The sequence below is a fragment of the Grus americana genome, chromosome 2 (assembly GCF_028858705.1).
Source record: "Grus americana isolate bGruAme1 chromosome 2, bGruAme1.mat, whole genome shotgun sequence".
Classification (NCBI taxonomy): Eukaryota; Metazoa; Chordata; class Aves; order Gruiformes; family Gruidae; genus Grus; species Grus americana.
Genome location: NC_072853.1, coordinates 152852434 through 152970228, shown reverse-complemented (window position 1 = coordinate 152970228; position 117795 = coordinate 152852434). Strand labels below are relative to the sequence as shown.

At 40.4% G+C, this 117795-nt stretch overlaps 1 protein-coding gene across 19 annotated transcripts; it reads left to right on the top strand.

Annotated features, from left to right (window-relative positions):
• Positions 1-27873: 27873 nt before the first annotated feature.
• ARHGAP12 (Rho GTPase activating protein 12) lies at positions 27874-112865 on the top strand. 19 transcript variants are annotated; one of them, XM_054814647.1, is made up of 20 exons: positions 27874-28007; positions 28127-28232; positions 37251-38005; positions 66695-66958; positions 72888-73028; positions 74401-74481; positions 83716-83841; positions 87721-87792; positions 90538-90599; positions 92218-92299; positions 94378-94500; positions 99241-99345; positions 99692-99790; positions 102173-102281; positions 103282-103401; positions 106284-106382; positions 108475-108552; positions 109416-109550; positions 109847-109949; positions 110377-112865. In XM_054814647.1, the coding sequence occupies exons 3-20, from the start codon at positions 37337-37339 to the stop codon at positions 110549-110551; spliced, it is 2643 nt and encodes an 880-aa protein (XP_054670622.1). In that variant the 5' UTR covers positions 27874-28007; positions 28127-28232; positions 37251-37336; the 3' UTR covers positions 110552-112865. The 19 variants fall into 19 exon arrangements, with proteins under 19 accessions (XP_054670622.1, XP_054670627.1, XP_054670630.1 ...); XM_054814646.1 differs by lacking the exons at positions 27874-28007; positions 28127-28232 and adding an exon at positions 31641-31757; XM_054814645.1 differs by lacking the exons at positions 27874-28007; positions 28127-28232 and adding an exon at positions 31641-31761.
• The last annotated feature ends 4930 nt before the right edge of the window (positions 112866-117795 follow it).

Genomic DNA, 117795 nt, shown 5'->3' with positions numbered 1-117795 from the left:
CTTTCAATTTTTATATTATAAATAGACAAAATATTTATATTAGGGTGGAGTGTAGTCAGATTTTAGACCTTGAACCACTTTTTTCTATATCTACAGTAGTCTGAATTTTTAATAGTTTGATTTTTAACAGTTGAGTGTATTGGTTGGAAATCTCACTATTTTGGAGTTTTCAGCTTTTAAAACTCTCTTGTTCATTAAGGCTGCCAAACACTCCAAACTTGCCGTTGTTTTAGAGTATGACTAAAGACAGCACACTGAGGAAAGAAAAATAAAAGAACAGCAAACTGTTCTGAATGAACTTCCTCATAATAGAAACAGCACTGTCCATTATCTTTCTCAATGTTAACTACAGGTGTTCACACCTTCATTTGTTAATATGCAATCATAAAACAAAAAAACCCCACTTTCGTTAAAGTACATTCAAATGAAGCAGGATTTTTTTCTCATGCCTGTGAATTGGGGGTTTAATTCCTGTAGGTAATTATCATGGGTTTTGGTGCTGAAAATTGCTGTGCTTAAAAAATAAAAAAATTAAAAAAATTAAATGGTAACTAGCCTGTAGCTCAGTGTACATCACCTTTTTATATTTAAACTTTTTTATTTTAAACCTTTTATGAAGTTTACCAAGAACTGCCTCTTAAAATGTAAAAAAGAAAAAAAAAACCAACTTTTTTTGTTTTCTGGGTTTGGCTGTCATAGGTCAGCCAGACAGGACAATACTGGTTTTTTGTAGATTAAAATACTCAGTCTATACAGGGAATGTTCAATACTGCTGTTTCAACTGGCAGTCTTTGAATGGTTCTTATTTTTATGTTCCTCTAGATCATATTTTTTAAAAGATGGTTTAGGATAGGAACTTGGTGAAATAATATTTATTTCTGGTGAACAACTAAATTATTTACATAACTTAAATGCTGACTCACTGCTGTGTGTAACTCTAAATTTGACATGAGAGGACAAGTCTACCTGTGGAATATGATTTAACTTCAGTACACTTAAGATGCATTAAAAGAATTGGTTTGGGGAAGACGCCATATAGTTTTAACTTACCTGCATGCTGTAAATGTATTTGTGTTTAAATAAAGAGAAGAAAAATCTTTAAACTTTGTGCATTTATTCAGTACCTACACCTGTTTGTTCAATTGTCTCTGTGTAATATTTTTCACTTGACAGGTTTCATGACCAGTTATCTATCTGTAAATTGTGATCATGTGATGTCTCTAACCTCGTATTCCAGTGTTTAATACAAGTAAGCTTTCCCACACACAGATATGAATATTTAAGTCTTAGTCTTCAAAAGCCTGTTTGTGATAGAAAAAAACACAGAAAAAAACCCCAAACCAAACAAAGCCCCAATAGTTGATGACTCTGGAAATGTTTATAAATTGATGACAGCCACGGTCTATCAGAATTTGAACCCCTTCACTCCGGGATTACTTTGACTTCTCCCAAAGGTGTATGCTCTATGTAGTTCATAACTGTGCCCACTTAATACCCATTTTTAATGGCATCTTGTGGTTGTGTATGGGGTTTTTTTAATCAAGTTCCACCCTATCTCTCTTGGATACAATAAGTGACACACTTGAAACAATTCTCCCTTGGCATAGGGTGTAGGCACAGGTGCAACCTCTCCTTTCTCTCAAAGGAGAGATTTCTTCTTGCTGAAAGCAGCTGGTTTGTTTCCAGTGCACTGGTCTCTGTCTTAGTATTCAGCTGCTTTTTAAAAATGGATCTGAAAAATAAACCCCAGCTGTAATTGGGACTTAGATAGGTAAGGTTATTGCTACATCCCATTCATCAAGGGATATTTTTTAATTATTGGTTTTTAATGGTTGCATTCTAGAGTAAGTTGAAGCCAGGTTAGAGACAGCTATACTTTTTTCTTCCCAGAAGCAGAAGGACGTTTAAGAACTACAGGAGATTGCCCTATTTCAGGCCTACTGGCACTCAAGGAACCATAGATGCACTTACATTCCACACTTGTTCTTTAAAATGAAACTGAAATGAAACAGCATAGAAGCCTATCAAGGGTTTGGGTACATAATGTGCATTTGATTTAGTTCCTGAGCAACTTAAAGTCCAATTTTAAAGACTTTTTGAGATGTCAATGCATTTTATCTGTGTTGGGAAGTGCGAAGCAGTGGGTACCTGCTTGCAGCAGTTCTGCCTGCAGAGCACAAATTCTGCAAGCTGCTGATTCATCCATAGCACCTGATGCCTGCTGTGTTTTTGGCTTCAGCCATAGCTGCTTGTGCTTTATGTGCTCCTGGTCAGCCAGGGAAGGAGGGAAGTGAAACAGAGATCTGCTGGTCTGACAGAACAAATGGGCGGTTAGGTTCAGACCAAGAGCTCATCTAGGTAAATCTGTCTCTAGAGGTGCCAGATCTGTGGCTTGTCCAGGAAATCAGTGAAACATGATGATTCTTGTTCATAGTCTTCTCTAGATGAGTTGCCTCAGGGGCTTTCCTGAGCATGGTGGGAATTGTCTGTATGGTGATGCTCAAAGTTCTCCTTTTATCCACATGCTTGGACAGTCTTCTTTGGAATCCATGTAAACCTGTCTTGGTTTTGGTTGGAAAGGAATTCCCATAAGTTACCACTTCCTTCATGAACCTCTCTCGTTTTTTCAACTTGGCTTCTGCTGATTGGTGACCCCTCATTCTTGTTTCTGATCAATCCCGTTCCAACATTTCTGTGCCACCTGAACTTTTGTAGACCTCTTCCTTCTCTCTTTCTCAAGACTCATTTTCCTTTCCCAGTAATCTGTACAGTTGATTCTACTTTTTCTGAATGCTATCAAATTGATGTTTTTTATGGAGCAATCTAGTTACGTGAGGCTGCAATCATCTTCTGGATAATTTTCTCAGAAAAGGATTTGGCTAAATTTATAGAGCTTTGAAATATAAATATATATATATGTGTGTGTAAAAGCATAAAGGAGGTCTAGATTTAAGTCTGCCAGTATGGTTATGTAAAAGAAAAGATCTCTGGAGGAAGAAATTGTATCTGTAAAACTGCTCAATAATGAGCTAATCTGATACAATAAAATATTTCATAGCGTATCCTATTAACAGAAGATGGCTTGGTCACCCTGGTGAAGTGCTCACATTTGTGTCTACTAGAGGATGACCAACTCAAACCCTTTTAATTACACACAAGGACTAAGGGATGCTCAAAAAAGGAAAGTAAATCTCCTTTCACTCTGAAGTTACTTATGAGCAATGGCATGACCTGAAATTACTACTGAAATTAAGGGGAAAAAAATGTTATTGCATCTCTGCCAAGGAAAATCTGCAGTTACCTGCACTGATAACCCACAAACTGCTCAGGAATTGATTGACAGAACAAGTGTGTTCTGTTGCCTGGCTTCAGGTGGCTTCCCTCATGAATGGACCAAGTTGTAACACCAATTTAGGAAGTGTCAAAATGCATCACTACCTTTAACACAAAACTGTCTCGAGTCACTTAAGTATGTAATAACATCACTAAACAACACAGAAAACACATCTGGAAGATCGTTACTGAAGACTGATGGGTACATCAGAATTTTGAGCTGATGAATCTTTCTGAACTCCATACAGGACTGTTGATGATTTTATCTTTAACCAATCCTTGCTGGGAGGAATGACAAGTGAAGTGGGACTGGGCAGGGAGGGTAATTTGAGCTGCTAATGCCTTTTGGTGTTCCGTTATGAAAGCTGAAGGTGCGGAGGGTCTCGCCACCTGGGCTATCCAATGTAATGGGGAGAGGAAGCGTTACTGAAGAAGAAAAATATAATGCAAATGAGACTATTGTAATAGAGCATATTTAGCCTATTTACCTTTGAAAAGAAAAATAAGAGGCTAATGACTATGAAGGGGAAAGAAAGGGGTGTTGCATAGCATGGTGTGGTGTATCTGCCCCCTGACACCTTGCAGGTGTACGTTTCAGCCCCATACTCCCTGTAGGGTCTGTTGTGCTCTTCACCTCAGGTACCAAGGGAAGTGTTGATACTACCTCTGGCAACTAAGGAGAGTGGCTTAACCCACATTCTCTGCATTCTTAAATCCACAAAACTGGGTGTGGAAGTGACTCAGAGGTGCCCCTAGGTGTGTGTTTCAGTAAGCTATTTCCACAGCATCTGTTGTAACAAATACCTGAGAGCCCCAGTCCTGTTCTGAAAGTCAACTCAGATTGTCTCCTGCAGCTGGAGACAAATGATGGATATCACAGCTGATAACACCATTTTGGAGATACCTGCAAAGCCACTTGCTGTTCCAGTGAATGCTTGATTTGGCTTTTGTCAGCAGCACCATTAAAAAGTGCATTAAAAAGTAAATTAACTCAGCAAGGTGTAAACATCAGTGTTATCCTGGCTGCTTATCACTTCCATCAACAGGTCCAGTTCCTTATCGCCTTCATCAACAGGTCTGATCAGCCCGGGGGTGTTGTGCTGCCAGGATAGGTGATTCACATGATCATTCAGCATCCGATTAACAAGCAGGTATTTGCAGAGTATCTTGCGCTGGTCTTTTCCTGAGAGGGTATCAATTCTTTAAACGTTTTTACTGTAAGAAATACCCTTCAGCAGAAACCATGACAGATCTTATTCTGCTGCCCAGGAAAGCTCGTTTCGACCACAGCTTACTGTGAGGCCTTTCTGGTTTTAGTGTCGGCTGCCTTCAGCAGCCTGGTGACCGTCTGTGGTCTGTAGGGCCTGGCTGCAGTGGGGACTGATGCAGGGTGACCCCCTTCCCGCTCCTGATGGAAGAGGGAAGGTCCTTTGGGAGAGGGTATCCTCTCATATGGGCTCTCAGAGCTGCGTCTTGTCTGGTTTCTGCGTACTGGTGGGTTATTTTGCAGAGGCAGCGCAGCTCCCTTTGCTTGTGAGTGGTCAGACAGGAGTCCTGGTCCCACCGCCGCCAGCCTCAGCCACCCACTGCCTTTGCCCTTGAGACTGGAGGGCTTCCCCCTGCCCGCAATGGGACCCTGGCATGGGTGGCTTGTCTCTGTGCTGGGGGAAGGAAAGAGCTGCCTGCTTGTCCTGGAAGAAGTTTGTATTCCTGCTCCTACAGGTCGCCGTTTCCTTCTCTGGGAGGCCATGTGTTACAGGGCATGTAGCAGGAGAGGGGCTGAACCCCAGTTGCTCCAGTGGAAGAAACACAGGCCAGGTTGTGGAGTAAGAAGTTTCAAGTTTGGTGCGTGACACTTCCTAGGTCTGAAATTCAGCTTATGATAACGACCAAAGTGTTTCCTCTGTCATTGCTAATGTATTTTTAGCTGCTCAGGAAAGGACTATTTTTGTCAGTGAGCCTACAAGGTGATTGAAAAGTGTGAGCTGTACTTGGCATGTCACTGCTTGGGGTAGTAAAAACAGAATTGCCCGGCTAAGGTTAAATTTTCAGCTATGCATAACTAGATACTAACCACCAGAAACTAACCTACCCCTTGCAAACCCCTTCTGTGGATGCTTTATTAACTCCAGACCTCACAGATGTGAGAGAGAAAGGAGAGGGCTGCCACAGAGGAGAGGGATCTTGTGCACTGAGAACCGCTGGTCCAGGGACCCGGTTGTTGAAGCCGATGGATAATCAAATCCCTGCTCTCTCCCTTGTCTTGGGGCTCTTTTCTGCCTTTAATCTGAAATCCTAATTCTGCAGGCGGGCTCTAAACGTCTTGGGATCTGAACGCGGCGCTGGCCGCAGCGTCCCGGGCCCGGCCCTCTTCAGCCCCCCCGACCGGCCGCCGCGGGAGGCGCCGCTAGGGGGCGCCATGGGCTGGCCCGGGCGGGCGGGGATGGCACCCGTCGTTTATAGAGGGCCGTTTGTTGTGGCTTCGGGCCTTAATCGCCGCGATGGCTGCTCGGGTACTTCGCGTTAGACAGCCCGAGGCTCTTGTGAGTTACTGCTTACCCGCCTGTAGTTCTGTGTCTCTCTCCCCCCCGAAAAAAGCTGCGTTTTCTCACAGAGTTTTGCCCGCAGGCAGGCAGCGGCCGGGCCGCGGCGCGGCTGAGCTGTGCGAGTTTTCCTCAGCCTGCCGGCGGCTGGCTTCCTTTAACCGTGGTTGTACTTCGTACGTGTCCTCCCCATCCCACAAGCCTCCTCCCCATCTCTGATTCCAGAGGGGACACTTCACCAGGTAACAGAAAAAGCTGTCTGCGTCCCCCTCAGCGCTGAGTACACAGGAACGCCAGCTCCTCCTGGCTGCCGGCCCCCGGGGTAGCCCAGCAGGCCGGTGCCTTCCCCGCGTGTTGCTGGCTCAGACGGAGCCTCGTGTCCCCTGAACCCCCACACTCTGACTCCCAGCCTGCCCCGATGCATCCACCTACCCGTGAGGAGAAACCCGATGGGGTTTCTTCAGGCGCAGTGTCACTGCGGACTCCCCTGGTGTGGGACTTTTGTAAAGTTACTGACATAAAACCTACAGGATTTGTACTTAGGCTAAATACCCAACTAACGTTACTGCTGTCTTGGAGAACAAGGGCTGTGTGTCTCAGGAAATGCTCCGGGAGCAGATCCTGTGTGTCTTTCTATATCATGGTATGTAAAGCGGTGACTGCAAAACTCTTCTACCCCACAGAGCTGCATAAAATTGAATCTCGACATTACAATACTGTGAAAAGCTGCTTATTATGTTTCTGAATAAGTACCAGAATATTCTTCTAGGCATTTTCCACTCTTTATTTAAGCAATTTTTTTTGCAGGAAGATACTTCGAAATGTCACAAAATTTGGTATCTTTATTTGAACTGTAAAATAGCGATATAAGATGCAGAAAGTCAGACCTGTGCAGCGTGTGAATCATTATCAAATCCACTCATAGGTGAAGCTTTGAGACATTTTTGTATTTTTCTCTCATTTCCAGCTGACTTGTCTCCATTGATCCACAGACATAGGAGCAGCACAAGAGAGGCGGGAAGAGTCACTCCTGACGAGAAATGGATTTTTTCCCCCAACACTCATTATTGCAGAGGACTGTCAGGTTCCCTTGGCAGCCCATACAATGGGCTTGCTCTCTAATAAATGCAGATAGCATTAAATTAATGTTTCATTCCCATGGTGACAAACAGTGGCATCCAGTTCCAGTGCAGGATAATTCAATGACAATATGGCACCAAACAAGTACCTTGCCTGTTATGGGCTAATGAGAGAGGCAGAGTGTTCAAATTGGACTCAAAGCATCCACGTAGCTTGGAGTGAGTTTATTAACCTGGAGACGCACTGGTGAAAATGAGCTGGGAACTGGGAAATAAGAGAATGTGCTTTAGAAAAGAGCCAAAGCACATAAAAATAAGCATTAAAGCATGGTCAATTTTACTAAACTTTTTCCTTCTACTTTTTATCCAGCTCTAACCAGAACCTGTGCAGGAGCTGTCAGGGGAGAAGAACTGTATCCACACCCGAGTGCAGGAGTGTAAGTATGTGTGGAGATGAAGAAGAGGATCCTTGGTTCCTATGCTTGGTAGAGATCTGGCTGCCAGCCTGGCAGATGGTGGAGTTTGGCTTTGTCGTGTTCTTTGGTCAGAGATTGGCAACCTAGGATAAGGCAAGGCTGTGGAGAACCAGACCCAGAAGTATTTGGAAACTGTTGCATGAAGGAACTCCAACAGACAAGAGCAGAGAGACTGTAAGGGCCATTGAAGCCTGAAGGGTGACCGGAGCCCTTCAGCACCCTGCCAGGCTGGGAAGGGAGCTACTGGCCCTCAAGCAAGACCTGTCTCTGAGGCTCCTCTCTCTCCTTCTCCTCCACTGCTTTTGTCCCCTCCCGCTGCATACATGGCTGGTGAGCCTTCAGTAGGCCCAACAGTGAATGCATCTTTCTTTTGAATTTATCATGCATGTGGGTAGATACTCTAGAGGGAACAAGATACAGAGCTCTTGAGACAAATGGCAAAGAAGGAGAGATTTTGCAAGGACAGGGAATTCAGCCTTCATTATTACAACTTGCCTCAGGGGTTTTTTCTGCACATCAGCAGGTCTGCAGGAGGGGAAGGATGGGCTGCAGCCTTTTAGAACAGAGGGTTCCCCTTTCACTTGTGCTCAGCTGTACGTGCTGCATGTTTCTGAAAGGCTATTTTGCTGCATGTGTTATCAGTGAGAGCAATGCTTCAGTTGGTGCTTGGGATAAAATCTTAGGGGTGCTAGTTGCTTTTTTCTTTTCAACAGATTAGTTATTTAAAAGCATCTCAATCATGTACCCTAGAATTATTCTAAAGATTCTCATCACACTTGTTTTTTTTTATTAATGAAAGCTCTTGGAGCCACATCTGGCATGTTTTATTGATCATAATCTCGTGGCTGGAAGCTCATCTTGGTAGCTATAGCAACAGAACTTTTTTTTTTCCCAAATGTCAACATAACTCCACAAAAAGTGGAGTAAGGAGGAGCAGATCATTTAAATTACTGAGGAGCTAATAACTCTTTTTTTCTATAACCAATTCTGAGTTTTCTAATTTGATACAGTACATAATGGATAGGAACAAAATCTTTTGACAGCTACATCTGCTGTGGAAGCTCATGAAAGAGAATAGCATGGATGCACATGGTGTCTCGAGAGTCCTTTTTGCTGGTTGTGCGTTGCTCCTATCCTCCTCTGGGCTGCAGGCATCACGGGCAGGCTGAGGGCATGGGCCCTGGAGGAACGGCACCATGGAGCACATATTCACAGCCCACCCTCCGCTACCCAGCCAGGCAGGGGTCTCAAACACTGCCCACAGCAGCAGGGTTGCTCCAGCTCGCGGGGGCAAGAGGCACTCCTGAAATGTGCCTAAGTGTTAGGGTGAAATGCTACGGACTGAAATGGTAACTTTCTCTAAGTGCAGTCTGATGCCTAAAGACCTCTGTGAGGTAGGCACCACCAAGTTGTTCTTAATGGAGATTTTCTCAGGTATGTCTGCTCAGGCACAAGTCACCTCTGAACCAGAGGACCTGCAGGTAACCTGGCCTGCATTGCGGCATGGCTCTTCCCTCTGCTTCCAGCTCCCTTGTTTGGCTCTGAGAGCATTGGGAGCAGTGTCTCTTCATCCTGCCTAAAAGCATCATCCTGAAAATGGTGATGCTGGGACAGTCAAATGAAGCAGTGGGTGGTGGATGCTGTTGCCTCCCTTGCTTTCCCTTAGGGCTTTCCAGCAAGGCAAGTGGAGAACCGCCCTCAGTCTCCAGCCAGGGCAGAAAGTCAGATCCAGCTGCAGCTGCCTGCCTTTTTCAGGTCTGCAAGAAATTACATATGGGTATAAACAGTATTTCTAAAAAAATTCTAGAGATTCACCCCTTAACATCATCTTTTCAACAGCAGAAAAAAATAGCCCTTTGGAAGTGCTGGAGAGCACAGCCCTGAAAAAATCATGGAGGGCGAAGAGCAAGCTTCTTCCCTGGGGCCCCCCACTGCTCCCCAGGTAGGGGCTGGAAACTGTTCCCATCAGCTCCCCGGTTGGTGATCAGTGATCGCCTTGACATGTTCCCCCAATTGGCACCTGTGTTCCCCAAGTCCCACTCCCGGTGTGGGAGCTCTCCCTGGGGTGCGCAGCCTTGAGCAGGGCTGAGGTTCTTGGCAGCATCCCACAAAGGGCCTATATTCCTATATTTCCTGGATTATGTTAAATCTCCGTCCATCTCAGTGGATGGCTGTGGCTGGGCATAAGTGGCCAGGGCAAACAGCCCCAGCATTTTTTCCCTGTGCAGATGATGCAGCTGCTCATGCGTGCTAATCCCAGCACCAGGTCACTGAGCGGGAACAAGGCAAGGATTGTTCCTCCAGAGCCTGGGGGAAAGCGGGAACGCAAGGCACAGGGAGGGGAGAGGAAAGATGCACTGCCCCATCCCAAACAGCAGCAGAGGGTGAATTGTTTCTCCATTTCGCTCTGGGTAATACCAAGGGCTGGTTGCTGGTAGAGATACTGGAAGAGATGCTAAGACCTCATTGCTGCTGAATAAAAGGGTGAGCTGGCACAGATTGGTGCTGACTTGGTGAAACACGTTTCCCCTCTGCTGCACCCACAGAGCATCCCGGGGAAAGGAGATAACCATCGAGAAAATATGTAGCTACGGTGCTGCCAGGGATTTGACGCAGCAACATACTTCTGCCGTTATCGGTTTCGGCTGGTTGAAGCTCACCTCCCTGCCAGGGCAGGTCCCTTGCTGCTTTAATGCTTAGAAATTCGGGGGGGTGTGGTGGTGGTACATCAGCAGAAAGGACCAGTCTGCTCTGTGGTTAAGTGTGGGCTCCATGATGCTTTGCTTCGAGTTCAGCCAGTCAAGTGCATCGCTGTGACAAGTTTGCAGTTTTATAAGGTGACAGCAGAAATGGAAAGGTAAGGTACATCCATAGGAGTAGACAAACCCAATGTGCCTGGAGAGAATTTAAAAGACAAAACAACTTTTGTGGGGGAAAGTTGAGGGGACTTCAGAAGTTGTCACTTTCCTTAATTTCATGTCTTCCCCTGCCCCTACATTTACTGGATGCTATCTCAGGAAAAACCTTTCACCTTAAGCAAATATTTTATTATATTAGCATAGTTTAGGTCCTCTAACAGAGCAAAGCTGGAAGAGTTTGCCTGGTGCTGCTACTAGTGATGGGCAGCATCGTTGACAGGTTCATTGACAATTTCATCAACAGCAAATTCAGTGTCCTCTGGGAAGTTTTGGACTCATACAGACCTCAGATACTTCAGAAAAGATTAATGCGATCACCTTTTATTTTAATTCCTGTTGTATCTTTATAGCAGTGCAGATTACACACCACTGCACACATCTGAGAGGAGCCTCGGACAACATCATAACCCAACATTTAGGGGTACTCACAGCAACCTGCCCTGGCCCTGTAAGGATCTGGTTCTGTTACCTCCTGCTTTTCTGCACCTGCAGTCATCAATGTCCCTACATGTCTGTCACCTCCCAGGCTACTGCAGCCAGGGAGAGGGGAGGTGCTGACCCCTCTTACACCCAGATTAGGAAGTCTCGGTGACAGGGAACCTGCTGCAGGGAATGTTTCAGTATTTGGTATTCAATAATTACAGGAACAAAAAAGGGCTTTTCTACCTCTGCTGATGAGTGGTGGCCTCTAGGCCAGAGACTCACACTGACTTGACCCAATAAATATTTATGGACTTCGTTCAGAAAAGGGAGAGCTTCTGCAGGTGGAGCTGGGAGGGCAGCGAGAGCCTGCAGCTGCCCTTGGGTGGAGGAAGGGGCTGGACCAGGGTTTCCCACATCTTGGCTGACTATTTTAACCACTAAACCAGTGGGTGAAAGTAGCAGCAATGAAAACCAAACCCAGCACCTAAATGAACCAAACCAGAAAGTGATGATTCATGTATGGGTCTACAGAGAGGATTCCCTACTCCCACTTCCTGTATACCTTCGAAGAGCTGAAAAACCTCCCTTTTCTTTTTTCTAAATATGGGATTAGAGAGAGTATTTGCAAAGAGGTGTTTAAGCCCTCGTGGGGAGCGGGGCTGGGCTCTACTCTTCCTGGCAGCTGTTCCAGCGGCTGCCTGGGGCATGCTGCGCTCCCTGCACTGGCTTTTCATCTCGTGGGTGGGTACCTACCTCTTCTGTGTCCCCTGTGTAACTGGGATGTTATGAATGCTAGACAAAAAGTTAAATATCACAGGGCGCTATTGCAGCCTAAATCATCCCTGTGACTCTAGTCTGTGTTTCTAGCTAGTTGTGTATGATTGTAGCAGGATTGTTTTCTAGACTTGGAGCCTGAAACTGCCAGATAGAGGAGAGCAGGGCAGTGCATTTAGCTGAGGACTTAGGTTTAGCTTCTGTATATATTACTGATACGATCATTTGTATTTGACTCAGTCAGTGTTCATTTAATACACATGCATTAACAAATACTCATTAAAGTCAGATAGAAGCTGACTGCTGTCTAATACACCAAATACCTCAGGCTACTCACAGCACTACACAACAGATGCAGTATCTATTCAGGTATATATACAAATACATATGTATGTGCACATACATGTGTGTGAATGTACGTATGTATACGTATGTTTGGATTTCTTATTCCTTGAGACAGTATTGTTCTGCTGATCCTTTGCTACAGAGATAGCCTTGTGGATGCTCTCCAGTTGAAATGACCTAATTCGGTTTGCGCCATCAGTGTGGGGTTAGGCAGGGCTGTTCTCCGCTACAGTCAGCTGCAGCCCCAGCAGTGCCCGGGGAGGCTGCAGCCGGAGATCACCCGCTCCAGGGAGAAGAGCAGCCGTGGCTGAACATCCCTCTGTCGGGCAGGAAGGGAGCAGCTACACTGCCCCAGCAGGGCATTAGCTGCATAAACCAACTCTGCGCAGGTTGGGCCTGGTGCCAAGTGTCAGAAAAGCTGGCGTTTTATTTCATGCGGCCACTTCCAAGGCAGAGCCAGAGTTGGCAACAGTCCTGTGCTGTGGGCTCCCTGCTGTGAACTTGCTGCCCACTCCACAGAAGCAGTGAGCAGTCGCTAAGGAGCATGCAGCACCCTGGAAATGCAGCGTGCCATCCTAACGCTGCGGCCAGCCGTACCGCTGTTGCTGGCAGCAGCAATGCACCGGTCGCTGTGCCAGGGCAGGCCGAGGGGGCAGCCGGCAATTCAGGCACCTTGCTGTCAGGTGGCATCAGTGGCTGCTGCCACTTCTGCACCAGGGAACGGGATGGTGGTAGGAAGCTGCTTGCTGCCACCTCTCTGCACAAGCATCCCCAGAGCATCAGTAAAGTAGAAGAGCTTGTCCTGTACTCTGATTTACTTGGAAAAAGATATGTCACTAAATATTGACTCACTCTGCAGTGAGACTAATACTTTCCAAACAGCTGCAGGTCTCTCCTACCCTATCACATATTCTTGTGGGGGAGTGACGTGGAATATGTTCCCCTCTAAAATGTTCATTTGATGTGTGTGCTAATGCATGTGCAATACTGTCACTGAGATTACCTCAGAGTGTCACGTGTTGGAGACTATGTACAGTTTGTCTCTATAATGGCAATTCTTACTGCTATTCATTTCAAACTGTTTTTAAAAAATGAAAAGCAGACAAACAAATATTGGGAAAGGCTTGCTTGAGACAAGGAAAACAGTTCCTGGGGGAAAACCACTTTTATTGCTCTTAGTTTATGAAACACTTCACAGAGGTCAGCCTTCTTTTCTGTGTAAAGGTCACACATGGGATACAGAATGATCTGAAAGTCTCATAGTATGTTAGTAGCAGAGGTAGAATATCTGTTATTAATTAGGCATTAAATAATTAATGTTAATAACTAAGATGCTGGCAGAGGGCATGGGGTGGTTGGGCTGCGTTGCAACTAAAGCACCTGGCTCTCAGTCTGTCTCTTAAACCACTCTGAAACAAGTTTACACAAAATCTTGCCTCAGCCCTTACGATTCAGCCGTGCTAGCTGAGCTGTGTCCCGGCCCTCCCTATCTCCCCTTGCAAAGGAGGGAGGCCTTTGCCCACAGGAAAGGGAATATTAAATGAAAAAAACCCACCCTCAAGCCCCAGGAAAGGGCAGTATGCTTTGAAAGCAGCCAGCCTGCTAACTCGCTCCCCGGTGACTCACGTCCTTCATGGCTGTGAGCAGCAGCCACAGCAGGAACCTGAATCAGGATGTTGACGGATGCCACGGGCAGCCATGGGCATGTCGAGACTGAACGGGAGGTTCGGGTGTCGGGCAGCAGGGCTCTGGCACATGCTGCCATTCCTGTCACAAAACAGGCACGTACCAGACTCGACACAGGCGTTTAGGGACGCTGCATTTGTGTTGCAGGCACTTTTCGAGCACTCCTGGCTGCGTGTGACAGTGTCTAGGGTGTCACCTTTGCGAGAGCCATAACCTTAACTGCTGGATGGTTCAGTAGCTCCAGGGGAGCAGGAGGAGGTGCGCTGGAGGAGGTGCTGAGCAGGGAGGAGCGCACAGCACAGGGGTGCTACAAGGAGCGGTGACTCAGTGGAGCGTGCTGCCAGCCCTGAGGCGCCCGGCCGCCACCGAGCTGCCCTGTGACAGGCGTGGGTGCACACCGACCGCCACGCTCCTTCCTGGAAGGAGTCTCTGCCGCCGTCCCTCTTTAAAAATGATGAAACTAGGTTGTTCGGAGGAGTATTATTCATAGTCATATTTCACTAGATAAACCTCCAAGTTGGATGTGATGCCAGGAAAGGCACCAGGTTAACAAGTCAAGGCATCAAAATCCACTCTTCCTACTTGATGAATGCATGTATGAATTTCACTCTCACACCATGACATGTTTTTGTACCTCCAGCTGGCCCTCGGCTTCTTGCTGGCACTACTTGCCTAATAGTCATTGTAATTTTATACTTCTTGAATGACCAGCTTGGATAGATCAAATCTTTGATGTATTCCCACCAACCCTGTGTGTGCGAAGAGGAGGAAGTATAGAAGCACTCATCAGGACAACAGTAATTAGCTGCAGCTTCTGAATTAAAATGCACAATTAATGCTGTGTCACATGCTGAGTATCAGTCATGCAATGAGAGAGTTTTGATGGCAATTAGGAATTCCAGAGTTTTAGGGCAATTGCTCTGCCAAAAATCCCTCTCGGCTTGTACAAATTGTCCTAGGCGGTATTAATCCATTGTGCAGCATCAGCAGAGGGGCTGCTTGCATCTCACAGTAACTCTTCCAACCTGATCTCCAAAGAGGTGGCAATTCCTGGAGCACATCTCTGGGTGATAAAGTAACCCTGAGCCCAGATGAGAGCCAGCTCGCTTCCTGCAAAAAACAGTCAGTGAATACTGAAGGTCCTCCTGCTCAGCTTTCCTTGCTTGAAGTCTTCTCCTATGCAATGTCCAAGAGCCCCCTCCCTCTCTCACAGGCTTCTCCTCTTCCATTGAGAGCAGGAAGTGGACATGCAACAGGAGGCCCAGGGCTCCAACCTACCAACCCATTGAAGAACAGGGGGACAGTGACGGCAGCGCCTGAGCAGCACTTCCCTCCACCACAGTCACCACCAGGCTGTGTGAGGATTGTGAGTGTCTCTCCCTGACTGCACCTGGGAAGAGACCTCTTCACCTGTCCTACAAACATGGAGCATGGCGAGCCCCACGGGTGCTGTGCTCTGCCATGCCAGAGGGGCTCAAAGCCTGAGAACTTCATAAAATCATGTTTTCTTGCTCTTGGAGTCAAACATGCCAGGTTTACAAATGCCAGCAGCCCTTACCTGCCAGCTACCATTTTGGGGAACAGATCTCAGACTTGCCCGTGCCATCGGAGATGTTTGAAGACAACTGACCTCTGCCTGCCTCAGTGCCTGCGGCTCAGCAGTGCTGTCCACCAAAACCTCTGGGTTACGCAGTTTGTCCATGGCTATCCCACCTTCGTTATTGCACATCGAAAATACTTGTCCTGGATCTGAGGCACCTTTGCAATGACTAAGCTCATGAGTCGCCTACCAATAATATTTGCCATTGCAAATGACGTCCTGAAGGACAGCACTGCCTGGCTGATGCCACTGCATTTGTCCTCTGGTCCTGTCAAAGGTTTCTGGCATCACAGGGGCACTGCCAGCTGTATTTGGTTGGGGAACCCAACCTGGGATTTCCTGGTGGTTGGGTTTTCTCAGTGGTGGTGAATATTGGGGCATTTTCATGATCACCTCCAAATGCAGGGGAAGGCCAGACTAGCTGCCTACTGAACAAGGCATACAAGTGGTGTTCCCACTGAAGCTGAAGTTTAAAATCCTGCCTCTTTTAATATGCTAAGGCACTTAATAAAAGAGGGAGCTCGGTGCTGGTGCAGACAGCGCAGTGTCAGCAGGAGCAGAGGGAGGGGGACGGCGAGCTCCTCAGTTTCCCCATTAGCACCACTCTTGTTTATTTTCAAGAAAGCAAACTTGGTTTTTCACCAGACGCCTCCTGCCTCTACACCCCAAACTCCTTAAGGCCTGTTACTGTTTTTCCTAAGCATTTTGAACTAAATGCTGCTGTCAAACCTGTCCCCAAGCCCTGCTGGTACTGCTGGATCAGGTTATTTAACCTTCCGCCCCTTAATGGTCCTCTTACAATATTAACTGCTCCCACTTTGAATAATGGGAGATTAATTTAATTCTGCATCTTTTTCACATAGTAATTGTTATTAAATCTCTGAATCCCAACGCAGTATTGTCAAGCAGCTTCTACCAGCTGCTGCAGCGGTTGGGCCTGATCCACAAGCCACTGATTTCTTTCGTTTCATGGAAATCGTACAGGACTCAGAAGAACCAAATATTATTTTCACTGCAGACTTTCCACAGGTCACTAAACAGACCCCTGCAAGTGCCATTATGATTCTGAACAGGGAGGCAGCCCCATCCCAGCATTATGAACTGGCTTGAGAAAATTACTGATTTCTTTTTTCAGTTCAGCAGCTGAATCAAAATGTTAATAAAAGAAACAAAGAAACAAAGACCAGAGTGAGTGGTCTGTAAAATTTGCAGATGTTTCTTTTAGGTTAAAAAAGCTTTGTCCACATCTGACCCAAAGCAAAACATTTTCTTTCCTTGCCTTTATAAAAACAAAAATAAGGAGAGGCTCCATACACAGATCTGTTCCTAGACACCCAAATTTGTCCCCTAGCAATATTACCTCACACAGCAGGTGGAAAAAATGGGGAGAGAAGGAAGATTGAAACCCATATCTGCCATTTAAGGTCAGTAGAGAATTCCCTGGAGTGGGCTGGCCCAGAGGGGTTGGGGACAGCCATATATTTGGGGGCCAAATGCCTTGGGAGAGATAGTTGTTCCTCCGGCTCTTCTCCTCCCCCCCTGCAGGTTTCCAGACATTGTGTGACTAAAAGCCTTTGTAAGGAGAAAAGAGAGAGGGTCACGGAGACAAGCTGGAGAGAATGATGTCAGCCAGCATGGTGCTGACAAGTCCTCCCTCAGAAAGCAGCTGTGCCTCCATTGTGCTGGGTGAATGACAAGGCTCTGCCGGGATGTCATGATGACCAAAAACGGTGCCACTGTGTCAAATTGACCAATAAATCATGTCTTGTTCGGGGATGCTCTCCTGAATAGCTCGGTAATCTCTGCTCCTAGCTAAATGTTCCCTAATGGGTGAGGTTTCCTTTGGAGTAGATGTGAGTCTCCGATGCCTAGGGGTGAGTTTTTCAGTGGTGCAAACTGGAAGAGCCTCTGAGTGACTGAGGCCAAGAGCATCCTGCAGCATCCCCCAGCCATAGTGGGGGGAATTGTCACCAACAATTAATCATGTTTTCATTTGCTTGTTTGTTTTTCCCTAGAAATTTGGGTCAAATATATGAACAGTTTTGGGATGACTGAATTACTTTTGGAGGAGAATTTGCAATTTTCTTCTAATAAACTGCTGAGATCTACCTGTTAATTGCTATTAGCAGCTCTAAGGATCCTTTGGACAGGTGGAGACTGTGTAGAAGAGACAGAAGCAAGACAAAACATTTTCCAAGCAAAGATATAATTAGGGATTAGAGAGACTGATCCTGCTGCATAGTGTAATTAGGAGATTATGGCGTGGCATTGGCCTGGATTAGACTTGACAGAAAAATCTCTACCCTGCTATATAAAACCTCCCAGGTTTTGAAATGGAAACCTGTAAACAAAAGGTCTTCACTGTCTTAAACCTGTGTCCCAGAGCAGCCTCACGCTGCTGAGGCTTGCGTATTGAGGAGTGAATGGAAACTTGTGGATTCCATTCACCACAAACTTGTGGTTTTCATTCTCTACCTCTAACCTGGGTTAGTGGCAGAGAAACCCCTGATGGGAGGTGACCACCAGCTCCATCTGCTGCTTCCCCATCCCTGCAGGGAAACTGGTCCCAGCTGAGCCTCCTCTGGTGTCCGCAGCCCTCCCTGGCCAGGCCTTTCTCTGAGTCCTCCCGGGTGTCCGCAGCACAGGGCAGTGGGCTTGAGGACCCTGTGCTCTGGCTTCTGGGCAGGATCCTGCTGGGATCTCCCCTAGGGTTCGAGAAGAGGCTTGAAGGACACCCACCACCCCTCCAGCCCTGGGCATTGTGTGGAGGACAGAACCACTCCCTTAGTGCTACATGGGGCCAAGGAGCACCGGGTGGGCAGGGAGAGAGGGGGAAACCCATCTGTGCACAGCCCTGGTTTTGCAGAGCTCTGTATCAGCCAAGCAGCCCCTAAATTAAATGAACACAAATAAAATTGTGAGAATCAGCCACACAGATTACATTGCCTTACCTCCTACCCTAAAGCATTTCTAAAGTCAGTAACTAAAAAAAAAATTAAATCATACCTCTAAATGGACCACCAGCAGGATAGGCTTGGTGTGCTCTTGGTACATTAGTCGATTAATTCTTGCTAAAAGTCAGTAAAACACCCCAGTGAAGCATCCCCCAAATCAAGCAGTAAGACCAATGCTGCCATCCAACCACAGTGTTTTTGTGGTGCCCAGACCCACAGGTTCCCCGAGAAGAGGGCAGTGGGGAAGCGTGGTGCCTCCCGCAGCTCCCAGCACTTTGCCAGGGCTTTGTTTGTCACACACTAGAGTGGCAGCAGCAAGGATGCCCCGTTCCCACAGCATCTTCCTCATACCACTTTTTTCTTTTATCCAGTATTAATTCTTCAGAACAGAAGCCACATTTTTACTGTGTTTTATCTATTTCTTGTTCATAGCAGTATATATATAGATTATCAATGCAGACAACTCTGAGTACTTCACTTCCCTCATTATATACTCTCCAGCACACAGGTGGATAATAAAATAATGATCTGCATCTTATGGTCAATTAACAAGAATAAATCAGTAGGTAAATAGCATGTGACAAAAGCCTGGTGTGAGAAGGCCCTGCAGCCTCTGCATCCATTGCCTGTTTCTCTTTCCGATGCTCAAAAATCAATGTATAGTAAAGTTTCAACAGCCTTCACGTGTAAGTGCTAGATAATAAGAGAAGATCTTGACCAAGTCAAAGGCTTCTTTTACTTTGGGGAGCATTGATTTTAACAAGGTCATTTGTCTTTCTCTTGCTGTGCAATCACAGAATGAAAAATTGCAGAATTTACAGAAAATAGAGTCATCAGCACATCATCTTGTCAGACTATGATTTGTCTGGAGACGAATGACTGCCAGATTTCCTCAGCCTGGGAAGATAATCTGAACACTGTCTGTGGTCTAGTAGTTTTGCTAAACTTCCCAGCACTTACACCAAGCCAAATATTCAGGATACTAAAATGAAGATATTTCAACATGTGATTTTAATTAAAAATTATTTCAGAGCAAGTGCTTGGATTCTCAGATCCATCCTCTTTTAAGGTATTATTTTGAATTGCTTTGCAATTTTATCTATAGTATGAACTAAATCTTTGTGATACACCATAGGCTTGTCTAGTAAATGTAATTGTCTCCCCTTTATATTGTATTTTCCTTGGTCAAGATTATTACCCTCTTGAGTACCTTACTTAGCCTTTTGCTACCTGACAAGCCAATTAAAAAGTTATTTGAAGTTGTAAGTAAAGAAGTGAAAGAAGATTTAGAACTATAAAAAGTAATCTGTATACTTCTATAAAAGCACCTGTCTGAGGGATATTAAATGACTGCAATGTATAGTCAGGAATAAAAGGTAACACTGCAAATTGGAGCTGTCATTTCATCTCCTATTAAGAGATTAATTAATTTTCCTTGACAGTGATAGCAGTTGAGCTTCAACATAACGACACATGATATGAAAGCATAAAAGCTTCTTTTAAAAGTATGTATTGATATTTGGCCCAGCAGGAGCATTAGGTGGTTTCTCAGAGGCTGCAGAAAGGCTCAGGAGCTTCTGAAACCAGAGTGCATCCTGATTTCCAGAGTGGTTTTTTGGTTTTGTAAGATGTTGAAGATCTTACTGCTCATAAAATACCTGCTTGCTTTGGGGAATTTTAAATGTGAGTCTTCTCACTTGTGTTTGGGCTTAATTAACCCTTGGGAGGAAAAAAGTCTTCTTGTATATCTAACAAAATGACCTGAAAATATCTGTATTTAAAAGCAAGCATACCAACTGCGTGACAGCCTATTTCTGCGGAATAACCCTGTCACTGCTGCATGGCGTTTGCTTTGGGGTTCACCCAGAGCCACGGGGGCAACTTGTTCCCCCAAAGATGCCATGTGCTGCAGCGAGCCCCAGCTCACAGCTCAGCCACCCAATTTGAGGGGCCTGACTTTACTTCCAGGAACTGGGATGATTTTCTCTGGCAGTCCAGCCTGGTTTTCCAGCAGATGGCAATAACCCATACTGGGGGAGCTGGGGGAGCGAGGGGCCTGTGCAGCGGTGGGGCAGGAACCTCCCCAGCAGCCCTGCCAAATCCCGGCGGCAGGGAGAGAGGGGAAGAGGAGGGAAGAGAGAGCAAGCCAATGAATAATAGATCACTACAATCCAGCCAGCTAGAGAGTGCATACACGGGAGAGGGGAAGAGTGCATAATTCATCTGTAACTGCTTGGGGGCGGGGGGGGATTTTAAATAAAGAGGGACGGGTTGCACATTCCCTTTGTTTCTTTTTTTAAGTTTTCCAGCACTGGAAATGTGTTTTTGTTCACCCATCTTGGCCTTAGGGCTCAAAGGTGACCCAGCTACCATCCTGCCATCTCTCAGGTGACGCTGCCGGTCACACATGGGATGCCAAGGCGTGACTGAAGCATGACCTAAAAATGGCTGTTACCTGTAATACTGCAGGCAAAAAGTGGTGAACGTAGAGGATGCACCTTTAAAAAGACAGGGACAAAATGCTGGTACTGTCTTGTTGACGGCTATTTCATAGCTCCTGAAAATACTCTGGAGGAATTTCTGTCTTGAGATTCACCATTAATCATCCTGCTCACTTTGCAAACCATCGAATTTATGTGAGGTTAGCTTTTGTCACAGCAAACGGAAACCTGTTTAACTTTGTTGTTTCTCCAGAATAAACAAGGGAACAGGAGAAAACAGCACGGGTTGGCTAACCTGGAGTCTACAAAGGATGCTTCCTTGGGAATCAACCATGTTTGTGTCTAGAAGAGATGATTTTCAGTGATAAACCTTGCATTTGTCAAGATAAAACGCCTCAAAATTCTTACTGGCATTACAGAAAGCAACATAAATACAGGCCCACGCTCTCAGCTCAGAGGTCTGTTTGTGCCCACACCCCGTCTCTGAAAGCTGAACAAACCAAGCTCTTCTGGAGGAATGGCAAATGAGACAACATGCCCTGGTGTCCCGCTGGCGGGGGCAGGTACAAAAGGCTGCTCTAGGCTCAGGACCTGAGCGTTTACAACTGCCGCTGTTCCACGGCTACCGGTGTAAAGCTCCTGTTGTTTTCTCATCTTGCTACACTCTCCGCTTCAGTGAAAGGCTTTGGCAACAAGTTCCATGGTCTAGTTTGTGTGAAAACCTTTCGCAGCTTCGACTTTGTAACATTTCAATATCACTGAATGTTCCCTTCTTTTTTTCTTTTCTTTTTATGAAAGAGCACCCTTAGAAACATCTGATCTGCTTTCTCCTTTCCATTATGTTATTTTTTTCTTATAGTGTTTCCTTTTACTGGTCTGTTCCAAAGATAATTGTTTTCAATCTCTTAAAAAAAAGGCATAATACAGTGGGAAAAATGGGTAATGCCCACTCATAAAACATGTAGAAAAATACAGAGCTACTCTTATAAGCAACTGCAGTTCTTCCATTTTTATGTCTCCCTTACCCTCTTCCAAGAAGCAAATTAAAAAGGCTGAGGAAGATAATTGTTTTGGATGGGTATGTGATTGAGATCCTAATAATACCATAATTGCAAGAGCAATAGTTGCAGACCTGTATCTGTTAAAAATTCATGACTGTTTATTATTTGCCCGCCACTGTATCGGCAGACCTGTTTTAACTTCTGCTGGCATGGCAGCCTCTCAGCCTCCACGGCAACAACCTGTTCCATGCTTATTTTTGAATTGTGTGTTCAGCACCTAATGAGACACTCAGTTTGTGGCATGCATGGAGTACGTGGTCCAGATTACCGGCTCTGCATTTATTTTACTGTTCCGTTATGACGACGCTGATGCAGGGAGGTAAGCGCCAGTACGTCATTCAGTGCCAGACGGACTGGCACTGAAAGCTGCAGTTTGAGAGACCTGCTCAGAAGTAACTGTCTCATGCTTTATTTTCTGACCAAGAGACAAGATGCCTATAGCTACCGTGTTTCTTTTAGTGATAACTTGTGGTTATTAATGCACTGAACAAGAGTAGGAATGGGTGATATTTTTCCCATGGAATAGTAAAATCACAACAAATACGGTCTCATTCATTCAAAAAGCTCACAGATTTGATCTGAATTCATCTAAATGATGCTGCCTAGGCAGAGCGAAGGAAAAGCAATGTCACCGTATTCCCATCACGGAGCTGGGGGAGGGGGCCGCCTCTCTTTGAACATTCGCTCTCAGCGTGAAAGACGCAGGTTCAGTGTCTGCTTGAGGGGATTTAAGCCCCTTCCACCACCTCTTTCTTAGTCCTTCATCACTAACTGCCACACCATTAAATATTCTGGGGTGCTTTCGATCCTGTTGCTGCTGTTCCACTTAGCATTAATAATTGAATCTTCACAGGCAGAGGGACTGAGCTTCAGATATCTTCCATCCTTGAGGAGTGCTCCAGGCTGAGAAGCATTCACATCCTTTGTTGAAATGACTGCTCGTATATTTTCCCGCACCAAAACCGTGCCAGCCAGAGGGACTGAAGGTGGCCCACTTTTGAGTGACTGTCTCATGGTTAGGATGCTAATCTGGAAAAGATGGTAAACACGATTTTAAATCCAGTTTCTGCTTCATTTGAACTAAACTACAAGGTCTTTGTTTTGCTATAAAAACTCTCACATTTAAATTTGTTTTGACCCAAGTCAGGGCCTGTTTTTAATTTTGTTCCCCCCTCGCCCTTGCTTTTTCTGTCTCGGCAGGAAGCCTGAGAACTCTCCCGCCCTTTTCATTAATTCCAAGCATAATGATAACAAAACTCTGAGCCAGTAAACACCTCTCGCTTGGCTTTGGAGTTTATTCATCCCTAAGGTATAGCTACTATTTTGTAATTGGAAGCACCTTCTAGGTATTCTTTTATCAGTAGTATAATAGATACTTACATCTCTGCTGTTACTTCCTTGTGAACCTGCCTTGGTGTCAACAGCCTTTATCTTGGCTCAGCTGTTTGCAACAGCTCTGGGGCTCCTCCCTTCTAGGACATAGTTTCATTCTGACCGAAACCAGCATCCTACACAGCGTCACTCTGTCGTTAGGGCAGACAGGTGCTGCTCCATATTTCTTCCCACTCTGCAGGAAGAGATCATCACCTCAGTTATGTAAAACAGCGGATGGAGAATACATATTATGTACTGCTAAAGTCATGACCTAGTGTGCACAAGGCTTCCAGACTTTCTAATTAGGGACTAAGCTAATCAGAACTGGCTAAAATGTCCATATATTGGACATGCTTCTATTTCATAGGCTTCAAGAGAGATAAGCCTCTCCCCCTTCCAAAAATGTTTGTATTTGCCATCAACATTTTCACTAAAATGTTTAAAATTAAATTGAAACTTGACTTTTCAAATGACATCTGTGATTACATGAATCAATGGTTTTGATGAAAATAAGAGAGTTTGGGGATTGGCTTAATGTCAGTGATACGGTAAGAAGTTTTCACGAACGCTTTAGGGAGTGCCAGGACTGTGAATGGCTGAGCATGGGGGAAGAGGCGTTAGACACAGCCATGGGGAAGAGGTGCAATGCAGTGTCACAGCTAACATGGTCTTTCTTTTCCCCCTTTCTTTATCACAGAGCAATTGTAAAGTCAAGCTATGATCTACCCGAAACATTCCAGGGGATCCTTTGCATCAGCTTGAGATGTAAACCTATGCTGGTCCAGCCAAAATACTACAAATTTCCATTCTTTCTAATGACAAAGCAATTTTACTATTTAAAAACCACATACAAATAACCAAGACCCAGCCAATCCCTTTTTATGAGTTTCTCCCATGGTTTGCTCTCTAGTGAAAAACTTGAATGACTCATTTCTGGCTAGAAGCAGTTGAGACAACAGAACTAATGGCAGCATTGACTGCATCACCTACAGCGTTATTGCTATGCCAGCCTTAGAGCAATGAAATATTTGTAAGGGTTTGTTTTCCTTTTCCAATGGAAAACAATTGGGCAAACAGAAGGAGCAAGGAAAACCAGCAGAGAAGCTTGTAGGAAAGCAAACATAAGACAAAATGTGGACTTGGATTCCTGAAGATATCTCTGTCTGAAGAAGGAGTGACAGGATTGGAAAGGGTTTGGTCCCTGAAGTCCAGTGACTCCTTGGGAATGGCTATGATGTGCTGAAATTACTAACAACTCTGAGCCAGCACATAGTTTCCTTCATACCAGCCCACTCAGGGACTTGAAATAACTTTTTTGTTAGAAGCAAAACACAGAAGTGAAAGAAAGAAACACAGCATGTCATGGAAATGTCATAACCTTCTACCTGGCTCTTTCTGCAGTAGCTGTTGGCACAGAAGGTTTGTTTTCTCTTTTAGGAAGCAGAATTAAATAGAGGAGAGTTGGTGCAGGGCCTGTAATGGAACAGAGGAACTGGAGAAGGAAGAATAAAAGGTGGCATCTGTACTAGTAAATTAAACAAGGTCACAGGCACTGGAACTTGATCATCGATACTGTGAAATGGTTAGAACAGCCCTTCCCGTGGTTTCGGTCAGAGGCTCACTTGCTGTCTCCCACACGTGTCCTGTGATGAGACCTTTCCCAATAGGTAGTTTAGAAGCGAACACCAGATTTTGCAGAGCAAGAGCTCTATGGCTGTGGGCCCTTCTGGGCCGGCTGGCCTCACTGTCTGAGAGATGCTCAGGCCTGTTTAACTCACTGGTACAGGCACAGCCATGGAGAATTCAGGGACCTTCACATCCTTCTTCCTTCGACACAAGCAACCAAGTCACATCTTTTCTCTAAATGTATCTAACAGCATCTTGAAATGAGTTAAGATTTTTCCTGATTCTAGTGCTCTCTCTGAAGCCATTCAAAGTCTCCACCCTCCTGATGGCAAGGAGCTTTAAAAAAAAAAAAAAGAAAAAAAGGCCAATTTGCATCCATTTTGCTTAGAGAAAAGCTGGTGTTTCCCCTGAAAAAGCTGGTGTTTCCCCTGACATATTTACAGAGAGGAATAAAAATTCCTCTTCACTTTTGTTGTGTTCGAATGAATATGAGAGTATGGAAATGGTTAGGGACCTTGCAGAAGATGGAGTACACTGTTCACATATTTCAAATAGTTTCTCCCATGCTGAATTACAACAACAACAACAAAAAGTATTTTTTTACCCTTGCTTCTACTGGCTATTCTAGTTCTTATTTCTATTATGGGTAGAAAGCACCTCCTAATTTCCAACTCACATCTATTCACAGCTCACATAGGAGAGCCACCCTACACATACGGTATTTCATGCAGCAGCTTGCCCGGTCACATAGACAGCCCTGGACGCTAAAGCTGTGCCTGTACAACTAAACAAATCAGGCTAAGGCTGTCCTCTGGCCCTGGTGAACTGGCAGCATCCGTCAACTCTTTCACCCTCAAAACTAGAGTGGATACATCCAAAGTGCCTCATGGGAACAGTCTCTGGTCCGTGCTAATTCTCAAACTGCTCGAACATGGAGAGATTCAGTTTGGCCAAAACCATGTGCCGAAACCATGCCAGGGAGCGCGCTAACAATTTACCATGGTGGCACAGCCATTTGTTTGCCATTTGTTTGCCGGCACAGCCACAGCCTTAGACTGTGATTTGCAAGAATGTTTACTGAGTTGAATATCACAGTTACCAGATGAAATATTTTTCTGAATCACTGGGATCCATAGAGTGAAACCTCTTCTGCCAGGATTGCTCTCTAGCTCTGTTCTCTTCAAGACTAACCCCATGGTGGCCAAGCAACATCTTTAAGAGACAATATCATGCTTAAAGAACAAAAGATTTCAGAGAAAAATGGAAATATCACACATGCATGTCTAGTTTTCTGAGGATAGGTAGGATTAAATTTACTTCAGGCAGCTCAAAATTAAAATGCTAAGTCACTCAATTTTTTCTCATGAATTCGTCTAATTCTTTTTGAACATGAAAACTTTTGGCATTCATCAATTCCCGCAACAATGATTTCTACTGTTTAACTACATCAATAGACTCTAGAGTGCAGATGTTCTGATCACATGCGGGCACCTACTTTAAGATGAGATTAATTATCCTCCAGACTCCTTTCAATGTAACAAATACAACCCCACTGATTCTCAAGGGAGCTTAGATATCTGCCTTTGATGTAGGTACATACGAACAGACACCCAATAAACTTGGGCAGGATGAACCTCTCATGACGTCTAGCCATGCCTGTTAAGCTGAGATGAATCCCATCCAGTCTATCAATTTCTGCTGTTTCTCAGCAATAGCATTCAGTATAAACTGGACAACCTCATATAACTTCACTTTGACTGTCCACTGGGAACTTTATTGGACCGTGAGAAGCCTTTGCAGTTGCAAGGGTTTAGCAACACACAGTCTGAGCTTGAACTTCCAGTTTCAGAGTGCCTGGAAGCGAGCACGCTGCTCGCTGAGCCATGCCAGGCCCTCGCACTGGACCGAATTCTGAACTTGTGCCATTCGGGGAACCAGAAAGTCCCTTGTGTATCTTCACTAAGCCTGAATTTTGTGCAGAATAATCAAATGAACTTGAATACGAGTAAAACATTTAACACACAAGGTTTTATTTCATTCTTTTTGCACAGCTGTGCAATATCTTTGTATTTATTTCTATTCTGCTTATCAGTGGTTCATAAACACAATTCCTTCCTTTTCATTAGACAAAAAATAAGCTGCTTAGAAATTAAAGACACTTCTCCAAGGTATAAATGGACATTTACATTGTGCTTTTTGAATATCAATACCTTTCATTATAGGTTTATCCCAGGAAAGAGATATTATTATTGAAATTATTAATTGTGCCTTTTGTATGTTTTTGCTGTTAGCTGAAACCACGGCTAGATCAAGACACGACTAGTTGTGCAGAGCTGACTAAGATTTAGCTTAGACAAAGGTCTTAAGCCAAGGTAGCACAAAGAAATGTCCTCCTTTACCCACTGTCTGCTTTAGCAGTTCCGTCAGAAAATTAATTCAATATCTTTCTCCACTTTTAATTCTGTGCTGCGACTCAGCGGTCTATTTTCATGCTCAACATAGAAGTGATACGGTTTGGAATACTATGCTGAAGACGAGAAAAGCAATAAACAGTTAAACTTCACAGGTACGTAGTGAGCCTGGTCTTGCTGAGAGCAGAATTAAAGGATCAGTTTGACCAAAACAAATCTCACTTTGTTCTTTAGTAATGCTGACAATCTGATAGTTGTAGAAAATTGTTCCTTTACTTGCAAACTGAGACTGCTAGTACAAACAATAGGCACATTGGAATTTTTGTCACAGCTTCCATTGGGTGATCTCAGAGACAGATCCAAATACCGAGCACTGCAATGACCACGTGGCGAATGAACAGAGCAAAGTAAAAAAACATGCGTTGACCGCAGTCCATTCTGGCTAATACGATTTACAAAAATAATCAGCTGGCAAGATTGAAAAATCTTACAAATTCCTCCCTGATTTTTCACAGTAAAACAAATTATCTTCTCTGAACTGTGGATAAAAGTTCCTCCTTAAGGCAGAGAACATTCCTTTGTAGTGTCATGGTGAAACAAGTTCTTCACTGAACTTCTGAGAAATCTGGGTTCCTTTTTCTGTATTCTTTACCTCTTTGTTCCCTTTTCAATTGATTTTCCTTATACTGCGCAGTTATATAAATAAAAATGGCTCATCTGTTAGTTGAGTCAGGAGATGGGGAGTAAATTGACAAGTTCGTGCAAAAAGCCCACAGGATCTGCACTTTGTTAAAAAGTGCTTTTGTAGTACTGAGAAAGAACAGAAAGGAGGAATTGATTGTAGGTCTATGTGGAGGTGGTAAAAGTATTTTTAGATAGAGGTGAGAGGCTAGAAGCTGTCAAAAAAATGAGAGTAGGAGCAGAGCAGACAGGAGATGCCCCAGGTAATGTGCTTTATATCAGGTAAGTTGAACCATTTTATAAAATACACTTGCAAGTAGTATTTGAAGTAAAATAAAAATATTTTCTATTTATATCAGAACTGTTTGCTTAATTAAGTGCATTTCTTTGTCTAAATTCAGAATGGTTTCTCCAGTGCGTATCGCTACTGAGGTTCTAAGACCAAACCCAGAGTAAAAGTCTCTGAAAAAAGGAGTGAAAACCCAAGGAAACAGCACAAAGAGCAAGGTGGGTATTTGCAGTATTTGCCTGTTAGATGTGAGAAAGCTTTTTGTATTTGCCTTCTCAGCCATTTCCTAAAGAAAGAATCACCACAGTTCATAATGAGATTAGTCTGTTTGGTAAGGAGGGGGGTGGCAAACAACGAATAAACAACCCGGATTTAATACCAATCACGTTTTAAGCAGCTCATTTCTGTTGGTTACCTAACATCAGCCTGGCATTATGAGTAACAGGACAGCAACGTCCAATCTCAGATACGCATTTCAAGTTAATTAAAACGTAACACGCAACTCAAATTACTGCGACTGAGGCATTAAATACTGGACAGCTGAACTTGTAGAGATTTGAAATAGAGAACTCAGAAGAAAAAAAAACAGCAGCAAAGTAAAATGAGAATTTACCCTTCAAATTTAATAGGCTCCAATTTTTTACACACATGACCCTGCTATTCCAGAACTTTGGATCTAAGGACAGGAAGGATCTTTTCTATGGCTAATTCAAATACCAAAAAAGGATTTTTCCAAGACTGGATTTTCAGAACTATGAAACTTGTTTTCTATGGGTTTGTGTTTTATGATAGATTGTAAGTATTGGGTCAACTTTTTCTCCACAATTGCAACATTCATAAAGTCACTTTCTTACATGGCTTCTCCTGCACCTCTATACAGCTGCCTGCTTTCACGAAACTTGTGGGAGCTTAATTACCTTTGAGACAACTCCCTTTTGGCAAACACAGGTAAATTTGGACAAAGGTTTTGAAGTTTGGCGTAACAGGACAGATAGACACAGTTCAAACACTGACTTTTCACGAGGAATCAGTTTACAAAGAAAGAGATTGATGTCTTTGTGTATGAGTTATAACACATTCAGAATGCTACAGATACATGAATTAAGTCCTGCAGTTTCTACCATAGCTCACGCAGACCACAAAAAGCAATTGTAGTTGGCAATTCTTTCAACCTGAGATTCGTGAGGTCACTACGTGTGCTGGATCTTTCCACCTACCATTTCCATATAGTCCCACCTGAGGTGTCAGTATGACAGTCATCTCCAGGAAAAACAAGGCACGGTGAGTAAAGGTTGTGAGCTCTAGCTCCTTCTACTCCAGTGAAATGATAGAGAAATCCTTCCCAGGCAGAATATGTAATAGATGCTAAAATTGGAACTTGGGCTGGACAGTTTATTTGTAATGTGGAATCCTTCATGACTGCACTTGGGCAGGGACTCAAAATTACATATCTTCTGGCACCTTTGGCTCTATTATGCACGTTGATATTACGCGGGACCATTGGTTCAGCACTGACTCAGAGGGAAGAGTGCCTCAGACTGAATCACTAATGCCATATCCTGCAGCACTCCAGCGAAGCCTTGGCAGTAAGGACGGATAATAACAATGTGGTTACTATGACAGATTTTTGAGATGCTTTTATGTATACCTCAGGCGTGTCAGTAGGTAAAATACCGTCAGCTTGCTCAGAAATACCCAAGTGTGCTAAGTATATTATTCTCTACCACAAAACTGGCAATACAGATAGAATCCTGTTAGACAAAACCATCCAACTGAACACCATACCCTGAATTACTCTGTATCTCTTCCACATAGATATAATTTACAATAGAATAAGTATGAATATGAAACTACTGACCTCTTACATATTTTTTTTGCCTTTTAATGATAAATAATGGACATCTATATAGAAGGTGGTGTTTCCGTTACAGTAGAAATACTAGTCTCCAGTTGGTTTTTCAAGACTCTGTGAATAACTGCTGAACGAGTAGGTGTGACAGTGGTATCAGCCTTACATCAACAGAATTTTAATAATGATGTTTTTTGGACAGACAGCCCAAAGTCAAATGATCCTTGGTGCCAAGGGGACATTTTCACAAGTATTCAGGCTAAGATACAAGAAGCAAAGCTTTAAGGTATTTGCTGTGTTTACTACTTGTCTTGCATGTTGTCACATACCACCTGATAAAAGGCATCACGGAAATATTGATATTGGAAATATCATCCAATATGAAAGTGTGTCCACATGTTCAGTTATACCTATTGATGCTATTTTTATCTTTTCCTCAAATAGTCTCTGTTTCTCTCTTTCTCTTGCTTGCACTCCTCAGGTCTCTTCCCATTGCCTTTCTTTCCCTTCAGCAAATCTGTTCTTCCCCCCTTTTGAGGATCTTACTGTCGCCTTCCTTCTTCCATGTGTTAAAATAATCAAAGAAAACGTTAGGGCCAACATTAGTCTCGATTAGAATAATAGAGCGCGGACAGTTTACAGCTCTCAGTGCCATTGTTTCAGGATGTTTGTGGATTCATTCAGATACCGCTGCATCAGTTACACTCAGTTCATGCTTTCAAGGTTATCTTTGCAACCACGAGGACTAGATACCATTTTTTTTTAAAGAGAAAGATAAGATTACTTACAGTTTGAAAATGCTGTGAAGGCCATATAAACGTTCCCAAACTGGATGTTTGACAACTTTTACTAATAGCATAAGAGATACTAAGCAAGTTAACTTGGACTAACTGAATAGGACTATGTCTTATTATTTCTTTTTGGTCAGACTATTTAAAAATTGCTGTTGCTTCAGTTATCAACTACAGAACACTCAGACCCCTGGTTGCAGTGAGGAAGGGGCGTAGTTTTTGTTTTCCATCTGTTCTTTTTGTCACGGACAGAAAGGCCCAGACATTTCGCATCACCGCGTGAATCAGATGACCTTACCACTCCGGCAGCGGCACTGCGTGACTTCAGCAGAGCACAATGCAAGTGGATGGCAGAATGGACGGACGCTCACCAATTTCACATTACGGGCAACATGCCTTTCGGGGGGCAGGACCCACGCCATCCGTCAGGCTGGAGCCCCTCCGGTTCTCCTTTTGGGGACAGGGCTGAACCCCTCTCTGCAGTCCCCGCGGCCGAGCGCTGCCGCCCACCCCGCCCGCAGCCCGGCCCGGCAGCAGGCGAGGTGTCGGGCTCAGCGACTCGCCCCGGGCACGCTGTTCAGGGCGGCTCTGCGGGCCTCCCCCCCCCACCGCGGCAAACCCGCCGGCCCGGACGCCGTGAGCCCGCTCCCATCCCCGCTCTCCCCACAGACCCCGCCGGCGGAAAGCGCGGTGTCCCCGAGCAGGCAGGGCTCTGGGCACCCCCCAGCAGAACCAGGCTCAAGACCGGGTGCGTCGCCCACCGAGAGCGCGGCCCACACCGCACGCCTACGGCGGCGCTCCTCAGGCAAGCCCCGAGCGTCCCGGCTGTACCGGCAGGGCCGGAACGAACCGGACCGAACCGAACCGGATCGGGGGGCGGGAAGCTGGTGCGCTGCGCCCGCCCCCGCCACACCCCCCGCCTGGCCCCGCCCCCGGCACGTGACACGGGACGGGTGACGCCGCCGTGCCCCGGAGCTGACACTCGGCGCGGGGTGGGCGGGCGCAGGGGCCGCGGCTGGCGGGAGGGGGAGCGGGGAACGAGAGCAGCAGCAGCAGCAGCAGCCGCTGCCGCGACCGGAGTGGGGCCTGGCCGCACCGCCGAGGCAGGTGAGGGGCCGCGCCTCTCGGCTCGGCGGGGGAGAAGGAGGGGGAGGAGCGCGGCGGCACTGCCGCCGGGATAATCGGGCAGGGCAGGGCGGCCCTGCGGCGGTCGGAGGGCACGTCCGGGCCGGGGCCAGCTTATGGTGGTGGCGGCCTCAGCCCCCCCCGGCGCCGCCTTCCGTCCCTCCCTCCCGTGGGGCACCGCCGGGGAGCGCCTCCCGTGCCAGGCGGCCGGCGGGGGGGGTCTGGGCGGCGCCGCCCCGCGGTGCCCCTGTTGGCGGCGGCTTCGTTCCCCAGGCGCCGCCGGGAGCGCTGAGTTGGCGGCGGCGGCGGCGGCGCCGGGAGGCAGCTCCGCACCTGGGCGCTGCCGGTGGGCCCGCGGTGCCGGGGGCGGCGCGGAGGCCGGGCAGGGCCGCCCGACCTGCCTTGTGCAACCGCCGCTCACCTGCTGGGGCCGCGGCCGGCGGGAAACAAAGGGAGGCGGCGGGCAGCGGCGCCTCGGCGGCCTTTCCCGGGCGCCCCCTCTGATCCGGGAGGGTCGGGTTTGATGCCCTTGTATTAACTTGAGCGCGGTAACTTCGGGTGGTTCGGCTGGGGTGAGTCGGTGCGGGTGTGCTGCGGTATTTATAGCCGGTCTTTGGAGTCAACAACTTAACAAAAGCCCGCAACGAGGAGCAAGTGGGCTGGTGATGCGCTGGAAGCTCGTTAAGGTGTGGGGTGCTGCAGCGAGGCTTGAAAAGTTGTCCTGACAGTTGTTTAAAATGCATCGCTTATTCAGTACTCTGAGTCATAGGCAATTATTAAGTGGTTACTTATTATGCCTTTGATTTTAAGGACGTGTGAGCTCTGGGAAGCTGGTTTACTTGGAAGCAGTGCTCGATTTACAACCCATGTTAGTAATCTCGGAGGAAACAGCAAAGGATTAAGCTTGTTTTCATAAAGCTTGTAAGTTGTCCGTGTTTCATCTATATCTGTTGTTCTCATTTGCATCTTTGCATCTATTTTTACAGAACTTTTGCATGCTCTAGATGCACAGTTTGCAGACGGTGGTTTTTACAGGCACTGATGTCTGCCTGGAAGTATCAGGTGACGAGTTAGTTGTGTTGGATAAAGAGTGGCGTCCCTTGGGAAGGAAGGTATGAGTAGGGTTGAGTTCTCACAAGGTTACTGAGGGACTGGTCTCCAAGCAGTGGCTGCTGTATAGCTTGAAGCCCCAAGGAAACTGCCCAGGGAGAAGCAGAATCATGAAATCTAGTGAGCTGTAGCCAGGGTATCTCAGCTGGCCTGAACTGATAAGAATTTATCCTAATTTAGCTTCAGTAATTGAGTTTATTTCTGTATCAGCACTGCAGAAGGGTTCGTTTCAGTAGTGGGTGAAGTTTGATGCTGAAAATGGAAAAAGATTACACAAGTCAACTGCTGCTGCTTTGTAGGACACCATGAACAAGGTCACACGAAGAAGTTTAAGGCAATCGGTTAATATTCTGGGTGGTATACTTATTATCTGTTTGTATTATAAAGTAAGTAACAATTCCAGAGCAATGGTGAGTAAGTTTTTTTCCAAGAGGAAAATAAAAGAAATAGCAAAAAGTCTTTTTAGTGTATCTCAAGTCTCAATTACCTGGTTCTGGAAGATCAGAAGAAAATGCTCTGTGTCTGATAATCTCAAGAGAAGTATGAAATACCTATTGTGTACCTTTTTTTTTGTGTTATGAGTTCTAGGATAATGCTGAAGTTAGGGACGATCATATCTAATATATGATCATATTATATATATATATATCATATATGATCATACTTACGATTTTATGTCTATGTGTGTTAGGACCGTGTTTCTTTCAAGACCATTTGCATGTGCTTCAAGATCAATTTAGCGAGCATCGTTCTGCAATTAAGCCTGAGTGCTGTAGGGTTTAAGTTGCCCTAGGAAAGGCTTGCCTCCGAGCAAACCTAAAGCTCTCCCAGCCCAACCCGTCTGAAGCTGTCACATTGGGGTTTGATTAGACAAGGTCTCGTTTTGTGGGGACGTACGTAAAGTCTAGCTAGAGGCAAACGTTTGCATGCAAAACCCCTGATGGTACGTGTGCATCCCCCCCGTGGGGAGAGGCCGTGCCGCCCTGGGAGGAGCGGGGAGAGGCTGGGCCCCGGGGCAGGGCCGCTGCGGCGCCCGCGGGCGGTGGGAAGGGAGGAGCTGACCTCTGCAAACACCGAGGGCTGCCAGCCTTACTCAGCCTTAGCTGAGTAAGAGGTGGGAACGGTTCCAGTCGGAAATCGGGAGTCCGAAAAGATCCACGCGTGGGTACGGAGTGAAGGATCTCGGCAGGGTGCGTGTATGTAACCACGGGTGGCCTCTCATCGGACAGCGTGAATGCCCGTGAAACGGCGCAGTGCATTTCCACCTGGGGATGTGGCCCGCCTCACGTTAGTTAGCCTGTAGCAACCAGGGTTTTCTTCGCCAGAAGTGTGGCCTGACTCTGGTTCTTTGTATTCCTGAATAAGTTTTCTTATGTCTTCCTTGTCAGTGGGGCCGTTCATTGTTACTAATGTTTTAATCAGGTGCTGAGACTTGATTTAAGGCATTAAAGCATGCAGATGTTCTCTGTGGAAATAGATAACTTTCCATGCTTGTCTAATTTGGGTTCTTCAACCTTCTTTACCAACGTGGGTGCCATCCAGCATTACAGGCAATGGTAAAGGAAAAAAAATAGTCGGGTTACAAGGTCTGACCTCTGTATCGCTTCAGTTATTGACTAACAGCACGATGAAGTCAGTACTCCAAATGTCAATATTGTGCATTCACATCTGAATTATTCTAAGCCCCTTACAGCAGAGGTTTGGCTGAGGCTTCCAGGGCTCTTTAACCCAAGTTCTACAAGACAGATACATGGACCTTGAGAGGACATTACTTACTGTTAACTATACCCTGGGCTGTGCGTAGGGTACAGGCAGCCTGTGGCATAACAGCTGCATTAAAAAAATTCAAACAGAAAGTTAATGCATTTGAATCAGTGAAATCAAGGGCATAGTAGTTGTTTGCAGATGTACAGGGTTGATGTTGATCTTAAACTTACTGAGAAGGATTTCCCACCTATAATGTAGGTATCTCTTGCTTCTGTCTGTTGAGTCAGAGAATTAGAGCCTTGCTTGATTCTGATGATGTGATCTGTTTATAAAACTGTTGTAGCATTCTGGCCAAACACAGAACACAGCCTGTCTCTTTTTATCTTATGTTCAACATTACCAAATGTTTGCTATTGACTTGATAATTTTGCAGCTTGGATGAAAGAACAAAAAATTGTGCTGATTTTTGTTGGGTTTTGTTTTTGGTTGGGTTTTTTTTTTTTGAAAGGGATGAGGCTGCAAAACTGATTTCAAAAGTGGATAGAGCTATTTTTGTAGCTACTGTATTTTATTTAACTTGTAGTTCTCAAAATTCTAATTTTTTTAAGCATAAAATGCAACTTATTGAACCCAGCTGTCTTGAAAAAAAATGTTAAGCATGCATTCTCAATAAATAGTTACAGGGAATTTGCAAAAGAGAAATGAAAAATCCAAGTTTTTAAACGTTTGGTAGCCCTGTGGGAAACCATAGGCTTATGTTCTCTTTTTGGTTTCTGTATGGGAGAAGGAAAAACTCTGAATTTGCCCTCGTCCTACGTTTCAACTTCCAAGGTAGCAGGCCTTACAGGTGGACTGTAACTCGGAAATACTTGCATTTTTCTGGTCTGTGACCTTGAAGCAGTGAAAGGGGTTGGTAGCAGCTTTGAAGAAGTGTTGGGAGGAGTCAGGGTTAGTAACGAGGAAAAAATAACATTTGTATGGCTTAGCTTCCAAAACTAGGAAGAGAGTGGGAATGGCTGCAATTTCTTCATGGTTACCTTCTGCTACAGTTGCTAAACAACTGCAGAGCTGAACTTAAAAATACCTGTTTTGTGTAGAACAGTAGGTAAGCAAGTTGTTTTGTACCGAGGCTGTAAATAGACTATAATGCTTTGAATTTCAGTGTAGCATTTTATGGTAGAGAGAGTAAACACGAGAATCCTAGCATTCTTTTCTACTGCTTTGTGTTCCTGCTGTCAGCTTTGTTGAATGTGGTACCATGACTCCAAGTCCTCCATAAAGTTGTAAGTCTGACCTTGTGATTCCATTTGGAGTCTTGTAAACAATGGTTACCTGTAGGAAGTGCTTCCCGGAAGTAAAATACAATGAACTGTGGGAGAGAGAAAGTTTAAAGATGGGCACTTCTGTCTTGGCATCATAGTTGAGCTTTTTAGCTTCTCTTTCTACCGAGTTATGTGGGAAATGCGTTTGTGGTTTTTTGTTTTGTTGTTTTTTTTTTTTTTTTTTTTTAAGGCTCAGAGCAAATGGCAGAAATGGTGAAAGAAAAATTGAAGAACTGTTAAAGGTTTCTGTTTCAGCTGTCGCCACAAGTCCTTTTTTGCTGGTGTTTCAGTCCTTAGCCCTGTTTAGGGTAGCTGAGTTGAGTTCACCCTGCGTGTGTGTGCCTGCATGGAATTGCATTAGTTCCACTCTGTGGCAGGGTAAACACTACAGATCTCATCACAAAGTCTTAACTTGCAGAGCTGCAAGTTTATACATAATTTTTCTCATTCATGAAACATGCATTTAAAAAAAAAAGATTTATTTGTTAATCTTTATGAGATTAAATGTGGCAGCATTTTACTTGAGTTCTCCTACATTCTATTTGAATACTGCAGATCTTCCCCTTTACTTACATGCTTTGATTTTCAAGGTTATCTTTCATGTTAATGTACTATGTTGTGTTCAGCGTAAGTTGGCAAGACTGATGCTTATCCACTCATGAACTGATGTAGCATTGATGCTATATGATTAGAGACAACTTGGAGTTCATGGGTGTGGATACAGTGGTGGTTGTCTGCATTATAAGATGCTGAAAGTACTTTTCAACATTTTCATGTATTATCAAGTTTTGGTTTTGATTCGTAGTCCTGTTTCATTATTGTTGGGATTTTTGATTGTGTTTTCCGTTTTAGCCCTTAAACTTTTGGTTAGATCAGGTTTTCTGTAATGTAAATACCACAAAAAGCTCTCTTAGGAGCAAAGTAAATATGCAGAATTTAAACCACTGAAACCAAAGTATCTCGGAAACTTTGAATACTTTTATCTAACAGTACCATGGATTGACTCAGACTAGTGTGTCCCGTCCCCCCAAGTCGTGTCCCCCCCCCCCCCCCGCGATGATTAATCAACATTATTTAGTAATAGAAACAACAGGATTAATGAGCCACTTGATAGCAGGAGGCTTGTGTGAATAGGAGGGTTAAATCGGTGACTAAGTTGGTTTGCTGACTTTGTTTTATCACTGAGAAAAGTATCTGAAAATCTTCCATTTTGCCTCAATTATTTAGTCTGAGGTTGACATAAATGGAATAGGCAGGGTTATTTTTGAAATTATTTTCCTCTGAAGTGCTCTTAAACAATTATTACATATACATTTTTTTCCTTTCTTACAGCTCTGATTATTAATAGGAAAATAACACTTCTGAAACAGAATGTTGCCTACCTTTTGCCTGAAAAGGTGAAATATTTTCAAATAGAAATGGCTGATAAAGGTGGGAAGATCCTCCCAGGACAATTGTACATTGAAGTGGAGTACGACTATGAGTATGAGGCCAAGGACAAGAAAATTGTGATTAAACAAGGGGAGAAATACATCTTAGTGAAAAAGACTAATGACGATTGGTGGCAAGTCAAAAGAGATGAAAATTCCAAACCCTTTTATGTGCCAGCACAGTATGTGAAGGAAATACCACGAAAAGCACTGATGCCACCTGTTAAGCAGGCAAGCATGCTGCCAAATAATGCTCTGAAGTTGACACATGGATTACAAAGATCAACAGAAAATGTGAATAAGTCACCAGAGCTTTCTAGTTTTGGAAAATCTTCTCCAGTTCAAGTGTCTTGCTTAGTTCGAGATGCCAATCAAAATCTGGGACTGAACACTAGCCCCGGTCAAACTCTTGGTTTAAGTCTGGACCTTACCTCGAACAATGGAAAACTTAACAATGAGTTGCAATCTCCCAAGGTTTCCAATCAGTATAGAACCGTCTCCATGGGTCATTTCCCATGTCCAGAGTTCTTGGAAATAGAGAAGACCAGCTTTTTGCATGAACAATCTTGTGATTCAGCAGGAGAAGGCTCAGAAAAAATTCACCAAGATTCGGAGTCTGGAGATGAACTCAGTAGTAGCTCCACAGAACAAGTGCAGGTAAGCTAAAAAAAAAAAAAAAAAAGTCCCTGTACGGTTGTGTGTGTGTGTTTTTCTTTTGTTTCCTTATTGCCATAATTGCTTGCTGCTGTTTTGAGATTTATTTCTAATAAATTCAGATTAAGTAAAAATGTCTTATCTCAGCATGAACTGGTTATTGCAGTCTAAACAGTTGATGTGTATAGCTCTATTCCTTGCAGAAATACTTTGCTTTGTTGATGAATTCCACTTATGTTATGCTGTGATTGAATGTTACAGAAACACTTTTTTCTTTCTTTATTAGGATTGTTTTGAGATGATGCTGAATTTGGGTTCTATTTTCTTCCAGAGGAAGGGAGCCTACTGCAGTAACTCTTCACTTCTTGGCTTACTGAAATAATATAATAGTGCTAGTTACTGTCAGCTTTTCCCAAGTATGTGTATAGATAGCGTGAGAGCTTTAAATTGATGTATTAGTGGGTTTAATAGTTTAAAAATGGTACACTTAAGATTTATATGGAGTTTAATTTCTGGCTTGATCATTTTATTTGTAGACTCTTGTTGTAATGAGTCAGCCTTGCCAATTTTGCTTCTCACAACTTTGCTCTGGATTAAAACTCAAAACATGTGAGTTTGTTAATTAGTATGGAAGAATCTCAGGAATGGTGTACTCCCACTTCAGGCTAAAACTGAGTATTGATGGCCTTTCTCCTTAGTAAAAGCATTTCTCTCACTTCTTAATTTCTTTTTTAACAGGCCTCCCCCACCCCCAACAAAAGATTAGCACTCTGACTTGGATAATCAGGTCACTTCTGGTACCAGTAACCAAGTTAATTAGTCTATTGAAATCCAAGTTTGTTCTTTAACCAGTGATGTATGTGTACATACAAAATTATGTATGTGTGTATATACATAATCCCCCCCCATCTTTCTGTAGGGAGATGTTGAATTATTTTGAAATTCAAAGGTTAAAAGCTCCCTAGTCTTGAACTTTCTTACTCCGTAATGTGAAACTGTTGTTGCTTGGGTACAAACTGATCATTCTAGTAAATGCCACTTGCCAGCGTATATTCAGAGTGCCAAAGGAACTCACGCAAGTGTGGTATTCAAATAAAAGTTAATCTAACTTTAGAAATAAAAATCTTATCATGGAGAGCTGGGAATCAGTACTTTGCTAATAAGACACAAATAAGACAAAGCTGCTTAGTTAATGAGTGAGTGTGGGAAGATCTTAAAGATACAAGATTGATTGGGTGATTTATGTAGTCTTGAACTGTATGAGCTCATATATTTATTGAAATACTCATCAGTAGTTTTTCAATATCCTACTCTACTTTCGGCCTCATTCTTGAAATTCAGAGTTTCTCTAGTTATGGGACTTAAAACCTCTAATACTTGTATCTTTTATGACCATTTTATTTTAAACACCCCCAATAATGATTAAATAGGATTACTGAATTTAATTTCTATTTTTTTTTTTAGTAATTTCTCGCTTATGCAATGTGAAGATCGATCAGTTTTCTTGCATTTTCTTTACAGCAGTGTCCTAGCTTGCTGTAGTTGATATGAGCCACTTTGAACTTGGAAGAATAAAATTATTAGATGCTTATTTTGGAAGCATGTGTAGTAGCCCATCTACTGCCATAGTAATTCATTGCCAAATTATGAAAATACTAAGGAATGTTTAGAAAGTATATCCTACTTTAAATAGTTTACCACACTAAAGTTTATATTAGATGTTAAGACAGTTCCTTGTACTGTGTTGACTATAGTTTGATGGATCTTCTCAGATGTAGATGAAATTAACGTTACGTGGGTGTCTTCTGTCAAACAATAAGAAATGTATGGCCTGCTACTCAGTTTCCACTGGACTTTGTGACCATTGATGCAGTGACACTAAGTCTTTTCACCTTGCTCCCCCATCCCGCTCCCCTGTCCCACTCCCCCAAATATATTTGACTCAATGCTCCAACCTATTTATAAGTTTGGATTCAAATTGGGCAGCTATGACCATATTTGTAGACTTCACTGGGTTATGGAAAGTCTGAAGATGGACATTTTCACAGTGTTTAAAAATTACAAATCCTAAAAATGCTACATATCAGCTGTGGAAAAAGCACGGCAGTTTCTGACGGATGTTATTGAAGAACTTGCCGTTATCACTGTCTTGGGTGGCAAGAATGCGGATGCTCACTGTGCCTTGCAGTTGTCTTATTTTAAAAATGTGAGGTAACTTAATCTCATCATGCGCAATCACAAGCTCTTTAAATACAATGAAAATGTTTGACATTTAGTAGCCATAGAGATTAAAGCAGCGGTAGCACTGATGTCACCGTTAGCTCAGTCTAGATATTCAGAGCGCCAGCCTTCTCACTGGAACAGCCTCGCGTTTTTTTTAGAATTCTTTCAATAATGAGCATTGTTTAGTAGAAATCAGCTGTGCAGAAATTAATGGCTCAGAAAGCTGTTTTTATTGCTCTTAGTCTGTAGCGAGAACATCAAGTTCCCAACTTTCACGCACAAACAGGATTTCACTTCACAAGATTGACTGTGGTTCTCCCTGCCCTGCCTGCTGTGGAGTTCAGTTTTATGCAGTCTGCATTATAATAAACTCTAAGCTACAGGTGTTTTCTCTTGAATTTGTAAGATGAGAAGCTAGAATGACCTTATTAATAATTCCTTTGTGTAGGTGATTTTTTTGGGGGAGTTGACGTGATAATGTTCAGCCCTAGCCCAACCGTCAGTGTGTTTTCAGTATCCTGAATACAAATGTATGAGATTCTTCTAAGAGGTGGTTACGTTATTCTCTGAAGATTATCCTCCTTCTCTTTTCCTGTAATGAAGTGCAAGTTCTGCAGTTGTACAGTCTTGAGCTCGTAGGCTTGCTGGCTGTGGAAATACTCGAAGATCCAGATTCTCCAACGTACTGCATAAAGGAAGGATTTTTTTAGCAGCTGAAATATTATATGAAATGAAGGACAGAGAGGTGACAGTGTGAGCAGAAGAGTTTTCTAATGAAGATGTTAGCAAATGATCTGGTTAAGAAAAAGATCAGGACTGGGTAATAAATATTCCTGACATTTTATGCAAAGAAATTCTGACTCTGGTGCATAAGGCATTGTAAGAATCAAATGTTAGGGACTGGAACTGTAGGAAGGCTGGAGGTAATTAGAGGACGTAGGGCTTGAGAGGAAACAAGCTTCAATTTAACCAGATGTAAATCTCTGGTGGAGATGGTAACTGCAGGTAGAATTGGAGTTGAATGAAATGGTTCAGGAGTGCATAGCTGGCCTTAAAAATCACTGACCTGGTGGTGGTGGTTCAAGCTGTGAGAATCAATGAAATTCAATAAAATTTTAGGAAACTGGTGTCAGGTGTGATGCCCTGATCCCACAGGAAGGGCAGAAAATACTCCTCAGAGAGGCCAGGGATGGGGGAAAAAGGAAAATTTTGAAAGAGAGTTCTGTAGCAGAAAACAGACAATACTTGAAAGAAGGAGGTCCCAACAGTATGCACTAGACCCCTGAGTAATTCTTCTGAAGAAAAAAATATTACATGCTTTGGCATGCCTAAACAGGAAAGAAAGGTTGAAGCAAAAGTGGAAGGCATTAAAAGTGGTCTTGGAAAGGAGCTTTGGGCAGTGTTCACAGGTAAAATCTACTAACAAGTTTTGAGAGAGAGAAGGTGTGCAGATGGGGAAAGAGTTGTGTAAATTCAGACATCGTGTCAAGAATGGTTAGGTGTTATCTTTCAGGATGATACTTTGGAATAAAATCATTATGACAGAAATTAAAACCTGCTTTCAGCAATGCTAATGCATAACCTATGTGAAATAACTTTGTTTCTCCTGAGCGTCACCTCCTTGCCTGTCATAGGAGACATAGAATATATTTAAGAGTAAAATACGTGCACTGTCTTAATGTTGCTTTTTATGCTCATTAAAAGTTACTTTTAGTAGCAGACAGGTTTTAATCGTTATAAATATAGACAGTGACCTATTTGCAAAGATTGTTCTGTCTTTCATCCTCTTTAGTAATTGACTATTGCATAAACTGTGAAGCACTAAAGGGGATTATCACCAGGATGGCTGTTTTGCTTTGATTAATTCTTAGTAAAGATCTTGCAAAGAGATCTTTCTGTCTTACCACTGCGATTTCTGTGGGATTACTGTAACTTTTTTAGTTGAGAAAACAAAATTTTTTGTGTTTCCATAGAAGTTGTGGGAGTACATCTTCGGGAGATCTTCACGTTCTTGACTTTGTCACTTAGTTGGAAGACTAGTGCCAAATCATTAGTGTTAGACTGCCTTGCTGGTCAAACGTTAAAGCTCTAAAATAAATGGCTATCACTGGTTTTGTGGGGCCTGGAATTAATTTGTTTCTATTTTAAAAAAAATTCATGCTATTTTTTTATTTCATTAATTTGCCGAAGGAAGAAATAATTTGACAGTATGAAGGAAGCACGCTTTATAAAAGAGGGTTTTTTCTTAATGAAACTGAGCATGTTTGCAGATTTGTGGTAGCATATATAATGTAATATTTTGAATTATATTTTAAGTACCATCTTTTCAATCTCTTACCTCCTTAAAATCAGCATTTGTTACTCTAAGATGTTAAATGCTAAAATACGCCCATTATAATGACGTGAAGAATAACTTTCAATGACAAGGAATGAAAAATTTTATAATTTAAGGAATTTTGTAAAACATTAAGACAATTTTTTTTTTTTTTGTAATTTCAGTTACTGCTGCTAGAACTTTGTAAACAGCTTGAAATGTTTTCTAAGTTCCATCAGTAACTCTGAATGTTTTCTGTCCAGAACCTTTAAGGAATACTTTTCCTGGAGCTTTTTTTTCCCCTCCCAGTGACAACAGGTCTGGATAGTTGCACTTTACAGTGGTGCTGTTTGTGATCAGCTCTGTCTCGGTATTTTTAATGTGCAAGTCAGCTAACAGATAGTTATCCCTCTCAGTCTGAATGAGTAATTCTAGATTTAGGTGCCTGAGAATGAGAAGGCGCCGTGTCCCACTAACACTGCCTGCAGCCTGTACGCTCCTCTGAACTTACCTGCTGCAACTCAGATTGACCTTCTTTTAAAACAAACAAACAAACAAAAAAACCAAACCACCACAAAACTCCCCAAAACAACCCGAAAACCAATGCAAGTATTATCTATGTGAGGCAATTGTCGAAAAATCATAACCTGGGAGACAAGTTGGCTTGTTCTAATGCTGGTCTCTGAATGCTCAGCTGAGCAAGCTACAGATCTGCCTGGTACATGCAGTTTCGTGTTGTGCTTTCAGAATAGAAACAAATATCTAGAGCACTGTTAAAATTCTGCAAGTGCCAGCACAGTCTTCTGACTTTTCACCCTTGTTTACCTTAATTTAATGCAGACAAGGATAAAGTGGAACTTCCAAGGCATCAACTTACATTAATAAACCTGTGCCTTTCATCCTGGTAGAGCTATTTACTAGCTCAAATGAAGCTCAAGCTGCAGTGCTTACGGAGTAACAGTCATAATATGGAATTGATTTTTCTTCTTTTCATCTAGAAAAGTGTAATTTCTAGTGTGCAATATGAGCTTTAGTGCCTGCGGTCCCACCTGCCTTTTCTTTTGAAGTAGTGCAAAATACCACCCTCAGCAGGGGTGACAGCAGAATCTTTACGGATGGTGGGGTGAATGTTTAAACAGAAAAGCAGCCCTAGGAAAAGGAACGGGTGTTCTGTCTGACTGCTGCCTAAACTGAAAGCAGCTGGAGATGCTGGGGACTTGCTTGTTCTCCGTTGGCGGAGCTTCTGTCGATTTTAAGTCAGGAACCTCCAGACATAGAACAAACTTAAACTGCTTTGTAATAAACAAAAACCCATTTGAGAATATTTGATCGTGTCTTGTTCTTGCACATAACTGAATATAAACAATTGCATTCGGTATGTCTTTACCGAGTTACTGTCTAGGCAGTTGTTTAATATTGCAGTGCTTGCCTATGGAATAAATGTGCTGTTATTTCGTAGAATTCTAAAGAAAGTATCATTTGTTTCACAGCAGTGAGACAAAACGGTAGGGAACATATGACTTGGTAGAATAAAATACAGAACACTTTTTTTTTTTTAGGCAGCTCTCTCTGGAATAGTAGACATTTGTGCTTAAAAAAAAAAGGAAAGTAAAATCTATGCGTATCTAGCACCCAAACAGCTGATATTTCTCTGACCGTGCCTTGCTAGGTATGTTTGATTTAAAAACGACACAGAGAAACAGCTTTTGCCCTTATGGGGGGTTTGTTCTAATGCTAAAGGACAATACTTTCGGACAAAACAATCTTTCAGGATAGTAGGAATTGAAGATTTTAAAAAGACTTGTGATGGTGAGTAATTGGGCTACACAGATTACACTTACCAATTTTGAATTTAGTCTAGTAACTTTTTAGTAGGTTATTTTTGAAAGTGCTAGGCTAATGCAGAGAAGCAATCAAGCATAGAGAATGTCAGTAGTAGGAAATGGAGCAAAACAAAAAATGCAGAACTCTTAATTCCATGGTATTTCTGTATTTTAAATAGTGTGCAGTCACTGGCCTCTCTCATCGTGAAAAGGAGATAAATAGTCCTGAAAATAGCATAGAAGAGGTGGAAAGAATGAGCAGAGACATGGAATAGTTCCTGTGTGAAGGCTTTGCGAAAACCTGACATGCTAGTGGGTGCACATACAGGGGACTCCTGATTTTTAAGTTGGTACTGTAATTATTGATGCTGAAATGGCTGAGAGACTGTTGAGATGTAAAGCAACATTAGTTTTGGTATTTTTTTCCTCTCTTTCAACAGTTTTTATCTGCCTGTCCTGTCTTGTCTCTTATAAACTCTTGTGTACAATGATGCTCTGAAGACTGGCATAGGTGTTGGAGTCTATATTTCCATTAATTCTACTTCTTGGACTGATAAAACAGTTTTGTAAATGAAATGTAAAAGTTGAGGAGCCGTCTGAATGAATTCAGCGTATTGCTTATGTTGGGTTTTGACGTTACATTATCTGGCTTCAACTTCTGTTAGTAATCAAATTCATGATTAGAACTTACTGGCTCCTATCTTAAATCTGAAATTACGTATTATGTTTTGAATTTAATTAACATAGTTTTAATTGTTCCCTTTTTAATTGTTTGCCTGGGGCTTCTGGATGATCTTCAGATTAAGTAAGTTAAGTAGCTTCTCTGTGTTCTGTTTAAACGCGGTGCTGAAGAGCAGAGTTTTGCATATGTTTTCTGGTGGTGTCGGGTGTACGTCGCTGCCATCTCTCTCTCGCCTTTCTGGATTATCGTTCGGTTGAATCACTTTGCTGCTCTGGTCACCACCTGGCTCTACAAATATTTATTGCCAGTACAGCACTGAGGTGGGGTGGCGCTGGTTTAAGCAGTCTTCTGATCAAGTACGTCAATAGCCCATACATACTCCTTTATTGCAACTTGAATAGTCATAAATAGTCCAGCGTGAAGTCTGCAAATCTGATGGATTGGAGGACATGCTTGTATCTTTAGTGTTGATGTGATGGGACTTCTGCAACAAATGTACTAACATAAAGAAATATTCTAACAAAATAGTATGTCTGATTAAAACAAAAAAATACTATTAACAAACTTTCTGGACTGTCAACTGGTTGTTCAATATATCCAATAGTTGTATACACATTTATTTTCTAGACAGGTTGATAGATTGCCAGGATATTGTTTAGAAATGATTCATGCTGCAGCAGAAACTTTATACCGTGTTGCACATAACCATTGTTTGTTCTTTAAGTATTTAGAAGAAGCTTTATCCTGTGGTAAAGTGTTGTAACACTAAATGTGAGGTTCTTCTGTGACTTTGATTTGATTGCATTCCTGTTGAAATTTAATAAAGGTGCTTCCCCCACCCCCCGATGATCTGTCAACATGCTTGGCCCTATCCATGTCAATTCCTGGTTATCTGCATCCAAGTCAAAGAGCTAATAGATGGCTGTTGTGCATAACTGTGTTCTGCTTTAGACACAGGGGACTATGTGTATGTGTATACATAAATTCTATATATATAATTATATATACAAAGACATAAAAAATCAGGGCCCACTGTTCTGTTTCTTGATAGCACTTGGTTTGCACCTCATATAGTGCAACTACCAACTTTAAACTCCTTCACAAAAACTTCATGAGATGTACTCATTGGTGGTGGTGTTGGGGTTTTTTTGGGGTTTTTTTTGTTTGGTTTTTTTTTTTTTCTTCCTCCAGATAAGTCCATTTGTCCTGGCTGTGACTTTTCCTCATCCTCCCTCCCAGGTGCTGCACTCTAACTTTTAACGGCATCTGCACGCTACCCTACGGCCCTGTGCTTTTCATACCATAACGTGTGTCACTCCTTAGCACTCTCACCCACAAGCTATGCCAGAGGACTTCATCGCTTCCTCCCAGGCGTGCTTTTCCCAGCCGGGCTCTGTGGCTGCCTTGCTTTAGGTGGGCAGCTGGATCCGAGCTCTGGGAGAAGAGGCAGGGTGGCCGTGCCAGTGGCCCAGCTGTGATGCAGCGTTGTCCTTCCGACCCTTTGCTTATTGCTCATGCCATCGCTGAGCTCAGCCACTTGCCCTTGTCCCCGTGGCAGATCCTCATCGGTTGTCCACCGCAGCCTTTGCAGTAACAAGCTTCAGCCTTCAGCTTTACTTGTTTTCCTTCCTCTTGCCTTTGCCAGTCTGAAGGTTATGTTCTTCATGTGACTGCCTGAGAAGAGAGGTGAAGGAAGTAAAACTCTAGAGATATTTTTTTATCTTGTTCTTCTATGCTCTTATCATAAGGAGAGACCTGTCTCACTTCCTTCTCTTTCCAAGTTTGAGAGCACTTGTTCCAATAGCAGGTTGTGGGTTGTGATGCACCAAGGTGTAAACTTTCCTTTAAGTTTGTTTACTTCTCAGTTAACTGTATGTGTAAAAACTGTATTGCATCCCTTTTTGCTTTTTCCTAGTTCACAAGTTGCTGTTGTAACCATAAGTTGAGTAAAACTTGAGCATGTGCTCATGTTCGTTTTTTTTTTCTTTATGGAAAACCAGAAGAACCCAAATCCCAAGTGCTTTGCTAAAATCTAGCTCTAAACTCTTTTATTCTTCTTTTCTTGCTTTGTAAAGCCCTAAACCCTCAGCAGTCCAAGCTTACAGTGTGATGATCCCCCATGCAGCATTTATGTATGATGGCTGTCAGACTGCTTTCTAGCTGCTGCATGTCTTTGGCATGCTGTTTATTAAGACAAATAAAGAGAACGTTGTGGGGTAAGAAGATGTTACACTGACAATTTCTTTCTTTGCCATTGATTTCTGAGGGAAATCTTTGACTGTAGCTTAAAGGGCTGTATTTAAGTGCTGTGTCCATAGGTGGTCTCAGGAATTCCATATGCTTATCCCCCTCTAGCATCATCTTCTCCCAGTGCCTCCTTACCGTCTGTCCAGAAACTGCTACTGTGCTTCACCATGTATTACGTTAGAAACTGTGATTTGAGCGCTGAGGACCAGGCTTCTGTGTTGCCCTTGGTCTGGTTGGATCTGGGCTTAGATGCAGCCTCAGAATTGTTGTAAAGTAAATAAAATTCCACAAATACTACATCTTTTTATGTCATCTTAACCGTTATCTAAAACAAAAAAAAGCTGGTTTAATATCTAACGTTGCTTCAATAAAGTAGTATTTGCAGACTTAAATTAACATCTATTTTCATGTTGAAACACAAAATTTAGTGACAAAAGTATACTTATTTACTGTGATACTGAATTGCAGAAATAGCTGTTCTTAAAAATGAAAGAAATTCTTGCTGGTGTAAGGAAAATAAAGGGGAAGAAAGAGTGCAGAAATGCATGGCTGAGTTTCATGCTTTCTGCGCTGAAACTGGGTGCCAACAAACTGTCTGCAAGTAGAGAGAAACAGACACAGAAATACAGTCAGAGGACAAATACGTATATTTTTTTTTTTTAGTTGTTGTAGGGGGGAAAAAGATGCAACCTGGTTGAGATTCCTATGAGAATTTTATTGCTTAGCTTAGTTTTGCTGTAAGCAGTATCTATAGCCTGTTGCTGAGTATTTCTGGGATTTTGCCATAGTCTTTAACAGTACAATTGTGTACCTGCCTTTAGCATTTTAAAGAACCTCAAAAAACAAAACCTCAAAAGTGATCTTAAACAAAACCAAAAACCTCTAACTTCTTGGACTGGATGCATTTCTAAAAATATTCATCCTACTATTTGGTACACTTTTGCAAAATGGGATCACGATGTTAAAATAGAGTGAATGTAGCCTATTCTAGCTAAGTTAAAAGTTGAGAATTAAAAAACATCTTAGAAGCACCATGGCATAATTACTTACAGGCTTTTTTGTGTGGTCTTGAACAGCTACTAAAGGAAACATTCCTACTTTGCTCAGATATTTAAATAACTCTTATATAAATGTGCCAACTACTAACACTTACTTGGTTCATCCTATTATGTCTTTTAAGGCAGAATTTTAAACGGAAGGCTTGACTTACTGTTGTGTGTGTATGTCTTGTCTGGCATGAGAATTAGCCTCTACTTTATCCTTCATAACATCATGCATAATATTTTCTTTTGGTAATAGTAGATGTTCTTTGTCTTAAGTCACTAAAATCCATGAGCTTGAACGTGAGTTCAATCAGCCCTAACAAAACTTAAAAGTTTTGATTGTGTGCTGGAGCACGTATATTGTTGAGGCAGCGTCCGCTGAATTTAGAAGGACTTGTGACATTTTGTCTTAATTCTTCATATCTCCCCCCTGCCCTTAATATAAATGATGAATGCTAATATATGTGGGATTTTTATGGTTTATTTGGAAACTAAACAGCTGAGTAGGTATGTGTACTGGAGGTGACAATACATAAACAGCCAGCTTCTGGTTCCATTAAGAGCCCAGCTTGTAACGGGAATTCAATTTTAAAACGCTCTTCCAGTGGAGCTGTGACGTTCATTTCCATATGTGCCAAAATAAGAAGTATTTTTCCTGGTCAGAGAGGTTTTAAGCACAAAACACATCTAAAGTATTGGAAAAACAAGAAATATATTCATTTTAATGCCGTACATTTTTTTTCCCTTCTTTTGCTTTTTGCCGTAAGGTTTGTTTGCTTCAGGCAGGCTGGTGAAATGTCCCTTTCCAAGGTACTGGGAGACAGGATGTCAAAGAAATGCAGTATCCTAAAATGCCAGACTCCTTTGGAAATTAAACTGCTGTCTCTGTTCTAAGTTGTTGTACAGTGACTTTGTCTTTCACCTTCTACAAAAATCTTGCTGTCTGTCATGGAACTCACTAATTATATTCAGTGTTACACACTAAATGTGGGAGAATACTGGATCTGAATGCAGATTTAGTAAAGGATGATCCAGTATAGAGACTGGTGGTTTTTAAAGACAGGAAAGTTTAATCCGTTCACTGTTGGTTGAAACCTGCCAGGTGAAAATGAGTTTTGATTTTAAAACAATGAAATTTTAGATAATTATTTAATAATGAGCTAAATGAATAAGTGGGAGCTTAACATCTAATTTTAATTTAACCATTTAAAAGGTTACCTCTTACTTGAAATTGTGTTTACATATGTGAAAAATGATGAATAGTGTGTCAAAATGGCTTTTGTATCATCTGTATGCTTCAGTGATGCTTCCGGGAAGGTTAATGTGGAGAAAGAAGCCTATGGAAACAGGCTATCAAAACCATATCAAACAGCCGCTTGTTCCGAATCCTTTTCAAGTTGGAGGATCTTTTCATATAATTTATTATGCTTAGCATCTCAGTAAAGGCATCCTTTATGACAAGAGTGACTTTTTTTTGTAATTGATTTTTTTTTTTGGTAACTTCTTGCTGCTACTACATCCATTTTGTTATGGTATGCCAGTACGGCCAAAAGCTTTGTACTGCCTTGGCGAAAGGTGGCATAAAACTTCAGCTTCTGCTCGATCTAGATGATTCTGTATGCTGAAATGTAAAGTATGTGCATGTATTCTTAGAGTTTAGAGTTTAGCAACTTCCTGTAACTCTTGTCCTGCATTTCTGTGATTTGAATGATGGCTGCAAGCATCATCGGACCTTCAGGCTTCGCTGCCGGTTTTGTTACGATTGCTGTGCTCTCGCCATGCCAGATTGTTTGCCCATCCTCTAATCCCCCATTTCAATGGCAATCTAAAAAGCACAGCTGCTAATACTTCCAGTAAGTGTCGTTTAGAAGATATAGCTAATCACCCTATATGCTCAATTGCTGCTCTTGCAAAGACAAAAGCATTTGGAGTAATGTTAGCCTAAACCCTATTCAGGTATTTAAAATTTCCCAGTAAGTTTATGTTTTTGATACAGCTGTGGTACTAGATGGGGTGAACAGCAAAGTCTTACCAGTTCTCAAGCAGAATAAGCTCTATTTATTGACAACAGCGGGCAGAAAGCTGTCTGGGCGGCTGGCTGATGAGCTTGCAGCACTGTTGCTTTGCAGACCCCTGTGGGACCTGGAGCCTGGAGCTCCTACAATGCCTGCACTTGCCTGTAATTCACATTTTTAGAGAAGCTCAGTGGGAATGTCTCTAGAACACAACATAGAAATCAATGGCAAAGTATTCTTGTGAAAACTTGTATGTAGTAATTTTAAATACATTGAAAACCTTGTTTTTCTGTCTGCTTTATTCACGGAAAATTACTGTTTTTCCAGAAATAGTAAGGCTTTAAATGTCTCCTGTTTGTGATATTCTGGTTTAGCTAAATCATTAAACAAATGCAACAGACATCTAAAGGTGCATCACTCACTGATGACCATTAGTAGAAAAATAACACACCCTTTACCCTAGTGTATATTTTTCTTGGAGACTCCCAGAAAGCTCAGCTTCCATTCAACCTGTGTTTTCTGCAGCTGAACAGCTGCTTTCTGTCAGCTTTCAAGAACAGCTTTACGTGCTGAGCTTTGCTATATACTTTAGCGTAGAGATTTTCAATGCATACATGTCCTTAGAAGTTGTTGGTTTGGGTTTTTTTACCCCCGATAGCTTGGCAGATAGTACTGCAATACTTTATTATACTTGTGGTTTCAATGGGAATGTTCTCTAAAGGCTGGTGGCTCCAGCTGATCCGCTGAATGCTGAGCACGGAATTATAATTCAGCAGCGTGGCGGAGGGCCACATTTGCCGTACCGAGCGGCCGGGCACTGCTTACTGCGTGTTGCTTAATCAGCATGAAACTATTAGCAAATTCTTGCCATCTCAGCTATAATGTACTGCTAATAGGTTTGCTTTATTGCATAGGATAGTCAAAAAAGCCTGGAATGTTTCAGTAATTTTAAGTAGCATAACATTCCTCTTAATGAAGTTTGACAGCATTTTCTAAACTCCCTCACACTGTATATATAACAAGAGTACCATAAATGCATTCCTGTGTACTAAGTGCTGATAACTTATTTTGTGTCTTCTCCTAATGAAAGCTTTCTTACATGAAAAAGCTTTTGGCATAATTTTAAATTCTAATGTATTATATAAAATAGATTCCTGGAAACAAAAGGATCTGTATAATTACTCCATTTTAATGTACTCCCTTAATTTTGCCAAAGTTTTATATTTGTCAGAAGACTGTAAATCTTAATTTGGTCAAAAAAAAACCCCCAACACCCAACTTTTGTTATTTTTTTTTATTTGTTGTTGGGTTTTTGTTTTGTTTTTATTACCCACCCCCAGGATTTTGGGACGTGCTTTGTAATCTGAGGTACGCAGTGCATGGGGAGTTAGCGGGGCCTCTGTTGCTCAGACCATCAGCAGTCCGTTTGAGAGGGCTAGTGCCAGATACCCGAATCTGACTTTTTCTTCTCTGCCTCTTGCTTTAGAGGCAGTATTCATTTTTTTAATGGCAGTTTAACTTCTTTATTTTACTGATAAATCGAAGTGGCGCTCTAATATCTAGGGATTGGGACAATTTTCATTTTTAGTTGTCAGCAGTGAAAAATGGTGTTGCCTGGCAGAAAGCAGATTCAATTATGTCAGTTTATTTACTACTTCTAGTAATTGGTGAATCTGTCTTATAATCGTGGGAGAAGTGGGAAGGGTCTCTGTTTCCCTGCTTCCCCCCTCGGCACCGGACAGACCGTGTGGGCACTCGGCGGGTGGGCAGGGGCATGATGAAGAACGCAGCTTCCTATTTTTATTGCGGGATCTGGTTTGCTTGGAGCTGTGTTCACTCGTTTCTCTCTTACATCTGGGAGTCTTATCTCAGTCCTGGAGCCAGACTTCAAGAGAGGTTCTTACAGTCTTAATCCAGCAGTGCTGCTCATAGTCAGAGAGGCCCTAGTTTGAATGTATTGCGTACCATACGTGGGAAGACCAGATGCCATCTTTATGATCAGTGCATCTTTAGCAGGCCCTGACTGGATCGATCTGTGACAAGCAGGCCTTTGGAGATGGAGCCTGGACTGGAAATATCAAAATACTTTATTCCCTCCACCCCCTTATTTCTGGCAGGCGGTACCTCTTTGTTTCAGCTCTTCATAAGAGGGCTTTCATCCTAGGAAAACTTTGTTTGAGAAGGACCTGCAAACAGGCAGGGGGATTTCTGTTAAACATTTAATTATGATTAGTTGTTGATACTTGTCTAAAGGAATGAAATCAGCACAAAAAGCTGGAATAAGATTTGATATTCTTTTTTTTTTTGTGTGTGTGTCCTGTGACATACACGTTTGGCTTCTATACCAAACAGCATTTTATGTTGAACAGATAGTTCCAAACCTTTAATTGAGAAATTTCAGTGTAGGATGTCCAGTGTTAGGTAGCAAGCTAATTTTTTTTTTTGAGTTATCAAAGAACTCAAAAATATGACAGGGATAATTGTAGTGACTTGATAGTCTGATTCATACTGAAAGCTGTAGAAAAAGTTACAGTGAAACAGAGGAAATATTTCTGTTGACCATGTTAGTTATCAGTCCAATCTATAATTACTAGTCCAATCTATATATGTTTTCACGTCAATATACCCCCCTAAAATGGGTGCTTAAAAAAAACATACCCTGAACTATGCTATGGGGAACTTAGCTGGCAGGACGTGCAGTTTAACCTTCCTTTCTTTCAGTGTTCATACCAATATACAGTTGGAAGTACTAAAGTGGAGCTGTTTCCTATTAAGTAGATCTGAGGAGTCATAAATATTTTAATTTGATTACTGAAAGCTTGATGAGATGTTAATTCTTGAAGAACCTAATTTCTTAATTAAAATCAGGTAGCTTTTTCTGTGGAGTGGGCCTGTAACCTCTTCATTCTCACGGTGCTTGACCACTAATCCATACCACTGTGTATTCAACAGTAGTTGTACTAGCCTGGCAGTGGAGGTGCTCTCACTGTTTTGGTTTGCGGTTTTTCTTTTTGCCTTTGTCATAATTTTTAGTTGAATGTTAAGGTTTGATTTATTTTTATTTCTTTTAACTTGAATTGCTCAGTAGGTCATGTAAGACATAAGGGACCACTAGAATGTGTTCTGACACCTCTTCTGCAATGCGTACCAGCAAACATCATACTAAAACCTTCTATGTGAAACCTGTAACTGCTACGTTTAAGGAAGATTGTTGGAAGAGAGAAGATACTCAGATTTAGTTTTGGCTTTTGAAAGTGGATGGCTGTGGTGAGCTTCTGGGGATAGGCTTAGCTGGTTGTTGAGGAACCCATTTGTTATTATTCTTTGAATATTCTGGCATACACTTTTTTAAAAAAAAGTTTCTAGACTGTATGACACTGCCTTAGTCCCTTCACCAATTCTTTTACTAAAGATATGATAGCATCAGTACATATAGCCTATACTATGTCTATTTTGTGGTTCTTTCTCAATTACTGTAGCATACAATCCATAGATTTTTTTTATCCCAATGCCCACATTGAAATGGTATTAGAATTTCAAAACTTAAAACTACCTGCTTCTGAACAGATAAATACTGAAGTTTAGATCGCACTGCAGTTACTCAGAAACTTAAAAAAGCCAAACAAAAGCTCCAAAGCCCAGTTCACTTAGTTTGCAAGACCTCTGTTTCATATTACAAAATATAACTTGTTTCATCATTTGCTTATTTGCAACTTCTCAGGGAGGACTAGTGACTTGAAGTTTCCTGTCAGTGCTGCAGCTGTGAACCAGTGGAAGTGGCTGCAGGTCTCAGTAAAACTGCTCTTTATGAAACATCTGGGGTTTGCCATCTAACTTGTAAAATTTTGGGTGTTTTTTTGTTTTGTTTTGGTTTTTTTTTTTTTTTTTTTGCGAATTGTACCTGGGAATTGACTTAGCAGCTCTGTTTGAGGGCTGTGAAGTGATAATTCATAGTCAAGGAAGAGTAATTGAAGCACAAGCATTTCCAATTGTCTGGCATGTTTCAGGATATTGTTTCTGTGCTGGAAAGCTTTTTGGTACAGAGGTGATTTCCCTGCTTTTGTGATTGTGGGTTTGTCCATTGTTGAACTTACCTGCTCTGAAAAAATGTATGTGTTAATCCCACGAAGTCTAGCATTGTGTGTATTTTCCTGTCTGGTTTCTTTTGCATCTTACTGATTTTTTGGGTTGACCACCTCAGTGAACAGGACAGGAGCCACTGCGGGGTTGATGTGACCAAGTGAATCGAATGGAGGCATGTCCTTATTTCTCTGAAATCTGAGAACCTTGATTTTCCAAAACTCATCTCTCAGATCTGTGGGAATGTCTCAAATTGGAAGCATGACTAGATCTGGTGGAAACTTCTTGCTTTATCCATGTCAGCTTTGTTACAGGTTGAAGAAAATTGTCCTCAGCTTTTTTTTTGTTGTTGTTGTAAGCAGGTGGAAATTTCCCCTTTCCTTACTGATTTGTTTCTGAATGTTTTATAACTCTTCTGGGTTGTAACTTATTTTAAGTATTGATATGCCCTGGAGGTTTGCAGAGGAGAGGAAAATACAGCATCTTCTCTTGCTTAATTTAAGATATTCCCACCATACCTGAGCCAGGTTTTCTACTAAAAAATTAATATTAGTAATATGGCTTTTTTTTATTTTGCAAGAAATGACTATAAGCACTCTGAAAAATGTACTGTTCCTATTTTTCTTAAAAGTAAAATAAAAATTGACAGACATATATAGTCTTAGTTATGCTGGACTGCTATTAGTCCTTTGCCTCACTACACTTTCCATCTCATTTGATGACAACTGAGGCAAAAGTATCCCTTTTCTTTCTAATTCTGTAAGGTAATATATTAGATGCAGAGTGATAGGTGTTTTTTTGTGCTTGTCCACGCAGACTGGTGGAAGACCTTCAGCATTGCCAGAATTGGTGAATGCCTCACTGGTAAGCAGGCAACTCGCACCCTAGTCTGTGCAACAGCCGAGTTCCTGAGATGGGCTTATTTTGCAGTTACCTTGGTTTACCTCCTGCCTGAGATAAGCTTTACTCATTATGACTATTACCAAGTTTTATCTCGTCGGTGCATCAGCCATCAGTATGATACCCTTTTTCGTGTGGTTGGAAGGGTTGGGTGTATGTGAGGAAAATATTTTATATTACATATATGAAGTATTGCATGTGTTACAGTTTATGTTAAAATAGTTTTTCTCAAAATGCTAATACAACCACTTTCTTCAGAGATCAGTTTTTTCAATCCAAGTGGAGCGCTTAAGCTAGTGAGCAAAATTATATTGCTCTCTTCACTCTTACCATTCATACTACTGTGTTCTGTACTCTGAGGTGACAGGAAGAGCTGTCCTTATTCAGCTTAAAAATCTTTGTTATTCTCTGTCTGAGCTACTTGGGGTACTTCTTTCTTCCTTTGATAGCATGAGGCCTCTTCTACTTCAGGTATGTTCTTTAATACTCTGATCACTATGGTGCTGTATTGCTTTTTCTTATGAAAAAACAAGGACTTACACCCAACATCTCAGTTTTGCATACTTGTACAATAAACCAGCTTCTTACTGTACATTTTTACTAGCTTGCTCTATTTGTTTCTAACTTCAGGTGTGAATGTGCTGCCTTTCAGGATGAGGGTTAAAAATGTGTGAAGCTATACAAAACCTTGTGAGAGTAATAAAAATAAAGAACCCTAATGTGGCTCATTCTTACTGCGTAGGGACAGAAGCAAGAATACCAAAAGTGCTACTGAAAGTTGTTGACTAACCAGCAACTTAAACCTTCAAGGCATGTTCCCAATTTTCTTGATCGGGCTGTTGCAAGGTTTCATTCTTTGTACTTTGCTTCTCTCCGTACAAAAGTAATATTTTTTACTTTAGCCAGGTTATTTTTCACCTGTCACTGGCAGAAATAGATAACTCTTTACTTATTATTGTCTCTATAACGGATTCCGTTTTAATGTTTGAAGAGAATTCCTTCTCTCAGCCACCTTTGGGATTTAATAATGCAGCTAAACCTCAAGAGCCACCAGGTTCTGAAAGAGAACGTCCTGCTCTCCTATCTCCTAGGTCAGTAAGACACTTCAAAGACATCTCTGACTGACCTTGCAGAGACCTGCAAACACGTGAATGGTTCAAATATGGTTTTTTTTTGTTTGTAAAGTCTCAATGGGGTTAATTTACTGCCAGTCTAGTTTCTTCCATCAGCTTGCTGCAGGGTCACGTCGGCATCACGGGGACGGAGGGGAAGGGAGGTGGGGTTGCACTTCTTGGTAGCAGGTGGCCAGTAGACCAGCTTAGCTATATCTTAAAATTGTATCAGTAGTCTTTTATTTTCTGAAATAAATAAATTTGTGGGTTTTTTCTTTGTTTTCTAAACATTGAGTTGTTGGCTGAATCCTTTGAACTGTGTGTTTTATTAATTTGGTGACATGAACTGAATTAGCAAAAGCATTTGCTGAACTTTTGCTATAAGCAGAAGTGTCAGTGTGGCTTCTGCCTTTCTGCACAAAGGAAATTCTTTGCTTGTGTGCATGGGGAGTTAGGGTAACTAACTCGTTTAAAACAGTAACTTTTCTCTTGGCTTCCCTTTCTGCTACGATGAACAAGCCAATTTTTCCAAAAGGAAAAAGAGCAAAAACGAGATTTTTTTTTTTTCCCCATAGTAGATATCCTGATGTGTTAAAAAGGGTAGCTGTTTAAAAATTTGCCTGAAATTAGAAATATGGAAACAATCAGGACTTTGCATGTACAGATTCAAGAAAAATTACATTCTGAGATTTGTATTTCCCTAACCTTGGTCTGTTTTATATTAGGGTATGAATAAATTACTTGATGAACAGGTTTTGTCATAATTTCTCTAGGCTTTGGGTGCATAATTTGATTTTTTGGTTTGTAGAGGTTTAGAGCTAGCATGACAGTATGGAAAATGTAGTTCTTCAGATCATCTATTTTGAAATTGTATAGCCAGACAGGATCCCTAAAACATACTTTTGAGATGTTGCTCTCAGTTTATAAATTGGGTAGTATTGAAACTTGTTTTTCAGGTTTTTAATATAATGTTTATGGCAGTTAATGTAAATAGCCACACTGGCTGTTTTCTGAAGGGATTGCCTGTTTATTCCCAAGTGGCACATTCTAATCAAGGAAACTGCCCACTGGAGGTTTGGGGCACGTGGGTTGCACAGTACCTTGGGAATAGTAGCTGCAAGTAATAAACTCAGGAGAAGCTCTGAGAAGCAGATGTGGAGGGTAGCAGCTGTCTATTAAATGGTGTGAAGTACAGCTGCCAGGGTGTTCAGGAAAGGATAAAGCCTACCAGTTGCATGACAGAGTATATTCTTGTTAATATATTAGTAAGGCAAGCCAACAGAAATTATTCCAGTATCTGATTTCATACCATACCATGGTTCCTTCCTAGGGCAGTTAGCCGTGTTACTCACTGGGGTTTGCTGCTTTAATTTATTCCCATAGCATATTTCCAGTATACCAGTACGTGTGCTGATACATTAGCATTGCTCGTACTGTTTGAATACTGATGATGTTGCAGCTGCATATGTTATTAAAAACTTTTAAGCGTTGTAGTTCATAAGCTCAAGAAGATACTTTGAAATTTATTCTAACACCTAACAAAGAAATACTAACATAACAAATGCTTGCAGAATTTGCTGCCACAAGCAACGCTTAGTGAAGCAGAGTTTCACACAAGTGAAATCTGCTTTTACAGCAGACTAAAAGGACAACAGCTGTAAATTGTGTGGGAGTTCTGCATTTTCTTGTCAAGTGTTTTGGAATGAAATACCCTTTCTGACAGAACACAGATTTGATGACTGCTGTGTTTTAGAACTGTCTCTTGCAAATTGTTCTTTTCTCTATTTTAAAAAAACTTAATATTTGGAAAGTGAGCCATTAATATACATATATATAGTTTTTATATTTATAGTTTTTATATTCTTAATGGCTCTGGCTTTTTCTTTCTCTTTCTAATAGTAGAATATTACCATTTTTGTTCTACTGAGTCATGAGTTTTTGGTAACTTGCATGGTAGTAGTTAGACTTCATTCTGTTTGATCAAGTGGTACTCCAGCTATCTTTTCGGCTTTTGAGTTTGCCCGGTAATGCAACTTCAATAACTTTTGAATAACTTGGGAATCTTATCAGAGGTGATGTTTACTTTCCCATCTGCACTTTCCATGGGTGCCTGGCTTTACACTACTTTGTGTAAGCACTGGTCCCTCAAAAGTACAGTTAAATGCTATGGGATCTGTACTTTTAGAAAATGTAGAGTGTAGAAAAAATTGCTATTCAGTTTGAAGTGACTTAAATGAATGGAAACTTTTTCTTGATCTTGACGCTATTATGAGTTCAAACAACACTATTCTATACTCCCCCCTACCCCCCAATTATATTTCATAGGAGCAAATGTTTTAGATTTGCTATGGTACTGTAATGGTGGCAACATTGTTGCATGAAGAATCTGTCTTAAAAAATACTTTGGCCTCTCTGAGGCAAATGAAATGTACGGCTATACGTGAAATGAATTAAAACAGTAAAAGGCTTGTTAAGTGAGGGCTCTCCAGTACTCCCGAAACTTTAAGAGATTATTCTGCTGTATCAGTTACCCTGCTGTAACACTTCTAAAACAACTGAAGAACTACTTGTGCTCTTGTGATACTGCCCTTCCGAAAAGCAGTAGCTGTTGGCATATAACAGGACAGTTCTCCACTGGAGAAAGCAAGTTAGCTTTTTCTGGTGTTTTCTTAGTGTATTATCTTGGTTTTTATAGAAAATAATCATCGAGAGACATCACTAATGATTCCCAACAGCTTTTTTCTTCACAAATCTGCATTCAAATATGTACATGTGGGTTCCCCAGAGGTTAAACTAAATGCAGAATAAACTCGGTGTTTCTAGTAGTATTGTTGAAACATCCGTATTACAGAGCCAACTTGATACCACTTCCATGAAGGTGGAGGAAAAATGAATGTGTAAATCTACTACTGCATGGCATGTCCAGGTTGTTCAGGATGCTGGCTAAATTTCTGAAATAAGTTACTTTATGTCTGCTGAAAGTATCAGTGGTTTATATGGTGAAGTGGTCAGGGTAAAAAAAAAAAAAGGAATGAAGGAAACTTACTGGTGGACTTTTCAACGTTGTTAAATTTGGCCACTCTTTCCTAATTGGGGTAAGCTTGCTGTGTAAGCATGTATGAAGTAAAGTGTTTCATATGGTATTTAAATCTTCTTCTATAGGAAAAGCAGCTTTGTCTATATCTTTGGACAAAAGCTTTTTTTATGGAACGGAGAAGCTAGATTGTGCAAGTGGCAAAGTACAAGTACGGTAAACACTGTCATCTTTGTGCATGTTTTACAAAGGATGCCATTGTAAGATCTTATTTCCGTTTTTTAAAATATTTCCCTCACTGTTGCAATCCTTCGATCAATTATATACTTTCTTTTATTGCTATAAACTTCCAAAGTTCACATGTAATAGTTTTGCTTACTGAGATGGTTGTGAGCACTACAGAAATGTGAATGGGAAATCTGTAGAGTGTACAGGAGAAAAAGGTTTTCCATCAGTTTTCTTTGACCGGTCACTGATGATGGATGATCTGGGAGTGTTGTCTCTCCCTCTGTAGCAGCCCATGGTGTACCAGGGCCCTCCTGCTGCAGCCGCTTCCCGCTTGGGTTCGTGAGTGCTTGCGAGTGCAATGGAAGAAGCCATCTCTTGGATTTTTGCAGTACAGTTTAATGAATCATTGTCTTGGTGGCTATGAAAATAATTTAAGTCACTTCTTTTGGACTACCGAGGAAAGGGAATGTATTTAGTTCAGAGGCTTTTTGCTATGCATCTAGATTTTTTTTTTTTTAATTGCTAAGGCATTACAGTATCACCAGATAAAGATTTATATTTTCAGCAACTTTGGGGAATTTTTTTGTGTGTGTGTGTTATGGAGAGCTAAAGCAGGAGGGAACTTAAATGGCTGAAATAATACAAGCGCATTCTGGCAGAACGCGATGTTCTGTGTACTAAGGCTTTGTTTCATAATCTTATTTCATAAAACAAAATATTAATAGATGTATTTATATTAAAATGAATTGTATGTAAATATCTCCAGAAATAGAAGAAAGTAATAGCTCAGCCTGTAATTCAGTGTAATTAAAAGGCAAATTGACCAAAAGATAGAATTAGTGAAAGTAAATCAGATGCTTAATTTTACTGTTTTCAATCTGATGGAAAGTTATTGGCTAGCAACTTTAAAAAATTGCTTAATTTTTAATTGGGACATGTTAAACATTTAACTGTTGAATGGCCTTTACTAGGCAAATATATTTGAATGATTTGTACAGGGTGATTTTAATTCTGCATTGCTTTGCAATGTCATTTATTTTTTCTTATCACTTTATAATGGCAAATCAACTGAACGTGAGAACCTCAATGCAGTTAAATAATATTTGCACTGCTGTAGCTTGTCTGAAATTTATAGTCAGCTATTAACAGGCTTATAATATTTACTGTCATCTTTATGTATTCCTTAGACTTACAGAGTGAATTATCCAGTTAAGGTTGGAGAAGGTTAGTGTGTTTAAAAAAAAAAAAAAAAAAAAAAAATTGTGTGGGTTCCCATTTCAATTTGGCTTGTTAAATTAGTTTGCTGTCTTCACCTCTGAGGTGGTAGAGGACTTGCCAAAAAATCTCCATCGTGGATTTTTGCGTATTACACTAAATTTTAATTGTGCCTGAGTATGTCAGAAAGTAAGTAGGGTCCAGAACATGTTTGTAAAAACATAAGCCAAGAGCAAAAAGAGGAAGGAGGAGATGAGCTAATGATTCCAGTTGAAGCTGTCACTTTGTGAAAATGAAACTGTAGAGTTTTTGAGATTTCTTTTATATCATTCCTGTTGAATAAAGCTGGTATTGAAGTCTCAGGCCTTCCTAAAAGGACAGTGGCAATTCCTTGGCAAGAAGCTCGGTTGTTGAGGGAACTGGGATGCTTCGTTGCCTGTCTCGGGATGCTGTGGGATGTGCCTCTTCTCCTTTCTTCAGCTTGCTGCTGCAAAGAGCCATAGTCTCTCATTTTCCTTCAGTATAATGCTGTTCTTTTGCATAAGTATGGACAATCTGTTGCTTGTAACTTCTTAAAGAGTATTAAGATGAGATTTGCTTTTTTTTTTTCTCCCCTCATTTTTAGCAGCTAATTTCAGCAATCTGCTGCTACTGAAATGGAAACTTTTAATTTCAAGTTCCTAACAGTAAGAAAAGCTGCAAACAGAGGCATGACAACTAAAGCAATTTATTTGTAAAGGAGGAAGAATCACATGTGGTAGGTCATGTTTGCAGGCTAGCATGGCAGTTGTTCTTTAAGCAGTTGTTATGTTCTAGAAGTTTTTGTCTTGGATTTAAGTGCTGTAAAAGGAAAAATGTAATTGCCATTTTCAAGGAAACTGTTTTCTGTCTTTTAATTGCTGACATCCTTGACAAAGTATGTTCTCATTGCATGGAATTAAACCAAAAGCATTTTTTAAGTGATGGATAGGGAAGAGATCTGTAGTCCTTGTTTCTCCCAGAGCTGCAGTCTTACTCTGTTGGAGTGCAGTGAACCTTTTTTTTTTTTTTTTTTTTTAAGTTTGCTTTAATTTTGAACACTTTAAATACTGCCATCTGAAAAAAGCCATTTGTATAAGGTAACATTAAAATTTCAGGTATCCTCTGAGAAGTTGATACACATTTTGGTAATGAAAAATGCCTTGTGAAGTATATTAAGTTTGCTTTTCATTGCACTGAGTTCAAGTGTTCAGAGGCCTGATAGCGTATCTGCGGCCTGTGTTGAAAATGTTGACTGTTCATTCATGAATGATTAACAGGTTGTTTTATTTAAAGGTACATATCTGCTTCCTACTGTGTCAGTATAAAAAACATGTTCTGAAAAAGCTGTGTGTACAGTCCCTATGTGAAGAATGTTGTATGTTCATCCTGGAAACTTTGTACTGCCTGCATGAAACTCTTCCTTACCAGTTTGCAAGGATTTTGTGCTAGCAGACTTTTCTGTGAGACTGAACTTCTAAAGTAAGAATTCTAAAGTATTAAAATGCAGAGTGTTACTGAGCTCAGGGAGAAGTCCTTATATTCATAAAGTTGCCATAGTGCTTAATGGGCTGTACAATTTTTTTTCAAGCTGTAGAAGCGTAGAAGTTGTTTGTTTTTTTTTTTTTTTCCTAATCTTTATCACTTTTCTAGCAAGAGCCCTCCACTGTTCTTAGCAGGAGAAAGCAGCATGAAAAAGTCTGAAACCCATATCAAATAGCAAATGCATATTGAAATATTTTGAATATGAGGCATTCTGTGTGTGCGTGCATGGGCATGTTGAAGGACGTGTTCTTGTGATTCTGATAGTGAGAAGACAAGGAGTCTCTTTTCGTAGATTTAATTCCATGTTTATGAGCATTTGGAGCTTGTTAGTGCAAAAATGAAGCTCAGGGTGTGAAGTTCTAGCTGGAAGAGCTGTTTAGTGTTTAGCATATATTTAAGTTTCCCTTTACTGTGTATGTCTGGTTTTGGGAAAACAGCCATGGAAGTGATCAGAAACTATTTTGATCTAAGTAATGTTTTATCTGTTTGGATTTATACATTGGTAATGAGTAATGGGTTTGGTAAGTGAAAAGAATACACTTAAATTAATATGCTTTTTGGCTTGAAACTATTAAAGGTTTTTGCAGAACACAGTCTTGAACTTAAAACAGTCGCCTTAGAAGAAACAGCGAGGTGGTGCATGGCCCGGGAGCTCTACAGGGACATCTAGTGGGACCTGCCTCTGCAGGACATCCCTCCCAGGCTGCGGGCAGAGGACTGACCTTCCTGCCAACACTGACGTAGAAAGTACACAAAAGTTAATTTCGGGGAAACTTTGAGCTTTCTAAAAGCTGTTTTACTTATCAATAAATGAGAAATTCTTCAGAAAATTAGTCTTGATAAGGTTAGGTGCTGTTGAACTGAGCACTCTTGTAGACACAACAACATACCTCGCCGCGTGGCTCGAGGTATGAGGAAGTAGCATTGTATGCTGTGTGGTTATTTAAAATAGTTCCTGATAAGAAAGTTTTATCCCTCAAAGACATACTTACAACTAAGCTGTGTATTGTAGTTTGATGGCTTTGCATTTTTTTTAAGCTTTGCTGAAAGCAGTAACTTACAGGTGTCTTTCAAAAATCTTGCAATTCTCCCCAAAAAATCTGTCAGAAGAGACAGCCAACAGGGAAAGTAGCTGGAGGCTTGGTTGGTAGGACAGTTAGCTGTCTAGCTTGTTGCTTTCCCTTGAAAACCAGAAATCTGTATATTGAATTTGGAAGTACTAAGTATTCAGAAGAAAACCCCTCATTATGCTTTTGTATCACGTTAACGTTTTAAACTTAACTAGTATGCTGCCCAAGTTATGTGGCAGTACGTTGGCTGTGAACTCCCAGTATTGGCTTGGCACATACATGTCCTGCAGTTTCCTCTGGAGTTGTTCCGGTTACAATGCTGGAACCGTTGAAAACCTCCATTGTGAAACCTCTGAGCCATATTCCTATGTGTTTCTTGAGAGAATGCTCCAAAAACTATACTTAGCATTCTGTGTCATAGGCTTTCTCTTTGGAAAACACTTTTATTAATACACAGAAGTGTTCTTTTAATAATGGCACTTCGTTGTCTTCATTAAAACAAAAAAGCAAGTGGCAAGTGCAGGCCAGACAGCAAAGCTGCCTTGTTGTCTTGTGTGGAAGAGCAATTTCAGGAGGACGTGAGTGTTGTGCAAGCCACCGACCTCCCGCCGCAGCAGCCAGGCTTGATGGTGCTGCTTTTGCCACTTCCTTGAAATAGAGGAAGAACCTGAAGGTTTGTGCGTTCCTCAGTGCAGGTGTATGTTGTTGCTTCAAACGACAAGCCTGATGGTTTAATGGCAGGATGGTTTACGTGGGGAATGCAACTCTGCAGGCCGACTGGGGAAATGAACGCAGAAACTGCGCTCTTGAATAAGGAGACCTCAAGGTTACTCTCCTGGCATCCCGGGGAATCAAGGTTTATCCCTGAAGACAGCGAGGTGATGCTTTGTTCACAGTAGCATTCTTCACGCTGTTAGTGCTCTCAAGAGCAGCTCTACCAAAGGCAGCCATTCTACCCTCCTCAAAAAAAAAAAAAAAAAAAAGAGGGGGGAGGGGAGGACTTGGGCAGTAGAAAAATAGTCTTTTACTGTTCATCAAGTTTTGTAACAGATTTTTTTTTTTTTTTCCCCTTTGAATAGGTAGAGGAGGATACTAATTGGTTTTGGCGCTCTGATTTTGCCTGTGCTGCATTTTTTCCCCTTGTGGTTTGTCTTAAACATACTGTACTTGCTATATCTAGCAAGCTGTGTTTTCCCTTTTAAAGGCGCACAAAACAAGTCCATGCCTGTTTTAATCTCATTAAGCTCCCCTCTAGCTGTTTCCCCTTTTGGTTGTGGATATTGCCCATATTTGGTTCCAGCTATGGTGCAATCAGTTTATAACTGATTGTGTGGTATCATATGCTGTCTTGCCTGAGCAAACCCTGATAATTTATGATTAGATGTGGCCTAGATTAGCAGTTCATGATTTTAATGTTTAAAAGTACATTATAAAAGATCTTTTATGTAATGCAATATGTTATTTTTTCCTGTGAAAGAAGCAAAAAGAGGAGGCACAAGGATTTGCCTGCAGCAAAGCTTCAGAATTAAAACCAAGTAGGGGGAAGGTATGGTATAAATTATATAGTGCCTTTCTTTAGAGTGCCTAAATAATGTGCCCCAAAATACAGAGATGGCAGCGCATTACCAGGAAACTATTCAGTTTGGTTTAGTAACTAGCTGCTTTTACAATCTCATAATCATAGCTGTCGTGAAAACACATGCTTTTATATTCTGCATGGTGTGTTTTATATACTTGTATTATAGTTTAAAAATTGAACATCTGAAAGTCTATTTCTCTCCTAAACACTTTAGTCTCCTATTTGGAAGTACTCATGGTTTCAGTGAGTGCAATGGACTTTTAATCATGCTTTCTTCTGGCCTTCATGTTAGCAAACTATTTATTAATGAGATATTGTCATTAGTGTTTTGTTTCCTTGTAGATGTTTGTTCTACTTGTGTGCATGTATATGAATAAAACTAAGTGGATAAGAATATCCACTTAATTTCTGTAAGAAGAGAGTGGTAATCAGAACACTTGGTGATACTGCCTAAAATAAAAAAAAAAACTTTTAAATAAAGTTTGGAAAGGCATACAGGTAAACCATGCAGGTGTTTCCCAGAGTTTTTGTCACAACATTGTACTTGTCTTTCCAGTTGATCTGTCTGTTGAGAAAATGAAAGTGCTGCTTTATGTTGGGGGACCCAGAGCTGGTGATAGTGAACGTAAGACAGATACAGACCTGTTGGAGCGAGTCCAGAGGAGGGCCACGAAGACGATCAGAGGGCTGGAGCACCTCTCCTATGAAGACAGGCTGAGAGAGTTGGGGTTGTTCAGCCTGGAGAAGAGAAGGCTCCAGGGACACCTTACAGCAGCCTTCCATTACCTAAAGGGGCCTACTGGAAAGCTGGAAAGGGACTGTTTACAAGGGCATGGAGTGATAGGACAAGGGGTAATGGCTTTAAACTGAAGGAAGGTACATTTGGATTAGATATTAGGAAGAACTTCTTCACTGTGAGGGTGGTGAGGCACTGGAACAGGTTGCCCAGAGAAGCTGTGGATGCCCCCTCCCTGGAAGTGTTCAAGGCCAGGTTGGATGGAGCTTTGGGCAACCTGGTCTAGTGGAGGGTGTCCCTGCCCATGGCAGGGGGGTTGGAACGAGATGATCTTTGAGGTCCCTTCCAACCCAAACCATTCTATGATCCTATGATCCGTTTTAGCAGTGAGGGGGAAAGATTGGGGAACCATCTTTGCCTAACAAGTGGCATCTCGGAAATGCTACGTTTCATCTTGAAAAAGATTGCATTACTTACAGTTCCTCAGCAATACTTGAACTGCAAAGCTGAAGTTTTTCAACAAGGCAAGCATATAATTATTTTGATGATGATTCCAGTGTATTTCAAATGCACTGTAAAACATAATTATCAGCTGTCATCTGGAGAAATGCTCCAGTATTAAATAAATATAGCTTGTGATATCTACCTTATGGTTAGCAACCTAATGTTTTCCCACCCCAGCATCTTGTGGCTGTCCTTTGTGCTTTTGTACTTAACAACAAAAAAGGGAGTTTGTTGGTTTGTTTTACTACTGTAATATATTCTGATTTGTAAGGGAGCATTCTAAAATTCATTTGCTCTTTAACAATACATTTCTTCTCTCAATAGCCAACTACTCCACCAAGCCAAGGGAGGCCTGATTCACCAGTTTATGCTAATTTACAAGAACTGAAAATATCTCAGTCTGCACTTCCACCACTACCTACAAGTGCTCCGGTCCAAATAAATGGGGAATGGGAAACCCATAAAGATACGACAGGACGCTGTTATTACTACAACAGAGGATCACAGGAACGAACCTGGAAACCTCCACGGTGGGCCCGAGATGCAAGCATTAATAAAGGGGATTCCCAGAGCCATGCAGATCATGAGGTAGTTCGTTCTGAGAAAACACAAGCGATAAGATTGTAATGCATATGAATGCTGTTTTCCTATGGAATTTGGTATTGCTGAGTTTCAAGGTGTCAAGGAGTGTCTTTTTGGTCATGTGTCTTGGTATGAAGTAGTAAACAGTTTAGCTCTTCAATTGCTTTTGTGTACAAGAATGCATACGTGAACTGTGTACAGGAGTAGTAAGTTGTAAAAATGCTTTACAGTCCCTCAGCAGGTATCACAGCTTTTCTTTTAAAGGTAAAGGAAGACAGAGAGATATTGAAATTAATAGGCCTATAAATGAATAAGACAACCATTGTGACTTCTGACATGGAGTGTGTTCTTTTTCCCATGGCACACCTTTGGGAGAGAAGTGGGGGAAAGGAGCGGGAGTGTGACAGTGCTTCTAGAAGCAGGATTGATGGGGATGTGTTGAAACAGGCAAGGGGAATCATTTATTTTTATCAATATCAATTAAATATGCAGTACAACAAAGGCGGGGGATATTCAGGTGTTTGTTACTGCTTGGTTAATGCTGTGGCAGTAAATTTAAATGAGATGTGTTTCTTATAGAGGAAAGTGTTTTTGTAGAGAGGAATTAAGATGGATGTAGAGAACTCCAGAGTTCTGGAATCAAACCAGATTTAATGCAGTTCTGCAGGACTTTCCACCTTCATCAAAAATACTGTCATAATTGAAGCTTCTATCAGATTAAAATATATTTAATATTATTTTTATAATTAGTTTTCTACATACTATTAATTTATATATTCTATGATGCTTTAAAAATGTTTATTTTTTTAAAAAAGGGGCATATGTGACTGTTCAAATTTGAATTTTATTTAACTGATGAATTCATAAAGAGGTGGAATAATCATAGTGAATACAAAAAGCAAGTTTAGCTGGATAACTTGTTGCAGCATTTTATTTAACCATTTCCTTAGGAGATTTGAATTTACACACTTGTCAATGATTTCTGCCTTGGATAGCTGTAGAGCAAACTAGGAGAAAGGGAAGTTAAAGGAGCAATATCTTGTTATCAAATTGTGTCAACTTTGAGAAAACCCTTCATTCTGTGAATGATATCTTAGAGAGCAGAAGACGAGAACATTAAAATTACCATGCTAGAAGCTCTGCCTAACCAAGTGTCTAGGTCCAAGGGTAGCAAATGCCGATGGGGGGAAGGAAATCCACCCCAGCTTTTGGCAGTTAGCTGTAGGAACTTTTGACTAGATTACATTCAGCCCATAAACATATTCTTTAGATATATCAATGGATTTTTTTTTTCATTATGCAAACCTTTTGCTTTTGCAAAATCTTTTGCCAAAGCTTTGCTGCAGACCTTGCTTAAGAGAGTTGAAGCTTACCATGAAGTTATTTCTGTTAAAAGATGATTTGGGTTAATATTTGAGGTGCAGATATATTCTGTGCAGCTCTAGGGAGAGCCAGGCAGTGGTGTGTGTTATCTGAACTGCAGTGGTTCAGATAAAACAAAGGAATCGTTGGGAGGTGGATATTACTATTCAAATATGCTTAAAATAGTGCTCTTGTGTTCAAATAGTACTTAGGTTCCTGATTAAAAGAAAAAGCAAACATTTATCAAGAAATCTTTTATGTATTTCACTTTTATATACCCTTTTCAATTACCTGTAGTTTAGGTGGATTTCCTCCTGAGCCTACTACAGTGTTTAGTTTTAAAATTTAATTGTGGACTGCTCAAAAGGCTTACGTTGCTGGAAGCCCTGTCGTAGAAGTCTACCTCTGGGACGGTAGTGCCAGAAACAGGAGAGAAAGGAAAAAGGGATCCTTTTCATAGCAGCCATGACATCCACAAGCATTCAAACAACCAAATTTTCTTGCCACAGGCTTGTGGCAGCAAGAGGTAAACTGGTGAAATGTTTGTGGCTGTCACTTTGGTATCTCTCTTGATGGTCTATTAATTTCTTACTGGCTGTCCTTTTTGCTGGATAAGACTGTTTTTAGTCTGGATAAGGTGATGGTTTTTTTGAGTAGTAACCCTCCTTGTAGTAAGTGTAACTGGTTTTCTATTGTTGTCATTCTTCCTTCTTTTCATGGAAGGACTTCCAATAATTCTTTCTCCATCCCCATCTGCAAATGATCCCTCTGACTCTTACTTATACCTCTGTACCACGACTTTACCACATGGTTGCATGTTCAGAAAGCTTGATTTTTTTGTTAATTTTTTAAATAAGTTATTTCAGCTCAGTTCTTCTGTTTATTTGTGATGCTTGAGGTATCACAGATTGGCCTTCGGACTGTTTTATCTATCAAATTTTCAGTCTTTGTAAGACCAATGGATGATGCATGTTTTGATTAATTTTTAACTAGACACAAGTTTATATTTCCAGTAGCACAATTTCCTTAAGTAATTTGTGTCCTCTCTGACTGGGTTTTGAGTCTAGGGAGGTATTATATGTTACAAGGTCAGGGCAATCAACTTTCCAGAAGTCATGTGTTGATTTTGAAGCTGTGGGGTTTTTTTTCCTTCTTTTTTTTTTCTTCCCCTTTTCTGTTTGGCATTTGGGAGTGTACTTAACACTGCACTGTTCATGTTCACCTTTTTGTTTATGACGTCTGAGTACTTAAACCAAGATACTTAGAGTAAAGGTTGAGATCCGAGCCTAAGCTACAGTAAAATATAGGACATCCCAAATTCTGTCTGATTATGAAGACTTAGAGCAAATATGACTTAATTATTAGTAAACCCAGATTTAATTTATTATAATGAAGTCAAATTGGCTTTTACACATTAGTCTGAGTTATGCTCATTCCCTTCAGATTTAGTAATAAAAGAGCATGTGCAGGAAGCTTAAAAGCTAGTTGTATCTCTACTCATTTGTCCTCAGAGGAGCTTGTATTGTATTAGATAGCAAAATGGCAAGGTGATGTAAAAATGAGAACTGTGAATGATCATATATTCTAATATATGTGTAAAATATTAGAACATGATATAGCTTATAGTTGGTCTTAGAACTTTGTGATTGGGAAATTGAATTTTATTAGATAATGAAAAAGGGGTAAAATTGTACCTAATTTGTCAAAGAAGTTGGTAACGGATACGGCACAGAGAAAACAGTTGTAGGTTATGGTAGTTACTTGGACGGAGTGAGGGCAAGCAGTGAAGTCCTATTGACAGGACCTCTAGGAAAGTGTAAGATTTTGGAATTACAGGTAAAATTAACAGGCCACTACTTCTGATAAATGTATTTGAGGAAGGAGTGCTCAACAGTAACTGGGAGAAATTTGTCAGGTAGTAAACTGATTTAATTAAGGTGGACTGTAAAAGGAATGAGATGTCATCAGAGAAAGGCAAACCTCTAATACCTAGCTAGGAGACCATAATGTGGAGTAGAGCCCAACAAATGAACCAGCAAGCTGTAGAAAGGCAACAGGATTTCATTTACATTGAAAACTACATTTAAAACACGTGGCCAAGATAGAATTTCATTTCCCTGTTTTTTGTTTCAAAATAAACAGGATCATAAAGGAGCGCTAGATTCTTCAGTCAGTATTCTTTCTTCTTATTTTGATTTTTAGAAGTAGTAGTAACTTTCAAAACTAGACTGGTTAAGTGGTATAAGAGAGACTGTAACTTTTTTTTTTCCTCCTTAAAAGCATGGTGATGAACTGGTCTCTGCCCTCAAGAATTTTCCATGTAAATGGCAAAAAGCCAAGAAAGACAGTAGAAGTGATGATGTGGGGGACCTTTTCTGTAATTCCCTTTAGTGTTTCCCTTTAATGTCACAGCAAAGTTCTTAAAAGGTGTAAGGTTGGGCAGCTGTCTGCTTAAGAAGGCTTTATTTTAAATGTGGTGTAGTATAATTGGGGATAGGACTCTGAGGAAAAAGCATGGGCGGTACGTAGAAAGCATATAGGCAGTTAATACTGAAAAAGTGTTGAAAGTTAAGCTGAAAGTTGCTGAAGGTGGTTTGGCCAGTGTTCTCTAACCCCTGTTGATGCAGCTTTAGCAGTTGTTCCTACTAGTTGAGGAGCAAGGAATGCCTTTTCCTGGTAAACTTTGTAACAGCTCAAGAATTTCGTTTAAGTGTAGGTCTGCAAAGATAAGTGAGATTAGTTAAGCCTTGAAGCATCAAGACTATTATTATATGGGCACTTTACAGATAGACACATTAACAGTCATTCTTATTGAACATCAGTGGTTTTTCTAGGAGAATTTTCATTTTTAAGTCTTCTGTTTAGTTTTACATGTGTACAGTGTTTCCTCAGTGTCAGGAGTTGCTTGGAAGAGGCAAATACAAATGCATTATGTTATTAGGTCATAATTCCTATGGTAATAATAAAAATGTCCAAAGTCTACTACTTTGAACATGTGTCAGTGCACTTAATATTTAACCATTAAAGCACAATGTAAACTTAAATATGTGTATACAATATAGCTAACTTATAAAACAGTAGTTCCAATGGGGCCAATAGCACTCTTATCAACTCCTCAGTCTTAATTCAAGTGTAACAATGGGACTGAAGACTTTTTTTTGCCTCAGTGGTTAGAAATTGGCACTTCAGAATTTCATGTTACCCCACATGCGAGAAAGGTAGTGTTGTTTAATCCATAGTTTACATGCTTGCATTCTGCAGACTGTAGAGGACGCTTATATTTTCTTCATGTTACTTTATTAATGACCTGGAAATTTTCCATGGGTTTTGCTGTGCTTGGTGAGCTTGGCTTGTATCAGTGTAGGGAGCTTGTCTCACAACTGGTGATCATTTGGAAATGTCAGTAAACACGTAGTCTCTAAACCCACTGACTTTTTAAAACTGGTGAGTTTCTGATACCTTGATATTTTTGGTAAGATTTAAGTTTTTCAGGAGAGGCTTGTTTTTTTTTTTTAGTTTGAAATTCTGCCTTTCTCCTGCTTTTTAGTTTTCCTCAAAACCCTTGTATTATTGAACCCTTAGTCAATATTTAACTATAGTAATTTCTGAATAGCAGGATGTGTTCCCTCTTAAGCGTTTTGCCCCCTAATAGCCGAGGATCCAAGATAGTGTGAAAGGAAATCTGCACTGAATTCCTCAAGAGACTGAGGCATAGAGATATTGTTGTGGAAGGTGAGTGCAGGGAGACTAGTTTTTAATGCACAAAATGGATGCTTTGAATAATACAACAATACATTAGCAAGGAGATGAACAAGGTGTATGAGGGAACAGAAATTGTTTGACGTGTGTGTACAAAATCTTTTTTCTACTTTACATGTCAATCTTGTTCCTTACATTATAATTCACTTCTAGCTTCAGAAAATAATCTTACACCTTAGCTAGCTGTGCCTGGAAGAAAGCCTTGCTTTTGCATTGCTCGTTGTCACATGCATCAGAGTTGGAAGGAGGAGAGTGGAAATTCCTAATATGTTAGGATGCATTGCACAAGTGCTGTAAAGTGCTGGGACCTACAAAGGTGCACCTGGAGTTCCAAGTTGTGCTTAAGATTATTGTGTTTCCAGATACAATTTGGGAAGGGAAGAAAAGGATTTAGGTACGAAAGTTGGGATGTTGCCAGAAAACCAAGGTAGCAGGTGTCTCAGGTTTTTTGAGGCAATGCAGATTACTAAAGCTAACTCTCCTCGTCATTCAGTAATGTAAATTTGTGAGAATAAAATTTATATCAGAAAAAAAAATCAGACTTAAATTTGAGTAGCTGAAATTTGGTATACTAGAATTAAAATAAATTGTATCAGTATAAACCAGTTGTTCTGAAAATACTTTGACTTGCCTAGCAGTTATCAAATATTTCTGTACTGTAAAAATGCATCTCTTATTCTCTGATGTAAGATATAAAAATGCGAACTTCCTGAATTTATTACTATTCTCTTTCTAGTCAAATAATCTTTGATCTTTCAGATTTGAAAGCACTTTCATTCTCAAAACTGCCTTGTATGTTTCTGACTACTTGTAGCATCTTTCGTCAGAAGAAAACGACCACAGTTCTTGTTACAGCCAGTCAGATAGTCAGTATGGGTCTCCTCCAAAGGGTTGGTCAGAAGAGTTGGATGAACATGGTCAGACCTTATATACCAATGACTATACTAATGAAAAGGTACTTTTTCCTTCTTCTCGTCATGTGTTCTAAATCTTTTCCACTAATTCACTTAGAAGTGCAGATTTTGTTTCTGGAAGTGAAAACCATACCTCAAGTAGTATCTTCTTTGTTTTTTTAAATATGCATGAAACTTTAGCAACCGAACTGACTTTTTTTTTTCTCATGTATGTTCTTTACTATTTAGAAAAAGTTTTCATATTTCCAGTTGGGTATCAGATTATATTAAAAGAACATAACGTGTATAATTTTTTTTTAATTCCTACCCTTCTCCATGCTCTTGGTTACGCTTCAGCAGTGAACTTCATACCAATATAATGTTTTCCTTACTGTCTTTTAAGAGCTGTTCTTGTCTACATAGGCCTTCCAGTTAGGATGGTTTTGAACTGAAAATATTGCTGCTGTATCAATTTCATCCTTTCCTTCACTAGAGATTTTCAGTACTTAGATGTAGACAAAGTTCTTTAATTAAACTGCAGCTGTATCAGCAGATTTATGTTCTAATTATATAATTGCTACCGACAACAACATCAGTTTTGGAATGTTATCCTGCTTAATCTGTTTCTGCTAAACATCTGTAGAGCACATACCTATGTTTTGGCAAATACGCAAACTTTTTTTTTTAAATTGCACTGGGATTGATAGAAAACAGTGTTTCCTATCACAGTTTATTGGAAGACGATCTTGTGAAACCTGCTTGACCCAAGAGCATTGCTGTGAATGTTTCTGTGCGTATTTTTGTGCGATCTTCTTGTAGACTTTTGCTCATGACAGTTCTTTCCTTTCTGCATAACGAGTCACAGTTGTAATAGTTTTACTTCTTTGATTGTGAGAGTTGCTTATAGAGGTTACAGAAATTATATTATCTTCTTCATGATTTATTTAGGAACTGCATCTCCTATTCCTGTTGATGTTTTAAAAATGGAGTTGTTCAACACGTGCAGTTATCTCTTAGATTATCAGCAGTTGCTGGTTGAGCTTCTTGTAGTTCTGTAATTTTGCATATAAAATCCTTACACAGATCTGACGAAAAGATTGTGTCTCCTTAAACTGACATCATAATGTTGGTAAGAGTGAGATATGCCATCTTCAGAAATACCGGTTTATTACAGTCTCTTGTGTGATATTGCAGGACTATTTTCTGAGGAGTTACAGAAGGAAAAAATATTAGCGAACCCAATTTGGGAAGCTGAAAACTGTGTGGCTCTCATTGCTAACTAAACTTGGTTAGTTAATGGAGGTTGTGCACCAGGCACTGCTGAAGTGGATGACGTTTTATTAAAAATTAACTTTAAATCCGAAGTATCGGAGATTTGCTATGTTATGGCTGTCACTCTGATTACATTTCCTATCATCACATTTCTTTCTACAGTGGATAAAACATGCAGATGAACAAGGTAGACCGTACTACTACAGTGCTGATGGTTCCCGATCAGAATGGGAGTTACCTAAGGTGAGTGACCTAAAAAAGAAACTTGAACAGCATGGGGCTTTTCTCCTCAGTAAATGTTCTATGGGGCCTTTAGTGGGAGTTATTCACAACAAGAGGACTTTATATATTGCACTTGGTTATTTCTTGCATTTTTTTGTGGAATTTCTGCTTGCGAAGAGAAGAAAATATACTTAAGGACATGAAAAATGGATGTATGTAACTATTCAGATGTCAAGATCTGAGCTTTTCATGCAAGGCTGCAGAATAATATCTGTGATTTTGCTGTGATAAGGAAAAAATAATTTTTTTACTACAAATGTTTCCAAGAAACTGTAGTCTATTTTTAGTACCCTCCAAAATGCTTATACAGACAGATGCTGAAGAACAAAAGCTTCTGCAGAGTTTTTTATGGTATTTTTGGGGATGACACAGTTTGACCAGAAGTGTGTTCTAGTATTTATTAATTTTGTAATGAAAATAGGAATTTGTAGGAAAGTGGCAGAGTTAGGGACTCTTGGTAGTCTGAGGATGTACCTAATACTACCTAATTCTTATTTTCACTTTGAAAAGCTACAGGACATTTGTCACGATGATGTAGTTGTATACGTCTTTCTTGCTATTAGGATGTTGGCTCGATTCTATATAAGGTGACTGTTAAAAAAAAAAAAGTTTCACATGGAATTGTGTGCATATGTGTATGAAAGAGCATGTTTCTCAATTATTGTTTCATCAGTCCAAAAATGGGTGTCCAAAGTCACTTCCACTTAGAAGGAGCAACCTTAATAGGTAGTGCTTATATAATATTTGTGAGAGAATATTTACATTGAAGCTATATGCTAGACTGTTTCTTTACCTCAGTAAAAGAATTTGTTTCTGAGTCACTGAAGAGTTGTTAGCTTTGTGAATTCTCCTATGTTGATCTGATGTCTATTACAAAATATAAGTTATTTAACACATAAACCTAACAATATAAATTTTATAACTATTGGTTTTAAAAGCTACTTAGCGATTATCAGGTTTTACCAGAAGCAATTGTTAGTTCAGTATGTATAATTGAAGTTAATTTGGGGGGATAATGTCTTGGGTAATGAATTCTGCAATGCAGAAAGTTTTGACTGTGAAGAACTTGCTTTCCACTAAAAATAGATTGGGTTTGGTTTTGAACTAAATAGCAAATTAAGTTGGCTTTCATCCAACTGCAATAAGTCACAAAGATAATCCAGAACTGTTACCTGGGACATATTAGCATAAGGGGATAGAGTCTAGTATTTGTGTGTTAGTCTGTGATAGGCTAGTGGTTCTAAACAAACATCTGAGCTCCCTTGTATTAGTAGCCACCTACAGAATGAAACACAGCCTCTGTTTTGGAGTTTGTCATCTGGTATGCTTTAGTTCTTGTTTCTGTGAAAATGGTCACGTATTGCTATTACAATTTTTCCTTGAAAATTACTTCTCATGAGCCATTTGGGCAAAATGTATTCTTTAGTTCCTTCTTGAAACTAGTAAATCTTGGGTGGTGGCAAATACAAGGTTAGTAGAAGTAAATGAGCAATTGACTCTTGGATTCATGATCCTATGTATTTCCAGAAACCCTTAGCTTTTAACTTTAAATGCTGTGGAATAGATTAAATATTTCAGCAAAGTTTTAGCTAGTTTATGTAACTATATATCTGCAGAACACAGAGCAGAGATGTTACACTTGTGAGTAATTGAAGCGTGATTGAAGAAAGATTAGTCTCTTAAATCTTACTGAAGCTGGTTCCAAAAGTGCTTAGGAACAAATGAATTGGAAAGACAGCATAGCACTGCTTTGAAGAAAGTAATGTATATTGAAAACTCTCACGAGTGGTGAGAGAAAACCGTAGAAAGACTTCAGCATTGTAGCTCTTGCTTAAATGAAAATTAAGTTACTAGGAAAAAAGCCCTACTCTTGGTCAGTTTTTTCCCCAGTGTGTTTAGTTCAAATATAGCCTTCCAAAATTTGTTGTGAAATAAAGTGATGGTATAGCATGGTCATGTAGTACTGTTAAACCAGAACAAGTAGAGAATCCTTTTGTTAGATAGTTCTTAATAATCTGGACTTCATTAGAACTAAAAATTGTTCGGAGGTTTCTGGAAATAACACATTAGTTGAGCTAATACTATAACATTAAAAATCTTCACTGTTATAGCATTAACTGTAAATGTGAACGTGCTTGGGAATAACACTTCCAGTATTCTTGTATGTGTGTTAAAAATTGTGAGGGTATATGTTGGGGGGGGGGGCAGTTGCAAAACAAATTAGGTTAGACAGTTTCATAGAAAACCCTCCAGTCATGTATATTTAAATAACATCTAGGAATAGCTGAATGCCTCTGGCTAAAAATGACATCTCGAATGGAGTAGTTTTGACAACTGCTGAAAAGTCTATTAAGGCTCGCGATGAGTGTGACCCAGCTTTTTGCAGTGGAAGAGAAGAATATGCTGAATTATTCTTTAAAATGGACACTAATCTTTAACCATAATTTGTACTATATCTTGCAAAAGACTTTGAGTTTTCTCCTATGCCTATGCATTCTGCCGCGTTCAGTTTTTAGTTCTTGCCAATTATTAAAAAAAACCCAAACCACAAAACCACCAAATAAAAGTTCATTCCTGTGTAGATCACTGCGATAAAATATTTCCTGTGTAGTGAATTAATATCTAAATTATGTTGAGAAAGGCTACAACGCTATTCCAAAAACCTAGTTTTCTAATATGAGTTTTATAATTTAAGGAAATGACAAATCTGTATTAAGTGTGGGGGGGTGTGTGTGTGAAGATAAATTGATCTCAGGAATGAGAACTCTAATTTCTAAAGTTTAAAAAAGGTAATCTATGAAAATCACAAAAAAATGAGGAAAACTATGTAATAAATATTGAATAAATATCTCAAAGGGGAGGTAGAGGGTACGACCTGATAAAATTAGAGATTAATGGTCACTCAGATTTTCAAAATGCAATTCTAGGCTGATATTTCTGACATATCAGCGTGATGCTTGGCCATCCTCTGACTGAGCTCTCTGATCCAAGAATAGACTTTGAAAGAAAATGCATACACTATAAGCCTCTGGAGTGAATTCATAGTTTTGATATTAATATTTACAGACTGTGATATTGCAATTACACTTCTCAGAAGTTCCTGCAGCATTAGCTCCCCTCACTGTATCTACAGAAGCAGTGCGAGGTAGAGGAGCTTCAATTTTTGGCAGTCTTAATAGACCAGTAGTCTGTTAATTCACTCTCTGTGCACCGCAAACATAGAATATGAGCTCAGGGGACTCAGTTGTGATACTCAGGTGAATGATTTTCCTGCTGGTACCTGAATGCTGTCAGACAGAGCATGTTATCTGAACAAATTACAATAAAACATGATGCAGGTAATACCAGGAAGATATCATGCAATCAAATGCTGAAAGAAAATAAAGATGAGAACATGTAAATAGAGTCTGATTGTCTTATGGGACATTTGTCTTGTTCTGAGCAGTGCTACTTGATTTGAGGTAATATACTGTGTGCGTTGGCATTCGTATCTGCTGTAAGTCAATGCACTAAACATCATCACTAGCAACACTGAATTATCTTCACGTTCTTGTCATAAAATTTGGGATTGTTTGGCAAAAGTTGAGACAGCCTCAGCAGATATGAGGATCTAGATGGGTTTTAAGGACAAAAGTGCAAGTGATCTGACAAATCTGAGATAAGTATGAGAAGACAGTCAGATTTTGAGAAATCAAGAGGCCTGGTCTGGTCTTCCTCATTTGTCCTGGTGTTTCGTGGTTCCCACCTCACTCCTCTCCTCCCAGATAAGATGAGGAGGAGGAAGAACGCCCCCAGCTTTTGCTTGGGCAAGCAGCAGGACCTGTGGCAATCAGTGTTGATTTGGAGCTCCTGAGGCTTAGAAAGTGAAGCAACGGACATCCAAAGTGGGTTATCCAGAGGTGTCTGTCAGCCATGTGTATGTCTGAGAGAGCGAGCTGCTTGTCCCAGTGGTCTCCTTGTTCTGCGTGGGTTCTGTTCCTGTAGTGCAGCTGATGCCTCCAGCTGCTGCCACCTAGATGTTCTGTGGCAGAGAACAAGGAATCTCCTTTGCCTAGAGAAAGGAAGGGAACAAAGTCCTTAAAATGACAAAAATTATTTTTTTATTATTTATGTGGGTTTGTGTTGGGTTTGCATGGCAAGGTTTTGGTAGCGGCGGGGCTACAGGGGTGGCTTCTGTGAGAAGCTGCTAGAAGCTCCCCCTGTGTCTGATAGAGCCAATGCCAGCCGGCTCTAAGACGGGCCCGCCGCTGGCCAAGGCCAAGCCAATCAGCGCCTCTGTGATAACATATTTAAGAAGAAGAAAAACAGTTAGAGAGAGAGCTTTTGCAGCCGGAGAGAGGAGTGAGAAGATGTAAGAAACTCTGCAGACACCAAGGTCAGTGCAGATGGAGGGGGAGGAGGAGCTCCAGGCGCCGGAGCAGAGATCCCCCTGCAGCCCGTGGTGAAGGCCATGGTGAAGCAGGCTGTCCCCCTGCAGCCCATGGAGGAGGGATGAGGGGGTGTAGAGATTCCACCTGCAGCCCGTGGAGGACCCCACGCCGGAGCAGGTGGAGGCACCTGAAGGAGGCTGTGACCCATGGGAGGCCCACGCTGGAGCAAGTTCCTGGCCGGACCGGTGGACCCATGAAGAGGGGAGCCCATGCCAGGGCAGGTTTGCTGGCAGGACTTGTGACCTCGTGGGGGACCCCACGCTGGAGCAGTTTGCTCCTGAAGGTCTGCACCCCGTGAGAGGGACTCCATGCTGGAGCAGGGGAATGATGAGAGGAGTCCTCCCCCTGAGGATGAAGAAGCGGCAGAAACAACGTGTGATGAACTGACCGTAACCCCCATTCCCTGCCCCCTTGTGCCGCTGAGGGGGGGAAGGTTGAAGCCGGGAGTGAAGTTGAGCCTGGGAAGATGGGAGGGGTGGGGGGAGGTGTTTTAAGATTTTGATTTTATTTTCTCATTCCTCTACTCTTTTTTGCCTAGTAATAAATTAGATGAATTCCCCCTCTCAGTTCCGTCTGTTTTGCTCGTGACAACAACTAGTGAGTGATCTCTCCCTGTCCTTATCTCGACCTGCAAGCATTTCGTTATGCCTTTTCTCCCCTGTTTGGTGAATGAGGGGAGTGAGAGAGCGGCTCTGGTGGGCACCTGGCCTCCAGCCAGGGTCAACCCACCACAGGGTTTAAGAAAAATGTGTTATTGGTGCAGTTGATAAGAAAAGCAAAAGCTGTAACATTGCAGCACCAAAAAACTTTATTCAAAGCCAGTGACAGCAGTAGCATTAAAGAGTGGTTTTGTTCTAAGACAACACTTAAATTTAAAAAAACCAAAATCTTCGGTTTCAAACAGTCTGTTGGGATGACTGCAGATAACAAGGTGCTAAAGGGTTTGAGGATATCAGAGTATTTGTAAATGCTGCTGTTTTGATCTCTGATTGCAAAAAGGTAAAATGCTTAACTTTGGGTCTTTACTGACTTTCACTCTCTGTTGCCTCTCACTTCACCCACCCAGTTCCTTTCATCTGGCTGAGGATGTTTTTAAAGCAAACTAAGGAGAATCTTTTTTCTGTTTTTCAAAGCTGACAGATCTGGGTCATCTCCATAAGAATGGGGACAATGCTACAAATAACTCAGAGGTGTTACGTTTATTTCAGTCACAATTAGGCTAGGACAGAGCCTTGAGCCATGTGACATATCAGGTTCAAATTAAATTTAAATCACTCGGCCAGTTGAAAGGGTTAGAAAATTTTATACTGAGGCAAAGAAAGCTTTTAAGCAGCTGGTGAAGACATTGAACAAATTCAGCAATGAAAGTAAACCTGTGTGACCTAAATTTACACCACTGGCATCCTTACCCTGTGCCAAGAGCTGTTACAACAAGAAGTCTGTGTTACTTGGTGCATGCAGTCAGAGTAGGAACAACTTGCTCATGTCCTCCCGTCCTGGTAGGAGATGCTCCCAATGAAATGGGAACAAACTGATGTGCTGAAGGGGTTAATGTAATGGGACAAAATTAAGTTTGCAGAGAATATTCAAGGAGGAGTAGTGTGCGTATTTGGAATTGTGTGCTACATTACCAAAAGCTTTAGAATTAAGAAAATAACATCGCACCCTAAGAAGATGCTATTCAGGCACATGATGTAATACAGATCGTCCTACCAGGCAATGAGTCAGTTCTATTGCATTGTATGGCCCTTGCCTGATCTCCACCTTCAAAATTACACCAAGGCTTAGGCATTGAAAGCCTGCTTGGAGTTATATAAAAATAAGATTTTGTGTGAGGGAAGGAGAGCCCAACCTAGTTGCTTTATTGTTGCTGATAAACAGTGGGGAAATATCATTGTAAATGCCTGTAGAGGCGGCAACAGCTCTGCAGGAAGGAGTCCTGTAGAGCGTAAGTGAATCTGACCCGAAACTGTTCTGCAAGGCTTTTTGAACTGAGCGGATCGGGTGGGGGCAGACCAAAGAGTAGCAGGGCTGGTGCCATCTGACCAGGCTAGGCTCCTAGCTCTGGAGACTCCTCTGGCTTTACCTGGTCCAGGGAATGGCTAGTTCAGTTGGATAATGCAGAGTCTGAACCAGTGTCTGTATCTCACTGCGATTCTCTCTGGAGATCACAGATCAGTCAATTTATTTTAAAACAGAGGCCAGTCTTGAGCCCAGAAATACATAAGCTTTTTCTTTCCCCCTCCCCTTAGTAGTGTGTTCTACTATTTGTAATGAATAAAACAAAAAATAAACACCTGAGCAAAAAAAAGTTTGCTTGACACCTCTATTGTGAGAAAATAGGGCAAAAAAATCAGATGTTTCCTTTAAAGATTTGTCAGTTTACTAATGTTGTTTGTACCACCAATGCAAATTATTTAAGCTGCTAAGATGCATACAGCTCAGTTGTTCCCGGGTTGTTAGCAGTGCTTTGTTAATGAGCTCCATAAACTGTTGCTTTGCTTTCTTGTTAAATACGTTTTACAAAACTAGACTTTCATATTACTTTACAGGTCCTTTCTCCTTTAAGATGGGGTTGTCTGTTAGATAAGTTAACTCCTGATGGCTTGTGATGGTATCAAAGGCACCTGTTAAATACAGATCACCTGTAATTAGGCTTCTGCCCATATCCTAACTCTGAACATAGACTTAAATTCAAGATAAATTACTTTAAGTCTTTGTCTGTTTAAACTTAAATTCCTCGAGTTACTCAAATGGAAAGTGCATGGAGGATTTCCATAAGTAATATTCACCAGTGTCACTGAAGTGTAAGTATTTCTGAAATAAATGGTTCTGTTTCATAGCAAGAAATATGTTTGAATTGCCCACTTAAATGTGTTAGAATTGCTGCAAGGAATGCTGTTTGTGGCAGCCTTCTGTGATTTAGACATAGCTTCACTGAAAATTGTTTAGAACTCAGTTGTAATATGGGCAGGCAATTTTGCTGCATACTGCTTAGCTTGCTGCCACAGTTTGAGTTGCAGTTGCATCTGCAGAGTGGGTATTTCTGTAACAAGAAAGTAAGCTACTATTAGATTCCTTGCAGCATGAATGGTGGTTCAGCTTTTGGTTTAACAAGGGGACAGAGTTGCTTAAACCTCACCATTGTATGGAAGCAGTTGTCATGTGAGTGTAAACGTGCTGAACCCAGTGCAAAGTCAGTGCAATCTCAGAACTGAATTCCCGCGATGACAACCAATACATTTCTTTCTGTACATGACCTACCAAACTTTATTCGCAGTACTGCAAGACCTGTTCACCTGGGAGTATTTTACTACTCTTGTGCATATTGAAATAATTTAATGAAATGCTAAGGTTATTTACCTTTTAAGCATCTATTGACTTATTGGAGCATTAACTCTGTTCATAGTAAAATACAAAGCTAGCCCAAGCATAGAGTCTGCCATGGCAGTAGTAATCCTGGTTCTTTATCTGGGCAATAGATGTAACTGCGTTATGCAAATTTAGCTTAAATTTAGCATTTATGTTACTTAGGTTAAACCTTGCCATGCTTCGTTGATAGGCGTAGGTATAGGTTATTCTGCTGTTGAAGATCTGAGACTCTGAGCTTACAGTAGGAATCAGTAGCAAAACTGTAGAATTCAGTGTGCTTGCAAAGATTATTGCTTTAGCCTTTTTAAATAAAAATGGCATTTGACTGTCCTTTGTTACTTCTTACCCAGTAGATTCTAGTCCTTTACATGACTCTGCAAATGCTGCCTCATGTTTCTATGTGCAGATTTTAGTCTTCTGATGCTGAATAGAGAGAGTGAGATTTTTAATGACTTAAAAAAAACCCCCACCAACCAAAACCCAAACTACCCACCTACATCGATGTTGTCTTTTCTTGTTTGTATTTTCAGTATTAAACTTTGTTTGAAATATTTTTATAATTCTTTATAATGCTACCTCAGTGTTGGTGGTGATGATTTAAAGTGGCAATGCTACTAATGATAAGTATGCTACAATGCTGAGATATAATTAAATGCTAGGTCCTTTTCATGACCTTCACATTTTCTCAGCCTATACATCTTTACATGCTCTTGAGTTATTAGAAAACCTATGTTGTGATAACTTCATTCTCTCCTTGGCTATTACAGCTCTGATTCTTAAAATTATTTCCTGCTAAATATTTATTTTCCATGCTTATGTACATTCCACACTGGCAAATCCTTTTATAAGTAATTTGATGTGATTATTTTGAAAAAGCAAGTCCTTCCCTCATGTCTCCTCTCCTAGGCATCCCAAACCTTTGGGTAAAAGACAGTAATATCCAGGCAACCATAACTCTCAATCTGAATACCTAACTGCAGGATAATAGGGTTTTCCTTTTCTTACACAAGAGCTGGACAGGTGATGTAGTACTGTCAGTGCAATATGAAGAGTGAATATTTAAATCATGTATTTATTCTGATTCTGTGGTGGTTCTCAATATGCTGATTGGTTTGAAAACCAGCAGTAAGCTGTTGCAGAAGAAAGGGAGCATCTCTCTGCCAGTGGAGAGTATTATCCCAACAGGTCAGTCTTAGTTACTGCCTCGGAGAGGACTACAGCAGGAGAGGACAGTTCTGAAAACTAAACACAAAATAAAACCAAGGCTATTCTCACACCCTTGGGTGACATCAGGAATCTGAAAGTTTGCACTGTTAAGGTGTATGAGTGGTATATCCAAGTTTTGTTTGCATGAATTAGATTCTACTTACAGTTTGATTTTTCTCTTCTTTAGTATAATGCTTCGCCACAGCAGCAGAGAGATATAATAAAGAGTAGGAGTCTGGACAGGAAGCTACAAGAACCAATAGTTTTAACAAAATGGAGGCACAGCACAATTGTGTTGGACACCAACGATAAGGTAGGAGCAAGTTAAACAGCATGCTGGAATACCAACTGTTTCTGGTGTGTGAAGTATTTAATTTAATGGAAATGAGTATGCATGAAGTTCTGAAATCTCATTTTTCTTATATTCTGTTGTATCATTTTGTATAACGTTCAGCAAAACCAAGGGCTGTTCAATAACTTTACTCCTGTTACTTTGTGAGTAGTAACTTTTTTCTTGTTATCCTTGAAAGTATGTTAACTAGCGTTAGTTCAGGGTTTGGCTTGTACAGCCATTTTAATTACAATTGGGAATCTCCCAATTCAGTTTAGGCTATGGTGTGTAATTTGGGTTTGAATGCAAGAATTACAGATGCAGGTGAGGTTCTCATATAACATATAGTGATATTTCATGCCTGAACATGAAATTTTTTAATTGTAGGAAACACCAAGTAGGAATACACTTTAAAGATTGCAGATGAATAATCGAAGTATTCTTAGAATTGAAATAAAAGTTGCACTTGCTGAAGTAAAAACTATGCCTTAAAGATGTAAAAGTAGTATTATATAGTGGATTTATCCCTTTAAATGTCTGTTCCATCGATCTCCACTGTGATATCTTAAGAAGAGAGGAGAAGCTGTGCGGGGTTACAGCAGGGTTATGATACTGTTATTGAAGGCCAGAGGACAATGCTCAAAGTGCTGTAACGCTTGGCTTTGATCCTGTCCGGAGCCGAGCTGGGTGTTTAGTCTGAAAAGAGCTGCGGGACCACAGCAACAAAAGCCGTTTTCCGTCCATTCTTAGGGCATGTTCTCCAGTCTGTTTTGGGCTGTTTAGGCCAAGGAGACAGAACCTCTGCCTTGCTCTCCCTCTGCCTGTCTCCGGCTTGATTTTTGTCCCACCCGTTTCTGCTTGCACTGGGACATTCTGCCCCTGGGTGAGGAGAGTTGATCTGAGCTGAGTGGGGAGGAACTGAAACGGGTGTTGTAGGGTGGTGACTTGCTGGTTTCTGTAACTTTGCAGCAGTCCATCCTGAGATTCATGGAAACGGAAATACTTTGTGATGCTGAAATCGTAGCACAGGCTACTCAGGTACTAGGAAATGGCATTTGCAAGCTCCCTTTTTCTAAAGATTCAGGGAAAAATGAAATCAGTGTAGATTTGGGAGTACGGAGAGAAGCCTGTAAGTGGGCATGTGTAATCACAGATGTCAGACAAACTTAAATGGACAAAACTGTTCTGCAAGGCTTTTTGAACTAAGGACCAAAGAGAAGCAGGGCTGGTGTTGTCTGACCAGGCTAGGCTCCTAGCTCTGGAGACTTCTCTGGCGTTACCTGGTCTAGGGATGGCTAGTTCAGTTGGATAATGCAGAGTCTGAACCAGTGTTTGCATCTCACTGTGATTCTCTCTGGAGATCACAGATCAGTCAATTTATTTTAAAACAGAGGCCAGTCTTGAGCCCAGAAATACATAAGCTTTTTCTCCACACGCACCGCGCCCCAGTAGTGTGTTCTACTATTTATAATGAATAAAACAAACAGTAGTTGTAATGAAAATGGATCTGCTGCCCAGCATGTTATTCGCTTGACCTGTTGTTTCCGGTACATTTTAATGACTTTCCTTGTTGAAACGGAGCGTAGGAAAGTGGGTTGTCATGAGTTGACTTAGTTCCTCAGAATAGGATTTATTGGATTTGATCTTAAGCTTTTGAGCTGTCAGTTTAGAATATATCATACGTGGTGCTGAGGCGGCAATGGACTGTGCTTGGCTGGAGACCTCGCACCTGTATGCATTAGTTTCGCTCGAGCGATTCCGAGGTCCCTCTGCTGCTCCTTGTCCCTCCCTGCTCCTTACGCATCCTTCTGTACTGCCGTGAGACAGCCTAGACGGAGTCCTGATAAACCAAAGCTGAGAGGACGCTTCTAGCCTCATCTGCAGTTTATACTTCACAGGCATGAACAGTTCTGTTGGAGATAGCATCGAGTTTTGGCCTTGCTTTTAAAGGAAGCCTTATCTTTTTATTTTTTGGCATAAGATTTACTTCTGTTTTGGAACAATCTTTACGTAGTGCTGCACTGAATGAAGAAGCTCTTGTAAAACATTGAATAAGTAGAGCTGTTTACTTTTCTTCAAGACCCAGTGTTCAGATACCAAGACCTTAAACCTAGTGAAGCAAATATGAAAGTGTACCCATGCCTAGTATAATAACCAAAAGAAACTGTACATATGAACCACACTTGTCAAATCTTAAGTCAGTAGCTTAAAGTTCCTTTAACAGCTTCAAAACACGCGGGCAGCATGCATTTATTTTTTAATGGTAAGAAGACCATATAGGTCATAAAATGCACAATGTTAATGCTTTGAGAAAATTAAAAATGTGTAGTGGAGCAATAAGCTAATGTTTTGTGGAAAGACAAAATTTGTTCAGTGCATTGATGCACCTATTTTATTACCGCTGGCAGGGTACACTGTTATATATTCTGCTTTAAATTGGCATCTGGAAAGGGAATAGTTCATGACCAGAAATACGGGATTTCTTGTTCCAGAGTTGCTTAGTATATGAAAGCTATCTTTAATTCAGAATGAAGTAGAAAGAAAAACAACTGATATTTGGCTGGATAGGCACGTCAACCCCAAGTTAGCTTTTTAGTTGACTCGTAGGGAAGCTACTTGCTTTTTATTGTCCTCATTTGTTTTTCCTGGAAAAGCAACACAATTCTCTGAAAACAGGCCAGTCAAAAGAGTGCTTGAAATGTGTCAGAGTGAAAGTATGGGTTGCCACGGCTGACGAGAATTTGATGATATCAAATGTACTTGATAACTGTTTCTTGGCTGTAACACATACCTATATATAGCAATCAGCTAAAAATTTTGATAAGGAGAGGGGGGAAAAAACCCCCTCCCCCTGGGAGGGACAGTGTTGATTTTCTTTAATTTGAATATTCCCCCCCCCCATCCGAAAATATGAACATTTAGGCTGTTCTTAGGATTGCTAATGGTCTCTGGTTTTGTGCTACTAAAAGAACTAGTGGGCTACTTCTGTAGGTAGATTTACAAGTAAATTTTAAAGCCTGAGTGTGCAGAGTTCTGTAATGCTGGAAAAGCAAACTGAATTTAGGAGAGCTATCAAGGGAATTTAAAAAGAGGGAGGGGGAGAAATGTTTTAACAGTAACAAAGAACAAGTGATGTTTTTCTTCTGTTTGAAATTCTTTACCAGATTTTGAAGTAGTGTATTTGTGCAAAGCAATCATTATTTCAGAGGAAACAAACTTTTTTTTTCTTTTCCAGATGGGCAATTCTTCTAGTTGTCAGAGATTTAGTACTTTCTTTTGGTCTGTAGTTAACATCTAGTTTAAAACAAAAACCTGAATCTCTAGAAATTTTCAGTGCTTGATTATAAGGAAATTAATGATCATGATTCACAAAAATTAATGGAGCTGGTATATGCTTTTCTACATGTATAACAATTTTTTGTATTAATCTTATATTTGCTAACCACACAGAGACACAATCTGTTCTTTAAAATCTTGGTGTTTATTATATGGTGTCCTATAATAAGTTAGTATTATAAATATGCTTCATAATCTGATAGCAATGTCTTACAAAAAATCTAGCCCTTAATAAGGATGAAAGCTTTGCTTTAAGTTGATACAGTATGTATTAACATTTTTTTCAAATGGATATGTGCTAATTAAGCCAGTTTGAGTATTGTCTGTAAATCTTGTAAGAATACTGTTTAGTAAGCAGGTTCATAATATAACTATCGGAGAATATCATGAATGTTTAAATAAAGTACATATTTTTTTGGTAATGTGTGTGTATAAAGAGAGAGAGAGAAAGTATCTATAGGGTTAAAAAAAATAAAAGAATTGTAAGAAAGTTAATAACTTATGTCTCCTATTCGAATTTTATAGGAATCATCAACTACTGCTAAGGCCAGTTTTCCTGAAAATGAATCTTCTTCTTCACCAAAGCATCAAGCCACAGTCAGTATGCAAAGTGTTTAAATAGATAAGTAGATGCTGTATAAACTGGGCTATTCATGATTAGAGAATTGAGGGTAAGCCTGCTTGTTGCTGAGAAAAACAATGGGATAAAAGTATTTGAAGGCTTTACATTTTAAAAAGAAAGCATTGCTTCCAACTGTGCTTTCAGAAAAAATGTAAATGTCTTTGATTTAAATACAGCTTGGCAATAGGAGATTAAGTTAAAAACTCACCGTGGAATAAAGTTATGTCAAATTATGTAGAACTTGGTTTACTGCTTCTGACAGTCAAGTCTTCTCACCTAGCAACTTGGAAGCTAAAAGCAGAAACAAACTCCCCTTTTCCACAAAGTCTCACTGTCAGTAGTCAGTAATAGTTTGTAGTATTTGATATCTCTATTTTTCACTTGTGTTTCAGTCTCCTTGAAAAGACATAGAGGACCTGGCATAAATAAACTATGTCTTTTTGACTTGGTAGAATAAGTACTGGGAGGAAAACTTAAGCTTGTTAAACCATTATGCAAAACAGAGTTTTTGCTTCAGTTTATATTTGAAATGCGATCATTGCTTTTTAAACAGTGGGAAATAATTAAAGAAGTTTTAACCTTTTTAAATTTTGGAACTGTATTGAAATATGTGTCTTGTTGAATTTTTGCAGCCCTTTAGCATGTAGCTCAGGGTATCAAGAGCACAACTTCTCCTGTTTCGTTCTTACTCTGCACGCAGAGGAATGGTTCTCTGGCTTATTCATGCTAATCCATTCTTAGAACTCTTCAAACAGTTTTCCACAATAAAATAAACATTGTTTATTAAGCAAGCATAGTTGGTAGCTTTACACACAAGCAGTTATTGCTGCATGTATTCTAATTTCTCTAAATATGGCTCAGACCTTGAATTATTAAAATTGTATTTTGTAGAACTCATTTGCTGCTTTAGATAATGGAAAAAATAATCTGTATTTTCTTTAACCATCCCTGGGGATTTAAATATTACAAAGAAAACTGGTGAATTTTTTTTTGAGTCTTAACTTGCTTTCCACTTCCTTTTCCCCAATTACATTAATTTTCCCATTAGTACCCCCTAGTGTTGCTGCTAAGTAGGGCATTATGATACTTTTTCTGAACAATTCTTCTCTGGAGCATGCCCACTGGTTCCACTATGAGTAATTTATTAAAACGATAATTTATTTGAGAAATTGGGCATGGGTTGCTCAGTCACTGTAAAAGGTGGTGACAGGCCATTCCACTTACTAAAGACAAAGATTTGTTAGAAGGGTGCAATGCATAGGACTCTTAGTGGTGGTCTGTGTGGGTCACAAATAAAGTGATCTAAAGAATAGGCTAATTTTTGGGGGGGGGATGGAGGAGGGAAGTGACTCATTTCTTCTATTGAAAATACCAGTTTTGGAAAATAATATATACATCACTGGCTTGGGAAAGCATTCCAGCCCAATGGAGATACTAGACTGAGTGAGAGTAGCAGTTACCTTTGGATTGAAATAACAGCGGAACCATCAGCTAAACGCTGTTGTCCTTGAAAACATGTCCTTTTTGTATTTTATGAGCTGTGCTGGAAACATGCAGGTAAAATTTTTAAGGTTCATGAAAAACAGATCTATGTCTTTGCAAAGAGTGGTGTCACAGTATTCCAGCAAAAAAATTTCTCTTCAATATTGTATTCTGAAGTTATGGTCCACTTAAATTTGAGATTGAGAGGAGAATGCTGAAGAGAATATATCTTCTATTTTCATTGGATCAGAATTGAGGACATTCATTTTTGTTATGATAAAACTGATTTGGATCCTTTCCCTAGTTGATTGGTTCAACTAATAGCTTAGTTCTTAAATTAGGAACTGTTCCAAGCTGTTACTGAAAAGGAATTGATTAAAAAAGTAATTTAACATTCCTTTAGCGCCATTCACTGGTAGGACGAGGCTAGGTGACAGGGAAAAATGATAGAATTTGGTACCTCATCTTGAGAGTCACAAATGCTGTAAATTGATGGTTTTCCTTTTCATCCTAGAATATTTTTTCAAACATTCCTTTCTTATTTTTGCATAGAAACTAGAAATATTCACGCCAAATATTTGAAACTTGCAAATACCCTTCTTGTTCAGCGGTGTTCTTTTTCTACCAATCACTGACTGATCTCCAACTTTGTACAGAGGCATAGCAATATAAATGATTTTCATCAACAAGACATAATTAAGTAGTTTAAAATTCTAATATTTTGCTTGAAGATAAGAAAAAATAGGACATCAAAGAAATGTTTCACTCATCTGTTTTTGAAATGAATATGTTAATATTTTTATGCTTTTCAACCATGTTTTACTTAAAGTAGGCAATAATGCTAAAATAACTTGGAAAGATTTTGTCAGAGAATTTAGGCTGTTTGTCAGCCATGTCCTTTCTCAGTAAAGGACACAAACACTAATGTGCTATTACATAAATCGTTATAGATTTATGTTTAAAATTTCCACTGTCTGGTACCACAAATGATTTAATTTGGCTTGTCCAAAGAACCTAGGCCTTGAAGGAAAGCTTTTTACCCTCTTAATGGTAATGAGTACTTTCCCAGAGGAATTTTGATTTTGCTGATTCCTGCATGCACTTAAGACAATTTCTTAAACATGGGCAAAGATGGCTTATTGCCAGAAATTGATTATTTTGGGGGATTAATTCAGTGCTGGGATGGCAATAGAAGCAGATTTTCTTTTATATCTGTTATGTCTTACTCTGTCTTGCAGGGTCAAGAGAAGTATGGGTTATTGAATGTGACAAAAATTACAGAAAATGGGAAGAAAGTTCGGTAAGTCTTGGACCTGTAAAAGTACATGTTGCATAAGGGTTTGTGTAAGGAATCTGACTTTTATATAAGGACAGCATACCGAGTTTTGCAATTTCTTACTTTTTGTCTTAATTTTCCTTAGAGGTTTTCCTGTAGGACACAGTGTTTCCTTATCCCAAAGTATATGTTTCTCCCAGTGAGCTAAAGATAATAAGACTTGAGAGAACCAGAGGCTCGTGTATGCCAGGGCTCCACACAAGGCAGCGATTTCTTGAAGGTGTACTAATGAGTGACAGCTTTTGAAAATGGGGTTGATTTATTTATTTAAGAGAAGATCTGTATAGTTTAGCTTGTCTTGTTCTTTCGATAGAATTGGTGTAAAAGGGGCTTTCAGACTTTCACTTCATCTTCTTTAATTTCTAAGGAGTGTACGTGTCGTGCTCCCTAATTCTTCCTTCACTCTACTTGTGAAGGGTTTGAAGCAGGATGTATCGCCCAACATTGGTCTCCCTGTAGGTGATGAGTGACCTCATTTCTAACTTCCTTTTTCTGCCTCACAGGCAGGCATTTGCTTTATAAATCATAATGTATAATCAAATAATACTGTCTAACTTACATTTCTGGTGTTTTGCAAAGATTCAGTGTTAAATACTGCATATGTGTGGCACATCCTCAGATTTAATTTAGGTTTACTTTTCACTTTTTTTACTTTTAATTTTTTAATTCAATCTTTTAGGTCTAAAACTGTGTTATATCTAGTTCAGTGTTTTCCTAGACTTTTGATACACGAAGCATGCTTTTCCTGAGAATTAAAAAGTCAGGACTCAGCTAATATTCCAGAGCTACCCTGACCTAGTCCAGTGCAGCTGGGCAGCACATCTGATCCCCTGGTTGCGTTCCTCAGAGCTGCTCCTAAGAACTTGGTAGGAAAGAGTAGACAGTGGCTCACGTAAGCTGTTGCAGGTGCAACACTCTATTTATGTTGGAATCGTCCATCTGGATTACTGCACTGCTGTATAGAAAGATGCAACATGGCCATCCTGTCGCTTTGAGAGCTGTTGAATAATAATTCATGTTTGGGCAATGGGAATAGATTGTCAGGGCTTGTCAGGATTTATTTTTTTTAACTTCAGGAGGATGGGTACTTAGGCATAAAAGCAAATAGTCAGCTGGAACAACTCATTTGTTCTTTTTCTGCATTTTTTTAGATATGTAGCCAATATTTTATTGCCAGTGTAAATGAGCTTATTACATAAATGTAGGACACTTGCATCCCAGTTAGATGTGATCAATCAATTTCAGAATTATGCAGTACTTTGGCATAATCTACTAAGTACACAGTAGAATGAACATTCCAGATTAGCTCCTTTGAAATTATAATTGTATGGTGTTTCTCCTGGTGAACTGCTTCTACTGCTAATTAGCTGTGTTTGATTTAGACTTTGATGGTCAGGCTGGGACTGTTAACATATGTTCCCTTCTATAAATATGATAGCAATTAAGACTTACTGATGGCACTAATGACCATATATATGGTTAAGCATATTAACATACAGGTCAGCTGGGCAACAATGATTGACAGTTTAAATATCTACTTTCAATGTCAATTCATCTTATGTTTATTTACAAATATTTACAGAAAGAATTGGATGTCATCATGGGCAGTGTTACAAGGTTCATCATTGCTGTTCACTAAAACCCAAGGAAGTGGAACTGGCTGGGTAAGCTCAGGAACAACCCCCATCCTCATTTAAGTGTTAATCACATAAAGCACAATAAATCAAAGCCGCCTTATTTGCAGGGCTTAAATACCGATATACATGCGTAATTTAAAAAAAATAAATGTGTATAAGTTAGCAGGAAAATAGTTTAATGTAACAATTATTATGTAGAATGAGAAGAAAACCAGTTGCACTTTCTTATATTTCCAAAAGATTTTTAAATTTGATAAGAAACTGATAAAGAGATATTCAGGTGCCCTGTAGGCTTGAACTTTTTGCTCCAGGCCAAATATTTTTGTTTTTCTTACTAATATGTTTGTCTGAATAGTTGGTTTGTTTGTTTGTTTTACTGTTTTGGATATTTTTCATGAACTTCAGGTAGTTTTGGATGTGATACATGTAATAAAGAAAATAGTCTGACATTAGTTGTGTTGGACTATTTGAATAATGTAGTATTGTGGTCTTATCATTTAGTCTTTGCCTTGCTAGATTCCCTATTTTGTTTTGTATCAGCATAGTGCATGACAAGTATTTGTATCTATTTTGATGTCTGGTGAAGACCTAAAGAGAAACATCACAGTGAAGATGATGATTATTCAATTTTTATAACACCTGTAGATTAATGGCACTATAATTAAATCAGCGATATTTATCCAGCTGCATTCCTACATTAGTAGGTATAGAAATGGCTTTTATTTACGGCTTACTTACCTACTTTTGGAGGTCTGACTTTAAACTGTGTGGATCTCCTATAATACCGAATCTGACCTCTCTTTAGTTATTCCTTATTCCAGTGTATTATGTGAATTCCAGCAAAATTGTTTCATAAGCTATATATGCTATGTTGCTGTGCTTTGCTGATCTTTCTACTTGGCTCGCTTTCTCCTGTTCTGCTTCTTTTTGGGTAGTGAATTGGTAGTCACTCACTAAAGCAGCGAGTTAATTCCAGAGCTGTAAACGTCTCCTTCCCGTCCCCCCCCACCCCGCCTTCTGTTGCTCTAGAAGGGGTGGTTGGAAAAAAATTGGGTGAGGATGGATAAAACCCAACATTTGGTGTAGAAGAGAATGGAAAGAGTAAAGTTGGGCAAGATGGTCAAGCAGAAGGGAAAAAGAAGAGAAAGAAAAAGAGTAAAAAATTAAAGGCATGAGATAAGGTAAATTATGTTGTCTGGCAGGAATTGGACTTGGTGACTTCTGCAATTTACTTTCATAGCTAAGGATCCAAAAAGTACTTTAGTGTTATAGGTATAAATATGTGTGTTTTGAAAGTAAAACATTTTGCCTGAGTAACTAATCAAGTTCCAAAAACTTGATTACAGGTACTAATACTCTTAATCCAAATGTAGCTGTAGATTAAAAAAACCCCATTATTTTAACTTCATGTTGATATCACTAAAACACCCAGTGCTAAATTAAGATACTATTTATGAATGTGTGATACTGTTAGGAATCAATGTGTGCCCAAATGAATTATCCATAAAAGATAATCAGGCAACTCTGCTTATTGCTTAGGGATACTAGTGTCAGTTGTGTTACACCTTCCAAATACAGTCATTTGGGCACTGGGGGTCGTGAGGGGGGACAGCATAAACTCTTTTGATAATTAAAGTGGAGCAAAAGTATCATAGTCACAATATTGCTGTGCAACACTGTCAGGTATGTGTACTGTCAAGTATTTGAGTTGGGTCAGCAAAATAAATATCAACAGTATAAACAGAATAAAGTGAAGCTGGAAGTATTAAGGGAGAATCTTGTTCAAGGACTTCATTGTATGCCTGCATAATTACATATTTACAAAGCCAACTGCAAGTAAATATTCAGCACACACTCTTTTTGCCTGCTGTGTAGGAAATTTTTGGAGGTGTTAAAAATTCTGCCTCACCTCTCAAATTTTGATCTGTGTCAGTGTTTTAATAAGGTGAAGTCAAGTCTAACAGTTTGACATATGATAAGAATTACACTGCTTCATTTTTATGAGAATATTTGTTTAGCATTCGTCTAGTGACTGATATAACCATATCTTTTTTTTTGTGCATTGTTTTGTGACTTCATCACTTTTCTTCCTTTTTCTCATCAAGTCATTTTGCCAAGGGGGCTCAATTCCTGAGCTCTTGCTCTCGCTGCTTTCTTCTTGGAAAAATGCTCTCAGTCGTCGACCTGCTGTCACCTATGTAAACTCTGACCAAGTTTCAGCTATCACTGTATGTGTTCTTGTTGCATGCCTCTTGTCACTGTAAGGCCACTAATCTTGAAAGTAAATTTGGATTTTTCCAAGGTTTAAGTTTTGTCACTTCATATATCACCTTGTGTATACTGTTTTGCTGTTTTCTGAAAGCCATCCGAGGTGCAAATTAACACAAGTGTATTGCAATAATTCTGTAATTGTTCTAATGGAGCAAAGTAGAAAAAGTATCTGGTTCATCAGTGCCAGAATTATAATCCCAAATTCTCCTACTAGTATCTTCACTAATAAACAGCATGACACGGTCAGTTATTTAACAGATATTTTGTGTCTAATTCTTTCTAACACAACTAATTTAGAATGTTTGTAAAGTGCCTATGATGCCTTTGATACAATGATGTACATGTTGTTGCTTAATTCTAGCAATAATTGGAATACCAGAAAATGTAAATGTTATGCATAAAAAGCTGAAAAGAAAAGAGCTCAAGGATGTTCTGGCTATATGCCACGTACAGAAAGCTGATGTAAATTTGTAGGACCCTCTATATATAATTAAGCATATGTAGTTAGTCCTGTTTTGAAGTGTAGATGCCAAACAGAAGTGCTGCTTATTGGAAACTGATAAATTGTTGGTAGTTAATGTGGTAGCTTGTTGTTCAAGGTGGATGAGAAGGAATTTAGATAATGATGCTAGTCTTAGAAACAAACAGGCTTGACTGGCTGTATAATTGTTTCTTAATATCACTTTCTCAGCACTATTACCAGAATCAAACTAAAGCTTTCATGGAAAAAAATCCTATGCTGAAGACATTAAAACCAATGTTTCAATAACTCCTTGAGGATTTTGAAGTGTTGGTGATGTTTAAAACTATTTTGGTATCTTGGCTTGTATTTCCAGAAGAGTGGAGAGCTGTATGTTTTGAGTTAGGATTCCTGAGACTTCTAGAATGACCATTTTGATGACCAGTACCTTAATTTTTTACTTTTCTGTAGGGGGGAGTAACTTGTAGGCTTATTCAATTAATCTTGTGCTAAAAATGATGCAACTGCCTTTTCTTTGTCTGTCAAATTTATTGCTATCTATGTGGAAGTCTGGAACAGATAATTTGTACGCAGTTTGGTATCCTTTAAAATGCCACTTTCTATAAGGAAATCTGGATTATTATTTTTTTTTTTACTTATTATGTCTTATCACAGAAATTTAAATTTTTAACTGTTGAAAGAAGGTGTCTCAACTTTTGGTGTGAATAAGTTAAAATAGCTATTGCCAAATTTTAGCGATGGGGCTTCATAAAACACAGCAAATGGTTAACTGCTTAGAAGGATTCGTCTGTCAGCCTTCTGTAGTAGGTGCACGTCCTCATTGTCAAGTACAGTGGTGGTAAACCAAAAGTGGGTAAACTTCTCAAACATCAAGGAAACAAATGTTCTTTAAGGTTCATCTAGGCAAACTCTCGTTTACTGTGTTATACCACTGTGTTTTTAGCCAAGGATGTTATATTTACATTACTACAGTTCACCAGTATTGCACAGCTGATTAGATGGAGCTCAGATGACTATCATCAAAACTATTTGGAATGCAAATATTCCCATTAGAGTCTGGTTTCAAAGAACTTCCATTTTGCTATGGTGATAAGGAATATCTTTATATTCTTCCTTTTTTTTTCTTTGTTAAAGCCGTAAGTTCTGAAGCTCCCTTGCCAGCCAGAAAGGAGCATCTGCCTGCTCAGTTCTATTTCTGCAGTCCATCTATGGGTGAGGAGGATTTGGAATTAAAATGTTCCACCCAACTCTAATTAGAAACAGAATTACAGGAATAGCAGGTGTCATTTGTATATCCAAAGTCTTCCCATAAATGACATCCAGTTCTGTTTCCAAAGAATGCTGGAATGTATCACAATACAGACTGCATGACTTGACCTGTGGAGACTTCCAGGACAAGAAAACGCTTGAAAAGATTGAAACGGCCGCCTATTTATTGATGCCAGCACACATCTTCGAGGAAATCCTTAAGCTACACGGCATCTACTGTGTCTAAAGCAGAAAACCCAAACCCCTGTTCTTTCCAAAAAGTAGAATTGATCTCTTCCATATAACTAGGAAAAGCACATCCCATGACTACACTTCTTGTCTAGAAAAAGCTGTCAGAAGTGACTCCAGGACAGCTTTGTATCTAGGACAGCTGGCAGCACCATGTATAGACCTCTCCCTCTTTTGGTGTCACCCTGCTGCCCTTTCTGAACTTCCCAGACACCTCAAAAGAGAAATCCAGTAAGAATAAGAGTCTGCTCAGTAGGAGCTGAATTTATCCTGACTAGTTCTGACTTGGTAGCGCACTCTGTTGTGAGAAAGCAGACTTTATGTCTAGGTGGCAGCAGACGCTAAAGGGAAAGGTTTTCTTTTTACTGCTCTCAACAAAACCTGCTTGCTTCAGGAGGGTTCGGTTGCCTTTAGCTAATCTTGGTATGAAGAGCGTCTGAGCAGCCCTGTACAGAACTTGCTCCTGGAGGCTTTCAAGGAGGGAAGGGGCAGCTGGCATCTCATTTTCATACACCCAGGAGCAGAAAAGAACCTTGTCAGGAAAGCTCATAGGGGACCCTGCATGCTAAACTTCAAATTTCCTTGAATAAAGAAATTAAGTTTGTGATGAGTATATAATATGTGGGTGTAGCAGAGGAGCTTTGCAGAGAGGCTGGATTATTTGCATGAGTTTCCCCATCCTTGGATCTCACACAACACTTTGGGCACCGCTGGTGCAAAGGAGCAGGGGAAGACTTCTTTTTTCCCCTCTGAGAAATTTAGTTTCTAATCTTTGGTTTGTTCTGTGCCTGTCTGAAATGCTGAGGGGAGTCAGGCCAAAAAGATGGGTAGTACTGCGATCTGTCAGGTGGGGAGTTCAGCAAGCTGATATATTGGAGGGCTTTCCTTTTGGTCAAAACAGCAGTGACTGTTAACATTACTTTTTTTTTTTTTTGTGTTGTTGACTTCTCCTGGGCTTCTCAGCATCATCTGGGCGGTGCTTTTAGCAAATTCCCCTGATCCTGCAGAGGACTTTGACACTAGTCTGCTCTCTCCAGTGCCAAACTCTATTAATTGGTTTGGTTTTTTCCAGCACGCAGCAAGATTGATCTAGGCTGTCAGGAAGTGTGTGGCTGGAGCACTTGGGTCGTATGTGAAGCACTTATGTCAATCTCCCTTAAATAGGCAGCTGCTGCGTAGCTGCCCGCAACTGCAAGAGCCGTAACGGCCCAGAGATTGTTCCTGTGGACTCCATGGCTGAGCTGGGCCTCTCTCAACAGCTCTGCTGTAATTGATAAATATTCTAGGATGAGGTATCTGACAATGAAGTCAGAAAGCAAAAACACTTTTTTTTCTTCCCCCTTCCCGTTGGCATTGGGCAAATTAGAAATATTCCCTATTCTGCTGTTTCACAGGTAAAATAAAGAAGTTAAGATGCTGCTTTCCATTCAACACTTAATTGCCCTTAGGACTCAAGGCGGGGAGATTTTCCAGTGGTAAACAGCCTTTCTAAAACACAATTAGCATTAATTAACATCCATGCTGGGAATTTAATCAGAAGCAGCAGATTAGTTCTGTTTTCTGAACTGTTTTTTCTCCCCTTGGATATGGTTGTTCTTACACAGGCTGGAAACTTGTCTTCGCAGCAAGGAGCTTGTCCTGGGGCTTGCATTCCCCAGAGCTGTCACACGAACAGAATTCACACATCAAAGACTTTTTAAAGAAATAAAAAAGAACCTTTCTGATGGATCAGATGCTACAAGCTTCCCCTAGAACTACAGCATTAAATTTCTGTGCTACAACCAAGTGACTTAGAGCTTTCCCTGCTCCGTGTTTTAATTATTTTACTCACAATTAGAGCTTTTTGTTTGTATGGGTCAGTGAGTTGGTTTCCTTGAGGAATGATATTTCAAAGCTATGTGGTATAGGTTGAAACCTTAGTAAAAGTACTTTATTTTAAAAAAATTGTGATACCTAGTATAAATGTAATAGTAGTAGGTAAAAATAGCTCCCTGATGTTTTCCTTCAAATTGTTTGAAGGGTTACTTGTGGGTTAAATGCTTTTTTTATCACTTTGGTTATTTACTGTTTGTTTAGTAGGCAGTGCGATAGTTCTGTTTACTTGCCAGGATAAGCTCCAGTATTGCAATAGAAGCACGACAGAAAAATATAAAACAACGTGACAAGCATTGTTGGAAATACATACATTACAAAAATGTAAAAACTGAAAGTGCTTTTCCAGTGCAGGAGGGATGTGACTCCTATCTAGCAAAGCTACTATTTATGGTTCAACTTTTTTTGTTTTATACACATCCATTGATAAACTCACAGAATGTTTTGAGGAGTTTTTTGGTGGTTGGTTGTTGGGGTTTTTTTTTCTTCCCAGTTACTTATTAGCCAATTCTGTTTAAAGTTTGGGACTATCTTGACTAAAATCAAGCTACAATCAAATACTGCATAGACTTCTACCATTTGTGATAGGAAAAAAAGCTCTGTTGGAATCTGGTTCTAAGGGCTTTAAGCTGAGCAGCTTTTAGTAGGCATGCTTAAAGAGTATTTTGTGTGTGGGTTTTGTTTGGTTTTTGTTTTCCTGGTATCATGCCTGTTGATTTGTGGCAAAGTACTGTATTTGGGTTAAGTTGTATAGACCGTAAATAATGTATGTTATATAAGACTGTGTACCTGTTAGGAGTTTCTTTCTTTGTTTTCAAGTTTATCATCATTGTTCCTTTTCTTCCAGAAGTTTGGTGTCAATCAGTCCAAGCCAGAATTTACAGTGGATCTCAAAGGGGCATTGATTGACTGGGCCTCAAAGGACAAATCCAGCAAAAAGAATGTTATTGAGGTGAATTATTTAAATGCAGAATTATATGTATTTTAATTAATGACTTAAACTTTGTTTAAACTTAAAATCAAAAACTTTAATTGAGTTTTCTACATTTCTTCCTGCTCAAATATAGATGTATCTTAATACCTGCAAGAAATGTCCATTTTTAATATGTCTCTATGGGATATGCTTTTAAACGTTAAGCAGACTGTTATTTACTGTTTTCATTGGTAAGTGTTCTTGAGTGGCTATGTAGTATCTAAAAACTATGCCAGGGAGAAGTTTAATTTGATTTAGATATTTTCACTTTTGAATTCTAGTGTGTTTATCAATTCTGATGATACCTGGTTTTATTTCTTTAAAGCTTAAAACCCGCCAAGGAACTGAGCTCTTAATTCAATCTGATAATGACAGCTTTATTAATGAATGGTATAAAGTTCTTAACTATACCATCAACAATCAGGTATGTCTTTGAATCACGAAGACTCTATTTTCAAGGTAATGTTGTTTAGTAAAATAAATGATGTAACGACTCCTAGTGCTTTGTGTACATCTTCATTTCCTGATTTTCTTGAGTGTGGGCAGGAGGTTGAGGATATGGCAGTTCCTGATGGTGACACGTGAAATATAATTAATAGTGGCAAAGGCAGAAGGGTGGTTACTGGATTAAGAACCAGGAGATGTGGGCTGACCTCCAGGTCAGAAATGAGCTTCCTTCTGTGGCCAAATACTTGTTCTGTCTCGGTGACCTGAAAGGTTCTGATAGAGAGGGAGTAAAGAGGGGAGGATGGCCAAGGCAGTGCTTCGTGACATGCATTAATCAGCATTTGATACTGCTATTCACTTAACAAAGCTGCACAAACGTGCAAATTTAAAGCCCTGGCAAAATACTGTATTATCTCTTGTTATCAGACAGCATAATGCCAACTATTTAATCAGCAGAAAAGTGATCTAACGTTTGGTCTTGATATTACCAAATAAGATTTACCATCTTTGAATTCAGAAGAAGTTGGAGGAGATCTTGGAGAAAATATTCCTCATAATGAATTGACTTCATGTCTATTCTTAATTTCTATAGTTACAGACCTGGCTGCTGCCCATAAGCTATATTTATTTTGCTTTTGATGTCAGACAATGGTCTTCATTTCTCTTAGCTCTGATAGTGTTTTCCACATATGGGTGTTTTTACACCCAAACAGTCAGCGAATATGAATGGTTTACTTCTTTCTGAGTGCTCATGGTTTAGGTTCTTAATCTTCTGCTCTCTCCTGGTATGAAAATGTGTTGAACCAGACAAGGCAGTAACTCAGCGATACCCTTCTCCTGTCTGCCCCGTGTAATGCAGCTGGGGCCACTTCTTCCCTGCTTAAATATAAACGAAGGTGGAAAGGCTGAGAGATGCTGAGATGAGAGGGAGGTATTACATGTTAAGTTGAAGAAGTGAATGGTGGTATAGGGAGAGTTTATCAGCACTCTGGAGGAAATGGTGATGTTTTACTACGGGGAGCTGGTAGCCAAGAGACCTAAGATTACAAGGGAAAAGTTCAAAAAGTACATTATTAGACTACCTGATAATTTGGAGCACTGAAGCTTTAGGTACAAAACTCTATCAGATCTGATGCAAGCTTTTAATTTTGGGAACTTTGTGGTAATAGTAGCTGTGACTCTCTTTCCCAGGACACAGGCGCTAGTTCTAGTGTGACAAGATCTTCCTCAAAAGAAGGATTTTGGTCTCTGCTCTTTCAGGCTGCTGTTGTGGCAATAAGCTGTACAAGAGGAATAGCTATCTGGAGGGATCCTTAGCAGGGACATCGGTATATTCAACTGCCAAATTAATCTTTGATGTGTAAAAAGGCTATCCAAAGCTTTGGAAAAGCAGCAAGGAATGAGGGTGTTTAAAGATAACATCTACTCTTCAAGTTGAAGCGCAACTTAGTCAATGAATCATGTTTCTGCTCATTCAGTGGTCTGGAGTACACAATCTCGCCTTATTTTTAAAATGCCCTTCCTTGTAACAAAAGACACCCTAGTCAGATTTTTGTAACTGTGTAGAAGTCAAGTTCTCTTTAATAGAAGTAAGCGATAGGTTGTTTTGGAAGGGAGTATGTTGCACTGAGACCAGAGGAAGTTTCTTTTCCTATTTTCTGGTATGTCCGCAGTCATGCGTGTAGCATAGGCGTGAGGCTGCAAGTGGGCAGTTTAACAGACTCTGGTATCTGCCTCCGCACTACAACATCATCTATGTTTTCACTTACCTGTGTTTAATGAGGATATGCCGAGAGAGCAATAACACAGGGCAAGAATTTTAGGTGCTGGTATATGTACTTTTTCAGAGTGAATTCAGTGTATGTTTTGACAGTGGTGAAATTTTCCAACGATAGTTCTGTTTTCTATTAAGAAAATTTTAATTACAGAGATCAGAAATAGGGTAAATGCTCTAGAAATATTTTTTAGACTCTATCAATCAGATGCTTCTGTAGCAGACCATGAAATACCTGATGTTTGTCTACTGCATTTGAAAAAACCCACCACATTTCTATTGTTTATTGGTTGATGTAATGAAGTGTTACCATGAAAGGCTGATTGTACTTTGTTCAGTGTCCAGCCAAACTTTTTTTATTGGGTCTTATGATCAAATAGTGTTTCTCAAAGTTATTCACTCTGCTCTTGAATGGTATCATCTCTGAAGATATTTTTAGCACCTAGAGTTCAGGAAAGAACCAACTGAATATCATTATAGGGAAAAAAAAAATGTATATTCTAAAACTGTCTACTGGAAATGTGTTTGTTAATGCTATGTTCTATGAATTGGCAAACTGATCACTGTATATCTTAAATCTAATAGGTAGTAGAGTCTGATGAAGCATTAGAAGATGAAGTACCAGATTCCCCTGGGGTGGAAAAACAAGACAAAGAAAAAGAGAAGGAGAATAAAGACTCTAAGAAACTTCGTTGTGAGTTAGAAGTTTTCCATTAATTGATTTTTAGCAATGCCAATTTTTATTTTTTGTATCTTTAGTATTATGTGTAAATAGAGAAGAATTCAAAAGGACAGCTAGAAATGAAACTGTTCAAGTTTGGAAGCAGGCTTTTATATAGTTCATTCTACGTCTTGGTGCCAGCTAGATTTTCTTCCATGTTCTATTAATCATACTTTAAAAAAAAAAAGTACTAAATGCCTTTAGCTCCTGCTGTATGACATATGAATAATAGGAGAAATAGGCAGTGGTGAAATGGATTACTTTCAAGGTGTTGTCAAATGCAGAGAAGTTTTTCTCTGACTTATTTATAAATGGTTTTGAGTAAGAATTCTTTTGTCCTTTTACATGTTCAAAACTGATTAGAATTGTTTTACTTGGGTTTTGTCTGTGGTACAGCATCTGTAAATATTTGCGCTATTAACTTAAACTGCAATTTTGCTAAGTTACTAGTGATGCTATATTGGCTCATTTAGAGAAACTAAACATATTTAATTACACCTTCAGAATTTTAGAGCTAAATTTCTTTTAGCTGCAGAAATTTCTTCCTATGCATAGAAATATATTAATCAGGCAGACTATGTTCTATCTTTTACTTACTTTCTTGTAAATTACATATAAGTATTTATTTCTTTCAGAGTAGTTAATGAAAGGCAGGATGAGTTTTGAAACAGAGCTATATTTTTAAGAATTCCACATCGATTCCATATGTAAGCTACCATTTAGTTAGCTTCACAGGCAATGCTTGGTTTTACAAGTTTTTTTGTGACAGGGTTGTCTCTTGGTGGTTTGAAAAATGGATGTTATTTACAAGGAGTTCCAAAAAGTTAAGGAAAAAAATGTAGATGCATTGCAAATTTGAATAGGCTTTTTATGTGGTTTTGAGCTTAATTTTTTTTTTGATGTTTGTTCCTTGGCAGATAAGCGCAGTGTTGGTTCTTTGGATATTCACATGAAACGCATTTCTCTTTTTCAGCAGTGAAAGCACCTAGCAATATAGATTCCACAGATCAGAAAAAGACCAAAACGAAGCTCAAGAAGTTTCTTACACGACGCCCTACATTACAAGCTGTCCGTGAAAAAGGCTACATTAAGGGTAAATGAACCTTTTTAACAAAGGAAATAATTTGAAAAGCTGAATTTAGTAGTTCATGTGTAAAATGGGGTTGAAATGATCTAGTTTTAAAGTAAAACACATGTATATACCTGGTTTGACAAAAGTCTTGGATGTGTAGTGGAACTGGTGATTGATTGTCATTCTGAGCACTGCTACTAGCCACTAAACTTCAGGGGGGATGTCCTCTCCTTCAGCTCGTTACTGGCAAAACCGCGGTGAAAATCGAGGGCCCAGAGGCCTGTTTGGATTTGGAGTGCTTCTTAGCTTGAGAGTCCATTTGGTCTGCTGTTCTGAGCTGGAAATGTCAGATAGCTGATAATCATTTGTGCATACAAGGGAAAGAAAAGTCCTTTGGGTGTAAAGCTGAATGCATGTGCTCATCTGTTTCACAAGGGTGGTTTAGTCCGAGTGGAACCAGACAATCATGTGCCATCTAATAAGAAATTAAATATTTAGGCAATCCGGGATAAGGCTGATGGAATCTTAACTTCTACATCTTTTTTTCCCCTAACCTCTTTTGAATGTATACGTTTTTAATTGTTTCAAAAACAATGAGTCTTACCAATATTCTTGAATCAAACTTACAAAAGAATTGATTTCCATTTGTCAGACTTGTAGAAACTTTGAGAGAACAGTATTTGCAAAGGTTTAAGTTAATGTGTTTGTGTAAATTATTGATTTGGTACTCACTGTAAAACTTCATTCATTTATTTATTTGTATGCTTTAGCAGGACTTGTAGGTGGTGCTCTACTAGGGTCTAAATAGCATATGGGTAGGCAAAATCAGACCAAACCCTACTGTGATTTGCCTAACTACATACTTTAACAGGTGTGCTTCTGTTGCATGTGGCGTTTGATAGATTTGTGTATCTGCAAATATAATTTAACTGTAAATTATGGAATTTTTGTTTGGGATAGGGAGGCTTTATTCCCAGACTTTGACGCTTTGCTCTGCTTTACAGCTTAGTATTCATGTCATGGCTCAGTGACATAACTTCTGACAGTGAATGCTAAGCCAAGTTTAATTTGTACACATGCATGCTGATGATTGGATTTTTAATAAAGACATAAAGGAATGAAGAGTTTGTTTTTATTTAAAAACATGGTGTAAATTTTAAAAGTTGGATCTGTGCTGTACAGTTTTACATGTACTGTATGAATAAAAAATACAGAAGTCTTTATTTAAAAGCCCAGTGTACTTTTGTGGCTGCTACAGAACAAGCTTAGTAAACGGAAAACTTGGCAAACCCAGTATGAGCAGAAAAAAAATAATGAAAAGTTCTAGGGGAAAAAAAAGGCATTTAAACCAGCATGCACTAAGCAGAGAAGTAACTGTGCTAGTTTTGTTACATGGAAAAACAAAATTACAAAAGTTACTTTAAGATGAGAGGAAAAACTATGATTCCTGTATAGGTGGAAATTATTAATGTCAAAGGTAATTGTAACAAATCAGCTTGTTCCATGCAAGGATTTTCTTGTGCTACCTAATCTGCATTGCTTTACCTGCTACAGCTGCATGCTAGCCTGGCTTTCTACTGTGTGGGCTTTTTCAATCCTTTGCTACTGATTCTGCTTATCCAGCTGTCTGTGTGAGTAGCAGCAGCAGGACGGAGGTGTTTTGGGTCACTGGCCTTCTATGCATACAGCTAATACTATTATATGCCAGTTTTCATACTGTATAATTGGTTTGGTGTGCTGTTTGGATTTCCCAAAGCAGTAGTCAGATGCAAGTGTTGTTAATGAATCTACTCAAATTACTAAACATGAAAAATGGGCTAGATGCTATGCACAATGCAAATGCAAGAGCAGTTTCTCTCTTGCATAAGCTCTGAAGTAAGGTCTACTAGATACTGCAAAGATGGCCACTTACATACCTTATTTAACAGATTTAAAGAAACAAACAAACACTTCCTTCCCTTTAAAAGTGTGAACATTGCCTTTCTCTCTCAAGACCCTATTTCAGTTTCATGCATCTGAACAGGGGAAGCCATCTGTTATTTGGGCATCTTTGATGAAAACCACAGAAAGGGTCTCAGAGATTCTTGTGATAACCTGAACAAGAGGAGTTAACGTGTTGCTGAAATACACTGAGACATTGCAAGAATCTGTTCTCTGGCCAAGCTGATTTTCATTTTTGCTCCAGTTTATGATAGAAAACACTCCTCCTGGATTGTGTAGTTTTGAAAACAAAATTACCTTTGCCCATAAATATCTGTATTTAGATTCCAACCTTGCAGCCAGTTTGCCTATGCAGAGTCACACTTGCATCTGTTCAGAGCTCTGTGAGGTAAAGGTCTGTCATTTACAAATCCATGTCAGAACTTAGAAATGTTAAAAGTTAAAGACTCTACGTTAAAGTAAATTAATATGTAATGCTGGGTTAAACAGTAGGTGCAATGAAAGATGAAATTTTACAGGGTTTTTCCCCAAGCAATGCTAAAAGCTTTCACTTTCGTTAAAGTTTATTATCTCTGTTCAGATTTTTAAGAAAGATGACAGAAAATGTATTTTGAATTCAGAACAGGAGTGGAGTGTAACAGGACATTTGAATCCATTAAATTTCTCATTACACCAATGACTATATGACTCTTACAAGTATCTTCTGATGGATTAAAATTATTTCAGTAGCAAAAGTTCCTTACTCAGAGACTCACATTTGTGTAACTGCTGACACTCACTGGGAGCTTTTTCTTGCTGGGAGCTGCTGCGAGTTCTTTTCAAAACTTCCTTATTTTCACTCTTAATAGTGCAGCAATTGTATCCAGTAGTCTTTGCCCTTTGTAGAGGTTTGTTTTAACCTGAACTAGTTCTGTCACTTGAGTCCTGTTCCACCGTAAATCAGTCTCTTTACTTGGTTCCAGATCAAGTGTTTGGTTCCAATCTCACCAGCTTGTGTCAAAGAGAAAACAGCACGGTGCCAAAGTTCGTCAAGCTGTGCATTGAGCATGTTGAGGAACATGGTATGGTTGAAGTTTTTTGTTTCTGAATCTCTCTTGCTCACCACACTATCTAATTTTGAACATTTTAATCCTTAAAATGCTGTAGACTTATTTGGGAGAAATAATCTGAAACTTGTATCTGTAGTTAGCCATGGGTTTTCAAGAGTGGGAAGGTATGTGGGATCCAAAATGGGGAGAGGGGAGAAGATCTTATCCGAGAAATTGTTCTGCTTCAGTGTATTTCAAGCTGAGGAGAGGGCAGGACAGCCTCCTGGCAGCAAGGTATTACAAGAAGTAATAGAAGAGCTCAGCCCATCGAGTTGGGTTTTTTTCAGATGAAGAGACTGTCAAAATGCAACCATTCATTTTTGGAAGGTTTAAGTGTGCTAACAATCATTTATATTAAAACTTCCTTGAAACAAACTTGTAGGAAAAAGTTGCGTTCCCGCTCTGTATATGTGTTGACTGCCGGAAGACAAGTCTGTTGGTCTGATGCACTTCAGCCAGTTACACTGATTGCTATGTGAAGTTTCACGCAATTCTGGAGATTATCAGTGTCCACATATTGACTCAATTTTTGTTTGCTTTCATTGAAAATAGGTCTCTCCTATCTAATAACTGAGAAAACTAATATGTTTGAAAGCTACATGCGACATTCTGGGTTGTCTGATGTAAAGAACATCTTCATGTTTTTGTTAAAATACATTGATTGTGACTGTCACTTGGCTCTAGTCTGTGCTGGTTTTCTTGCTTGTTTCTTGTTGCTGTCATTGCCCTATCTCTTGGAAAAGATGACTGAGAGGGGATTATGGAATCTCCATAATCATCATTCAAATATATACCAGTCTGTTAATCTGAGAACATTCTCTTGAGAATCAGGGTAAGTGTTACAGGGGAATACTACATGTGAATTTTAAGGCATCTTCCATGGGACCTTCATTCAGGATTTTGTTGCAGCCTGTAGTCCTCTTTCTCAATGCTGCTATCTGATGGCCTGGGAGGGGAAAAATAACTGCTTCATTGCCTTACTCCAGTTTGACAAACTGCCACCTTGCTTCTAACAGCAGGCTTTATTCTGTTTGTGTTCTGCAGTTTGTGAGAAAGGGGTTATTTTGCTTTGTTCTTTTTTTTTTTTTATTTCTTTTTTATTTTAAAGACAGGACTGCAGTGAAGATAGTGGTGAAGTTTTCCTTTTTTAAGTACCTGAGGGGAAACTGACAGGAATGAACAGCTTTTCCCCCCCCACTTCTCCAACTCTTCTTCCTACTGCCAATACACTTCAAATCAGTTCTTTCTATAAAGGAATGACTAGTGGATTATGGGGAAAAGGGATATGTCAGATGGTGCTGGTTACTGTGCTGTCTTGCATCAGACAACTCCTTGAGGAGCTACAGGGACTTGCAGGTACTCTGGCAACACTCACCCTCTCAGTGGCACTGACTCACATGCTGCATTCAAGTGGCATTTCAGTTAAATTCTTTACCTCCTAATCACTTCTGAGTAACTGCGGTAGCAACCACAGACACAGTTTTCTTCTTTTCTGGTTGAGTGTGCAATACTGTAAAATCAAGGGCTACCCATTTCAGTTTTGTAGGCTGATGGGTAGTGATGAGTGTGCATGCACATCATTCCTTCTCCATCCAAACCTGGTCACTTGACAACTTTGAGATGCTCTCTGTGCATGACTTGATTTGATTTTTCTTAACCATACATTAAAAAATTGAACATCCACAAAGTACTTGGTTCTTGCATGTTGGACTCCCATCTATTCCCTGCCCACCCACCAAGAGCATCTGAAACAAGACACGTGTTCTTAGTGGGGAAACTTGGAGCTGTTGCCTCATTACTACTGTTCTACTGCATAGGAAGTTTTAGAGATTACTTTGAGTTGATGCTACCAAATGTGGGTCAGCAAACTAAACCTCGTCTGATATGCCCTGCCCATCAAAAAAGCTAGCTGAACTTCTTTTTATGTTAAACCAAATGTTGTTTGTTACAAGGTGGGTTTCCTTTGTTTTTAATTTTGCTGAGTAGACCTACAAAGCAGCAGCCTGATGATTTCAGAATTCATACATGTGTAAGGTATTAAAATGGGTTTATCCCTTTGTTTTAGGATTAGATGTTGACGGCTTATACCGAGTTAGTGGCAATCTTGCAGTGATACAGAAGTTAAGATTTGCAGTCAATCACGGTAAGCTTCCTTCAACTATATTACAGCTGTGTGTATTTTCAGATTGCTGAAGTTCGTAGAAGGCTCAGGAAAAAAAATATTCTTAACGTATAACCGCAGTATTTCATGAGCATTGATTGTCATCTTCAAAGTAAAATTACTTCAAAATTCCAGAATTTAGTGTGTAATATACATCATTTGAAAAACCTAACATCCTGGAGGTTTGGTCTAATGTGAAGCATAGAGGCATTGCTAGAACATAATTCTAAAGAAAGGTGGTAATAGAATTTGGAGGGAGGGAAATTATTTCAAATAAAATAACTTCATACCTTATGGAAAAACAGTAATGCTAGTGGAAGCTTAATATGCTTAAAAGTGCTAAGTTAATGCTTTTTAGCAAGATTTGCTACTGCCTTTTAGCATGGGGGTGCTTAGCTCCTCCTTGCCTTACTCTATGTATGAAACCCTTTCACGTGGCTATATCCTAGTGTTTTGTTCAGTTGGAATCAGTAGGCAGCTTGCAACTGGGAAGAAGACAGCAGCCCATCTACAGTCTGACCTCTCGTTTCTTGATTGACAGGGTCTGACAGTAAATGTTGTGGTATGTCAGCAGCTCCTGTTCCCCTCTGGAAAATGCCCTTGGTGTAGGGGAGCTGTGTGTAGTGCAGCAGGCAATTTGGCCATCTCTCTCTGTAACAATTGAGTTTTTGTGTTCCCTTTTACACTGCTGCAGCACTGTATCACAGCCTGGAACGGGCTGAAGTGGAGTAAGAGTCTTCACTGCTTTAAAACCAATAAGTACAGAAGAGTAGTTAGTTTATTTTAAAAAAAAACAAGCTTTTATGGTTAAATTATTAACATTCATTTTTTTTTCTCCCTCTCAGATGAGAAACTAGACTTGAATGACAGTAAATGGGAAGATATACATGTCATTACAGGAGCTCTAAAGATGTTTTTCAGAGAATTGCCAGAGCCACTGTTCACTTATAATCACTTCAATGACTTCGTCAATGCAATTAGTAAGTCTGGAAAACACGCATGTGCTTTTTGTATAAGTTCTCCTCAATATCTACAGGTCTTTTAATTATTTTGGACAGTGAAAAGAAAGTTTTGGCAATGAAGGCCAGCAAGGCAAGGCTTACCTGGAACTGCCTGGCAGTACTGTACGCCTGGCCAGGAGGTGGCAGCGTTTTCTCTTATATTAACACTGCAAAACATTCGCTTTATTCGCAGTCTGTTAAAATTTATGCTAAAGTTTTAAACAAAAATACTGATTTTTTTTGTTTGTTTGTTTCTACACCTCATCCTTTTGCAGAACAAGAACCAAGGCAGCGTGTCCATGCTGTTAAAGATTTAATCAAACAGTTGCCAAAACCAAATCAGGACACTATGCAGGTACTCTTTAGGCACCTGAAGAGGTAAGTAGCAGGTAGAAGGAAAGGCTTTGTATTGCTGATCCTCCCTTAAAGCTAAATAATCCTGTTAAAAGTACTAGGTGACTTTTCCCACTGCATTTTTCTGGCATAAATTGGACTTGATGAAAGCAATCTATCAGTCTGTATTTATACAAGCTTGCAGAGCACCAAACAGACTTCAGACAGTATGTGTCATAGTTGTGATGTTTACTGCCAAGTCCTTATGTTCGAGGGATTGTGAGAGGATCAGGAATAGCATTTCAAAACAAAACTTTTCCGTAGAGAGGGGAATCACAGCAGTTGTATGTCCTAAAGCAACTACTTGTGAAATAAATACTGTGACTAGTCATTTGCTTTGGACTGTGCCTATTTCCCGTCATCCTATTACTCTAACACTGTCTGGTTTTGTGTATTGCTTTTTTTCTTTCAGAGTTGTAGAAAACGGAGAAAAGAACCGAATGACCTATCAAAGTGTGGCAATAGTTTTTGGTCCAACCCTATTAAAACCAGAAAAAGAGACTGGTAACATAGCAGTCCACACAGTATACCAGAATCAGATTGTAGAATTAATTCTACTGGAATTGAATTCCATCTTTGGACGCTGACATTTTTCTTGGAGTAGAAACTGGAAGTGATGGGTTGGCAGCAGTACTCATCAGAAGGAAAATCTCGCTGTACATGATGTATTATGTTTGTGGACCAAGCAGCAACTTGTTTTTTGCACTTTTGGGGAGGGGAGAAACAGGAGAAATGTTTGACCACTTTAATGCGAATTAAAGACAACACTTTGGATTTCTTTGAAAAGTTAAATATAACAAGTGAATTGAAAAGTTTATAGTTTGCCTTTTTTAAAGTAGCATTGGAAAAATGTAATATAGGTTCATACACTGGATTTCATGGAGAGTAAAGCTATTAATCTCAAACTGGATAATCTGGAATTTAATCTTAAAATTCTTCCATTTGATAGGGAAAAGTCCTGCCAACTGGTATGGAAAAATTCAGTGGAGTTACATCTTAAGTTTGTGTATTACAACCTAGTCAGATCTGTACGACACTTTTCCAAAGGGTTTGTGCATGCAGTGGCTGTCTTAAACTTGTGCTAACAGTTTGGTTTATTTTATTTAAATCTAATTCCTCACTTGATATCTGCTGTCCTTTTTCCTTCCCCCCCTTTTCTTTCTTTTTTCTTTTCTTTTCTTTCCTTTTTTTTTTCCCCCAGCAACCTTTCTGGAAATTCTTAGTTGCTTTATAGAACAGCACACTATTTCAAACACTGAATTGCAAGAATATCCAGCAACGGATATTTGTCTCGTGGCATAATAGAAGTAATATTTAATAAACTTGTTCATTTTTTCAGGGTATTTCCTGAGCTAAGTTTTGTGTTATACTGATTTAAAGCTAAAATCCTAAGTAAATACCAACTGTGTAACACTGTATTGAGTTCTTGGTATAATGCTGTGGTAGCAGAAGTTTCTTGGTGTAAATACAGGCTGTGCTTTTGATTCTTGTATATAATTCAGTTCCTGTATAGTTTAAGAACACTTTAGTCACACATTTCTAATCATGGGTAGATTAGCTACAGTAGCATAATGTTTCCAGTGGATGTCTGGGTTTCAGCAGGGAAACAGGTTTTGGGGAGGGAGGGGGGACCTAACTGTGTGCACTTTTAGATGTTAATTACATTTGCGGGCAAATAACTGTAATGCAAATGGTACTGGAGAAATACTGAGTGTGCTTGCTAAATTGTTAATGCACTACAAGAGGAGCCTTTTAGGTTATTTAATATGTACAGGATACATTAGAAAAATGTATTATGAATTCTAACATCTACAAATAGTGAAACTCATGTTTTGATAGATGGATGTTTGATGGAATCCATGATGCTAAATTTCAGATTTTCTTTTTACATTAATGTAGAATAATTTGTAAAATTGGTTTTGGAAGATTTTGTTACAGGGAGCATGGTCTGCTGAAGATTTTTTTAAATGTATTTTTCTAGACTAACTGCTGTATCTGACATATTTGTTATGTCTAACCTGAATAAAGAAAACCGTTAGTTCTTTTAGAGTTTGCCATTCCCGCTTCAGACAACATGAACCCCCTTTAAACAATAAGACCGATGTATCTCACCGCTTAGCATGGATACTGCTTCTGGCAAAGAGTTGTCAGGCTGGATTAAAAGACAAATGCTTACTTGATAACCTGACAATTTTGGGAGCTTCCCAGTCCCTTTCTTTAACAACTTAAATTCTAACATAAGATTCAGAGAGGGCAGAAGTAATTCATGGATATAAATTTGCAGTCTTTAAAACATAGCCCAACTTGGAACTTACTGAACACAAAGCAGATATATTGGGGAAATAATTGTATTTCGCGGTTATCTGTTGTATACCTTTCACAACGCGGTCCTGGCTTACAGCAAGGGGGATGTGTGGCGAAGTACCGAGCTGTGATCAGATGAACGCTACGAGAATTTCATGAGTGTAGGACTTGCATGAAAAGTCGTCGGAGATAAAAGAGAAGATGAGTTACCTTGTGGCTTTCTCACTGTCTTCTTGTGGTAATGGTGAAGTCTTGTGGTTAGTTGCAAAACGACCTGGGTGAGAATTGTGATAGCTCCGTCTCGGTGTTGTCAGCAGCCTCCTGGTAGGCTGTCAAGCCCAAGCAGTGCCGAGCCCCAAGCTACTGGAAAATATCAACAAAATTGAAATCTGTTGCTGTAGAATATTTAAATCCCAACTTCAGCTGTAAAATAAAAAAGAATTCCCACTGCTAAATGAGAAGGCTTATCTACAGGTCACCTTTTCTGTACGAGTGTTACACTTTTTGAAGAAATAATGCCTTTTTAGAACAATTTGATAATGAGGATGTCACATTTTTCCTTGTATTCCCCCAAAATAAAGCATTTTGTTATTACAATATATAGTATGATTTTGTGCAGTGAAGTTGTCTTATGTTTTAATGTTCTCAGTTTTAGTTTGGGGAGGGGAGAGTATTCTTTTCAATTGAAAGAGGTGTAGCTAACCACTCAAAGCGTTCAGGAGGAGCAGGCTGTCCGAGCTGACGGTGTGCATGTCCTGACCAACTTGAAACTCTCTATGTCAGCACATTGCGTTTCTTCACTATGTGAAATACCTTGTCTAGTTCCTGCAGTTAGCTTTCTTTTTAAAAATCAAAACCAGATATTTGTACAAACATAGCAAAGGAAAGCTATTTGTATTAGATGAAACATCATTAAATTTATATATTCCTCAGGTTGGGCTTTAAATCAGATTTGGTTCTGGTTTAAAACCAATTTAAAGACTGAATATAAACTTTTGCAGCTGTAACCACTCAAAGATCTTGGAGGTCCAATGTTACGTGTCTGTGCCAGTTGCAGTTTTGTTCCAGCACTAGAGCTGTGTTCAGCTCTGTAGTTCAGCTACACAGCGTTAGTACCAAGCAACTCTCAGATGTGCTTGGTCTTTACCGGTTACAGACTTCTTCACTTCAAAGCTGGACAGAGAAGTGGACATGAAAAAGACATGGCGTATGTGCACAGTCGTTTCATGTAAGCTAGTTTTTTAAAACGAGTTGCATACAAATCAAGCTTCCTGCCCAGGCCCAGACTTTCTTCCCCATCTTCACAGAAGGCCAGGATAAATTCCCTTTGTACTGAACCCATTGTATCCTGGCAAGTGAATCCTCGACTCGCAGCGTGAGAGAGACGGGAGTTTGTAGGTAATACAGTAGCAGTTTATTCCTATGTGAAGCCCTGACTTTTTCCCCTTAAAGGGAACGGCTTTATTTAGCTCCAAAGTAATGATATTTTCAGAATCAATTGGTTAATTCATAAGCCATAACGTAAACCAAGCACAGTGGGGCATTCTGCTGGGCGAAGGGGGAGGTACGGCATGTCTAATGAGGCCTCTGCAACCGCCGGGGAGAGGAGAGCTCCTCTGAAGAATCTTAATTAGCCTCCACAATTGCAAAGTTTTGTGGGCAAGCAGCTGGTAGGACTGGATCAGACCTTTACAAAAGTAGCCCTATGTGATTGTGGGACTTAAATGAACATTCCCCCCACCCCCCCCATGGCATTCTTGTAAACAGAGCACTTGTAAAACAAGATCACACTGTGTAACAAACCAACATGAAAGACATTCAGAGGCGACTTGGCCTCTTGGTCCTTTTTATTGCCCTGAGAATTAAATGGCAGCTCTAATATTAGTTTCCTGCAACTTCCCCAAATGGATTTGAGTTAGTTAAGGTACTTAGCTACTACTTTCCGTCGAAAGAAGAAATGAGTTGCATTTAGCAAACTCAGAACTGCGAAGTGGAACACGCAGGGATGGCATCAGGTTTATTTCTCATCTCGCCGCTTGTTGCACTGAAGTGTAGCTGGCCAGGGAAGGGGAGAGCAGACCCTTAGCGTGGGAAGAAGTAAAGGCAGAACACTGAAGGCAACCAGACCAAGCAGGTGTGATGGACAAGCAAGACAGCAGAGAAACGGTCACTTAGATTATCTGCAGGAATCTAGGCCAGAGCCCTGGGAGAAAGCCAGGCTGCAGAGAGTGTGGGGTTTGGGGTTTTTTTTTTCTTTTTTCCTTCTTTTTCTACTTCATACAATACAGATGAAGGCCTGGCTAAGCTTTGTAAGGGTAACTTGTTCCGTGACAGGTGGAGTTCAAGTGACATTGCAAAATGGCAATACCTGCCTTTCTCCAGAATTTTCCAGAGCAGCTTCTGTGTCAGCTCCTCGGTGATGAGCTTGTGCCCAGGTTCCCTTGACACAAACATCTGAGTGCTAACGGGAGGCAAGAACTATGTTCCTTCAACGCAATCGTGAATGCACAACCAGCATCTGTGCGATATGAAAATAAACTTGTTCTCAGTTTGGCAGCATTATTCTGGTGGCACTGAGAGCCCCATCTGAAATCTGAATCTTGTGGCACCAGAACCTGAAGAGCACAGGTAACCCTCTGTGTTACAATCTCAGCACACCAGAAGAAAGAAACGTATGAAGCTGAAAAGTGGGAATATGCAAAAAAAAAAAAAACAAAACCAAACCCCAAGCTAAACTATCATCACAACCAGTTTAGATTTGCATGTATGGTACAAATCTGCTCAGAATAGTTTGTTAATTCATAGTGTGAGAGAAACAGCTGTCGTTTAAAAAAATAAATACTGTAATTAAAAGCTGTCATTTTTTGCATCAGGCATTGGAAGATAAATATTAAACATTGGTCAGCTTGTCTAGTTCATCATCTGCTGCAGCCAAATGGCTGGAATCAAACCGCTGGTCGTGTGTTACCTGGCCACTGACGTGCCAGCGCTCTGCCTTTTCTTTACCAGGAGGGCGATGCTGAGCTGGTGCTGGCTTGCTGGCTTTCTGCCTGTGAGTGTCCTGCCTCGCTACTTGTTCCAGTAAAAGGAGGTACCTAACCTAGAAACAGAACTGAAACCCACCTTTTTCCAAGGAAAAGTTTCCTATCAGCCCGGGCCGGGCAGCACTTTGTGCACAGGCACTTCAGCTGCACAGTGCCGCACCAAGCTTGCCTGCCTGCTGCGGGGATGCTCTCCCCAGGGAGTGAGCGAGCGCATCTTCTGGGGGTGCCGGCCTTGGCAAGGCCCCTGCCGACACACATGCATGATCCGCTCAACTTCACAGCTTTCTTCTGTGAAGAAAAATGGAGACATGGTTGTGCAAGAGGTAAAGCCTCTCCACTGGCACTCCCTTAAAGCATTGTGTACAACGAAGGATGCCACCATATTTCCTGCGATGAAATAACTGTTTCACAGCCTAGGTGCTGTTCTCGATGATATATTAGTTCTGCTCTAAGTTTTCTCTTTGAAGTTTTAAAGATAAGACTTCTTTTCACATTAATCTCTCCTTTTCCTGCATCCACCCACCTGCTATTCCTCCTGCACGGAAAGTCAATCCGACTTGGACCGTTTGCTTCCTTATTTGTACAACAGCCTGGAGCCCGGGGGCTGGAATGTGCTGTGCTCTGCTCAGAGCGCTGCTTCGCCTGCGGAGGCTGAGGCATGGGCCACTCAGCCCTAGACACTTCATTAAAAAGCAGTCATCAGCATTGATGCTAAATGGTAATGTAAATGAAAAAAAAAAAAAGGCAGGAAAAAAAAAAGCTCTCAACTAGAAGGACTAGAAGAAAAAAAAAGTGGTCCTTTCCAGGTAATAGTTAAAGCAGGCTGCATGCTGCTCTCCTGTTTCCCAGAGTGCCCGTTCTTCTGTATTGAAGAAATGTACATAAGCTAAGCAATTAGGTATTATATTTGGCGTGAGACTGAGGGAAAGCAATGTAATTCCATGCAACCATTGAATCACCATCCGTATCGCTTGCGTAGGCTGAGCTCTGAGCCAGCTGTCAAGAGGACTGCACAATCTTCAGGTTTGCATTCAAACGCTGCGGCTATAGGCCAGGATCATATTTGTCCCCTTCTTTTGCCTGACCTTCCCTGCCTGCCCCATTCAAATGCATGAAAATAAATAACTTTCTATCCACCTTTCCTGTTCATGGCGTACAGCAGCTCTGTGCAGCAAGCCAAGTGCTCAGGGTGTCCCTGGGTACAGCTTCTTCCCTGGTATATACACAATTTAGTTAAGAGGGGGAAAAGACAGTTTATTATAAACATTGAACAGTGGGCGGTATCATTAGCTCTTAAAAATCATAACTAACTCTCCAGGTGGTTGTCCTAATGTGTTCTGGGCTTTCTTTGCATCCCTCAGATAAAAAGAAAGCCTGAGCACATGAGGGCAGGATGCAGCACAATGAAATGTTACGTGCCGCTGTTGCTGGCAAGGCAAACTCCATTTTGCCAGCATCAGTCTCGATGGCAGAAGTGATGCCCGTGCTGTACGAGCCAGAAGTGGGGACTAGCGTCTTTCCTTCCTTCCTGCTGCCTTTCTAATTTGCTAGGTCATCAGCTAAGGCTTGAGGCATGTCGCAGGCCAGACAGCATGATTATAATGGTCCTCTCTGGTTTTAAAGAATCTATGAATGAAGTTGGCACGTAGCCTTCCATTTAGCCATTGGCTTCCTTGTTCCTGCTTGGCCATTCATGCCCTGTATCAAATGAAAGCGCTTCTCCTGGCCAAGCTTCGTTCCCATTTCACTCCTAAAGCAGCCCTGCTCAATTGAGCAAACCTGTCTCGTCACCCTCGGCAGCACTTGCAGCCCTGCTGTGCTGGAGCGTTCCTGGGGACTGGGGTGGCCGTGGCGGTACCAGGTACTGCCACTGTCCCCATGAGTTCGATAAAATCCTGTTAAAATTACTCTACCACATATAAGAGTTGGGTGCTTGCAGCCACAAGGGTTTCCCTCCTTAAAATGCTTTGCACCAGATACAAAGAAATCCTCAAACCCACGAGCTGCTGCCAGGTGATGTACATGCTCATTTACTGCTGCTCTGCACTGTGCAGCCATGAACCAGGCACGAACGGGCCCTGGCAGCCCCCACCGGCACGGTCCTGCCGTGGGATGTGGCACCCAGCATCGCAGCCTCTCCCCCAGCCCAGCAAAGGAAGCCTCTCTGGGAAAAACCAGGCAAAACGAGTTAGCAGGCAGCCTGCCAGAGCGCCCGGCGCTCCTGCCCATCCCTGCCCGGGCACAGCCACCACGCAGCACTCCAGGGGCACCGAAGGCAGCTGCAGACACAGAAGCCAGGGCTGGGAGACACAGAGCTGTTTCTCCCAGGCCCAGGAGCAGATTGGGCTGCTCTTAAAGACCTCTGCTCTTGGAGAGGGTAGAGTCTTATCTGGCATGTAATTCTCATCCCACTCAGAAAAGTTCTTCTTTTTGCACATCTAAGTAGTCCTTGCTGCAGTTGACTTTCATCTGTTTCCTTACCC

What these genes read in the sequence shown, in the direction of transcription:
- ARHGAP12 (XM_054814647.1), top strand. Translation starts at nt 37,337, where the DNA reads ATGGCTGATAAAGGTGGGAAGATCCTCCCAGGACAATTGTACATTGAA. An exon ending in CAGAATGGGAGTTACCTAAG is followed by an intron (nt 74,482 to 83,715) that starts GTGAGTGACCTA and finishes TCTCTTCTTTAG; the next exon opens with TATAATGCTTCGCCACAGCA. An exon ending in CACCAAAGCATCAAGCCACA is followed by an intron (nt 87,793 to 90,537) that starts GTCAGTATGCAA and finishes TCTGTCTTGCAG; the next exon opens with GGTCAAGAGAAGTATGGGTT.